This window comes from Mirounga leonina, unplaced genomic scaffold (assembly GCF_011800145.1).
Source record: "Mirounga leonina isolate KUSES-001 unplaced genomic scaffold, KU_Mleo_1.0 Mir_200, whole genome shotgun sequence".
NCBI classification, from domain to species: Eukaryota; Metazoa; Chordata; class Mammalia; order Carnivora; family Phocidae; genus Mirounga; species Mirounga leonina.
The window spans coordinates 10024135-10128198 of record NW_023270503.1 but is presented as its reverse complement, the minus strand read 5'-3'; the positions used below and the strand labels follow the sequence as shown (position 1 = coordinate 10128198).

The 104064-nt window shown below is 47.6% G+C and overlaps 7 protein-coding genes and 2 pseudogenes across 10 annotated transcripts; all 9 read left to right on the top strand.

The window, feature by feature from the left end:
* The first annotated feature begins 985 nt into the window (after positions 1–985).
* Positions 986–1856, top strand: LOC118024634 (60S ribosomal protein L6-like). Its single transcript, XM_035026599.1, has one exon. It carries the CDS (start codon positions 1001–1003, stop codon positions 1805–1807), a length of 807 nt encoding a protein of 268 aa, XP_034882490.1. The 5' UTR covers positions 986–1000; the 3' UTR covers positions 1808–1856.
* Positions 1857–2891: 1035 nt separating this feature from the next.
* On the top strand, positions 2892–6495 carry LOC118024640 (regakine-1-like; the record flags this gene model as incomplete). The annotated part of the gene is given in 3 exon segments (XM_035026606.1): positions 2892–3015; positions 5602–5722; positions 6082–6495. Coding segments are annotated over 3 exon segments (285 nt in total). The 3' UTR covers positions 6176–6495.
* Positions 6496–28935: 22440 nt separating this feature from the next.
* On the top strand, positions 28936–36121 carry LOC118024637 (C-C motif chemokine 15-like). Of its 4 annotated transcripts, XR_004683158.1 has the most exons (5): positions 28936–29126; positions 32100–32147; positions 32618–32729; positions 35003–35068; positions 35710–36121. XR_004683158.1 is itself a non-coding variant. In XM_035026604.1 (4 exons), the coding sequence occupies exons 1-4, from the start codon at positions 29051–29053 to the stop codon at positions 35019–35021; spliced, it is 255 nt and encodes an 84-aa protein (XP_034882495.1). In that variant the 5' UTR covers positions 28936–29050; the 3' UTR covers positions 35022–36121. The 4 variants fall into 4 exon arrangements, 3 of the variants coding, with proteins under 3 accessions (XP_034882495.1, XP_034882494.1, XP_034882493.1); XM_035026604.1 differs by having other exon boundaries at positions 35003–36121; XM_035026603.1 differs by lacking the exons at positions 35003–35068; positions 35710–36121 and adding an exon at positions 33106–33422 and having other exon boundaries at positions 32621–32729.
* Positions 29165–32086, top strand: LOC118024639 (annotated as a pseudogene).
* Positions 36122–37329: 1208 nt separating the features above from the next.
* LOC118025128 lies at positions 37330–40301 on the top strand (annotated as a pseudogene).
* Positions 40302–43820: 3519 nt separating this feature from the next.
* LOC118024636 (C-C motif chemokine 14-like) lies at positions 43821–46577 on the top strand. Its single transcript, XM_035026601.1, has 3 exons — positions 43821–44048; positions 45762–45876; positions 46368–46577. Exons 1-3 carry the CDS (start codon positions 43850–43852, stop codon positions 46456–46458), a joined length of 405 nt encoding a protein of 134 aa, XP_034882492.1. The 5' UTR covers positions 43821–43849; the 3' UTR covers positions 46459–46577.
* A 1956-nt stretch (positions 46578–48533) lies between these two features.
* CCL16 (C-C motif chemokine ligand 16) lies at positions 48534–52111 on the top strand. Its single transcript, XM_035026605.1, has 3 exons — positions 48534–48691; positions 51226–51346; positions 51755–52111. Exons 1-3 carry the CDS (start codon positions 48616–48618, stop codon positions 51885–51887), a joined length of 330 nt encoding a protein of 109 aa, XP_034882496.1. The 5' UTR covers positions 48534–48615; the 3' UTR covers positions 51888–52111.
* Positions 52112–76344: 24233 nt separating this feature from the next.
* On the top strand, positions 76345–82744 carry CCL5 (C-C motif chemokine ligand 5). Its single transcript, XM_035027356.1, has 3 exons — positions 76345–76458; positions 77846–77957; positions 82207–82744. The coding sequence occupies exons 1-3, from the start codon at positions 76383–76385 to the stop codon at positions 82292–82294; spliced, it is 276 nt and encodes a 91-aa protein (XP_034883247.1). The 5' UTR covers positions 76345–76382; the 3' UTR covers positions 82295–82744.
* Positions 82745–84045: 1301 nt separating this feature from the next.
* HEATR9 (HEAT repeat containing 9) lies at positions 84046–96333 on the top strand. Its single transcript, XM_035027355.1, has 15 exons — positions 84046–84269; positions 85169–85218; positions 86703–86884; positions 87143–87269; positions 87478–87534; positions 87723–87779; positions 88460–88517; positions 88882–89012; positions 92475–92657; positions 93071–93163; positions 93269–93388; positions 94517–94590; positions 95078–95129; positions 95570–95656; positions 95899–96333. The coding sequence occupies exons 1-15, from the start codon at positions 84182–84184 to the stop codon at positions 96277–96279; spliced, it is 1740 nt and encodes a 579-aa protein (XP_034883246.1). The 5' UTR covers positions 84046–84181; the 3' UTR covers positions 96280–96333.
* The last annotated feature ends 7731 nt before the right edge of the window (positions 96334–104064 follow it).

Below are 104064 nucleotides of genomic sequence, written 5' to 3'. Positions count from 1 at the left end.
CCCCACATCCATTAGTATGGCTACAGCCAAAAAAAAAAAAAAAAAAAAAACCAGAAAGTAACAAATGTTGGCAAAGATATAAAGAAATTGGAAGTCTTGTGTATTGTTGTTGAGAATATAAAATGGTACAAAGGCTGTGGAAAACAGTATGATGGTTCCTCAAAAAATTAAAAATTGATTTACTGTATGATCCAGCAACTCCACTTCTGGGTATATACCCCAAAGAATTGAAAACAGGGTCTCAAAGAGACATGTGTATACCCCTGCCCACAGCAACATTATTCACAATAGCTAAAACATAGAAGCAGCCCAAGTGTCCATCAACAGATGAATGGATAAGCAAAATGTGGTATATCCATATAATGGAATATTATTTGGCCTTAGAAGGAAATTATGGCATATGCTACAAAATGGGTGATCCTTGAGGACATGCTAGGTGAAATAAGCCAGTCACCAAAAATAACTACTGTATGATTCCACTAATATATGAGGTACCTAGAGTAGTCAAATTCAGAGAGACAAAGTAGAGAGCCAATAGCCAGTGGTCGGGGAGGAGGGGAGGGGAGTTATTGTTTGATGGGCGCAGAGTTCCAGTTTTGCAAGATAAAAAAAGTTCTGTGCTTGGATGGTAGTAATGACTGCACAATATGTGGATGTAACTAATACAACTGAACTGCACACTTAAAAATGTTTACAAAGGGGCACCTGGGTGGCTCAGTCATTAAGCGGCTGCCTTCTGCTCAGGTCGTGGTCCCAGGGTCCTGGGATCGAGCCCCGCATCGGGCTCCCTGCTCAGCGGGAGGCCTGCTTCTCCCTCTCCCACTCCCCCTGGCTTGTGTTCCTGCTCTCGCTGTCTCTGTCTCTGTCAAATAAATAAATAAATAAAATCTTAAAAAAAAAAAAATGTTTACAAGGGCGCTTTTCCCATCTTGCAAGATGGCGGGCGAAAAAGCTGAGAAGCCGGGTACTAAGGAGAAGAAACCTGAAGCTGAGAAGGCTGATGCCGGTGGCAAGGCTAAGAAGGGTGACCCCCAGGCTAAAACGCCAAAGAAGGGGAAGCCCCACTGCAGCCGAAACCCTGTACTTGTCAGAGGAATTGGCAGATATTCCCGATCGGCTATGTATTCCAGAAAGGCCATGTACAAGAGGAAGTAGGTATTCGGCAGCTAAATCCAGGGTTGAAAAGAAAAAGAAGGAGAAAGTTCTTGCTCCGGTCACAAAACCAGTTGGTGGTGACAAGAACGGTGGTACCCGAGTGGTTAAACTTCGCAAAAAGCCCAGGTATTACCCTACTGAAGATGTGCCTCGAAAGCTGTTGAGCCACAGCAAAAACCCTTTCGTTCAGCACGTGAGAAAGCTGCGAGCTAGTATCACTCCCGGGACCATTTCGATCATCCTCACTGGGCGCCACAGAGGCAAGAGGGTAGTTTTCCTGAAGCAACTGAGCAGTGGCTTGCTACTTGTGACCGGACCTCTGTCCCTCAATCGAGTCCCTCTGCGTAGACCACACCAGAAATTTGTCATTGCTACTTCTACCAAAATTGATATCAGCAGTGTGAAAATCCCCAAACATCTCACTGATGCTTACTTCAAGAAGAAGAAGCTGCGCAAGCCCAGACACCAGGAGGGTGAGATCTTCGACACCGAGAAAGAGAAATACGAGATTACAGAGCAGCGCAAGGTTGATCAGAAAGCTGTGGACTCGCAAATTCTGCCAAAGATCAAAGCTGTTCCTCAGCTTCAGGGCTACCTCCACTCTGTGTTTTCTCTCACAAATGGAGTTTACCTTCACAAATTGGTGTTCTAAATGTCTTACAAAGAACGTAATTAAATAACTGATCCATTTCAAAAAAAAATGTTTACAAGGGCAAATGTTATGTTATATATATTTTACCACAATAAAAAAAAATTGGAAAAAAAACCCCCACAGGTGCTTAATCTGATTTTGGTGGGAGTAGAGGTGGGGGACAGCCACATCTGTCTGACCTCTCAGTAGGGTGACCAACTCATCCCTGTGTTAACACTGAAGGTCCCACATCCCAGGACTACCCCTCGTCCCAGGCAAACCAGGATGGTTGGCCACCCTATCTCCTAGTCCCAGACGGACCACTGTGGTGTTCCTGTGCAGGGCCCCTGCAGGACAAACTCAAGGGTGTCAAGATACAATTGTATTCTATGGGATACATTGCCCTGTCCCCAGCTCACCCAGCTTGAGCCAGAAGGAACTTATCCCTCAGCCTCAGTCCTGGAGGCAGCCCTGGCTGAGCAGAGATCCCTGTATACCTTCCTTGGTTGCTAAGGATCCGCTCAAGCTCCCTGTGCTGGGCAGAGGGCAGGGCCTCCAGCTCACCCTAGGTGAGGCGTTTCAGTCCAATCCTGGCTGGTGAGGCCCAGCCACCCCAGAATCCCCTCCAAATCCAGCACCCCACTCCCAGTCCCCATCAGGCTTGAGTCCAGGCCTGGTGCTGGAGGTAGACAGAGCACAGGGCCCCCACATCCTCATCCTGGTGGGTCCTAGAATCCCGAGCCTGAGACAGTTGCCTGGGCCTTTGGACTCATGGTCCACATGGGCTCACCCCCAAGGAGGCTTCACCAGGCTCCCTGGGGGGGAACAGAAAAGGAGGGCAATTTCTCCCCCAAAGCCCTTCGCCTCTGGCCTTCCCCTACCACCACCCTCAAGATGCAAGCCAAATGTGAATTCTGGGATCATTCTCTGTCTTCTACATCTCTTTGAATAAATTGACTCAGTTCTCATATTTTAGATATGTCACCAGTCACAGTTCCAAAGAAACAACACTCCCATGCAATCTTAGATTTTTCTATCTCGTGACTTCCTCACCAGCAACCTCTTATAAAGGAAGGTCAGAGCCCAGATTTCAAAGAGTCAGGGAACCCAGAAGTCTTCAGCCCTATCCTGCTCCTGCAGCTGGTCAGCCGCCAGAAGGATGAAGGTGATCCTGGCTACCCTGGCCTTCCTCCTCATTCTTGCTGTCCTCTACACTGAGGCCAATGAAGGTGAGGCCTGTTACTCTTATTCTTCTGAACAGAGATGGTACAGTGGCTGGAAGCAGGGGGCTGCAGGGAGATGGGGGTGGTCCAGAATAGGCTGCAAAACAGACAGCGTCTTTACCAAGGGTCTCTCCCCGTTCCTGGTTGGGACTCATTTCTGCCTCCTTTGGGGAGAGAAAATCCTGCCTCTGAATGCAGCCTCCCTGGCCCTGGGGTACCTAGCAGAGAGAAGCTGACCCAGCACCCTCCGGGCTCCTTGCTTAGCGCCCTCTTGCAGACATACAGGAGCCCCCGCATAGGCATGGGCTGGGACAGAGGAATCTGCAAAGGCTTAGACTGTCTTCGTGGCTTAGATGGGGTTTTACATGTTGATTGGTTGCCAACATTTAAAAATCTGTATTTCTTGCTTCTTTTGCAACTATGGAAGACCAAGCAGACAGGAGCCTGAGTTCCCACAAGCTTTCACTGGGACTGAAGTGGTGGGGGCCGTCCCTTTAGACAGGGGGTGCGCTCCCAGGTCTCAGGGCCCCCCACTGCCAGGACCACATGCACCCTGTCTGCCTGTCTGCCTGGCTTGTGGGGGCATTGAGCCTGAGACCCCAACAGCAGCCTTGCCCCTCTCCCTTTAAGGTTTGTCTAGTATGTCCATGGCACACCGCTGCTCCTGGCACGTAGTAAGCTCCTAATAAATATCTGCGGGATACTCCAACAGCAGGTGACTGAGAAAGGCAGGGCTAGACCCCAGCTGTCCTGACCCCCAGCTCACTGCCCTTTCCGCCCTAAACAGGCATGGTTGCCTCTCTGCAGGGGGCAGGAACCAGGGGAGAAGGTGGCACAGTGGGACCCTGGGGCGGCAGCGGGGGCCGGAGGGAGATTTCCCAGGAAACTATTCTCCGGAGCTGAATTTCAACCAAAATCAGAGACAGAAATACACTCAATCCTAGCACTCTGATCCGGCATCCCTGCTAGTCCAAGGAATGATGGCCAGTTTTCCAGGAACTGTGACGGCACCTAGCTATAGAGCTCCCTCCCTAATGCTTCCCCGTGATTCCCGTGATCATCGTGGGGCTTCTCATCTGCAGATGGGGGAAGGGATACTTTCTCAAAAGGCTGGCGTGAGGAATGGAGATCAGCCATGTCAGGAACTAAGCCACACACCAGGCCTATGGTAGAGACTCAGTCAATGGAAGCTTTTTTTTTCTTCTTCAGAGAACAGCAACCCAGAATGGAGAAATAACTGGCTTTACAGTCAGGGAGACATAGATTCAAGTTGAATTCATTCATTCATTCAACAAATATATATTAAAAGCCTACTCCTGCCACCCTTTCAGTAAACACGCTGGGCTACAGTGAGGGACAAAGGCAGACACTGTCTCTACTCCTAGCGAGCCTCATTCTAGAAGCTCTGCACTGGTCAGCTTGTGGACCTTCCTTGTCTCTTTCAGGCCTCCTGAGCCTCAGGTTCTCCGTCTGTTACACAGGGGTAAGGAGGCCCTGACTTCAACAGTCATCAGTATATAAATCAATACACAGTCCTTGCCCCATGTCCTTTTTTTAAGGAGACAGGTTTGGAAAGGGTGGGTGTCCTGTCCGGAGTCACATAGCTTTCAGGAACAGAGACAAGGACAAGTGTAGCTTTCCTGCTTTGTAGCCAAGGCTCTGCTCATTATAACATCGCAAACCTCCCCCTTCTATCATTTTCTCGAGACCCGTGAAGGAGGACCCTCTCCTATAGAGGGGGCCAGTCCTGCCCTGCTGTAGCCCACCCTGGACATCCCCTAGCAAGTCCATACGGCAATTCCTTCTCAGTATGTCAGGAAACTATGTTTTTCCAAATCCCAAGTCCTAAGAAAACTCAGTTGAGAAACTGGGAATATGTGGAAAATTCTTGCAAGAATTAAAGCTTAACAATCCATATGGAGGTGTTACTGATTTAAAGGAATCCACTGACATGTAGAGCAAAAGCAGGAAACACGTGACACGTGGGATGTAACGTTAAGATCAGCATTTCGGGAAACCGGGACAGGAGCACGCAGGGGGGATGTGACCAGGACCTGACAGCTTGGAGCTGTAGCCATGTCACAAGTATGAGTCCATGGCCCTGTCTGCTGCTGAGTGTTTACCTTGTACACTTAGCACAAATCATGTAAGTGGTGTTCCGAGGAACAAGTTTTAAAAGCAAAATACGTCCTTCAATGGGCCATTTCAACTGTGATTCCTGCTAGGAGATGTGAATATTCTGTTATTCCCCGAGGGAAGGGTCAGAGAGAAGTCAGGAGGGGCCAGCCGTGGGCAGGGAAGAGAGGTTTTAGAGGAGGATAATTTTTTTTAAGTCATCTCTACACCCAACGTGGGGCTCAAACTCACGACCCTGAGATCAAGAGTCACATGCCCTACTGGCCGAGCCAACCAGGGGCCTCTAGACAAGGACAATTTAAGAAGGAGAGGAGGACGAGCTGCAAGAGGCCAGGCCTTACTCCCTCCGAGGTGCTCTGGTCTGGTCTCCTCCTCTGATGCTCTGGGCGATAGAGATACAGGTCTACGCTTCCTTGTGGAAAAGCTTTCATCATCACATGGCCCTTTACCTTGCAGAACCAGTTAATAAATTAACCCCTGGTCCGTGCTGTTTTGCCTACATCTCACGGAGGGTCCCACTCCGGTTTGTGGAAGGTTATGATAGGACCAGTGACCAGTGCCCCACCCCAGGGGTCATGTAAGTTCGGCCATGCTGGGGGCGGAAGGGGGTGTAAATATGAGAACCAGGAGGGCCTGGGAGAAGGAAGCAGAGGGGTGGGACTAGCTAGGAAGTGGGGGGAGCACAGGAAGAACCAGCTGAGCAGCACCCTGGGGACTTCCCAGCCTGAGCTTGGCCTCCAGGGAGGTAATGGGAGCTGGTGGTAGGGTCTTCACGGACTCCTTGGGGAGCAACAGAGAGTAGAGTGTCCTTCTCTGTGTGAAGGGGCCACGTCCAGCAGAGAGAGAGGTGGGGAAGCTCAAGCTGGGTAGAGAAGGAGCTGGGCTCCTCTCTGCCTGCTGACTCAATTTCCCCTCTTTCTCCTCCTTGTTCCACAGCTTCCTTACCCGACAGGGCCGACAGATCTGCGCCAACCCCAGTGTTGCCTGGGTGCAGGAGTACGTCAGACACCTAGACCACGTGTCTAAGTGATCTGGGAGCACCGGGGCCCGTATGGCCGAGGGACTTTGAGGAGACGCCACGGAGCCCCCTTCCCTCCCCAACTCTCTCAGCCCCAGAAGGTCCCTGGGAGTTGGTCCTGGCCCAAACTGAAACTCTTTCTTGCTTTTCTGTGCTCCCATTCCCTGATGAATCCTGCTCTTTCCTGAAGCTTCGCTTTGACACTGTCCTCTGGGACCTGAGGACACTGTGGCCCCCAGACAGCATCTGTCTCCCCTTTGCAGGCAGCCAGTTGTTGAAATAAAGCCATGCCCCAGAAAGGAACCTGGGTGGTTTGAACTGGTTCTCTCACAGACAGCTGGTTATGTCTTTTCTTTTATAGACACTTCTACGGTATTAACTATGTATCAGGTGCTGTTCTAGACTCTTCCATATGAACTAATTTACATAGTGGGATGATGGGGGCAGAGTTAGAATCAGGAGTACCGAACACAAGTGACCCCTCTTTCGGGGCCTTATATCAGGGGAACAGCGTGAAAATCCAGACAAACTGTTCGTTTGCATGGAAAGTAGCCAGCTGAGGTGCACACCTAACACATCTCATCATTCCCATCATCCATACTGGGGGCTGCAGCCCCCCCCTTCCCTGGAAGCTCTTCCCTGCACCTCTGCCATTTAAACATTTACTTCTCTGACCACCCCTCAAGACCTAGTGTAAGTAACAACTCGTTCTCTGTGCCCAAAGCCAAGCACCCCAAACTCAGATCCTGCCTGCAGTCTCTTCAGTTGCTCCCTTGGCCCTCATCCCTGAAGCCTGGTGTGGAAGTGACTTGGGACATCTGACCTTGCCCCCACCACCACCCCAATTAAAGACAGAGCCAGGTACAAGGCAGTTCTCCGTGGGGTACCAGGAGGAAAAGGGAGGTAGGTGGGAGGTACTCAGCTCTGCTCTGGGGAATGCTGAAGCTGACGCCAGCCTGGCCATGCTTCACCGGACACAGACCAGAGAAGGGCCTTAGGGACGCTGGCGTTGTTCAACCCATGCCCCCAGACTCAGGTCTTGGAGAAGACACACTACAGCTTTCTGCCTCAGTCCTAACTCCTGCGGAAGAAGGATCCTGTTTGACACCATAGGTCAGAGATCTCTGCACATCCGTGAGTTTAGTGGTGGGGTGAGGGGGGCCATCTACTGTCCAGGACAAGGTTAGGAAACTAACAGTCTATCTTAGGTGTCCTCACATTCCCCCACTGAGGCCCATTTCCTCACTTTCCTGCTCCTCACTCTTCCAAATTCCAGCCCTTAGAGCCATAATGCACCTGGGCTTACTCTCACTCAAATCCCAACTGGAAACCAGTTCTCCGCACTCCATTCACACTAAAATATGGTTGAAGTCTTGAGGGAGCCCAAATCCCAAAGCCAAAGCGACAAGAATCACTGAGGAGGTGGGAGGGCCTGGGGTCTCTGGGAAGGATGGGAAGGAGTGCAGGGGTAAGTAGAATCTCCACTCTCCAAGTTACTCATGGTCCTACAGGTAAGCACAGCCATCTGGCCCCCAGCAAAGTGAACCTGTCTGCCTATAGGAGGGAGGGAAGGAGCTTAGGGAGGCACCCACTATGTGTCAAGAATTGTGCAAAGTGCTGTACGTACACAACATCTTTTAACCATCTTCACTTCCCTGTGGTGTCCAGCTCATTACTCCTGTTTTACTATAAAGTCCATTTCGGGCACAGTCCTCCTAACCCTTCCTGATCCATCCCTCTCGCTAGGTGACCTCAGCCAGACTCATAGCTTCCATATTCCTGTATATACTGACAAGTTCCAAATTTATACTTCTCCAGCCCAGGCGCCTCCACTTAGGTGTCTAAGAGCTTCTCAAAATTAGCTGGTCCAAACTGAACTCCTGAATGTCCCCAAATCTGCTCCTCCTTTGTCTTTCCGTCTCAGTAAACAGTAGCAACATCCTCCAACTGTTCTGAACAAAATCCTGTAGCCATCCATGATTCCACTCCTTCTTTCCCCCCATCACCTATCTTACACCCAAAACCTGAGCACTCACTGCCGCCTCTGCTGTCACTCCACCACCCACCGTCTCCATATTTTAGTGTGAATGGAGTGCGGAGAACTGGTTTCCAGATGGGATTTGAGTGAGAGTAAGCCCAGGTGCATTATGGCTGTAAGGGCTGGAATTTGGAAGGATGACCAAAGTAACCTCGTAGGAGTCTCCACACTTGTAATCTCAACAGAACAGCCAATGATCCTTTCAAACATAAGTCAGATCATTCCATTCTCCTGCTCAAACTGCCCCCCCAGTGATTTCCTATCTCAGAGTCAAAGTCAAGTGAGCATAGCTGCCTTCCAAAGACCTTACAATACCTACAAAATCCTGCATGATTTGCCCACCAGCCCCACACCACCTGACCTCTTCTCCTACTTTCTCCCTAGCTTCCTCCACTCCACTTCAATGCCTTCCGTGTGGTTCCCCAAACACACCAGGCAGGATCCAGCCCCAGGGTTTTGTGCCTGTTCCTTTCCTGGAATCTTCCTCCTCCATCTCTGGTCAGCTTCCTTTAGGTCATGCTCAAATGCCACCTTATCAGGAAAGCCTTCCTTGAACATCCTGTAATATGTAGCATTTCTACACACACACACACACACACACACACACACACACAATTCCTTAACCTCCTTCCCCACTTGTTGCCATTACATCCAAAGTACTTGCCAGCTTGTGTTATACTATATATTACTTATTTATGTCTGTCTCCTTGTAATTAGAATGTAAACTTCATGAGGGCAGAGATTAATATTTATTCACTGCTCTACCCTCAGTGCCTAGAGAGGACCTGGTACAGAGTAGGCACTATTGGATGGATGGATGGATGGATGGATGGATGGATGGATGGATGGATGGATAGATGGATGGATGGATGGATGGATGGATGGATGGATGGATGGATGGAGTCACTTAGGCTCAGAAACAAGCCTAAAGAGGGGAAGGCCTCCAGGAGAGAATTTTTGGAACAACTCCATCTTGAAGAGCACTTCTTCCCAGTGGGGGGATAACCACTAATGACCTTCACAGAGAGGTTCTGGAAAGTAGAGCACAATGGCACTTCATTCTTGCTGCCATTCTTCTTTGTTATTTGGGATGCTTGTCCCTGTGGGGAGCTGAGATGGATACTGAGTGTCCTGGGAATGTGGAACTGTAATTGCCATGGGCTATACTCCTTCCTCAAGTTTCTCTCCTCAGGAAATAGAATCTCCACTCTCCAAGCTACTCAAGCTGAAAACAGGAAGTCATTCTTAAAACCCCTCACCCTCATTACACCCCCCTCCATCCAATCTATCAACAAATCCCTTCACTCTGCCAAAATCTCTCTCAAATCCACCTACGTTGGCTCTTTCACCACCACCACAATCCAATCCCTCATCCACATGACCTCATGATGTGTCTCAGAAGCAGATGAGGGTTTGGCAGGTATACAGAATCCAATCAGGCATCTGAGAACGGTGCCTAGTCAGGAAGATCATGAAAATTCAGAATTCAATTATACAGAAAGAAGTGGCTGAAGAAAGTCAGTGATAACCTTAGCAGGCAGTACAAAATTCCATCCACACAGATCACAGAAAAGAATTACGAAAGATCTAAAGGACTGATGGACAGGCATTGGAGCATCTTCAACGCCAAAGAGGATGGTAATACATGTCCTAAAGAACGAAAGAAATGACAAAATCCAGCCTAGCCATGAGGAATGTTTGCTACACCCTCTGTAGAGGTGCTGGCTTCTGTCTATACAAGTAACACAGAAGAATCATTTGAGGGTATAATTAGAACCTAGAAGCCACCAACCCATTTTAAAGGAAGTGAACTCCAAGCCTCCTGTTGTCATCTCGACTGAAAATAGAGCTCCACGTACCCAGTCATGGTGGAATAGAATCACCCCTGAGGTGTGCAGACCCGGTCTCAAGTCTCTTTTGGCCAATAAGCAACCCCCCACTGCTGGGATGGTGATCGGGTGAAGACCACAAATAACTGGCCTAGTAATCTCAATGTGTTTAAGATAATAATACCGTACCCTAATGGGTAAGCCGCAGAACAGTTATAATTAAACATAGATGGGCGCCTGGGTGGCTCAGTCATTAAGCGTCTGCCTTCGGCTCAGGTCATGATCCCAGGGTCCTGGGATCGCGTCCCGCATCAGGCTCTCTGCTCGGCGGGGAGTCTGCTTCTCCCTCTCCCACTCCCCCTGCTTGTGTTCCCTCTCTCGCTGGGTCTTTCTCTGTCAAATAAATAAACAAAATCTTTTTTAAAAAAGGTAGATAGATAGATAGATAGAGATAAAAATCAAAGGAACTTCAAATGGCTTCCTACACAGAACTTCAGCTGCAGATGTGAACAAACTCACACCAACAGAAGTTGTCCTCCTCTCTCGCCCTGATGACCACAATCGGCTCCTCTTGGGCTCTCCACTTCCATCCTTCGCCCACCCCTCTCCATTCTCCACTGCAGCCACCTGAAAACCCTCCAAGAGCTTCCCATGATAACTGGAATAAAATCCAAAATCCTTACCCTCCCTGCCAGACGTCCCCATACTAGGGCCCCTGCGTTTCTCCGGAGGCTCATCCTGTCCCACTTGTCCCAGTGTGCCCCAGCCACATTGACTTTCTTTTGTTACCTCAAATGCTCTATCCTCATTTTTGCCTCATTTTGCTTTTACATGTGTTACTCCCTCCCTAGGCTTTCCATTTCACCCACCCTTAGCTCGCCAACTCCCGCCCATCCCATCCTTTAGGTCTCAGTTAACCGGTCCTTCCTTAGGGCGGACTTGGATTAACCCGGAGTGTAAGTTTGGTCTCCAGTCATACTGTTTCATAAAATCCTATAACTCATCCTTCATAGCTCTTATACTTTTTAATTACATACTTATTATACATGATTATTTCTTTAATGCTTTTCTCCCTCACAAGACTGTCAGTTCCATGAGGCCAAGTAGCACTGGATGGGTGAATTAGGAGTGGCAAACCCTTTGCTGATGGCCTACAAAGCATCTCTCCACCCTCACCTTTACTCTAAAACATGAGCTGGATTCTACCAGGATTCTAGGTTAGGGGTCAGCGGTCAAATCCAGCCTGCTGCCTGTTTTTGCAAATTAAGTTTTACTGGAACACAGCCTTGCCCATCTATTTACATATTGCTTGTGGCTGCTTTGGTTGTACAAGTCCAGAGCTGGACAGATGTGACAGAGGCTTCGTGGGGCCCACAAAACTTAAAACTTTTACTTTCTAGGATAAGATGATACGTATGCCAGGATGCAGATGTCCCTGGACAACTGGTATCTAAGCCCCAGATGCTCTTCTCCCCAGCAAGACCAGTCCAAACAGCTCCCATTGTGCAGGCCAATTTTCCCTGCCCCCTCCTAACTTCCCTATAAATTGGTGAAGCAACTCAGCAGCAGAATATCCCTCCAGGAGCACTCCCCATGGTGCATCCAGTGGTGACTGGTCCAATAATGCTTTTCCATAGGAGGAGGAGGTTGGTGGGGGTTGCTATAAGTTTTTCCCCCACAAGCCTATTGCTATACAATCTGTCTTCCCACCCTCTTAACAACTACTAAGGAAGGAAGAAATGAGTAAGTGGGTAAATGACCTGCAGGTGGCCCTAGTACTTCACCAGTGACTCATCAAATGGGGACCATTTGGGATTGCATTGAGGGTTTGGACTACTTTTTGCTTTATGGAAGTTAATACATTGGCATTTTTTGAGAAAAGCAGTGCAAACTGAATTCCCCATTGTTCTTTTCTTTTGCTATGAGTTTATTTCATTACTTGTAGAGGTAGGTAATTGTTTGCTTTTTCTGATATTTTTTGATAGGCTCTATTCTCTGGGCAGGAATTTGGGCTCAAAGAGCTCTTTACAAAGAAAAAGAACACTTCGAGCCAAGTTGGAAATTAATGGCATATTTAGCTCAAGGTGGCAGGTAGAACTCCTAACTTTATAATTCCTTGTGCCCAAACCCCACTGAAATAATAATTTTGAAGAAACCAAAGAGAAAGAGCTCATGGCAGGAAGATCAATAGTCTAGAGTTTTCATTGAATTTCTGGAAGATGGAAAATGAACAGAGTGCTATGAACAGGTCGAACATAGCCGAGGAGGCCGGAACCCAGGACACACACAGGAGGAGACAGCAGTGGAGGCTCTGGGCTCTGGGTGGCAGGTGGGGAGAGCTGGAGTGGGTTGTGGGTGGGAGTTCTGAAGATGCGTCCGCAAGCAGCTAGAGGTAGATGCCTTTGTCCTACCCATTCCCAGCAGTGTCAAAGTAAAAACTTGCTCTAGACAAAGCTAAACAAGCAAGCAAGACTTTACTCAAGACTGTTGCAATAGGGAAGAGAGAATGAGCTCAACCCCACTGCAACAAAAGGCAGGAGGATTCTTAAGTGCTGGGGTGAGCTAAGAAAATTACCGAAGGATCTATAGGATGTGCCCGGCACATCAAGTGATTCCTGAGTTTGTAGAGGTGCTTTTCTGTGATTAAGCCATCTGTGTTTGCTAATTGGCACCTATTAAAGTTAGGCTCCCACTGTCCCACAGAGACCAGGATATAAGGGTGCTGTCTTCCTTGATGATCACATTTCAGATGAATGGCTTCCAGGTCCTTGAGACTTGGCCCTACCAGGTCCTTCCTGGGTTGTAAAACTGGCAAGAGTCTGGGAGATTTTTATATATTTCAAAGGGGCAGAGAAAGACTTTACAATTTCAAGTTTTCTAAAGTAAATGCTCTAAGAAGGGGAGGCCAGAGATTACAGGCAGAAAGAAACCCAAGATTTGGTAAAGCTGAGGGAAACATTTAAGGTCACCTCAGTCACAGATCAGGGTTTATCCCCAAGAATTATACTAAATTGTACTGAAGGGAGAGTGAGGGCTTCCAGTGGGGTTGATAACCTAGTAAAGCCCCATACGCTGCAGTTTGAGAAGGGTTCCCATCCTGGCCCCACCTGCCAGCTAACATGACCCACCTGGGTACACTCAGCACCCAGTTGGCCCTCCCATTTGGAAGAGAACCTTACTAGGACTGTAGACCTACCTACATCTGAGCAGGTGCAAGCCCATGCCAGATCACTCAACCTACCCTTCCAAATATGAACAAAAGAATGAGGATTCACAGACACGGGGGGAGGAACATCTTTGCCCGGCCCCCAAGAGCCTACGCATTTTGGCACCTGCCATCCCCATCAGGCTTTCTTTTTTATTTTTTTTTTATTCTTATGTTAATCCCCATACATTACATCATTAGTTTTAGATGTAGTGTTCCATGACTCATTGTTTGTGCATAACACCCAGTGCTCCATGCAGAACGTGCCCTCTTTAATACCCATCACCAGGCTAACCCATCCTCCCACCCCCCTCCCCTCTAAAACCCTCAGTTTGTTTTTCAGAGTCCATCGTCTCTCATGGTTTGTCTACCCCTCCGATTTCCCCCCCTTCATTCTTCCCCTCCCGCTACCTTCTTCTTCTTCTTTTTTTTTTCTTAACATATATTGCATTATTTGTTTCAGAGGTACAGATCTGAGATTCAACAGTCTTGCACAATTCACAGCGCTTACCAGAGCACATACCCTCCCCAGTGTCTATCACCCAGTCAGCCCATCCCTCCCACCCCACCCCCCACTCCAGCAACCCTCAGTTTGTTTCCTGCGATTAAGAATTCCTCATATCAGTGAGGTCATATGATACATGTCATTCTCTGTTTGACTTATTTCGCTCAACATAATACCCTCCAGTTCCATCCGCGTCATTGCAAATGGCAAGATCTCATTCCTTTTGATGGCTGCATAATATTCCATTGTATATATATATATACTACATCTTCTTTATCCATTCATCTGTCGCACATCAGGCTTTCTGATGCCTCTCTGCTCCTTGCTCTCTGTGATCTGACCACAGGACCCTTCTCTGAGTTCTTCAAACACATCAAGTTCTTTCTGGACTGAGGGTCTTCACAAACGTAACTTTTCCACTAAATCTCCCTCCCCTCCGGTCTTCACCCACCTGACCAGAAATCACCTGAGAGGGCTCATCAGGGCACCCTCACTGACATCCTCAACCAATCAAAGTCTCCTTTCATACCCTCTCGCAGCCAGGACCAGCAACATACTTTGCGGGGACCAGCAGAAAATGAAAACGCAGGACTTCTTGTCCAACGGTGATTAAGAAGACAACAACGAAGCCTTGAATCAAGCACAGGGCCCTCTGACCACAGGGCTCTGTGTGACTACACAGATTGCATGCCCATGAAGCCAGCCCTGCTTGCGGCAAGACCTGATTTTCCTTTATAGCATATATAATAACTTGCCATGCAAGATTGTGTGGTTATATGTATAATGTCTGTCTCCCCCTGCTCTTATAATGCACCAGGTTAGATAGCATTGGGTAACACCACCAACCCCCCTCCCCCCGGCTCACATTGCCGGGTACCATATCCACAACATGGCGGGTTCACAGAACCTACCTGTTCAATGTCTGAATGGCTGAGCGTACACGAGTCAGTGATTCAATATATCGGGCAGTGATGATGAATGCACTGCCTCATCATCCCCAATACAGCATCACCAGAGACAATCTTCTGAACAAACGGGATTTCTGTTTGGACCTTACATTAATGCTGTTGGCCTCTAGGAATGGATCAACCTGAATTACATGGATAAAGTAATGCTTGGTATATATTTTCCTTGACTTTTTTTTATATAATCTTTCCTTAATACTAAGTATGAAAGGGGAGTTGATTTTGCCCATATTTTTATTGAAATTTTATAGAATTCTCTATACAGAAATTTTGAAACAAAATATCAAAGTGAACAAAAGAAAACTTTGGAAAGTATATTGGCACTTAGTGGATTTAGATGTCCCAGAAGACTATCTCTGCATCGAAATCCCTGAGAAACTCTTCCAAAGGTCCCAGAGCACACTTGCACCCGGAGAGTCATCAAATGTGGTTTGAGATGGTAGAAATTAGGAACAACCCAGGAGAACAGAAAAGTTATGCATCCAAAGGAAAGTGGGCAGCAGTCCAGATCAATGCACTGGATTTCTATCTAGTCGCTGCTGAGTTGTTTAAAAGGGGACAGAGGCAGGACGCCTGGGTGGCTCAGTCGGTTAAGTGCCTGCCTTTGGCTCAGGTCATGATCCTAGGGTCCTGGGATGGAGCCCCGTATCGGGCTCCATGTTCCGCGGGAAGCCTGCTTCTCCCTCTCCCTCTGTCTGCCGCTCCCCCTGCTTGTGCTCTCTCTCTCTCTGTCAAATAAATAAATAAAATCTTTAAAAAATAATAAAATAAAAAATAAAAATAAAAGGACACAGAAGGATTGCAATTTATCACACTTCACCATCTGTGTACATTAAAATCACACACACAAAGCATTATTGAGTGTTCAAGAATACACATCTAAACAAATGTACACATTGAATACATCAGAGTGAGAGCCCATGGGAGAAGGAGAGTGGGCACAGACTTGTAGGATAAAGGAGGAAAACAATAAAATCCTAGAGTGATCTGGACTCAGCTGATGCCGGGGAGGGGTCATGAATTCAGGGGCAGGATTAACTCAGGTTAACTTCGGATATTTAAGGAGGCAAGGAAGGAAAAGAAGAAGGGAGGAAGGGAAGGAGGAAGAAAGGGAGAAAATTCAATATCTACTTTTCTTGTTAGTGCTCTGACCTAAGTTGCTTTGACATCTCCAGAGCAGTGGTGACAGGAGAGCCCCTGTCTGCCTGCCTCTAATAATGTATAAGGAACAAGCTCCTTGGGTACTAGTCTTCACATCCCTCCCAGCTGAGGGGTCCAGAGCTGCAGAGGGGCAGGCTGGTGAGGGGGGGAGCCGACTTGGCCAGGAATGTTTGGTGCTGTCTCATGATGCTGGACAAGACATAGAGAGTGAAGGAGGGTGCCCTGAGTCTGTGCCAAGGAGAAAAGGAATGAGCACAAGAAGGACTGGGGGAAAAGCAAGAGAAGAGGCCATGACATCGGGCTGCTTTTTACCTGCTGGAAACCATGTAGTGAGGCCCTTAGGAGAAGGCACCCGGTGATGGTATTAAGAAAGCCTCCAATGAGCAAGCACCATATTAAGGCACTGTGCAAGCTACTTTACTTTGATCACCTCAACAATTTGCCAAAACAGGAATTATTATCCCATGTATAAGCATGGAAACTGAGATTCAGAGAGGTTAAGGGACTTGCCCCATGCCACCCAGCTAGTAACGGCAATGGAGAAATTCAAATAACAAGCTGAGGACCCAGGCATCCTGGCTTGTCGCTTTAACTATGCCACTTACTTTTTTTTTTTTTTCCTTTTTGGATCAGGAGCAAGTTAATCTCCCAAAGCTGCAGTCTTTTTCCCTATAAAATGTGACAGTACCTGACTCAAAGTGTTGTAATGATGTCATCTGTCTCTCACTGCCGATATGGAGGAGACTCAGGGATGTTTTGTAAATTCCAACCCCAACTAAAGTTAAACCAGGCACAGGGACTCCTGTCTGTGTGTCCAGATGGTCACCACACTCTCCCCAGCTCCGGGTGGGGTGGCTGTTCTATAACAGGGTCCTCCTCCCCCTGAGTCCTGCCTGGCTGCCAAGGGAAAGGGCCCGGATCATAAAATCCACTTCATCCCTCCTCTCTAGACCCTGGGGTTTGGCTTTTACTCTACAGCGTTGCAAAAAGCAGAAGCAATAATCCAATTACGTGTCTCGAGGTTTGTTACTTTTAACTGGAAGGGCATGTTATCAAAAGTTCAGAGAAAACCAATTCCCGGGCAGGGATGGAGCTGGATGAGTTAGGGACGCTGCTCTGTTCCTCTTTGAGCCTCCAGAGGTCCAAAAACAGAAAGTGCTGAGGCAGATATCAGGGGGGATAGGAGGGGGCAGTAAGAAAAAGGTTGGTGGGAAGCGAACAGGTCTGCTTGAGGCTCTTTACGTGGTGCTGAGGCCCGAGTAAGCCCCAGAGAAGGGTCTCAGGGACATTGAAGGGGCATCTGTGCCCAGGGCATACCCAGGAGCAGCCCTTGAGGAGGCACCTGCTGACCACTCCCAGGAAGAGACAGATGTCCCGTGATATACACAGATCAGAGCCCCTGTGTGTCACGGATCCCTTGGATGGGGACAACTTTGGGGAGCAAATTACACAACAGTCTTCTTCTCGGTCTTGGATTCTGGGGGCTAGTTTGTCCCCTCCTCCTGGATAAAACTCACAGCAGTCCCCACGATTTTCCTAGTGGCTCTCCAATAATACCAACCATTCTGCAGTCACTTAAGTCACAAAACACAGTATCAATATAAATAAATGAATAAAATTTATAATCCCGTGTGAAAGTTCCACTTTGATCTCGCCTCCGTGACACCCTTGGGCCCCTTGCAGGCAGAAAGCCTGCAGTCAGGGACGGAGGGCTTTCCCTACCCAGTCCTTGGATTTCCCCTGCCTTTGCATTTCTGATCTTGTCTGGGTTGGGACGCTGGAAGATAGAAAAGGTGAGGCCTCGTATGGTCCCATTTATATCAGAAGTCCCAAAGAGGCAAATCCACAGAGACAGAAAGTAGATTAGTGGTTGCTGAGAGCCGTGGGGAAGGGAAATGAAGGTGAGTGCTGATGAGCACAGGGTTCCTTTTGGGGGAGAAAGGACCAGTGACCTGCCACTAATGGAATGAAGATTACTTCCGGGGCGCCTGGGTGGCTCAGCCAGTTGGGCGTCTGACTTGATTTCGGCTCAGGTCTTGATCCTGGGGTCGTGGGATCAGGCCCCAGCATCAGGTTCTGTACTTAGCACGGAATCTCCTTGGGATTCTCTCTCTCCCTCTGCCCCTCCCCACACTTGCACTCTTAATTAATTAATTAATTAAATCTTTTTTTAAAAAAGATTACTTCAAAGTTAAAACCTCTGAGCTACAACAGATGCAGAAAGAAATCTTATCTGAGCATCCCTTACTAAAGCAGAGCTTTTTCTGAGTCAGCTGCCCCAAACCCCACCTCCAGGAGCACTTAAAAAAAACAACCCTCACTAGAACTTTCCATCCCTTGAAGCTCTAGCCTCTCCCTACCCCTTAAGCTGGTATGTAAACTTTTACCCTAACTGTGTGGGGAGCTTCTCTCTCTATAGAGTACTCCCAAAGGTGACATAAGTTTTTCCCCTGTTAATCTGTCTTTTGTCAATTAATTCGCAGGCTCCTGATCACCAGACATAAGTTGGTAGAGGAAAAGATTTTACTCCCAAAAGAGGTGATTAAAATGTCCAAGAAATAGATAGTGGTGATGGTTGCACAACCTTATGAATATATAAAAAACCACCGATTTAAAAGGGTGAATTTTAGGGTATGTGATTTTTTTCTTAAAGATTTTATTTATTTGACAGAGAGAGACACAGCGAGAGAGCGAACACAAGCAGGGGGAGTGGGAGAGGGAGAAGCAGGCTCCCGCAGAGCAGGGAGCCCAATGTGGGGCTTGATCCCAGGACCCTGGGATCATAACTTGAGCTGAAGGCAGACACTTAACGACTGAGCCACCCAGGCGCCCCTAGGGTATGTGATTTTTATCTCGATAGAAATAAAAGGTAAGGGGAACTAGGAGGTTCCTACTTGCCTGGTCTGTCCTGGACATCTAGCCTTGATGCTCTGGCCTTGGCAGGAATTTGAAGCTGACTCTTTCTCTTGCAATGCCCACTACCCACCACCTACCCCTGGGACCGGTCACAAGTCAAGTGCTTCTTTGTTTAGGCTGGATGCCTTTTCCTTCTCGGCCCTGAAAAATGACGTGTTAATTCCTTCTCTTTGTAGGGGGCTGTTCTTCCTTCCAGGTGGTCCTCTTGGACAGGACCTGAGAAGACCCCACACTGGTCCTTCCTCTGGCTCAAGGCTTACGCCTGGCCCATGGGAAATGCACACTCTTTGCCCCAAACAAGCCATCCAATGCAACAACTCTCCCTTTGTGCCACCCTCGAAGCATCTGGCTAGACCATCTCTCTTCCTTTAGATTTTCTAGACCAGAGTCAGACAGCTGTCCACTGTGTCCCCCAAATTGCTGAGTCATCTGGTTGAAGCCCCTCTTTCCAACATTAGGTGTAGAGATAAAACATCCCCAGCCTTCCCTACGAGAAGTAGAATTTTCGGCATTACCACAGCCTCTCTGAAACCTTCTTCCCTAAACTCCCACTCCCTCCCAACTTTAATACTTCCAATGTGAGTTCAACGGTTAAAAATTACAACAAACCTTCTTTGTTGAATCTGCATCAAGGTGGCATCATGCCCAGATGAGTGGTATTTACCGTCTTTTTTTCACATCTTTTGGAAAGAGGAGGGCAGTTACCAAACTGGTAAAGGTGAAAATCGGGAAATCAGTAGAATCTGTCTCTGTGTCCCTCAGCTTCCCCATTTGGGCCTCTTTAGGGCATCTCCACAGCCCCAGTCCTTAGTTGCTCAGTGTCCTCAATTGTATTCTCCTCAGGTGCCATCCTAAAATAGCTCTCTGAGTCTCTTTTCATACTAAAGTGTGAATGACTAACCAAGGCCTTAACAGGTTTTGAAAGGCCAAAACCAGAAATCAGGAATCAGACATGAGGTGGGGAACAGCTGGTGGTTTCTGGGATTTGGGATCACCCAAGCCATCTAGGAAGGATGGAAGGGAGGCCAGGGGGAATGGGGCATTGAGCTCCTGGGCACGGTAATGGTGTGATGTTGTAGGTAGAGAGGGCCTGAGTCCAGGAGGGAGAAGATGGAAGAGGGGAGTTGGCTGGCCCTAATCTAGAAGTTTCCAGGATTCCATAAGGAGGATAGCTGAAGGGAAGTTTCATTCCGAATCCTCTGCCTCTTGTTCCTCAGCTTCATCATCCACGTGGGCCAACCCCTATGGTGCCTGGATCCACGACTACACAATGACCTGGAACAGGTCAAAATCCATTAAGTGGGCACCTGACTGGCTGGGTTGGTAGAGCATGTGACTCTTAATCTCAGGATCGTGAGTTCGAGCCCCATAGCGGGTGTGGAGTCTACTTAAAATAAAAAAAAATTTTTTTTAACTTAAAAAATAGTAATATCTTAAAAAAAAAAAAATTAAGAACTTCCATTCAATTACAGAAGAATGTAAAACCAAGCACAGGGCCCCCTGAGCGTGGGGCTCTGCAACCATACAACTCACACACCCATGAAGCAGGCCTCAACTTAGGGCTCAAAGCGAAATAACCACGACGGGGCCTTTCAGCTCTGGATGCACGAAGAGCAGAGGCCCAAGGCCACCTCCTACCCCATCCCTCTCCCCTCCACCAGCCCCTGGGAATTGTCCTGCCCTAAATTTAACCCCAATATCGATTTCTTTCCACTCTTACTCATTGTACAGGATTCTGTTTGAGCAGAAAGCAAGAAAGAGTCCAGGAGTGGGGAACGGAAGCTTCTTTACTTTTAGTCCCATGTGACAGAGAGCCCACTTCAAATGTCCTATGGGAAAACAAAGATAGTTTCTTGGTTTAGGTACTTAAAAAGAGCAAATGCCAGGGGCGTGGCTCAGGGAAAACTGGCCCCAGGGCAAAGGACTCCCCAGCTCTTCTGCAGATGCAGCAGGACTGAGCTGCCTCTCCCCTTCCTTACAAGCAGAGAACTACTGGGGAAGGACCCGCCTGCCAGGCTTGCGAGGATGAGTCCACACCTGTGACAAAGGGTGGACTGAGCCCAGAGAACCTCATAGCTGCATGCGCAGGGAGGTTCCCTGAGAGAAGGGGGGCATAGTTTGCAGGAGAAAGAAAGGTGTTGGAAAAAATAAATATATGTAAATCCCCTTACTTTGCTTTTTTTAAAGATTTTATTTATTATTTATTTATTTATTTATTAGAGAGAGAGAGAGTGAGAGAGCACAAACAGGGGGAACGGCAGAGGCAGAGGGAGAAGCAGGCTCCCTGCTAAGCAGGGAGCACAATGTGGGGCTCCATCCCAGGACCGTTTGCTGAAGGCAGATGCTTAACCGACTGAGCCACCCAGGTGACCCCCTACTTTGCTTTTTATTTAAAAAAAAAAAAAACCTCTTGGTCTTAAAGTATGGATTTACTTTAAGGAATTGTCTTAAAGTATTGGTTACCATGGTAAATGTCTGTGCTCACTTATACATTACATGTGTAGTATGGACATGCCCAAAACATGCCCCAAATGTTATCATTTCCATGCCTTTGCCTTAAAGGGTGAGCTCTAGCATCAGAAGACCTGGATCTGTATTCCAGCTTTGCCTCTTTCTAGCTGCGTGCACAAATTACTTCACTGCTCTGTGCGTCTGTACCCTGGTCTATAAGAGAGGGTGGCAACTATACCCATTTCATGGTGTAGGGAGGATAGAATGATAAAATATCTGCAAAACAGTTAAAACAATAAGTGGCTCATGTCTTGCACCTACTGGTTATTAACACTATTTGCAGTTACCTCTAACTAGAATGTTCCTCCTCCTTTCTCTGCATTTTAAAATGGTATAGAGTCTTGGTCCAATTTTTGAGACCCCCTTCAAATGCTATCTCTTTTGTGACTTTTTCTCATCATCTTAATTCAAAAGGATCGCTCTCTTCTTCCTCTGAAATCCTCATGGGGCACCAGGGCCCCACAGCTCTGGACGGTAGGGACCTTCCCAGTGCTCTCCATTTCTATCCCAACTAGAATAAAAGCATCTTTACTAATGCTTACACTAGTCCTTCTTAACAAGTGCTAGTATAATTAAAAGCAATAAACCTAAAGCTCCCAACAAAGAAAACAAAGCTCTGTGCCAGATAGTTTCACTGATGAAACGTACCAAATATTTAAGGAAGGATGAATATAACAAACTCTTCCAAAAAATAAAAGAGAAAGTAGTACTTTCTAACTCATCTGATGAAGCCAGCATTATCCTGATATATGAACGTATGTTCACACAAAAACTTGTACATGAATGCTCATAGCAGCGTATTCGTAATATCCACAGATTGGAAACAACCCAGACGTCCATCAGCTACTGAGTGGATAAACACCACGTGGTATAGCCATACAACGGGATATTATTCAGCCGTAAAAAGGAATGAAGTACTGGGTGCCTGGGTGGCTCAGTCATTAAGCGTCTGCCTTCGGCTCAGGTCATGATCCCAGGGTCCTGGGATCAAGTCCCACATCGGGCTCCCTGCTCGGCAGGAAGCCGCTTCTCCCTCTCCCACTCCCCCTGCTTGTGTTCCTGCTCTCGCTATCTCTCTCTCTGTCAAATAAATAAATAAAATCTTAAAAAAAAAAAAAAAAGGAATGAAGTACTGATACCTGTTACAACATGGATGAACCTTGAAAATGTTATGTTCAGTGAAAGGAGCCAAACACAAAAGGCAACAGACACTATGATTCCATTTATATGGAGCATTCACAATAGGCAAATCCACGAACAGAACGCAGATTAGTGGTTGCCAGGGGTCGGAGGAGGGGAGAATCAAGGTGACTACTTCGTGGGTACAAGGACTCCTTCTGGGGTGATGAAAATGTGCTGGTACTAGATAGAGTCAATAACTACACGTATTGCGAATGTACTAGAAGCCACTAAATTAATTGCACATGGTTACTATTATGTCACGTGATCTTAGCCTCAGTAACAACAGCAAGCCTCCTTTTGAATGAGGGACTGTTACTCTTGATTTCGGCAAATGTCTAAAGAAGACGAGGCAGTCTTTACGGCCCTAAGAGAAATTATCAATTAGTTTTTGCTCCATCACAAATCACCCTAAAATTTAGTAGATTAAAACAAGCATTAACAACGAGACACCACCACACACCTATGAGACTGGACCAAAATCCAGAACACTGACATCAAGCACAGCAAGGATGCAGAGCAACAGAAACTCTCATACATTTGCCGGTGGGAATACAAAATGGTTCAGCCACTCCAGAAGACAGTTTGGCAGTTTGTTACAAAACTACAAGTACCCTTACTGTGTGATCCAGCGATTGCTCTCCTTGGTATTTACCCAAGGAGTTGAAAACTTTTGTCCACCCGAAAACTTGCACACAATGTTTATCGCAGCTTTATTCATAATTGCCAAAACTTGGAAGCAACCAAGATGTCCTTCAGTAGGTAAATTGATAAATAAGCTGTGGTAGGTCGAGACAGTGAAATATCCAGCACTAAAAACAAACAAACAAACAAACAAAACAGCTATCAAGCCACAAAAAAATAAAGAAACTTAAATACATATGACTAAGTGAAAGAAGCCGATTTGAAAAGGCTAGATACTGCATGATTCCAACTGTATGACATTCTGGAAAGGGCAATACTAGAGCGACAGTAAAATGATCAGTAGTTGCCAGAGGTTGGGGGCAGAGGGGGTGAATAGGCAGAGCACAGGGGATTTTTAGGGCAATGAAAATACTCTGTATGATACCATAATAATGGATACATGCGATTATACATTTGTCCAAACCTATAGAAGATACTATCCCAAGAGTGAACCATGGATACATGATTATACATTTGTCCAAACCCAAAGGATGTACTGTACCAAGAGTGAACCCTAACGTAAGCTATGGTCTGTGGGTGATGATGACGTGTTGGTGTAGGTCCATCAGTTGTAACAAATATCCCATTCTGGTGGCAGGTGTTGGTAATGGAGGAGACTATGCATGTGGGGGGGCAGAAGGTATATGGGAAATCTCTGTATGCACCTCAGTTTTGCTAGGAATCTAAATCTACTTTTAAAAAGTAAAGTCTTAATAAAAAATGAAAAAAATTTTTAAAGATGTTATTTATTTATTTGACAGAGACACAGCGAGAGAGGGAACACAAGCAGGGGGAGTGGGAGAGGGAGAAGCAGTCTTCCCGCGGAGCAGGGAGCCCGATGAGGGGCTCAATCCCAGGACTCTGGGATCACTACCTGAGCCGACAGCAGATGCTTAATGACTGAGCCACCCAGGTGCCCCAAAAATGAAAAAATTTTTAAAAGCAAGCATTTGTTATTTCTCACAACTCTATGGGTTAAATGGATAATTCTCGTGGCCTGAGCTAACCTAGCTGGGGTTCAATGGTCTAGGAGGACCTCTCAGCTGGGATAGCTGGGATATCTGGGGAATCTTCCTTTCCATGTGGTCTTTCAACCTTCAAAAGGCTAGCATGGGCCGGTACATGCAACAGTATAAAGACTCTCAGCAGAAAAATGACACACAAGTCTCAATGTGCCAGTACTTTCCAAGTCTCTGCACATTTTTTATTATTCCACTTATCAGAGTGAGTCACAGAGCCAAGACCAGAGTCAGTATGGAAAGGGACTCTCCAAGTGCATGCATATTGGATGGGAGGGATTATTACAGCCATTTTTGTAAATAATCTACTAAAGGAAGGAATAAGTCAAATATTTAAACCAAGACCTAATCTCTGAACTAGAATTTGTTGAAGTCCTTGGTCCCCAACTGAAATCTCTTTACTTGACTTGATATTACCAAGGCACATAGGAAATGGTCAGAAGATATCTATCTCAGGGACATCAAACCATCCCTGACCATGGAGCAGCTTCAATTCTACAACATAGGATAGACTTTAGCTATGAGATTCATTAAGGGGGTATTATTGTTTAAATTTTTATCTCTCTAAGGAGAGCCTGGGCTCAGACTTACAAACAAACAGACAGCAGCAGAAACAAAACGAGTTGGTAGGATCCATTGTTCTCCTTATTACTTGAAGAGAAAGGTTTTTCTGGTGAGGATGTGAGGATGTTTAAGATCATACACAGGAAGGAAGAGACATACACAGATTCTTTCCAGTCGCAGATAATTACAGTAAGGACGTGGGCAAGGTGGGTAGCCCACAGTCACCTCACCAGCCACCATGTCCCTGTGGGTCCTGGTCAGGACAGCCCCTAACATTTGCAGGGCCCAAGGCAAGAATCCATAAGGAGGGTCCCACATCAGGTATGCCAATATTTAAAATTATAAATGAGCTAACAAAAAATTTAAAAATAAAATGAATTGCTTAATATTGCAACCATGTGAAACTGTTACACATACAGCCCTCATCTGGCCGTTTATCTGTCAAATGGAACACAAAAAGATGCAAGAAAATGAACTCTAGACACCACGTGGGAACAACGCAGGAATGCAAGAATATGGTGGCGTTCCTGCTGAAAGGAAAGATTTTGACAAGCTAATTGGTTTATCCTTCCTCTGACCTTAAGCTTCTACAGCTGAAATCTTCCCACTGTCCAAGGGAGTGTCTGTGTCCTTGCTCGCAGTGACACCACCCACAAGCCTTTGTAGCCTTTAGACTCGGGCGTGTTCCATTTCAAGCACGTAGGGCAAGAGAGGGGGAGCATCATTTTACCTTGAGCCACGAGGTGTGTGTGTGTGTGTGTGTGTGTGTGTGTGTGTGTGTGTCACAAGAACGGATGTGGAGAGTTGCAGGTCATGTTGGGCCAGCCCGGACACCACCTCCCAAGAGACAGAGGTATCTTTGTGTCCTCTGACAAATTTCTTTTGTGTGTGTCTGCGAATGAGGTGTCCTCAAAAGCATAGGATCCAGGGCCCAGTCCCCTCCTGCCTGGGTCTTAAAAAGTAGTACCAGTCTCGGAGCTTTGAAAGTTGGGATGTGTTCAGCAAGTGATACTTGCTGGCTACCATCAGGAGCAGCAATTCCAGGAAGTCAACCTCCTGCGTGGTTTGTAGGTGTCAGGTCTGCCAGGAGAAACACTATTTATGCAGCACCCGATGGAAAGACACTTTACTCACGTGGAGAAGAGACAGAGCAAGAGGAGCTCCAACAGTGAGTGTCAGTCCCCCATGACCAGCAGCTACCATCCTGCTGACATCTAGAAGTCAAGGTTCAATATGGCACTGACCCTCCAGGAAAAAATAGTCATATGGTAACATGTCGGTTGGTTATCTTGGACCCCTGCCATCCTGCAAGACAACAACCCGACCTTAGCAGAACGGTCACCCACCGCGGATATGGCTTTTCTTTCTCTACCAGTAGTCCTTTGCAAGCACAATTGAGACAGGGAAACAAGGGACCCCATGAAGGACTGCTTTTTTTGTCCCTCTTCCTGCTTCTATTTTTGCTAGGACCTACACCCCTGCCCTTTACACATGCCTTAGAGCTCAGATAATATATGTCCTCCTTGTAAAGGTCAAGGAGTTAATGATTCCGTTGGAGGCTTCCAGCACGATAGATAACATCTAAGGAGTTACTGGGTGAGATCATCATGTGTGTTTTCCCAGACTCCAGACACCTTGACACCAAGACCCCAGCCTCCAGGGCATGATGAGCTAAAGCCTGAGCACTCCTCCTTGTTTTGACCAGTTCCCAAATGCCTGAGAGGACGCATACACCAGACCATTAACCTCCATCAAAACCCCAGACACCAAGATGAATGAAACTCATTCATCTTTCCTGAGTCTCCAAGACACTCTGCATCTGCTCTCTCTATGTGTTCAATAAACTCTGCTCTCACTTCCTCATGGCTTTCATTTGATTTCTCTCTTGTGCGAAGCCAAGGACTCTCTTGTGCGAAGCCAAGGACTCTCTTGCTGGTCCTGCAGGAACCCCTCTGGGTCCTCAGACCCAACCTGCCTGCATCACAAACATCCAAAGATTTACAGAATGCCTGATGAGAGAGTATTTATACAACACTGCCTCGGGCCAAGGGATCCATTTTATAGCCAATAATGTGAGTCAGTGGGCATAGGAGATCCACTGGCAACAGCAGATACACAATCACGCAGAAGCAGCCAGACCAGGAGAACAGTGGGGTGTTAATAATTTTGCTAAGGGGACAACAAACTCAGGGTTGAGACTCTCCAGAATGCAGTATATCCACTGAACCCCAAATGCTGATAGAGAATGGTATGTCCCCAACACCTAGAATACGTAGGAACCAAGGGATTGATGTAGTGCCCCTCTCTTCATGACTCCCAGTGATTAGTGATTTCTCTGTGGTTCCCATCCCTGCAACATAGGGCTCTGCTGGATTAGACTAGAATTGGCTTTGCAGGAATCCTGGGGAAGACGGAAGCAGCAGAGATGCTTAGCACGGGTACACAGCGCGGGTTCCACTGAACCTGAAAGAACTACTAAATACAAGCACCTTGAAGGAGGCTTTGTGACAGATTCAACACAATAAAGCCACAAACCTAGTGGAGGGAAGCACGGGGTGGACTGTACTCTGTACTACTTCAAGTCCTTTTGCCCCACGGCTTACCTCAGCCGCTGCTCAGCCCTCACTTTTCCTAGATTTACGTAAGCTCCAGGCTTGGGTTGTGCCTCAGCCTGCCTTTGAGAACTCTAGCTTCCTGACTGGGGCGGGGGCCGGGGGGGGGCTTCTCGGATCCTGAGGCGTGGAGGTCCTGCAAGAACATAACACACACGCAAGAGCAAACAAGAAGTGCGAGGAAACCTCTGTGGTCCACCGTTGGCCAATGAAGTGTTGTCCCCATCATCTGTTGCTGTGTCACAAACCACCCAAGGTTTAATGGTATAAAACGACAACTATTTTGCTCTACTCACAAATTCTACGGGTCAGAAATTCAGACCGGGCCGAGCAGGGATGGATTGTCTCTGCTCCGTGATGCCTGAGATCTCAGCTGGGAAGACACAAATAGCAAGGAGGGACTCAAATCTAGAACCCTGCTGTCCAAGAGAGATACCATGCAAGTCACATTCATAATTTAAAAAATTTTTTAGTTGCCATGTTAAGAAAGCAAAAAGCAACAGATGAAATGAACTGTAATAATATATTTTCTTTAACACAATATATCCAAAGTATTTTCATGTCAACATGTAACCAATGTAAAAAATTATCCAGGTATTTTACGTGGCAGCGGGCATGTAATTAAATCTTTAAAACCTTGTGTGAGGTTTAGACTTTCAGAACAACCCCAGTGTGGACTAGCCCCATTGGAAGTGCCAGTAACCACATGCGGCTAGTAGGTGCTGGATTGACCAGTGCAGATCTGGAGGCTTCCTCACGCCCACGTCTGGCACCTAGGCTGGGATGACCTGAGGGCTATGCTCATTTGGGACCATCGACAGGAACATTGCCTGTGGTTTGGGCTTCCTCACTGCATCGCAGCCTCAAGCTAGTCAGTCTTCTTATCTGGTGGCTCAGGACTCCAAGAGTGAGCGTTCCAGTGACCAAGGTTGAAGTCCATGACTTTTCACAACCTAGCCTCAGAGGTCACGTGGCATACACTATTGATTGAACCAGCCACAAGCCCCTCTCCATTTCTAGGGCAGAGAGCATAGACTCCACCCCTGAGTGACAGGAGTGTCACAAAACCCGTGGCCATATTTTAAAAGTTCCACAGGTATAAAAGCCAAAGATAAATGCTTCCCCTCTCTTCCCCCTGGCAAAATATTCTGAGATACATCCATGAGCCTCTTCAAAAAACTCCTAGCAGAGAGATGCTGAGGAATAATGAGACTCTGGATACACTGTTGCAAGTAGAGCCTACGGTATTTATTAATGGATTGGCTGTGGGATGTGAAACAAAGCGAGGAGTCAAGGATCAGGAGTCCGTGTGAGGAATCACACGACTGGTTTACAGGCTATTCCTGCACTTGAAGGTGCTTAGCTCCTGAAGAAAACACTCTGACCTAGAGGATGAAATTAACCTCCTGGAGGAAGGGTCCTTCATGAAATAGTCGCTCTCTGTGCCTGTATCCACTGGGCAGTTGGGAAAGCATGAAGTCTCCTTTACCGTCTACTTCCTGTTGCATTCCCAGCCTTGTTCCCTTTTTTAGAAATAGCATGCTGTCTATCGTATAGCCAAATAACAACACTCTGAACCTCTGCCCTGTGACTTCCTGATCCTCCTCTCTTATAAATACAAGGGCAGAGCTGGGATCCCACAGAGTCAGAAAGCAGAAAGCCAGGAGTCCTCAGACCAGCTCTGCCTGCTACAGGGAAGATGAAGTTCTTCCTGGCTGCCCTCCCCTTCCTCATTCTTGCTACTGCCCTTGGATCCCGGGTCCAGGTCCTTCATGGTAAGTTCAGTGAACCTTCCCACTGGTGACAAGGTCCGCGGTAACTCGCGAGCTGGGGAGGAAACGCAGAAGGACACCTTTGTCCTGCTGAGGTTGTTCCCTGTCTCAGACAGGGATGTGAATTCAGCACTTGTTTAAAAAGCAGAAGCAATAGGCTGTAGGCCTCTGTATTGTATACAAATCTCCCATTTGTATACAATACAGTCAATTGTATACAAATGACTGGTCCCCCTTGGGGAAATAACTCTCTCCCTTTTCATGACCAGAATTATTTGATGCCTTCTCTTAGCTGACATAGGACCGTTACGTGCTAAATCAAAAGAACTATAGTAAGAATTCCACAATGTTAGTGTAAAACTATCATTTTGGAGAGGAAATGTAACAAGCCAGGAAAGTGCCTCACCCAAGTCCACCTAACCATTCTATTTATTTAACAAGTAAATATCTAGTACTTCTTACGTGCAGGCAGGCACTGTTCTAAGTGTCTTATGGACTTAATACATTAGATCCTCCTAACAACCTTGTGAGGTAGACTATCAGCAACTTGTATAGTTTTGCATATTATTAGTCTCATTTTACAAATGAGAAAACTTAGACAACTTGCTCAAGATCATATAGCTAGACACTCGGACCCGTGGTTGCGGTTCAGGAACTCCAGCAGATGTGCATTCCTGATGGTGTGCATTCCTTGCATGTCATTCCGATTCTGCTCTGGATCTACAAAAAATTCCTGGAGCCATACATGTATCCTCTGATTTCCCCCTTTGTTAGTCATAGGTGGCCTAGAAAAGCTCTTCGAGAATCCCACAATAAAAACAAAGGCAAAGTAGACTGTAAGGACGCAGACATAAATGGATTACCAACAAAAGGACCAACGGAAATCTCTGATAAAAAGAAAGACTAAAGTGATTGTTCCAAAGGATCTCATTGTTTTAAAAATGGATCTGATAATATGAAGCACCTTGCTTATAATTGTCTCTGACCTTTTTCTCTGAGACCAGAATTTGGGATAGATAGCTTAGATACTTACCTGATACTAATCAGGAAGTACATGGTATTTATATTTAAAATGTGTTTAGTTATATTTAATGATCTCATTCCTGAGTTCCTGTTTCATTAAAGTAGCTTCCATGTCTATTATCGTAGTTATGAATAAAAAGAAGGTTTGTGCCAATGGACCCTGCTACTAAACGAGCGCTCTAAACTCCTTGGGCCTCTAGCTTCTTTCAGGCTCTTTGAATCTGAGCTGAGTACAATGTTACCGTGAAACAGTGCGGTGAGACTGTACGGTGAAAGGAAAAGGGGTTTGGGGAGATAATGAGGACTTGAAACCTAAAAATGTGATTACTGTCTGATACAACGGAGCAGCCTACTTCTGAGTAGTAATTCCTGCTTAGTGCTCTGAGGAAAATAGAAAAGACAGGGAAATCGGGGAAACGCCTTTGAAAAATGGAATACCTTTTACAGAAATATCTAATGTATATTATAAAATTCTAATCCTTGTTGCATTTCTTCTGTTCTTACAAAGTATATTAAATATTGCATTTTGGAAAAAAAAAAGATCATATAGCTATTAAGTGGTGGAATGAGGGTAGGAGCTGGTTAGGAAGCTGCAATGGAAAGGCAAAGCCACTTAAGATTTTATTTTGCAAGCCGCACACACATCATAGCAAGCATATCAAGTATAAACGCATGCCTTCTTAAATAGAATTTATGTGTAACTCTGTAAGAAATGATCTAAAAGTTCAGTTGCCTTTGCCTAATTAGCATAATGCAGGTCTGCAATCCCTTATCCAAAACTTTGGGGCTAGATGTGTTTTGGAAGGCAGAAGTATTCAGTTTTTAAAAAGGTAATGCAATATGATCCAGCAGTTCCTCTCTGGGTATATACTCAGAAGAACAGAAAGCAGGTACATGAAGAGATATGTGCACACCCATGCTAATCATAGCGTTATTCATAACAGCCAAAAGGTGAGAGCAACCCAAGCGTCCATTAACAAATGAACAGAGTTCTTTTAAATGGGGCATATACATACGATATATTATTCAGCCTTAAAAAGGAAGGAAATTCTGACACGTGCTACAAAACGGATGAACATTGAAGACATTATGTTAGGTGAGGTAAACCAGTAACAAAAGGACAAATTCTGCATGGTTCCACTCCGATGAGGCACTTAAAGTAGTCGAATTCAGAAAGAAGAATGGTGGTGGCTTGGGGGTTGGGGGAAGGGAGAACGGGAGCTATTGCTTAACAGGTGCAGAGTTTCAGTTTTGCAAGATGAAAACGTTCCGTGGATGGATTGTGGTGATGGTTTGCACAATAGGTGAATGTGCTTCGTCCTACTGAGCCGTACGCTTTTTAAACATGCTCACAATTGTGTTTATTATGTATATTTTACATTTTCAAGAAAATAAATGACATTTTTTAAAAGGTAACACATACTTGGACATTACTTAACTCACTGGAAGAGTCTGAGAAGTATACTTCAATCAAACAGGGTAGAATTTCGGCAGCAACTACAAATAATCATACTACTGGGGTAAATAATGATTGTGAATAGCCTCACTTCACTTTGGGTGACCTTGTGCCACCAGATCAGTTAACGAAACATTCTTCGGTTTCCTGAGCCGCTGTGGATTCCAGAAATGTATGGAAAGTATTGTGGCATGTATCACATTATGTACCCATTCGACTGATTTATTCATATCGGATTTACAGTTTGCTTTTTGTATTTCAAAGTCAGTCGGATGGTTTCACGTCTCAGACAGTTTCAAAATTCCCTGAAACATCCCAGGGCCTTGAGACGAGAGAAGGAGGCTGGAGGCAGATCTAGAACCCAGACCGGTGTCCAGTGGTCCAGCATCATCACCTCTCTACCAAGGGAGGGGGCTGAGGCATGAGACCAGTGGAGACAGCGAGACAAGGCTGCCGTGGTGATTTCTCTCCCCTCCTTGTCTGTTTCTCCCAAACAGAACCCATGGTGGCGAAACTTCGGCATGAACCCTTAACACACATGGAAGGTAAGGGTATATGTTATATTATAGCATTTGCTTAAAAGTAGCAGCTGCACAGATCTGTTCAGTGGCTTCAAAACACCCCATTTACAGGGCGGGGGTGGGGGACAGATGGGGAGGGTCCCGACGGTGGCGAATGTCCCCAGGAAGATCGGGAGGGGCCATTAGAGGTCACCTCTATTCCGTCTCCCGAGTTGGGCTCACCTGGGGGCAGAGGTGCTCGCTGATGCCTCCTGCTGGCACGAGACGCTCCCTCTTCTATCAGAACTGGTCTTGGCCCTGTTGTGGCCTTGCCTGGGTGCCCTCAGACACAGAGCTCAGCCCCGAGGAGAGTGAAGCAAGTGCAGGCAGAGGAGGGCATCCCTCTGGAATCCTGTGCCTTCTCACCCTTCCCCGGGACTTTGGAGGCAAGGGGGAAAGGATCTAGTCTTCCTTAAAAAGAGACCCAGTCCTTAAATGGCTCGTTCCCCTTGCAGCAGGCTTTCTCCGTCCCTCTGACTGCTGCCCAGACTACAAACGAAAAATTCGATGTGCAAACATGAAAGATTTTTTTGAAACAAGCAGTGGGTGCTCCCGGCCAGGTGTCATGTAAGTGTCGTATCTGGGGAGGGGTGTCTAGGAAAAGTCCCACCTTCTGGATCCTGCCAGGTCCTGAGAGGCTTGTGTCCTCAGTAGGATCCTGCAGGGCATCAGGTAAGAGATGTTCCCAGTGAAGAGGGACACCGGGGACAGATGGAGAGAGAAGAAAGGCTGCTTGAGGAAACACACATGAGTCACTTAGGCAGTCTCAGAGGCTAAGTGAGGCAGGGTCTCAGAGAGGAGGTGCCCTGAGTCCCTGCAGCAAAGAAGAAAAAGAACAGGCTGGTCCAAGTGGGGGAATCCCAGGGCCGGGGAGGATGGGGCTCCCCATCCCCATTTTCTGAACACCCCTTAGTTTGTAATCTTTCTCCGCCTTGCTCCCCAGCTTCCTCACCAAGAAGGAGAGGCTTGTCTGTGCTAACCCCCTTGATTTGGAAGTTCAGAATTGCATGAGGTCCCTGAGGAAGAACCTAATAATGCAGATGTTGCTTGAGAAGAAGGAATACTAGGGGCCACTCGCCCCACCTCCAGTTGGTTTGTCCCAACTCCCTCCTGGGATTTTCTTGGCCTGAATTATTTTTCAAAAAGCAACAACTACTGTTCTTTCTGTTCTGGTTATAAAAGCAATGCATTAATAAAGAGTATCCAATATAACTTTCCTTGAATTTCAAGAGGAAAAAGAAACTATAGGAACTGCTGAAATTTGGATTCTGTGGGTTTTTTTCCAAATGATGTGCCATAATAGAATTTTTTAAAAGCTAAAAACATTCAAACTCATTCAAACATAGATTGAATATGTGTCAAAATGTACTTAACCCATTCAATGAGGGAAAACTGAGTCAAAGATCATCTGAGGAACAGAGATTTATACAGTTAGTTGGGGATGGCATTCTGAAATGTTAAGTCAGAGAAAAACAGATTAATATCCTATAGGAAAATAAAATTGTAACACTGGGGATTACATTTTCTTTTTCTTTCTTTTCTTTTTTTTTTTTTTTATTTTTAGAGGGTGGGTAGAGAAGGAGGGAGAGGGAGAGAATCTTAAGCAGACTTTACACCCAGTACAGAGCCCGACACAGCACTCAATCTGACGACCCTGAGATCATGACCCTGAGATCATGACCTGAGCCAAAATTAAGAGTCCAACACTTAACCAAGTGAGCCACCCAGGTGCCCCTGGTAATTATCTTTTCTACTGGACAAAAGTCATTTACATCTGTGCTAGATAAAAATTTACAAGTTAACATAATTTCACAAAGTCAGGGGCCCCATCAGTAGTAAGTGGACCACCACTGGAGAGGACATTCCCCTACAGGAACCCTGGGGTAGGCTTTGTGGACAATCTTCCAAATGACATTGGAGGACCTGCCTGCGGTCATCCTTCTGCCTTATTTCTACATTTTGTATATTTTCTCTCAACAGACATAACTTCCCCTCTTTAAAGTTAAAGGACATTAAGAAAAACATTTAAAGTTGGACTGAACATGGGTGGTGAAATCGAGTCCTGCAAGCGGGGAGTCTGCTTGAGGTTCTCCCTCTCCCTCTGCCCCTCAACCCACTGAGTGCTCTCTCTCTCTCAAATAAAAAAATAAATCTTTTTAAAAAAATAAAGTTGGAGTGAATATCAATTTTACATTCAGGGAACCTGAGTGGCTCAGTTGGTTAAGCGTCTGCCTTCAGCTCAGGTCATGATCCCAGGGTCCTGGGATCGAGTCCCTGCTCGGTGGGGAGTCTGCTTCTCCCTCTGCCTCTCCCCCAGCTCGTGCTCACTCTCTCTCTCTCAAATAAACAAAGTCTTTAAAAAAAAAAAAAACCTATCTTACTTTTTGGGTGATTTGCCATAAAGAGTTATAGGGAAAAAACTGATTGATAACCAAATATCCATCATAATAATAAACACTATTAGAAGACACTTGAGACAATGATTAAAGCTGGGAATTATAACTCTAAAGGGATTAAATACACAGTCACACTTTGTCTCATCTTATTCTCTCCACGAAGAATAATCGTTGGAGGTTTGCCTACAGTGTAGAAAAGCTCCTTTCACTTCATCATTTGGGAGTAGGGGGTAGACAGAAGATGACCAGGGAGTAAAAGGTAGGGCACAGATGTACACAGTTTAGCCAAGCATTCCAGGTAATTCTTATGCAGGTGGTCTTAGGAAGGACCTCACTTAGAGATACCATTTTAGGAGGTGTGGGTGAAAAATGTAGGCAGGCTAGCAGGTGGAACTGTGCCTTGGTAAATTTCATTCCTTCAGGGATTCCTCTCTTTTTTCCCAGCGGAAGTGGGAATCCCTAGTTCCCTGGTTGTGAACGCAGATTCCGAGGATGGGGGCACTGGCTCTGGTAGGTGAGAAGGAAGGAGGGGTGGGACTGGTCCGGCTTTCACTGAGGTTGTCGGAGAGCTTCATTTCTAGGGGGCGGAGGTGGTGGGACTTCTTTCTTTCCTTTGATCAGAAGTTGTCCTGGGTACCGCTCGGCTCCCTCTCCGGTCCATCATCCCTTGTGGAAGACTCCCACGCAGACAGACCTCTTACATAGAGAACTGTGCTTGTAGCTTTATCCTGGGGCAAACCCCACACCTGCCTGCCCTGAAGTGGGGACTGGCAAGTTCATAGCTTCTTCTCCCAACACCACTGACTTTGATCTTTGTGTTACCTAGGATGCTGCTGAGAAAGTATTTTTTCAATGATCTCTCCTTCATCTATATGAGGAAACAGGTTTTGCAGCCTCCTTATTTTGCCATCAAGCTGACCCATGTCCTTTATACAGAGATTTCTCTTCTTATGGTCAGCTGATGTCATCTTTTCTGATTTCCTCTGCTACTACAAATTTATTTTTGTTTTCATATTTTTCCAGTCATTTCCATGGGATTTGGGGAGGTAAAAGAGGCAAATACAGATGCTCAGGCTTCTGGCTTATAATTTGACCCATTTATGATCTCTCCTGTTGCTCTCATCCACTTCACTGTATTCTGTTAAATTCAGCAGCTTCGAGTTAACACCAGCCCACTGAGAACTGAGTGATGGAAACAGCAACTTTTGGCTTCTCCGTAGAGATTTTGTTTCAGAGCCTCGGTGAAAATCTCAAAAAGTTGTTGGATTGAAACCGTGCTAGACCCACGGGGAAGGTGTGTGATTTCACTGGTTTCTCCGGCTGGCCAAGTTGTTAGCTCAATAGAATGAAATGGAGAGCACAGACCGCTGGACTGCCGGGACAGCAGAGGACCAGGTGTCTCCTCAGCAAGACTTTGGGTCATGACAATGGCAGCTGAACAGAAAGGGGGATGGACACTGAGACGTTCCTTTCTGACCAAGCATCTGGTCACTCATAGAAGGTCTTTGAGGTCTTGGAGCGGACAATGGCTTGTTATGTCTAGGTCAATTAAATAATACATTACTCTATTTTCACAGTTCCTCAAAAATCGCGTGTTCTTTTATGCTTCCTTGCTCTCTGTGGTGCCTCAGCCGCAAATGCTCCTCCTCTCAACTCCTCCCAGCAAAACTCAACCCAGCCTGCAAGGTTCAACTTCGATGTCCCCGTAAAACCTTCCCCCGCTATCCCATCCAGAGCACCCACCCCCCTTTCTCTGGAATCCTGAAACAGGTATTTATTGTCACTCAAACAACAACTGAGTGGCTACTTTATGTTATACATTGTGGTAGGCAGGATATAGAGAAGATTGAAAATAAGAATAAAATATGACCTCTGTGTACAAGAATCATATGTATAATTCATCTCTAAATCTCCAAGTTATTATGCAACACTGGATTAAAATAATGAGGTTGTTTATACGAGGGGCAACCAGCCTGGGCCATATACCACCCCAGGCCTCATGCCGGCTACCCAAAGGCTGAAGCTGACCCTTTGAACAACGTAGGGTTTGGGGCACTGACCTCCATGCAGTCAAAAATCCAAGTATAACTCTCTAAAAACTTAACTACTCATAGCCTACTATTGCCAAAGCCTCACCGATAACATAAACATAAAACACACATATTTTGGGGGCGCCTGGGTGGCTCAGTCGTTAAGCGTCTGCCTTCGGGTCACGGCATGGTCCCAGGGTCCTGGGATCGAGCCCCGCATGGGGCTCCCTGCTCGTGGGAAGCCTGCTTCTCCCTCTCCCACTCCCCCTGCTTGTGTTCCCTCTCTCGCTGTGTCTCTCTCTGTCAACCAAATAAAATCTTTAAATAAAACAAAAAAACAAAAAAAAAACCACACATATTTTGTAAAATCATCAGGCAGGGGCACCTGGGTGGCTCAGTCATTAAGCGTCTGCCTTCAGCTCAGGTCATGGTCCCAGGGTCCTGGGATCGAGTCCCGCATCCGGCTCCCTGCTCAGCGGGGAGTCGGCTTCTCCCTCTGCCTGCCGCTCCCCCTGCTTGTACTCTCTCTCTCTTTCTCTGACAAACAAACAAATAAAATCTTTAAAGAGAAGGAAAAAAAATCAGCAGCATGGAAAATACATTACAGCACTCACTGTATTTATTTTTTAAAAATCCACACGTAGGTGGACCTGCGCCAGTTCAAGCCTGTGCTGTTCAAGGGTCAGCTCCATATTGACGCACGCCGGCTAGGAAGCTGCACTACAGATCTGAAGCTTTAGTATGCGTAAGAATCACCTGGAGGGCACTCTTCCGGGCTCAGTCCCGGGTGAGCACGGCCGTGAGTAAGGAAATTAGCGAGAACGTGCCCGCCAGAGAAACATGAAGAAATCCCAGGAAATTAGCAGGGGAAAAAGAAAAGAGGATAGCTTGACCACCTCTTGGAGAAAGCAGAGGGACTCCGAGATAATGCAACAAAAGCAGAATACAGCTAGAGAGAAGAAGTCTATGCATACAAGAGAAAAATGATGACTATTTGGAAAAACCTGGTCCTACTGCCAACTAGGTATATCGTAAGCTCTATGGTCAAAATTTGGGGAGTGAACAGTCCTATGTTATAGCCTTATAAAACTATTTTAAACTTTACCTTTCAGCCTGACTTAGTGTAATGTTTCAGAACCATTCTTCAAAGAATAAAACACTAAACATGCATGTGAAAAAAAAAAAAAGAAAGAAACACCTGGAAGGCTTGTTAAAAACAGAGTGCTGGATCTTATCTCCAGAAATTGTAATTCAGTAGGACTAAGTGGAGCCCCCCAAAATCAGCATATCTAACAAGTTCCCAGGTAATGTTGACGCTACAGGGTAGAATGGAAATTTGAAGAACTCTCACTTTTGACTCTGTAATTTCAGCATTGTTTGCAGCTTTTATAAAAAGCACATGTTTCCGGGGCGCCTGGGTGGCTCAGATGGTTAAGCATCTGCCTTCGGCTCAGGTCATGATCTCAGGGTCCTGGGATCGAGTCCCGCATCGGGCTTCCTGCTCCTTGGGAGCCTGCTTCTCCCTCTGCCTCTCTCTCTCTGTCTCTCATGAATAAATAAATAAAATCTTTAAAAAAAAAAAAAAAGCACATGTTTCCATGTAACCAAAAAACAATTTCAAAGAATTGAAAAAATAAATCTTTATGGTCTTCTTAAGAACAAACAACAAAATGAGCCAGTTCTTGACTTGTGTTGATATTTGTTTTCTTTTAAAGATGAAGCTTATCAGAGTTGTTTAATTATAAAAGAAATATGCAATTGAGGAAAGTTTAAACATGGCTAAATAAGTCTGGCAACCAATTTTCAATTTTTAAAAGCAAAAATCTTCAGGGGCACTGACTGGCTCAGTGGGTAGAGTGAGCAACTCTTGATCTTGGGGTTGTGAGTTCAAGCCTCACATTGGATATAGAGATTAGTTTAAAAATTTTTTTATCTTTAAAAAAAATTTTTTAAAGTAAAAATCTTGGGAGTTGTGCAAAATAGCTAGAAAAATTGTGTTTAAAAGTTCTTAAAAACGGGGGGCGGGGCACCTGGGTGGCTCACTTGGCTAAACAGCCAACTCTTGATTTTCACTCAGGTCATGATCTCAGGGTCCTGGGATCAAGCCTGCCTTGGGCTCTGTGCTTGGTGGGAAGTCTGCTTGAGATTCTCTCTCTCCTCCCTCTGCCCCTCCCCACCATGCTCCCATGCTTGCTCTCTTGCTCTCTCTCTTTCTCAAATGAATAAATCTTTAAAAAATAAAACAAAAACTTCAAAGAGCTGCAACAGAAATCATCAAGACATAAAACAGCAAATGGAAACATCCATGTTTTTACTCTTCTACTTTTAGAACCACAGTGAAGATTTTAAATATATAGCTCATTCCCTTTTCTCTTTTTTTCCCCCTTCATGTATTCATTCTCTTGGTGCGAACCAGGGGGCTCACCTGAGGACTCAGCTAGGACTGCGGCAGAGGGCATGACCCACATGGTTGAGGCCAGTGTGACCTGTGATACAGTCAGTATGGCCAGAAGATTGGTATATACAGGGGACAATGCAAAGAGGTAAACATATTGAGGTTAATGGGAGCCAGATTTCTCACTGTAAAGTAGAGAGGGAAACACATAGACAAGGAAGGTTAAAATAAACCCTGTGGTGTTGATTTGGAATTGAATGTATTGGTATAAACTTTTGGTTTTTCATATAGTGAGACTGATGACATAGAAATTGCTATAAATGTGTGAGATTGATATAATAGAAATAGATATAAATTTATATACACATTCACACATATATGCTTCGATATATTTCCTAGTTCTGTCCACTAAGGGCTCAGACCTAAGAGCTATGCCCTTCCCATAAGCAGTGAGCACCCTAAGCACCCAGATTTCTCAAAACCATCCTTTACTAATGGGAACCAGGACTCACTGGAGAAATGGTTGATTCCTAGAGCTGGGGCAAAGTATAAGATGAGCCTCGGATCATCTTTTTCTGCCAAAAAGCAAAAAAACAAGGATAAATCAGAAATCTTAAAATCCCCTAGAGAATGGGGCAGTAGTGCTGAGAGCCTCGCAGGCAGGGGGCCATTACTCACAGCGCTGAGCGCACACTGTGCCTTAGCTGTGGCAGTGTGGGGGCCACCCCACCACCACAGCCCCTGCACTAGGGCAGCCACCCTGGCTCCCTCTGCTCCCCCTCCCTTAGCTCGCAGCATGGCTGATTGCTGAGTTCAAGGAAGCGTTCTCCCTATTTGACAAACACAGTGATGGCACCATCACAACAAAGGAACTTGGAACTGTTGTGAGGTCACTGGGTCAGAACCCAACAGAAGTCCAACGGCAGGATATGATCAACAAGGTGGGTGCTGACGGTAACGGCACCATTGACTAACCAGAATTTTTGACTAGGATGGCTGGAAAAATGAAAGATACAGACAGTGAAGAAGAAATTTGTGAGGCATTCCCAGTCTTTGACAAGGATGGCCCTGGTTACATCAGTGTGGCAGAACTACTTTATGTCATGACAAACTTGGGAGAAAAACGAACAGATGAAGTCAATGAAATGGTCAGAGAACCAGATATTGATGGAGATGGACAAGTTGACTATGAAGAATTCATATAGATGATGATTGTAAAATGAAGACTTACTTTCAATTCCTTTTCCCCTCCCCAGAAGAATCCAACTGAATCTTTTACTTACCTCTTGCAAAAAAAAAAATAGTTCGTTTACTCATTCTGTTTCTCTACAGCAAAACTGAATGTCAAAGGTCCCTTAGGTGCACACACACAAAATCTGCATGTATCGGTTGGTGGTCCTGTCCTTTAAAGATCAAGCTCCCACCAGTTTTATAATATAAATACTTGTACTACCTTAATGATCAAGAAGCATTTCGTGGACTCCTTGCAGTTCCATTTGCTCTTGATTAATACACTGTTTGGGCTGGCCAGTTTTTCTTGCATGCTGCTTGACAATTGAGCAGTATCAGGCATTTGTGTTAAAAATGATAAATGAAAAAAACAAATTGAAAGCGTATTCAAATGGGTTCTAGTTCAGTTTGTTAGTATAAATCGTCATGGCTGGCTTACTGAAAACAAACATTTAAAATTGGTTTACCTCAGGATTCTGTGCAGAAAAATGAATGAAGGATAAATAGTCTAAACATAGCCCCCTTAGCAGAACGGCCCTCTCATAGTTCCGTGTGCCCTGACCCATGGTGATGATGACACTCATCCTGGTAGCAGGCTGCGTGTGCTGGGTTAGACTTGTCCTCGTTGTACTAGAGCAAAGCGGGTGTGGCTGTCACCATTCACACAAAGTTTTAAAAAGGAAGGGACTATCTTTGGACTCCATTTTTAAAACCTTCTGAACCATGACTTGGAGCCAGCAGAGTAGGCTGAGGCTGTGGGACACCGTCAACATTGCTGGTCAAGAAATTACAATTTATGTCCATTCCTAGTTGTAAATGCTAGTCTTTTTTTCCAATAAAAAGACCATTAACTTTAAAAAAATATCTAGAGAGAGGAAAAACCAGGGGAAAAACACAAATATAAGTCCCCCCTCACAAAAAAAATTCTCCTACTCTCAAGGTAGAATTCTATACCCAGCAAAAATATCCATCAAGTATGAGGGATGCGTAAGGACATCTTCAGACAAGCAGGAACTCAGAAAATGTATGTCCCACACACTCCTTCTGTATTCTTTGATTTTTTTTTTTAAATCAATGTGTATGTGCTGCTTTGGAAAACATTTTTAATATTTTTTAAATAGGTACTACATACTTACCAGTGGGCAACAGAATATTTAAGGTCTCCATGTTGCTACCAAATTCCATTCATCCCACTGTACTGTATTTTTCATTTACTTTTTTGAGTCCCTCTTGAAGCTATGAGTCCTCTGAGGTCAGGGTCATCTTCATTCCCACCCTCCAAGCATAGCCCAGGACCTGGCATTTGATATTGTGGCAAAGAAGTGATGTAGTCAATAAACCCATTCCGTTCTCCTAGGCACACAGATGATCTATATTTTCCATATTTATGTCATTAAATTGGAGCCAGGTGACTTCATTCTGGCCATGGAGTGTTAAGTGAAAGTCATCTATATCATTTCTGGGACTGGTACATGAAAATCTCCCAGCTCTCTTCTGCCTCTTCCATTTGTAGCAAACTTGGAGGCCTTGTGTTGAAACTGGGGGAATCACAGAAGAAGGCTTAGTCCCTGAACAGGTGCATAGAACAGCCTTCCCCAACACACACACCCTCATCCTACTGCTCACACACATTGGACTGTGACGAGAGCAAGAAATAAGCCTTCAATTAATTAATCCCCTGAGATTTAGGGGTTGTTTATTATAGCAATTAGCATATACAGATTAACATAGATAGGAACTTAATAATTTCTTAGAAAATAAAGGGATATCCTGTAAGGCTCCTAACAACAACTTGGCAGGGAGGCTAAATCTCCAGGAAAACAAAGTAAACACTGTTTCCTTCCAACTCATATTCACCCCAAAAACAACTTATTTCCTTAGATGATTCCGAATGGCAATTGTTATTTGATTTGGAGAGTTTAAATAGTATTGTTATTGATGATAACAAACACAGAATATGTCTAATAAATGCCTGTCTTGACATCCCAGCATGTTTCCTGTGAGATGTACGTACTTCGACCTGCTCAATTTATTTATTCATGCTTCTTCTAAAACATGCATTTATAAATCACCTGCTCCCTGCCAGGCTCTGTGTGAATGGGCAAAGATAAAGAACAGAAGCTCCCTGCCCTGATGAGTCCAGTCAAGGAAAGAAGATGTGAACAGCTTTCCAACCACAGCAGCAAGCAAAATGGGCCAAGGGCCCCCAAGAAGAGCATGGTAAAGGCCACTAGACTAAGGCAGGTCTGTTCTGCATCCCAGTCATCCTGTAAATATGAGCAAGCCCCTGGCCCTTCCTAAGTCCCAATTCCTCCTCCATAAATGGCCAGTTTAGACTAATCTAAAGATGGCAATACATAGCCTGTGAACTGCACCCTAACAGGAACCACATGTTAGTCACAGCACTCCCTCTGAGGTGTGTGGACATGGCCTCAGAATGGTGTGCAACACAGAACTCTGGTCCACCCTGAATCAGTGAAGCGTACTAGCCATCCCTGAACAGGGCATTTTCTAGGTACCCATCAAGCTTCTCTGTAACAAAAGTCAGAAACCAAGAGAGGGCCCCAAAGCTCAGAAAGGGATCAGACTAAAGGCTTTGCAGAGGGTGCCTGGGTGGCTCAGATGGTTAAGCGTCTGCCTTCGGCTCAGGTCATGATCCCAGGGTCCTGGGATGGAGTCCCGCATCGGGCTCCCTGCTCGGCTGGGAGCCTGTTTCTCCCTCTGCCTCTGCCTCTCTCTCTCTCTCTGTCTCTCATGAATAAATAAATAAAATCTTTAAAAAATAAAAAAATTAAAAAAAAAATAAAGGCTTTGCAGAAAAGCCACACTAGCCAGGACACTTACAGAGACAGCTTAGTCAGGGCAAGGGGCGGGGGGGGGGGGGGGTCCGATGTTTCCCCAGGGCATAGCAGTTAAGAACACAGACTTGGAAACTAGACTGCCCAGGTTTGAACACTGATTCCACTTATCAACTGTCAAAGTTTGGGTGTGTTTTTTATACTCTCTCTGCCTCAGTTTCCTCAACTGCTGATTTAAAGATTAAATGGGCTAATATTCCTAAAACATTTGGGACAGTGCCTAGTGCATATAACCATTATGTAATGTTTGTTAAATAAATTATCTACTGAGCATCATGGCGCTTCTTCACCCCAGGGTACGGTGAGAGGCTGGTGATAAGCCTGGGAGCTGGAGGTTCTGTCTAAGTGTTTAAGTGAGGAGTTCCTGGCCCAGATTAGTAAGACCAGACTTGCGGGGCTCCAGCCCTCATCCTGGTACCCCAAACCCCCTCTGATCTCCAGACAAACAGGTCCTGAACCTCCACACATGGCCTTGTTCCAGGCCCAGGACTGGAATCGGGCACAGGCCATGTCCCAGCCTTGAGGTCTTGCACTAAGTGTGCAACAGTAACCCCAGGCCCTGTGCTGTGGCTACACCAAAGGGGGGCTCATATCCAAGGAGTTAAATTTATTCCCACTAGTGATGGAAGGCAATTTCCTCCCTGAAATCTTGGCTCTCCAGGCTTCCCTTACTCTGCCCTCAACAAACGTTCAGGATCTGAAATTGCTGAGGCATCGTTACTCTCTACTTCCCTTTGTCATCTTAGTTCCCTCATTTTAAAAAAAACATTTTGCCTTGATGATCATTTCTCAACACCTCCTCAGCTCAGGAGGCTCCGAAGTCCCTACCAGGGCAGCTCTCCCCCTGCAGCAGCTCCGCACCAGGAGGATAACGTTCTCCCCCACCAGGAGGATGAAAGTCTCCATGGCAGCCATCTCCCTCTTCGTCATCCTCCTCGGCACCTGCGCCCTGGGGCGCAAGGCTGAATTCTCCTCACGTGAGTGCAACACCTTGTATTCCTTCCAACCTGGCCCCTGTGGGGAAAGAATCAGGAGTAAGGTTGCTGGGGATATAAGGAGGAGGGGCTCTCGAAGGAGGTCTGGGGTCTTCTGAAACTGGTTTCGTCCTCGCCCTCCAGGACCGGTCTCCCTGCCCACCAAGGCCATGGAGTGAGGCCTGCCTCTCCACTCCCTCAGTTCCTCTCTCTCTGCCATTAAGTAAGAGTGGCCCAGCCCATCTGGGGGACATTATCCCCAGGGAGATAGAGGAGCAATTTGGGGGGACCCTCAAAGCCATCTGTCTGCTTGCCTCCTGAGATTGGGGCCACCTGCTTCCAGAGTCAGCCCCACCCCGCAAGGGCAGCCTTGCTTAGGTGTGCGCTGAGGGGAACCACGAAAGTACAGGTCCATCTCGCCACCCTTTCCCAGCTTATTCCTCAGGATGAGCTGCCTTCACACACATCCAAAACTATGCCTCACCCCTCAATTTTACCTCGTCTCCTTTTCAGAAACTGGGAGGGAAACAGAGGAGGCTATTGAAATAAAGCCGGTCTAACGTTAATGAGAATCTGGGCAGGGACCAGAGGACCCCTTATCCCATTCTTTGGGGAGGGAGGATGCTAGCTGGGTAAAAGACCAGGCCTTTCCCTTCCCACCCACGCATGCAGCCGCCCTGGTGACCTCGGAGGCCACTGCCCGGACACTCCTAGTCCTATCCAGGTTGGTCACATAATGTGCACACCCCCATCCCTCCACTCCATGACCATGGTGCCTTCTTGTTTCTCCAGGGCCCTTGGTCAGAAATGCCCTTCCTGCTACCTCCATAAGTCAAGCTTGACTGAACGTGTGATTTCCACTGTCCCCCTCCCACACCTCCTATGAGAGCCATGGAATTGCAGAATCAGAAAATAACTGGGCAGTTCACCTAATCCAGTGATGTTTAACATTTTTTAGACAGTGGAACCCTTCTTCAAGCAAAATCTTACTCAGAAACCTAATATGTAAAACAGCAAAAAGGGCCAAAAGGGATACTACCCCCAAAACTCTACTCCTAATGCATCAGTATCTCTGAAAGAGACCCTGAAGCCCCAAGACCCCCAGGGAGCTCAGTGTAAAAACCACCAATCCAGTCCAACAACCTCATTGACAGATGAGGAAACTAACAGGGGAATAAAGTTGCCATGGGCACAAAGCCAGGAAAGGCGAGGGGAGGTTGGGATCTGGGTGTCCTGACTCCCTGTCCTTGGACCTTGGTGTCAGCTTCCTTCCCTCTTTGCAGGACAGGGGTTCCATGGGGACACAGGCAGAATGGGCAGATTGGGAGGGGCTGGGTCTGCGCGCCCAGCTGGTGTGTGTCCCTGTCCCTCATGGAGATTTCTTCCAAATATCCCTCTTATGTGGAACATCTGTGCGAGCCTGCCCCGCAGGGCTGGTGTGTACTCACTAAGAAGACTTGGGTTTTGCTAAGCTTCAATCCAGAGTTGAAGGTCATCAGCCAGTCTTTCTAGGGGAGGTTGAAGAACAGGAAGGAAGGTGATTGCCGATGCAGGAGGAGGGAAAGAGGAGAGAATCTGCACAATCCTATGTCCGAATTCAGCGGGGCCACCTCCTCCTTCCTTCCCTCTTCCACGCTCTGGAGTGCAGAAGCAGCCAGCAGGTCTGGCCTCTAACAAAGAGCCCAGGCTCAGCTTCCCTCCGTCCTCTCTCCTCAGGAGGACCTTACCACCCGGCCGAGTGCTGCGTCGGCTACGTTGCCCAAGCAATCCCACGTCACCGGATCACAGGTTATTATGAGACCAGCAGCCAGTGCGCCAGGCCTGGCATTGTGTAAGTGGCACCCCGCACACCCCACTGGGGGGCAGGGAGCCCGCAAGGCGGGGGGTGGGGGAGGGAGGACCCGGAATGGGGACTCCCCAGAGCACCTCCCAGGTGCAGCAACAGGCAGTAGAGGGGCAACCCGGGGGGCTTTCTGGCCTGGCTGAGCCTGCAGGGAGCAGGAGGAAGAGGACCCCATGGATCGGGAGGCGTCAGGGAAGGAGATGGGGAGGGGGGCACGTCCAAGGGCAGGGGGAGCACGGAGGAGATGGGGAGGGGGGCACTTCCAAGGGCAGGGGGAGCACGGAGGCTAGATGGGCCCAGGGGGAATCTGAGGGGCTGGAGAGCATGTCTCAGAGAGGAGACTGGCCTTGAGCTGCCTCTAGCAGAGGAAGGAGAAACAGCCTAGGTGGGTGAGGAGTTTGCTCGGGAGGGCTGACCGGCTTTCACTTCCCAGCTGCTGGATGCCTCAGTTGGTAACCCTTATCCCTTTTGCTCCACAGCTTCATCACCAAAAAGGGCCATTCCATATGTGCCAACCCCAGTGATGCCTGGGTCCAGGACTACATCAAGGACCTGGGGAGAAATGAGTGACCCAGAGTGGTGGAGAAGGGCACAGCTGGCCATCTTAGAGAGAAGAAGCCACGGCCCCCCTCTCAGCCCCAGCTGCCTCTCAGGAGCTGCCTTGCCTTGAATTAAAGACCTTGAATTCATGCCCTCCCTGCCCTCACTCATTTCTACTGAACCTACTCATTGGAGCCCAGCCCGTGTGGCACCCTCGGCATCAGTCTTTGTTCTGCAGAGGTGTGGTCAGCCCTGGGTGCAAAACAACAGGTCAGGGCCTGTGATGGGGGTACACAATCATCATCAGGATGGTAACAGACATTGTCTTAGCGCTTTCTACCTTCCAAGCAGTCTGCTAAGTAGCCTGTGCGTATTATCTTATATAAACTACACAAGTGTAAAGCTAAGAGTTATCACCTGGTTTTGCAGGTAAATCTTCATAAAGCCTTCTTCATAGCAGCCAAACTTCAAAATCCTTTGTTCTGAGCAGCTCTCAAGGCCCTTGTTCCCAGCCATCTGGGACAAGAATGATTTGGGGACATATTTTATCCAACCCTTCCCCTCCACTTACATACATCAGGTTGTACTCTATTGTTAGAGCCATTTTTGTGCCCTCCACAAGGCCTAACAGAAAGCCTGGCCTATAGCAGGTGCTCAGGAAATGGATGGATGGATGGATGGATGGATGGATGGATGGATGGAATGAGGCAGGAATCAGGAGGAGGTTATGCTCCATGAATAACACCCAGCTGCCCCCAAAGGCTCTCAGACCCATCTTCAGGGTTCGAGGGGGAGCTCTGCATACTCAGAGGAAGAGCATGCCCAGTGTAGGCGCTGTGGCCATCCTTCCCTGGCCAGCGGCCTTCCAAGACCAGGGCCAAGAGGAGGCTTGTATGCTAAAGGCACAGCCAGGCTTCTCCAGACCACCCTGCCTCCATACATAGCAGCCAAGGGGTACCCCACAGACATACCCTCCCTACCTTCATAAAGAGGACAGCTTCCCCACCACTAACTGCCTTGAACCCAGCAGGACTAAATACATTATACAACTTTTCCCTATTTATGAGCAGTCATGCCAAACAGCAAGCCCCATAAGGGTCTCAATCCGCCCCTGCCTCCCTCTACTCTTCATTTACTGAAACACTCCCCCCTCTGCCTCTAGAGCTCACAGTCCATCCACAGCAAAACCCCCTGTATCTTCCATCTCTTCTCTGAACTCTGCCTTCAGCCCCAGGAATGGGGTCCTGAGGCAGTCTGAAGAGAGAAGATGCTGAGGGACAGGTTAGCCCTGGTCAAGGCCGGGGACCCGGAACCTGGAACTGTGGGACACAGAAGCGGGTTGTCAGGTGCGTGTGCTGTTGGAGCGTCCTCTGCTGGCCATAATTGGCCACAGCGGCAGGTTGGAGGAACCCATACCGCGGGGACTCAAGAGGGATGGCCAACTAGACCTAAAACTGGTTCAGAGTCCAAGGTCCAAAGATAGTAAAAAAAAAAAAAATCAACAAACAAGCCAAACACCTCAGCAATAAATGAGGACCCAAGATCAGCACATTGCTTTTCTCTATGTATTAGTAACATAATCTATGACAGGAAAAATTCTGAGCTCAGTCATGTGTCAGATGGGGGATGGGGGACATCGTTTTCAGAGGCCTAAACCCTACCCCTTGCCCCAGTCTGTGCACTCTCTAATCCTGCCTTATGTTCACCTTCCCAGTGATGGCTCCCCTGGGGGAACTGGGGTGGCTCCACCCTCCCTCCACCTCCCCCAAAATAGAGACGCTGGCCCATAAGGCGGTGAAATCACACGGATCCGGTTTTCAGAACTGCCTGCCTCCTTCCTCTGTGACCTGGGAGAATTTCTTTAACCTCGCCAAGCCTCGGTGGCCTTCATTTATAAAACAAAGTCATAATCTCCGCTTCACTCCTGCAAGGATTAAGTAAAACAGGGCATACAAGGTGGCCAACACCCAGCGCGCACGAACCACTCACTCCCTTTCTCCACTCCTCTCCTCCTGAACTTAAATCTTATTAAATCACCTGCGCCAGGCCCCGCCCCCCTTCAGCAAACACTGAGGGAGGCCCCTCCTCCCTCCGCCACCCGCTCCGAAGTGGTCAGAGTCCAGAGGGCCGTGAAGTCAGAGTGGACGACCAGCTTTTCCCCTGAAGCTGAAGGGCTCCCCTGAGAGGATGAAGGTCCCTGGGGCTGCCCTCTTTCTCCTCATCCTTATCCTCACCGTGACTCCTGCTTTGCACGGCCAGTCAAGTGAGTCCACCTGTCCCTGTAGGGCAGGAATGATAAGGGGGGACAAGGTAGCTGGCAGTGAGGTGATGCCAAGAGCCCTCTCACGTCTGTCATCAGCCGCAGGGCCTCCCCTCCTGCAGGCACACCTGCTGTCCTCAAACTCTCCCCTTTGCAAGTAGAGCTGGGCTGGGGTCCCGACCCCTTCTGGGGTCATCAGGCAGTTTCAGGAAGCTGGGTCAAGGTCACATCAGGGGTCCCGAGGTTGGAGAACAGGAATGATCATTTAGGGGGAGCCAAGGAAGTAACAGACATGAGCAATGAAAGGAGAGCAAGACAGGTGCTGCAGATGCTCTGGGAGAGCAGGACGAAAAGCGTTGGGGAGGCGGCTAAGCCCGGGAGTGGGGACTCTAAACCTAGACACCCCTTCCTTGCAGTGTCTGGCACAGATTGCTGGGACTATCATGGCAGCCGAAAGAAGGCCCAGTGGGATGCCCAGGTGGGCATATGAGAATTTCATGGCCTCTACACCCATTCCCCAGCTCAGGTCTGGGGAATGGGGGTAAAGTCCATAGAAAAAGGAAAAGCCCATAGAAAAGAGGAAAGGGGTTGAAAGGTTTGGGAGCCACAGGTGCTCGGGACCTACGGAGAACAAGGTCGGCTTAACCCACTTTCTACCCCCGACTCAACCGCCATTTATGAAAGACACCACATACCCACCCCAGGGTGTGGTGCCCCAGCCCTTCTTTTCTCTCTAAAGCTACCCCGGCATCTGGTCTGGCCGGACTCTGCCTGTATAAACTCTCAGGGGAGCAAGGGCCACCCACACCCCATGTAATCTGCCCGTACACTCTCAAAATGCCCCTGAACTTGGTAAACTTTGCTTGGAGTACCGGGGTCATGGCCATCACTATAAACAGAGCTGCATCTCGTGGGTGGCAGGAGGCAACAATGCCCTTAGGGCAGGTCAAACAGACCGCTGCAGTGGGTTCAGTCTTCCAAAAAGAGAAAATGGCCCACGCAAAGCATGGATCGGCCAAATGGTACTCTCGAGATATTCCAGTCTTGGCCACCAGCTGGAAGCAAGGGGTCAGGCTGCAAGGGGATTTGCACTCTGCAGTTTTGGGGGCTGGGGGAGGTCTCTGCCTGTCCTCCTATGTGATATCCCCAACTGATGAGCAGTCAGGGGAGCTCAAGGGAAACACGGTGCTAACAACCAACTGAGGCCAGCATCCCGTCAGCATCAAAGAGAGGCGGGCAAGTGGCATTTCCGGGCAAGAAGAATGGTCATTCCTACCATCTGCTCTTAATGATAACAAGCGCTGACTGAGCCTTTCTATGTGCCAGGCTCTGAATTAAGGGCTTAACCACCATTTTCTCCACCAACCCTCACCCTGATCCCAGGACGTAAGCATTTTTTACCCTCATTTCATAGATGAGGAGACCTAGAGAGATTTTTAAAATTTGCTCATGATTCAAATCATTTAGTCAAGATTCCTATTCAAGATGTCTGACCTAAAGCCTAAATTAGAACACTTTCTTCCCGCCCTAACTTCTCTGGCTCATTGCTCATCTCACCCTCCTCCCTGATCCCAGCCCCTCTAATGCCTCTAGGATAGAGTCCACACTCCCCTCCAAGGAAGGTGTGCTGGGCCTCCCCTCTCTCTCTCTCTCTCTCCAATTTCAACTCTTTTTTTTTTTTTTACATTTTTTTAATTTTTTTTTTTAAGATTATTATTTATTTGAGAGAGCATATGAGTGCAGTGGTGGGGAGAAGGGGCAGAGGGAGAGGAGAAGCAGACTCCCCACTGAGCAGGGAGCCTGACTCAGGGCTTGATCCCAGGAACCCCGGATCATGACCTGAGCTAAAGGCAGATGCTTAACCTGAGCCACCCAGGAGCCCCAATCTCATCTCCTTACATCTTTCTTCTCGCATTGCATTCCAGCCATCTGCATCCCAACACAGAAGCTTCCCCCACCTTTAAGCCTTCATACCTTCCTTTCTCCCAAGCCCTACAACCCCTTTGTTTCAATCCTGCTCAGTCTTCAAGAATCAAGCCATGCACTTGCGTGCACACGCGTGCTATGGGACTTCCCCAGCCACCCAAAGCTGTTTCCAGAGCACCTTTTGCCAAATTCTATTCTATCCCAGAGCACATGCCACTGTAGTATTTTTCACTCTTCCTTTTCACCCTGACTAGACTCGGAGATACTCGAGAGTAGTGACTGTGTCTTCCTCGTGTTTTTTGCCCCCTTAGAGCTTGGCATGTAATAGGAGCCCAATAGGTGTTTGCCAAACCAAGCCCTGGTTCACCAGCAAATGTGAATAACTGAGGCATTTGCACTTGATGAAACTCAGTGCAGAGGCTGGAGGTTCTACGTGTGTGTCCTCACCTACTTTTTCCACTTTCTCTGTTACCTGTCAAGCTGTCATCAGCCTCTGCTAACAGATGGCTTTGCCATGAGAGGTGTGGAATGCAAGGGATGGGGGATGAAGGTAGGCAACCATGGGCTCCCTCTACACCTACTTGGCTCAGCTTTCAATGTGATTCCCTCAGAAAGTCCTGAGTCGTTGAACAGTTCTCACACCTGCTGCCTGAAGCACCATGAGAAAGTAATGCCAAAGAAACTGGTGGTGGGATACAGAAAGGCCCTCAACTGTCACCTGCCGGCAATCATGTAAGCATTCCCTGCAGATACTTTTGTGGAGGCGGAAGGGGAACCCAGGGCGGGAACGAGATGCACAGAACCAGGAAGTCTCCATGCGAGAAGGAGGGGAGTCATGATTAAGGACTCGGGCTTTGACTCTCACAGGGAAGGCCTGGGTTGAATTCTTGATTTTGCCACTTAGAGCTGTGTGGCCCAATAAATGGCAGCCATCTTGGCTGAGCGGGGAACAGGCTGAAGCCGGGATGACGAGGTCTAGAATCCAGACAGGGAGGCCTTCTGAGGGAACTCAGGTGGGGGAGGCCCAGGGAGGCAATGAAGAGTATGAGGCAAGCCGCAGGTGAGCTAGAAATGGGGGAGCATGGACTGGACCCCCCACCCCACTCCGTGACTGCTGACCGTCTAACTCTGCCTCCACAGCTTTGTCACCAAAAAGAACCGAGAGGTCTGCGCCAACCCCCAAAACAAATGGGTCCAAGAGTACATCAAGGATCCCAATATACCTTTGCTGCCTCCCAGGAACTTGGCCCAGGTCAAAAGCGTTAGGCCTTAGGAAGGCCACAACATCACAGCTCTCCGTGACCATCAGGCCTCAGTGGGAGTCCAGGTTTGGGAAAGAAAGGTGCAGCCCTGTGAAATGCAGGGGAGGGGGGGCGTGTGGTCTGAATGACAGTCGCAATCAGAGATGCTAATTAAAAGTATTTCAGGGGTGCCTGGGTGGCTCAGTCGTTAGGCGTCTGCCTTCGGCTCAGGTCATGATCCCAGGGTCCTGGGATCGAGCCCCGCATCGGGCTCCCTGCTCCGCGGGAAGCCTGCTTCTCCCTCTCCCACTCCCCCTGCTTGTGTTCCTGCTCTCGTTGTGTCTCTGTCAAATAAATAAATAAAATCTTAAAAAATAAAAATAAAAGTATTTCAAACGTTCTCAATCTCTGGAGGAAATGCCAAAGTTAAGGGGGACAGGGATACATGCATTCTTAATACACAGAAATACATATTTCACATCCTTCTTCCCGCTCTTTCAGTGCCTCACCTCACACCCACACACCAGCAGTCCCAAATAATTATGCTTGGCTTCCAACCGGCCAGAACATCTCTGGCCTCTGACTCATTAAAAGCCCCACAGAATTCTTGATTTTCCTGTCCATCTTTATCCCTTGACTAGATCTCTTCTTCTTCTTCTTTTCTTTTAAAACATAGCTGCCTTTTTTTTTTTTTTTAAGCAGGCCAGAGTGGGAAAATAAGGATAGCTATTAATAATGTTAATAGTTTTTGTCCTTGTCACAGAGGTTTTGCTAGATCCTCTGATGTGCAGCTGTGTGGTCTTCCCCAGGCGGGGCCGGAACAGAGAGAAGCAGGGATCTCAGCTCCCACGCTGAGCCACGGGCACGTGTCACACGCGTCTTGTCTCCAGGGCTTACCCAGGTTGCAGCACTGTCAGGGGCTTCATTCCTTCTTAAGGCCGAATAATGTTTCATCGTGTGTATGTACCACATTTTGTCTACTCATTCATCCATTGGTGGACGTCTCGCTGTCCATACCCCTTTCCTTTACATTAGCCAAGGTTAGGGGATCTTAGTTTCTATTACTTGTGCCCAAAGCACTTTAACTTGTACGGTGACTCATCAGTCTCCAGCTAGGGGCTGGAGGCAGGTAAGGGTCTGAGGCTCTGACCACATGCTTCCTGCCCCCGTCCCTTCACAGGGAGCTTGCATTAGAACCTCCCGGACTGGGAGTTCCTGCTCCTTGATCCAGGGATTTCTCTCTACCCTCCCTGCTATCAGAGCTGAGGTGTTACGGCTGAATATGATCAAACGCCTCCCTCTAGTAGCTCACAGCCCAGGGATGCCAGAGTCACTAACAAATACGATGCAGTCAGGCCCGGACCTTTGCTTGCAGAGGCCAGAGTGGACATGGAGGGGTGGCAGGCCTCAGACTGACACAGGAGCCAGAACAAGTTCAGCATGTACACCCAAGGCAGCAGGAAGTTTCAAAGTCCTGAGCCAGCACCAGGGTCAAAATCAGGGAACCAGAGTTCAAAAGCCTAAAGGACAGGATGGGGAAGGGGCTGAAAACAGGAAACAAAGGCCAAGGCCAGGATCCTGACAAGCTGGACAGGAAACGTTGTTTGTTATCTCTCTCTCTCTCTCTCTGGGTCCATCAGAGTTCAGAGGTGAGAGGTCAGTCTGAAAGCCTAATTGAAGGTCTATCTACAAAGTCAAAGTCCCATCCTAGCACATCATATAAAGCTTGCCAGAAACTCCCAATGGTTTAACACTGGAAATACTTCCCTCTGGAGCTTCCAATTGTTTTTAAAGAGGGCTATTCCTAGTCTTTTCAAGGTAGATATATGCCTGGCCTTAAACTCTCTCTCTCTCTCTCTCTTGCACACACACACACACACAGGACCCCCTCCCTGGGACACACAGGGGTCTGCCAGCCCTGATCATCCTAAAGCAAAAACCTCACCCACATAAACCAACCAGCTCACATGACTGTCAGCCTTGAGGGACGGGGCGGTGTGGGCGGGGAGGGGGGATTGATTGGGAGGTGGGGGGTGGAAAATAAGGCCTAGAATAGTGGGTCACTTTCACTGCTAGGTCCGAGAAAGGCCTTCGCCTCAGGACAGGTGAAGACCACACACAGCAACATGGGGAGACCAGTGGGTAGGACAGGAGGGCACGCACACAAGGAAGCAACTGTGTGTAGTACAAAGAGAACGGACATGCAGGGAAGAGGTCTGGCCACGTGTCCCTCTCCGTGCAGTCATTTCCTGCACCATGAGGATTTGAACCAGATGATGGATGTGCTGAGGCTAGCTTTGGCAGGTCAGTAAGAAATGCTGTGTGGCCTCCAGGAGGCCTTCGAAGATAGGCCAGGTGAACATGCCTTTCCCCCCAGAGAGGACACATGTCCGTGCACGTGTGTGAGTGACCAGTGGAGAGTCGTCAGCACCCAGAACGAGTATTAGCAGGACAGGGCTGACGCTCCAAATTCAGAAAGGCAAAATCTAGGTTCGAATCCCAACTCTGCCATTTACTAGGATACCTTGGGCAACTACTAAATCCTTCTAAGCCTTGGTTTCAACGTTTATAAAATAGGTCAAATAACAGGACCTACCTCCAGATGTGGAGAGGGGTAGGAGAATGCTTAGCACAGAGCGAGTGCTCAGTAAATGAGCCTTATTATGCCGGCATCTGACTTTTCTTTAAGACTGTAGAATGTAGGACAGAAAAGAGCTTTCTCTCATTGTGAGATAAGGGAACCACCGTTTAGAGAAGGAACAGTGACTAGCCCAAGGCCACCCTACGAGTCATTGGCAGATCTGGCATTAGAACTGGGGGCCATATTTTAAACAGAAGAAACTTCTGGTCTCCATGAGGCTGAGGACTGTGTGAGTAAGGGGAAAACTGGATCCACCCCACAAAGAGAGCAACAGCTCAAGGCCTGAGAGCCTCCTTTCCCGTGATCTGGGCTCCCGAGACCCTGACCTCCATGTGGCTATCCTGTGATTGCTGCCAAGGAGATTTTGAGGAAGAAACAGGCAGACACAGGGAGGGACGCTGTATCATTCCAGAGCCTGGTGTTACCAGTGATGGCCTTTACCTCTTTGAGCCAAGTTTCCTCGTCTGCAAAATGGAGCTGACCCCTTACAGGGCTGTTGTGACAATCCCCAACTACAAGGTCTGGAATAAGCACTATAATAAAATGCAAAATGTTGTTATTCTCTTAGCAGCTAGAGAAAGAATCCCTTTCATGGAGGAAACAACCTCTGTTAAGAAAATGTTAAGGCAGGAAAGTTCCCCAGGACAGGACTACAGACTGGGGCCCAGACCAGGGGAAGGGGTGAACCAAGAGGAGGTTCTCTGTTGCCTTTGAGAGCCAGAGAGGGGTGGGGAGAGCAGCAGGGGAGTGGCTAGAGCCAGTGCGGGGAATGCTGGGACCTTCCTCTTCCCTGAAGCCCTCAAGAGTCCCATCAATTATGCAGCTCCCCGAATACTTGATGTGAGTGGTTTGGGGGGAAAGCGATGAGGGGGATGACTCCCTGCTGAGGTTCACATGGCTGTGAGACAGGGCCAGTGCCCTAGAACAGGGAATTAGAGATTGAGAAATGTGAAGTCAGTCCTTGGAAAGTCACAGAAGTCTTGCAGAAATTTTGGATTGCCCTAGATGGTAGAACTTGGGGAGGGGGTGTTAAAAAGACTCCCAAGCAGTTCTCAAGATCCCGGGACATGCCCAGGTAGCTACTTCAGACTGGGTGGTGAGGAAAGGCCTCACCAAGGAGGTGACGTGCAACCCAACAGCTCAATGACGGCCGCGTGAGGAATAGAACTTTCCGGGCAGGGGACACCACCAGTGCAAAACGCTGACCAGGAACTAGGCTGGGGTGCAGGAGCAATGTGGCTGGAGTATATGGCCGGGAGAGCAGATGAGGAACCAGGAAGGCACGAGCAGGACAAGGGTACTTTGTAAGCCAGAGTAAGGGGTGTGGGATTTATGTCAGGGGAGGTGGGAAGCCCTTAGGGATGGTGTTAAGCAGCCAAGTAGCATCATCTGATCCACCTGTTTAAAGAAAGCTGGCTGCTGTGCAGACACGGATTCCTGGGGGCGAGGGAGACCCGTCCGGACAACCCCGCAGTGATCCAGGTCACAGGTGAGGGTGGCTGGGGCCAGGGAGGAAGTGGTGAAGGTAGATGAAAAGGAGATTAGGGAACCGTTTGGGGGACAGAATTGAAAAGAAATACTGAGAAAGATTTGGGCTTGAGCAACTAGGTGGATGTTGGCACAAGTTCTAGAAATGGGGAAGCCTGAGGAGGGAAAGCACGTTAGGGAATGGAATCAGGATAGGGACATGACAATTTTGAAAGTCCCCCACTTGTTAGGCGTCTATGTAGCCATCCTGGGCAGGGAGTTGGTTGTGAATCTGGAATGCCAGAGAAAGGTCAGGCTGGAGATGTAAAGCCATGGGACCAGATGGGGTCAGGCAGGAAGGGGATGAGCAATGGGCTCTGGAGCACTCTTAGAGATAGAACAGAGCACGAGCCACACAGAAATGGGAGGGAGGAGTAGCCGGTAAGATAGCAGGAAATCCAAGACAGTGTGGTGACCTGCCGGCCAAGAGAAGAAAATAATTCAAGAAAGAGGGAGGAGTCAAACGTGATGAGTGCAGCCAAGAGTAAAAGAGGAATAGAGAAATGGCCATTGGATTTGACCCAAGAATGTCCAGTGACCTGGACAAGCACGGACAGAAGCCCATTCAAAGGGGGTGAGAGAATGGGGCTATAAAAGTGGGGATCAGGACTCTACATAGGTAACTCTTCTAACAGCTATTTTGGGAAGGGAAACAGAATTTAGGGTTGGAGCCAGAAGTAGGAATGGGCTCAAGGGAGGATTTTTTTTTTTTTTTTAATGTGGGAATTTAGAGTGCGTCTGTGTGTGAAGGTGCAAAGTGTTCAACCTCTCTGAGCTTCAGTTTCCTGTGCTGTAAATCAGAGACCAAAACAAATACCTACAACTGCCAGTTATTAGGAGAATCACACTGGTTAATATATGCAAAGTGTCCAGTCCTGTGCCTAGTTCACAGCGGGTCAGCACTTAAGGCTCCCATGCCAGAGAAAGAATGCTTGCACCCAGCAGGTTCTCACTGGTAAAGGAAAGAGGACGGTTCTCAGTTTCCACATGGCCCTTTACAGCAGAGGAATAGCTGGGGGAAAGGAACCATGTCGTGAATGGCAGGATCAAGAAGTCGTTTGTGAGCCCAGCGGCTTTCACCCTAAACACACACTCAGAACTTCCCACTCCCTCCCCCTTGCGTTCTCCCCAAAAAGGAGCCTTCCCCTCCAGACTCTGTAACATGGGGCTTCTCATCTGAAGCACAGAACACAGACGATTTGAGGGACTGTTTTCTCAGTTCTCCCAAGGATGCATAGCTAGCACCACCCTAGATGCAAAGGAGAGAAGTTAATCCATTATATCCAATGCAGGTCTTTGAACAAACTCAGTTAAAAAAAGGCTGCCTTGGGCGCCTGGGTGGCTCAGTTGGTTGAGCAACTGCCTTCGGCTCAGGTCATGATCCTGGAGTCCCGGGATCGAGTCCCGCATCGGACTCCCTGCTCAGCAGCGAGTCTGCTTCTCCCTCTGACCCTCCTCCCTCTCATGCTCTCTGTATCTCATTCTCTCTGTCTCAAATAAATAAATAAATAAATCTAAAAAAAAAAAAAAAAGGCTGCCTTGAAGGCAGGGACCACCACTTTGAATTTACCCTTTGCACCTAGTAGGCTTCACTAAAGGCCTTGGGCTGGCTGGACAGAAGGTGTGTTCAGAACGTGCTTCCGGGCCTCCTCGTTCAAGTGCCCAATTCAAGCCTGACCTCTCCAGGAAATCCCCCCACAATCCATAATTACTCTCAGCCCTAAGGGGCTCAATGTGATGAGCCCTTTAGGCTGTGAGTCGGGGTCAGGTCAGAAAGTGCCACCATGGAGATGGCATGTTAAGCTGGGTCCTGGAGGGACCACCGCAAAGCAGGTCTAGTCTGACTTGATCTTAGGAAAATTAGTGGGCAGTGCCACCCAGTGGTTAAGAACGACAATGACTAGACTCTCGGATTCTTAAAGGGCTCACCATGTGGTTGTGTCCAAGAAGCAAGATCAGCTTATGCATAATACCTAAACCCAGCTGCTGAGATGGCTCCTCCTGGTGCCCATGCCTTCCCACCTCCCTGATTTCTCCCCTTTTGCAGGGAGCTGGGGCTCTCGGTCCCCACCTAGGCAAACAGATAAAGAGCTTACATGTTAGTGGGGAGAAAGAGAGATACACAAATATACACAACATGAGGCAGCGATAAATTCTACAAAGAACAAAGCCGAGTAAAGGTAACAGCGAGGAGTGCAAATGGCAACTTTGTACAATATATTTGCTAGAACCCACCACGAACAATTTAACTTAATAAACTTGTCACCTTAGGCTCTGCTTCCCGCCCAGAGGGCCGCACACCAAACACATCTAGTAAACTGATCATTCTACAAATAAAAGCTATAAACTCCAGACAAAATGTTTAAAATACAGTTGAGAGCACAAGAGAGTGTACAAAAGCAGGCAGGTTTTGGAGGCTAGAAATTGGAGTTGGCTACAGGCGTGGAGTGAGTTCCTAATTTTTGTGGTTTGGGTTTGATGTCGAGCTCACCCTAAAAACCTTTTCAGGAAAACCAAAGACCAAGCCATTGACCCTGTCAGGCCAGGCTCGAATATCAGAGTTTGTACAATTTGTCAGGAAGACTGACACACAGATGTCGGAAGCAACCCATGGTTACCTTCACCTCATTATAATACTAAAATCTCTGCCCAGGGAGGAGCACAAGCCTCATTTACATAACATGCAATGCATGTATAGGCATGTTTCCTTAAGATGCATGCGTGACCTTGTGCCCGACTCTACATATAATGTCAAGGCTCCTCTATCTAAAGGTTTTGAAATGCAAGCAAGTTTAGGAAGCTAATACATTTATTCTGTTGTTCATTCACACCATCCTGAGAGAAGGAAAGTTTTGAAAAATGGATGAGAGTAATTATGGACTGTGGGGGGATTTCCTGGAGAGGTCAGGCTTGAATTGGGCACTTGAACGAGGAGGCCTGGAAGCAGAAGGTTTTGGAGAGGAGAGGTACCCATTCCCACCACAATCCAGTTCTTATCCCAGCCTCTGCAGACAAACTCCTCCCTCCCCAGTATCACCTGGGAGGTATCAGTAGGGCACGTCCCACCGGTAAGTAGGGCCCAGAAATAGTGGTCTGCTGTTCTAGGATCCTCAGAAGCTCCCTAATGCCCCCAGAGGGCCATGGAGCCTGTCAGGTACCCTCTGGCTAGGGCCTCCTAGGGACAGGGACCTCCCAAGTAAAGTCCTATTCTCCAGTCCAGCAGCAGGGTCTGCTTTCCCAGCTAGTCCAGCCAGCCCTTTCCAAATCCTTTCCAAGTGAATCCTGCTTGCCCTGCTTTGAACTGAGCTAAGAATCAAAATGACTCCTGTCATTGGGCATCCTTGGACATAATCAAGACTCCAGCTCTAGGTCCACAGCCCCTGGAGATCTGATTAAACTTGGTGCAATCCCAATACCACAGCACTGTGAAAGCCCAGAGCCCCTCCCAAGATTTCCTCCTGTTCCTTTGGCTGGTTTTCTCGCTCTCTTTCTCTCTCCAGCCTCCCTGACCAATCAGGAGTCCCACACAAATTCAGCAGCAGACCTCACTTTGCTGGAGCCCCTCCCCAGTAACCTGCCCCTCGTTACACGGCCCCAGGAAAGAAGGCAGGGCCAGTGCCTCCTTAGAAGGAGGAAGATATAATGGAGAGCCAGGTAGAGAAATGAAACCCTGCCCCTTCTACCCCCAGAGGAGTAGGCAGAAGAACAGAGGGCAGGGCTCAGGCCAAACAAGCAGATAACAATGTGCCATGAAATTCTCTCTTCAGCAAAGAGATTGGAGGGAAACTTGAAATCAGAGATGCTTGCATTCAGCTTTAGTAATTGTGGTGTATCCCAAATAGTGGAATATTACACAGCAATGAAAAAGAGCAAACCACCAATAAACACAATATGAGTGAATTTCATAACCATGATTTGGAGCGAAAGAGTCAGACCCAAAAGAGTACATACTATATATGAAATTCAGGGGAGTCACAACAGTCATAGACATCAAACAGTGGTTACCTTTGGGGGATGGATATTCACTACAAGAAAACATGAAGGAAACTTCTGAGGAGATGAACACGCTCTTTATCTGCATCTGAGTGATGGCTACATGAGTATATACATGTTTGTTAAAAACTCATCAAGCTAGGGCCAACTGGGTGGCTCAGTCAGCTAAGCATCCAACCTCGGGTTTCAGCTCAGGTCCTGGTCTCAGGGTCATGAGATTGAGCCTTGCATTGGGCTCTGTGCTCAGTGTGGAGTCAGCTTGGGATTCTCTCTCCTTCTGCACCTCCCGCTCGTGCTCTCTCTCTCAAATAAATGAATAAATCTTAAAAAAAAAACTTATCAAGCTATAAAATGTGTACATTTTATTCTATATAAGTTATACCATAATAGTTTTTTATTTGTTTGTTTGTTTAAGTAGGCTCCACGCCCAGTGCAGGACTTGAACTCACGACCCTGAGATCAAGACCTGAGCTGAGATCGAGTCGGGTGCTTAACTGCCTGAGCCACCCAGGCACCCTAGTTTTTTTTGTGTGTGTGTGTTTTTTAATAAGGACCTTGAGGTTTGGAGGACTGAGGGCGTGGCAAAGCAGAGATAGTGATTTTTTAAAATTTTTTATTGTTATGTTAATCACCATACATTACATCATTAGTTTTTGATGTAGTGTTCCATGATTCATTGTTTGTGCATAACACCCAGTGCTCCAGGCAGAACGTGCCCTCTTTAATACCCATCACCAGGATAACCCATCCTCCCACCCCCCTCCCCTCTAGAACCCTCAGTTTGTTTCTCAGAGTCCGTTGTCTCTCATGGTTCGTCTCCCCCTCCGATTCCCCCCCCCTTCATTCTTCCCCTCCTGCTATCTTCTTTTTTTTTTTTCTTCTTAACATATATTGCGTTATTTGTTTCAGAGGTACAAATCTGTGATTCAACAGTCTTGTACAATTCACAGCGCTCACCATAGCACATACCCTCCCCAGTGTCTGTCACCCAGCCACCCCATCCCTCCCACCCCAATACCCACTCCAGCAAGCCTCAGTTTGTTTCCTGAGATTAATAATTCCTCATATCAGTGAGGTCATATGATATATGTCTTTCTCTGATTGACTTATTTCACTCAGCATAACACCCTTCAGTTCCATCCACGTTGTTGCAAATGGCAAGATCTCATTCCTTTTGATGGCTGCATAATATTCCATTGTATATATATACCACAAGAGATAGTAATTTTATGCTGCTCCCTTGGGAACTGCATGTCTATCAGGAAAAAGCCAGGGTTGTGCAGAGGGGGCTGATGCAACCAGACCTGTCAGGCTATCCTCTACTGTTCCCTAGCATGGCATTTTTAAAATGGTCAAGTGGGTACTGGGGAGGAGGTAGAGAAATCCCCCTGGGTGTAGAGGGCATTACACCCTTAGATACTAACTCAGAGAACCAAATATGTATGCATGGGAATGCGGGACAAATTGCTAATAGACATTTCCACTGGCTAAGGGAGTACTGTGGGAAGACGGGCTTCCAAGTTTTATTCTCTGGACATTTTTGAGGTATTTTCCTATTTTTATCTCCTCTTCCCTTTTCTCATTCAGGCAGATCATCCATACCATGCAGCTCATCCACCCATCTCAGGGAGACATGACACAGGACAGTGACTAAAACTATGAGTGTCGGGGTACCTGGGTGGCTCAGTCGTTAAGCATCTGCCCCTCGTTACACGGCCCCGCAGGTTGTGGTCCTAGGGTCTTGGAATCAAGCCCCGCATCGGGCTCCCTGCTGGGTGGGGAGCCTGCTTCTCCCTCTCCCACTCCCCCTGCTTGTGTTCCCTCTCTCTCTGTGTCTCTCTCTGTCAAATAAATAAAATCTTTGGAAAAAAAAAAACTATGAGTCTCTTTGGCTTGTGTGTTCTAAAAGCCTAAGCCCTTTGCAGAAAGGATAAAGGAGGATTCAAAGTAAACTTTTTTAATGTCTTCACCAGAGTCATTAAGGACTGTGGATTTCTTCCCAGCCAAAGAGAGTCCTGGTCTGGTCTGGAGGGATGGGCATCCCAGCACAGCCAGGAAGCAGGGAGACCCCAAGAGAAAGGGCTGTGGACAATGTCCGGGCAGGTGGACCACAGCAGCCCTGGGGAAGTTCTCCGGGTCCTCAAATGTGACCCCAAACCTTCATCATGCCATCAGACGCACAGACCATACTAACCCCAGGTAGGAAGGCTCAGCAGTAACCTGTGCACTCTCCAAACACCCAGGTACACCCCAGAAAGGCTGAGGTTAAAGTTTCCCACCAGGCCAGCAAAAGGGCAGGATACAAAGTTAACATCAAATTAAGTTACAGGAGTAAAGTTTTCTTTCCTATAAACCTGAGTTTGTAGATTTCGATTCCAGCTACAATTCTGGGTACTTCTGCATTAATTGAGTCTGTTATAATGATTTGAATCTTCTCTAGGTTAGTGTTTTCCTTGCATAATCCTCATTAAGTGTTTGTTAACCTGTGTCCCTGGAGTGGAAACCTAGGAGGGAGGCAGTACTCAGCTGAGGGTGTTCCCACTGTGGCTTCCCTGTGAGTCTGGTCTGACCACAGACATCCCACACCCCATCCTGAGGCTGAACCACAGTGGGACCTCTAGCTGCCTCCCTCCTGGCTGCTGGCCGCAGGACTGGTAGGATGCTTACTCACCTCCTTTCTTACCTAACTGCAGAACAGAATCCCTGCCAGCCTCTGGGGGAAGAGGGGACTTTTGCTCTCCAGAAATCCCCCGCCCTCCTGAGTGCAAGTTCTGAGCTTGTCTGCTTACATCTCACAATGGCAGGGAGCTGTCCTCCCAATCCTGCCTCGGAACCCCAAAGTGGACATTCTGAGTCAGAGAAGGACCTCTGCTTCCCTTTTTCTAGCTAGAGTTCTCCCTATCACTCACTTCCTGAGGAACATCTTTTCCCAAACTCATTTCTGACCCTGTAACCCTATCACTGTCCAGCTTCAAAGAGCAAGAGGTGGGGCGGTTGGAAATGAAAAAGAAAACACTCACTGGCCATCCTTTACGTGTCTGGCGGGCTGCACGTGTCACCTTAACCCTCATTTCCACCTTGCAGGCCAGGGATTATAGCCATATGAGACATAGGACAAAACCAGGGGGAGCTCGAGGAGTTTAAGTTAACTTGCTTCAGCTCACACCACTGGCAAGTGAACAAGCCAGAATTCAAGTCTGTGTCTGACTCCAAACCCCCAAATGGGACCTGTCAGTGCCTGATCCAGCCCTCCCCTTGGGCCCCGTGGGCTATCTTCCTAGAATCTACACCCCCAGCTCAGCGTCTAAGGGTCCCATGCCCCCACTGCCCAGTCTCTCTGCCGATTTCCAAGGCCCCAACAGAGGAATCTAATTGGCCCAGCTCATCGTTTTCATCTAGGGCCACATAACTCCTGGCCAAGCCCTCTATTGCAACCCCGTGCAACTGCCTTCAGGGTCTTCCTTGGCTGCAGCTTTTCCTACGGGAACTTCCTGGGATCACCTCCCAATAAACTACTTGCCCTCATATCCTTATTTCAAGGCCATTTCTGGGGAATCCTGACCTAAGAAAGGTGTGAGAGGAAGAAAAGTCGAGAATGACTCCTGACTCCTAGGTTGCTGGCCTGACCAGTCAAGCTTCATTATTTTAGCAGAAGCGGCTACATGTATTGTGCGCTTGCCATGGGCCAAGCATTCCGCAGGGCCTGTTACACACAGTATGCCAATTAATTCTCCCCGCCACATTATGTTGTACCACCATACCCATCCCCATATTACCAATATGGAAACCACTCGTAAGAGTAAAGCCATTTGCCCGGGGTCAGACAGCTAGTAAGTGGCAGAGCTGGTTTTCAAGGGGCAGGGGGTAGGAGAGGTAGAAAGGTCATGCTGCTTTGACATTTGGCTGCCCAAAATGTGTTACTCATAAGGATCCCTGCTTCCATGTGCTAGCCCCTCACTTCCAACGGGAAAGTTTCCATTTCCTCACAGTAGAGACCCTTAATAGCCCTATTATTCACCTTCTCACTGATGGAGAAAGTGGATGCAAGAGGGGGGAAAAGGTACAGAGGGCAGGAGAGAATAATCAAAATAGTAAGAGCTATTTTGTACTGAACCGACAATGTGCTGGGCACTGGTAAATTCTTTAGGCCATCCCACTTACGCTTCCCACAAGCCTTGGGGGAAGGATTGTCTGAAGTTACGTCCATTTAACAGAAGTGGGGAAGGACAAGTTCTACAGAACAACAAAGAGCCAATCCAGCCAGTGGGACCCCCGCCCATGGACTGGGCGCCAGCCCTTCCTCACTGTGACTCAGCCTCTGTGTTTTCCACTTCTTCTGACTTTCTTTTTCCCTAAGAAAACAGTTCCACATCCTACTTTCTGAGCATTTCCTGCCTGGTCCCTGGAGAGAAATCAAGCCTCCTCAGGAGGTTGGAAGCAATCAAAGGACAGGTGCAGGACACCAAAGGGAGAGTCACAGCTGTCAGAGACTCCCCCTTGTCTTCGGAAGTGTGAGCAGAGTTTGAAGAGAGACCCTGGGGGTCTGAGTGTCTGCAGTGCTGAGGCTAGAAATCAGCCCGAGTCTGCGAGACGAGAGGGTGGTTTCTTGGTGGGAGGGCGGTGTGTGTTTATGTGGTGGTGGTAGTGCTTCTTCAGTATCAGTCATGTGGTGGTGTCAAAAATGTACATGTTCCAGGGCGCCTGGGTGGCTCAGTCGGTTGGGCGACTGCCTTCGGCTCAGGTCGTGATCCTGGAGTCCCGGGATCGAGTCCCGCGTCAGGCTCCCTGCTCAGCGGGGAGTCTGCTTCTCCCTCTGACCCTCCCGACCCTCCCCCCTCTCATGCTCTCTCTCTCTCAAATAAATAAATAAAATCTTTAAAAAAAAATGTACATGTTACAACTTACATACCCTTAAAAAAAAAAAAAGTTGTTCTCGTTATTTTCAGTAACTGATCACACTGGCATGGTGGAAGAAACACTTAAACAATGACAATTAAGGGAAATCATCTCCCCTGAATAGAGCAGTGGCGCTTCAGGGAAATAGTCACGGCCAGTGTGAAGTCCAGACTCCTCATCAGGGCTGTTTTGTACCTCCCAAGATGGCTTCAGGATGCAGGAGGCACTGACGCTGCCTTGTGGCCCTGGTTAGGGGTGAGGGACATGGTCCTCGTCCTGCTGGCTTCCATTGATGTTGCGATGGGGTGTGGCTCGTCTCGCCTTGCCCCTGAATCCTCCTGACTGCCACAGTGCCACAGCTGGGGGAACTGGTGGTCTGTTCTCTGGGGGTGGCAGGGCCCGTGGTCCCTCCCTTGCTGCCTCAGCTCCATCCAGTCCTCATCCACCTAAGTCTCAGCATGTCCTCCACGTTTTTTAAGCCACCCGTTTGGCAGCCTCTGTGATGGGGTCATCAGGAGCCTCACCAGAATATCAAAAACACTTGCTCCATTCCCCATCTCAGATGGTGCAAGCAGTTATGAGTTAGACCCTATCCACATCCACAAGGAGAACTGAAGGCCAGTGTTCTATCCTGGTATCTCTTCCTCCAATGTCCACCTCCACTGATCCTCCATTTCTTCACATGTTGCCTTACCCCACATGGGTCAGGGCCCTGGTTCCTTCATTCCCCCAAAAGAACACTGATGTAAGTCTATTGGGTGTCAACAGATGTTCACTGGAAATCTGGGCATAGGATGGGTTCTGAAGAAGATGTAGCATGAATGTAGCACAGAATAATTTAGGTGAGAACTTGAACTAGGATATTAGCCATAAAAATCCCTGCCTTAAAAATCCACTGGCCATTCCCTGACAGAAGGAATTCATCTCCCCTAGCCTGATTTTCTTCCCAAGACTGAGTAAATCAATAACCAGGTAAGAATTTAGCCCTGGGCCTGCCTTATTCTAAAGGCCCATGCTCCCCACCACTGCTCATTCTGGGAGAAAGAGCTATGTTTTCACAGCTGGGAGGTGAACCCATCTTCAGAACAATTCCTATGTGGCAGGCACAAACAATTCCCATGCTGCGAGGTCATCTGTGGAGCCAGGAGGTGTGAACCCTTGACAGCAGGGGAGGCTGCTCTCAGGGTCCCTACTAGTCCGAGGCACCATCCTCCAGGACCTCTGCTTCTTCCCAAGTCAGCCTCTTCCCTGACAAAAGAGCCCCCACTGCCAACCCCAGTGCCAAGTCCATCCAGTAAACAGTTACCTTGGGGCAGACCTGTCTCCAGACCTCAGACCTGCAGACAGGCTCTCTCTCTCCCAAGCTGCAAACTTGAGACTCTCCCAAACCATCTATCTGATCGACATGCACCCCTGGCAGACAGGCACTGTACCTTTTCCACCATTACTAGGCAAGGGGCCAACCCCAGAGGGGCCATCAGTGTTTGCCGAACTGGGCCTGGTTCCAACCATTACAGTTTCTTCGCTCTTTCATGGTAAGGGGCCCAGCTGGTTGAAGGGACCTCAGTGACAGTGAGGTCACTTCACTTTGACCATTTCCTGAGCACCTGCTACGTGCCAGGCATTCTATACAATGAGCTCATCTCCTCTCCCCCGTCCCCTCAGTTCACTAGCGGTCAGCCATTTCACAGAGGAGAGAACCATCTAGCTAGATCATGGCAGTTCCTTGAGCTTCCACAGTGCAAGAAGCAGAAGCTGGGGCGCCTGGGTGGCTCAGTTGGTTGGGCGACTGCCTTCGGCTCAGGTCATGATCCTGGAGTCCCGGGATCGAGTCCCACATCGGGCTCCCTGCTCGGCAGGGAGTCTGCTTCTCCCTCTGACCCTCCTCCCTCTCATGCTCTCTGTCTCTCATTCTCTCTGTCTCAAATAAATAAATAAAATCTTTAAAAAAAAAAAAAAAAGAAGCAGAAGCTGGAATTCGAACCAAAGCTTGAGCAACAACAAGGCTCCTGCTGTTTCCACTAGGAGACACCCTCAGTCAGAGGAGATAATGATCTACTCCCTTTTCCGGGGATCAAATGTCACTCTTCTTTGGGGAAAGGCACGGAAGGCTGTATTCTCAGTGTCAACATGTGATTCTAAAACCCACTTCCCTGATGGGGTGAAGGGTGTTGTGGGGGTTGGGGTGAGGCAGGTGCAGAGAGGAGCCCTTGGGTGAGTCAACCCACCTCAAAGAACCGCACGGAGAGGCCTGGTGCTCTCACTGGACTGAGGTTTATGATAAAAGAGGCTCTAAGACTGGGACTGGAAACTCCATGGGAATTTCCCCCAAACATCTGGGCACCGCCTGCCAGATGACTCTCTATAAATAGATCAGAAATGCACAGGATATAAAATTCTAAAGATACAAAAAATATGCAATGAAAAAGAAGTCCGCCTCCTAGCACTGTCCCCCACAGTCTCCCTCCCATTATCCTTCTTAACCAGAAAGGAAAGTAACTGTTAGTAGTTTCTGATGAACCTCCAAAAGAGCATCTAGGCATTTATAAGCATAGCTGAGTCTATTTTTTTTTTTTATACATGTGGGCAGCATACTACATAAACCATTCTGTCCCTTGCTTCTTTTACTTAGTATGTCTTAGAGATCATTCCATTCCTGCATGTAGGGAGTTGCTTCACTCTTTTTAGCAGCTGCCTGACATTCTATTATATGAAAGTACCAGAATTAATCAGTAAGTCCCCTACTGATGGCCAATGAGATTGTCTCTAATCTTCATTATTATCAAACCATGAATATCTTGTACTTACCGTGTCGTACATGCAAGTATATGTGTAAGATAAATCCCTAGATGTAGGATTGCTAGATAGAGCTTATTAAATACAATATGTGCTTTTAGGTGTTTAATAGATCTTGCCAAACTGCCCTTCCTCCATAAAGGTTGTAGCAATGTGTCATCCCCTGCCAATGAAGGGCAGCACAAGGAGTGCTTTTTATATGAGGAAAAGACTTTTAGCTGGAAGAGATGAGCTGAGGAGCAGACAGGCAAGCCCACGCCTGACCCAGATATTTGTCCCAGGACAGCAAGTGACAAAAATAAGCCCGCACCACCAACAGGCTGCTCCCTGCACACAAGCCACCCATTTCACAGATGAGAAAACATGCTCAGAGAGTTGACATGCCTCACGGCCTGGAACCCCATCAGTCCAGGGCCCATTCCCCCAGCCCATGCATGCTTCCCCCTCTGGCTGCAGCTGTGGTCTCCTGTGCTGACTTGAACCCAGCTCCTTCCTATTGGGAGCTGAAAATAATTGGGCCACCCACATGGTTTGGGCTTCCACTTGTCATTTCATTCCCACCCACAGGAAACCAGGACCTGTTCCCACAGATACCCACTCACCCAGCTGCTCTTTCCAGCCCACAGAGCCTTGGTCTTTTACTTCTCTGGGGTGGACTTTCATCCACCAGCCTAAGGAACTGAAAAACTCAACGGACCCTCTCCATGGTTACTGCTTGGTGGTGGACAGTGAGGGCATGACGGAAGTGAGAGTCACACATGAGTCGCGGGTGGTATCATCAGTCACTCTGGAAATAGAAGCAAGCATGGTGAAAACAGTACTCTGCCTCTGTACTTAGAAAGTGCCTTCAAATGAAGCGGGGGAAATCGGAGGGGTGGATGAACCATGAGAGACGATGGACTCTGAAAAACAAACTGAGGGTTCTAGAGGGGAGAGGGGTGGGAGGATGGGTTAGCCTGGTGATGGGTATTGAGGAGGGCACGTTCGGCATGGAGCACTGGGTGTTATGCACAAACAATGAATCATGGAACACTACATCTAGAACTAATGATGTAATGTATGGGGATTAACATAAGAATAAAAATTAAATAAATAAATATAGAAAGTGCCTTCATATCCATTAACTCATTTTACTTGCACAGCAGTTCTCTGGGTTAGGCAAGGCAGGGATTCTTACATTCATTCCTCCCATTTCAGAGATAAGGAAAAGGGGGTAGGACTTGCCTACTGCTCTGGAGGAGCGGAGACTAGAGGCGGACCCAGGCTTTCTGGTGTCTAATCTGGCCACAGACTATTCTGCCCCCATAATAAGCAAACTCCTGGCAGATGAAGCACCCGCAAAAACCCTCCCTTATCTGCCCACATCCAGGAGTCACTGTGTCCCCTAGTAATGTTGTCTGGGACCCTGCAATACATGGATATACATGAATTCCTTTCCCTGGATCCTCATCTTTGTTCCGGCTCCATAGATACATCCTTTTAAGGAGACTCTTGGGGAGTTTCTGATGGGTGGATTTGCACTATATCTAAGTGTCTGGACAGCCTGGAGAATATGACGGGTGCTCCACAAAGGTACCTTGCTCTGTTGGCTGAAAGGACAGATGGGTGGATGGAGTATTGGTTGAATTTGTTTCTCTGATTATTTATGTTTTTATTTTTCTACACAGCATCCATTACCCCTTCCAAATATCACCTTGACATCCTCTCTCCCCTAGGACTATGAATCCTTAGTAGATGGGGATGTGGATAGGAAGAATGGCTGCAGTAATTTTATTTCAGAAGTGGTACCCTGATGAGATTGTCAGGTAGTAGCTGGTGCCCAAACACCCAGAGCTTTTCTGGTTTCTTACTATTCTTTTTCCAAGTCAGGTTCTCCAATCCTCTATCCATTCTACAAGCTACTCAATCGTACCCCCAGTATATTACTTTCCTGCTTACATGAGCCAAAGTTGTTTTCTGCACTTAACAAACAATGACTTTTAAATGGCAGATGCAGAGATGAATGAGTGGATGAAGAGATGGATGGGTGGAGGAACGGAAGGAGATGAGAACGTGGAGGAGTAAAAGGGTAGAGGTGAGCATGTGAATAAATGCAGCACTGCCTGGGGAAGGACTTAATGAACTAAGTGTTGAGTCCCAGGCCTTGGAAGGATGGGAGAGGAGGCATGATGACCCTTCAACCTCGCCTGCAGGGGGAGTGATGTGAACCGATTTTAGGGGCAACAGAACACCTATCGCCAAATGTCCTCCTTTAGTCTTGCATCTTTTGACTGAGAAAGCCTTCAGAAATACTGTCATACCTCCATTTCCTAGATAAGGAAACTGAGGCCCACAAAGGGAAAGTGATTCCCTAAAATCGCACAACTAGGTTTCAGGCTGGGCTAGGACTAAAACTCAGGTCGTACTTCCCAGCCCCTTGCTGTTTTCACTGCCTCATGAAAGCTGCCTCTATGAGGAATGACTAAAGTGCAGAATTTCCAAATTCCATTTTGATGAAATTCCCCAAGGGGACTTCCTCATCCAGGCTGGAGGTCCTCAAAAATGTCAATGCCTCAGGAAGTTCTGAGGCCCCTATTGTAACCTGAATGTTCTGCAGGCCTCTGTGCTGAGGGGGGGAGGTGGTGGAGGGGTTTGGGGAAGCAGCATAGAAGTAAGAGACTGGGGACCCCCATCCCTGAGAATGGATGCAGGGCAAGAAGGGGCTTCCCAAGGCCAGCTCAAAAGAGGGGCAGAATCCAGACCACAACCACAAGAGTCCTGTAAGATTCTGAAACTTGTGTCACTTCCTTTGTAAGCCTGTCTGTGAAACTCTTTGTAAAAAGGTCTGCACGCTGGCTGTGGGCACAGCCAGGAAGGGAAAAGGGGCGACCATATGTCACTCCACAGCCAAGCTTGGAGCGAGAGAGAAATCCAGTGAAGGACAGAGCATGGACGCTGAGTCTCTGAAGTCCAAGACACAGAGGGTCGGAAAGCTTAGGGCAGGCCTGAGTCATCACCGTTTTCTACATGTTTTCTTCCTAATAAGTGAAATAATGCGTAATGTGTCCAGCACGGTGCCTAAGAGCTAATGGAAAACACGGTCAACTCCCCCACGGGCAACAGGAGAGGTGTCCTGTTGCCCCTAAAATCGGTTTACCTGCCCCCATGTTCCTTAACACTGAGCTGAGATGAACACCCCACTCGGGAGTGGAGGGGGAGGAAGACATGGAGTGGAGAAGCCCTAGATGAAGAAAGGGAAGGAACTGTTATCCCTGCCTCTGTTTGTGCAGGGAATGGTGTTGGGCAGTTGACTGCCTTTTTTTTAAATTTTTATTGTTATGTTAATCCCCATACATTACATCATTAGTTTTAGATGTAGTGTTCCATGATTCATTGTTTGTGCATAACACCCAGTGCTCCATGCAGAACGTGCCCTCTTTAATACCCATCACCAGGCTAACCATTCCTCCCACCCCCTCCCCTCTAGAACCCTCAGTTTGTTTTTCAGAGTCCATAGTCTCTCATGGTTCGTCTCCCCCTCCGATTTCGCCCCTTCATTCTTCCCCTCCTGCTTTTTCTTTTTTTTTTTCCTTAACATATATTGCATGATTTGTTTCAGAGGAGGGGGCGGTTATGTTCTGGTAGTAGGCGCAAAAAAAAGGGCTGCTTCTGGCAAACATGCTAGGGGAAACAAAAACAAAAAACAGACTCCAAAGCATCAGGAGGAGCGCATCTGAGATCAGCTGTCACTCAGCAAATCTGTAAGAACGGATGCTTCCCCCCGGGCCCCACTCCCAGGGCTGCCCCATCCCCGAGGCATCTTGTGGCGGGCTCCTCCAGTAACCTGAGGGGTGAGCATTTCAACAAACACACCACAGGCTGCAGAAAACAAGCGGGTGTACATAGCTGACTGTCCCGTGTGGTGAAGGTGAGAAGCGTGGGGGAGGCCGAGCTGCAGCCCTCCAGCCGGAATGTGGTTGAAACTATAAAACAGTTGTCACAGTTAGTCCCCCTGACCTGGTGAAATGCACAGGAGGTGCATGTGGGGGGTGCACGCGGAGGTGCAGGATAGAATGGCAGAGAAAGAACAGACCAGACCAAAAGGAAAGACAAGGTGCAGCAGAAAGAGTCCTGGATAGGGGTTCGAATCCTGCCTCCAGCTGGGCAATTCCTCCGTGTTGCTGCCCCTTCAGACCCTCCAACAGCACTGCTAGAACACCTACCCCAGGCAGGGCCCTGTGGACACAGGGGTGAGAGACCAGCTAGCTGCCTCCTGGGAGAAATACTTATATTTGTAAACAAGGACAGAGGAGGGACGCAGCCAGAGAGCAGCTCTCCAATTTGTAGATGGAGAAAATCAAGGCTCCTCAGGAGGAACAGCTTTGCCTCCGGCTTCTCTTGGGGCCCAGACTGGGATTCCTAGACAATGGAGGGACTTTCCCTGCTTTGGACATTTTTTTTTAAAGCAGCCAGAAAAAACAGAGCTGCTCCCCAAATGATCATGAGGGGAACTCCGGGTCTGAGCAAAGCTTTGAAACTCAGAGGGAATGAAGTTTCTCTTCTTTGCCTGCCTTCGGTTTCCTAACATCACAGTGTCAGGCTGGGCAGGCAGCCAGCTGAGCTCAGGGAAGGAATGAAAGAGGAAAAGGGAGACTGGGCCAGGAGGGCAAGGGAGGGCCTGAGCTAGGCTGGAAAGAGTGTGCGTCTAGCTCTAGCGAGGAATGCACTCACATCCAGGAGGAGGGGGCGCTGATGACAACCAGCCCTGTGGACTCAAGAGGCCTGTCAATGAGCCTGCTGGGTCTGTGAACCTCGTACACGCAAAATTACATGTGTCTGTGTGGGCCTCCAAGTGTTTGTGGAAAGCGTTCACAGCTCTCGTCAGATTCTTAAAGGGCTCCATTGCCCAAAACGGGTTGGAAGCAATCTCTCACTTCACAGACAAAACTGAGGCCCAGAGAAGGTGAGCAATCTGCTCAGGTCGGCACTGATAAGTAATAGAGCCGCGTGCGAACCTAGGAGTCCAACTCTAAAGGGCCCATGTACTTACTCAAGATGCTGTAAGAAGTTATTCAGATTGGGGGACCTGGGTGGCTCAGTTGTTAAGCGTCTGCCTTCGGCTCAGGGCATGATCTCAGGGTCCTGGGATCGAGCCCCGTGTCGGGCTCCCTGCTCAGTGGGAAGCCTGCTTCTCCCTCTCCCACTCCCCCTGCTTGTGTTCCTATTCTTGCTGTGTCTCTCTGGCAAATAAATAAATAAAATCTTTTTAAAAAAAGTTATTCAGATTAAACCAGCATGAATTTAGCATCTATTGTGTCCAAGATTTTGGTGGAAAGCAGGGGGAGAATACAGAAAGCAACTAGAAAAGAAAAACCATAAGACATTGTTACTTTGTCCAGGTAGTTAAGACAAGACCAGTGCAAAGGTGACTCACAATAAAGGATATTTTTGTTACTGTCCAGTTCTCCACCCACTACATGCACACACACACACACACGCATGCATGCACGCACGCACACAAGTGCATGCTCCAGGGGACAGGTGGTTGACTTGCTCACCATGGCATCCACAGCACCTACAACAGTGCCTGGCTCACAGCAATTCACAGGAATCGTTTGCAGGTAAACAAGGACTGACTGACTGGGTGTAGACCAAACACACTGGCGGGAGGTGGGGGAAGGGCAGAGAGGGCTTCTTGATGTTCATACCTCATCTTACAGTCTCCTAAGCACGTCCACAGTCATTACTCTCCTTGATTCTCTCAACCACCCATGCATGGGTCACACAGACAGGCATCCCTCATTTTCAGGGACATAAAATGCTGGGTGAATCATAAGGATAGTTGTCATTCATTGAACCTGCACTTTGATTTCCTCATGGAATCAGTACCTTAAAACCAGAGAATATACTGATTCCATGAGTCCAGACCGGATTTTGCACGGAAGGTAATGAGGGGTAGAAATGGAATTACAATTAGGGTCTACCCTCTCTCTGGTTCCCACAATCCACTGGAACCACCAAAAAGGACGAAATAGACTCCTATTGCCTATACCCGTTGCCTATTCCTGCTCAGCAACACCACCATCCTACCTACCCCTCATTCTCACTACCACTTACACACACACACACACACACACTTACAGCAGAAAGGTTCACCAGGATTAAGGATGAGGATCATGTTGGTCCATCTCACTTCTTACCTCAGCTAGTGTCCCAACTCAGCATATTTGGTATCCAGGAAAATACTTTGCTTTCTTCCTCAAAGAGGGAAACTGAGATCAGAGAAAGGAAACAGAAATAGAGCTCACATGGACAAACTGAACCTTAGCAGAAGTTTCAGGATTTCTCTAGAAACAATGCAGTGTGGTAGAAAGTCTATGAACCCAGACAGACTTGGGTTCAATGTCGAGCTCTACCACTGTGGGCTATGCGACCTCAGCGAGTCGCTTAACTTACACCTTAACCGACCTGTCTGCTTAAAAACAAACACTTTTTGTGATAAAGCTCACTAATCCATATTAATTGGGAGTCTGATCTAGACTGCTGAAAAGCCCAAGTATAGAATATCCTTAAAGGGACTGCCATTATAATAATGTGATAATAATAGCTAACGTTATTAAGTACTTAACATGCGTCAGGCACACGAACACATTCATAGGAACTTAACTGTCTCAACAGCTGTGGGGAGGACCATTATCACCCCTGGTTTAGAGATGAGGGAACTGAAGCCAGAGAGATTAAGTATCTGGCCAAAGGCTGTCTAATAAATGGGAAAAACACCAAAGACCCTGCTCTTGGCCACCAGGCTACATGGCCTCCCACATGTTTGGTAACTAAGGGGACTGTGTGAGGGGAACAATTAAAACAGGTAGACCATTTTTGTGTGGATAGATGAATGTTTCAAAAGTGCTTCCATGTGTTTCTTTAAATGAGATGGCCATGGTTTTCAAAATTGCGTTTCTATTGTAAATGGGTGAATGAGTCATGAGGCGGGGAGGAGAAGCTTCCGAGGACAGGCTTAGAACAGCCGCCGGCACCTAGACAGGACGCGGTAACGGCTAACTGCCTGACTGATGTGACTCAGTGGAAAAGGCTCGAGCCTGGTCGTCAGAAGCACCTCGGTTCAATCCCACTGATCAGCCACATGACTCTGAGGACCTTAATGACCTCTTCTGTGAAATGAGAATAACCACCCTTCCTCAAAGTCCCTGTGAGGAGAAACGAGAGGTCTTCCCATTCTAGGTCATTCAGTCACCCTCAGTCCCCAAGTTATGTATGTCACAAGAGCTAGCAAGAAAATATTCTTGGTAGGAGACTATTTTTTTTAAGTTACTTTTCTTTTTAAATGTGTTTGCTCTTGTCACTATCCATAGACAATTTTCTCTTAGATAATTCAGATTTCAACCTCAGTCCAGCCCAGCCCAGGCCAAACTGTCACTATTCTGAATTATCCGAATTGGAATGGATGAAGAGGGCGCCTGGGTGGCTCAGTTGGTTAAGCATCTGCCTTCGGCTCAGGTCATGATCCCAGGGTCCTGGGATGGAGCCCCACGTCGGGCTCCTTGCTCCCCGGGGAGTCTGCTTCTCCCTCTGCCCCTTCTCTTCCCCTCCCCCCCAGCTCATTCTTGCTTGCTCTCTCTCAAAAATAAACAAATAAATATTTAACAACAACAACAAAAGGAATGGATGAAGAGTTACTGAACCCAAGTCATTGGAATGGAGTAAGGAACTTGTCTCTAATCAAGACCCCACATGGGTTCAGTTCACGGATGTCCCCAACCATGAACATTTTCATGGTAGGTAGTACTGAGTGGACAGGGCACTGAAGCAAGAACCAGGGCACCCAGGTTCTGATCCCATCGTTCATTTGCTGTGTGTTCTTAGCAAGTCATTTCTGCTCTCTGGGCCTCAGTTTCCTCCTCTGCAATTGAAGGACATGGAAGAAATGATCCCTAGGGTCCTCTGCAGCTTTCAAATTCTGTAACTTTTGTATCCAAGAAGATTTGAGAAAGGAGATGGGATCCCAGCGTTTACTGAATTTCCTCATCTGTAAAATGGGGGGGAGGCAGGAATGAGCATAATAATAGTAAATGAGTTGAGCTTGTAAAACCTTTAGAATAGTGGCTGGCACCATCGAGTGGGTGTTCTCACCTCTTTTGGGGGCTATATGTCAGAGAACCCTCCCTTCCATGGATGAGAGGGGAAATACGGATCTGTAATGCATGAGCAAGAACATTGAAAGCAACCAAATAAACACTGAGTTTATTTCTAATCCATCCTAACTGCCCTCCTCTGCCCCCGGGGAAGCAGCATCCTGACCTCTGATGAGCACCCCTGCCCCAGAAGAGGAAGCTGAAGATGCCATCAGAGGAGGAGGTTTTCCACCACCAGTGCCTGTATTAGCTCTTCTGGAGGGCAAAGAAGGAACCGATGAGCTCACTCTGGACCAGAGGCGGTGAGGAGGAGAGAGAGAAAGACTCAAATTTCCAGAGGCTGTTTCAGTTTTCTTTTCCGTTTTGTGCAATTTCACTTATGATATCAAGCAGTCCATGGCCGCTGTTTTGGAAACTCCCCTTGGGGGGGCGCCCCTTCTACTGGCCTGACTCTATAAAGGGCCAGCCTCAGCAGCAGAGGATCCCTGCAGAGGATCCCGAGACAGCAGGTGGCTCTCCCGCAGCCTATACCCGCAGGTACCATGAAGGTCTCCGCAGCTACCTTTGCAGTCCTGCTGGCCGCCGTCACCGTCTGCGCTCCTGCCTCTGCCTCCCCATGTAAGTCAGGTCCCGAGCACCGCAGCCTGAGCCAGACCCTCACGCTGGCCCAGACTTCGCCCTCCTTTCCGGCTGCAGCATTTATGCTGTCGGAACCCAGTGATTTATATTCCCAGATAGTGCTTTACCCAGATGTCCAGCTGTCCCTGGAGCCACCACACAGCAGGGACCCTCTCTGCTCAAGTCTTCTGTCCTCGAGATCTACACCCAAGCCGTCCAGGTGCTGAGCGCAGACCGATGCTGGGGCTATTAGCAGGCAGAGGCAGCCTTGAACTGACCTTGAAACACAGCTAACTTATGCCTATCACCAGCAGGGTTCCTAAGAAACTTCTAAGCTTGGGACAGTCATATTCTCCCCATTTCATAGATGGAAAAAGTGGGGCTTGGGAGAGGATTTTAATTTTTTTAATTTTAATTTTTTTAAAGATATATTTATTTGAGAGAGAGAGAGGGAGAGAGTGGGGGGGGGGCAGAGAGAAAGGGAAAGAGAAAATCCCCAGCAGACTCCCACTGAGCAAGGAGCCTGACGCAGGGCTCGATCCCACCACCCCGAGATCATGACCTGAGCTGAAATCCACAGTGGGACGCTTAACCAACTGAGCCACCCAGGTGCCCCGGGAGAGGATTTTTTAAAAGCCTAGTATGGATCAAGTATTATGCTGACTGCTCTGCATGTACCATGTCATTTAATACTTGCCACTACTCTTAGAGAAGCTGAGCTTGACTTAGAGTGGAGTTAAGTAACTTGCCTGAGGTCACACAGGAAGTGGGGAAACTCGTGTTCAAACCCAGTTGTAGCTGGCTTTTAACACTCCTACCTTACCGGGAAGTGGCAACTGACACTTCCCAGGGTCATCCTGAATTAACTGAGCAACAAAAAGTCCTCCTTCTCTGTTCAGAGCCCTTCTTATCATGCCTCAGCCAGAGGCTCCCAGGATGCAATACACATCTTCAGGCCCCTCTTGAGGGTTGAGGCTGAGCCATGAAGTCTGAGTTTTGGAAGCCTCCCCCAACCCATCGTAGGTCTCAAAGAAACAAAGTTCTGAATCTATTGAGGATTCTGGGAGGGCAAGAATAAGGGCAAGGGGCCCAAGACGAGATAGGAGGAAGCCCAGCATATCCGTAGAGCCAAAGGCAAAGGGTTATGGTGTAGAGGGAAGGATACAAGCAAGACTCGAGGATTAGATGAAAGATTGTAGAGATCTTCTCAATCCTCTGTTGGAATCCCCCACTCTGCTACTGTGTGTCCACGGCCAAGTGACTTTACCTCTCTGAGCTTCAGTTCCAGCTAAAGGAGGATAAGAGTCTATCCAAGATAACATACCCAGCTCAATATCCTGTGTGCAATGGCAATGAATACAGGGGTCTCCTTGTTTTCTCCTCCCAGATGCTTCGGACACCACACCCTGCTGCTTTGCCTACATCTCCCGCCGACTGCCCTTCACCCACATCCAGGAGTATTTCTACACCAGCAGCAAGTGCTCCATACCAGCAGTCGTGTGAGTCCCAGCCCTGTGGACCCTCTAGTGGGGAGGAGGGGGGAGTGAGGAAGGGACACCTCTTGTCCCAGAGCCAGCCCCCCACAGGAGCCCTCTAAGAGGGCACCCTATCCACTCCTACCCATTTTCCAGCTGCTCAATTAGCCATAGTTCCTCCCTCTGCAGCTTCAGACCCCCCACCCACCATCACGTAGATTAGATAAGGGGCTCCTGGGGCGGTTCTCCCCACTCTGACGAACTGGGTCAGGTCTCTGATCTTTAGGAGTATGACTTTTACTTTAATGTGACCTACAATGCTCCTGCATGGAGAAAAGATCGACACAGTCATCTCTCTCCAATTAAGAACCCCACATTCCCCCTATCCCACACCCAATTGAATCCACCTACAACCTCAGAGGATCTAAGGAGGAGAGGTCAGAGGCCAGAGCCCTAGTTACAGTCAAGTGTATTTAAAAGAAAATTATCAATTGGTGAAGAAATAATGACATGAGATTCTCCTTTAAATATGCGAACTAATACATTTGAAAAAATTAAGTCTACTACCTAGAAAGTGCCTACTGTGTATCAAATGTGTTACATGGATTACCCCTAAATTTCACTATAACAACCCTTACAGGTATGCATAATTCTTTCCATGTTTCGATAATGAACCTGAGACCCAGAGAGGTTTGGTGACTTGCCCAAGGTTGCACAGTAAGCGAGGGATAGAGCCTGTCTTTGGAGCTTCCTCTTTCTACTACAGAAAGGTCAACAATGATGGTTGCTTAAGAAATTTAAGATGAGGGGCGCCTGGGTGGCTCAGTTGTTAAGCATCTGCCTTCGGCTCGGGTCATGATCCCCGGGTCCTGGGATCGAGCCCCACATCGGGCTCCCTGCTCCGCGGAAAGCCTGCTTCTCCCTCTCCCACTCCTCCTGCTTGTGTTCCCTCTCTCACTGTCTCTCTCTGTCAAATAAATAAATAAAATCTTTAAAAAAATAAAGTGTACAATTAAAAAAAGAAATTTAAGATGATAGAGACTTAAAGAATGAAAATGGGGTAATCATGAAGTTTCCTATATAACAGCGATTTTTATTTTTTTTAAGATTTTATTTGTGAGAGAGAGAGCGCACAAGCAGGGGGAGCGGCAGGCAGAGAGAGAAGCAGGCTCCCCACTGAGCAAGGAGCCCGATGCGGGGCTCGATCCCAGGACTCTGGGATCATGACCTGAGCCGAAGGCAGACACTTAACCGACTGAGCCACCCAGGCATCCCTCGAAGTTTTTTTAATCCAAAAATTCCTGTGACACTTGCAAAGCTATAGGTATTCAGAATTACCTTTTGTTCTGGTGAGTCCTTCAAAGTATAGTGGTAATATTTAGCACTACTAATTTTATCTCTGAAGACAAATATTTTTCAAAAGAAAAAAAATCTTTGAGCACCTGTTACGGGAAGGTAGAGATGAATAAACCACAATCCCCGCCCTCATGGGACTCACAGTCTGATACAAGGAAAAGACAAATGCAGAATGACTGGAGTAACCCTGCATTAAAAAAAAATTACAAAAGGAGAGAGGAAGCACATCCAGCCTCGGGGGTGAGGGGAAGTTTGCTGCAAAAGGTGTTTGAGAAAAGCCTGAGGGACTGGGTACACTAGGCAGAGCGAATGTCGCCAGGACTCTCCTTTGGTTGATGCAGCATCCCCGTGTAGAAAAGCAATGAGGGCCTCGAGTGTCAGCACAATGATGCTGCATTAGAGCGAGTGAGATGAGCTGGCACAGGGAAAAGCCTAGAAAGGTCAGGTCCAGTTAAGAGGCTGTTACGGTTATCCATGTGAGCGGTATTGAGGCTAAACAGGACCTAAAGGGGAAGGGAAGGAGCGATGGGGTAGGAAACCATCACAGGTGGAGTCAGCAAGCCCTGGCAGGTGAGGTGAGGTCAGGAGCAAGGACGAGAGGGGGGTTAAGTGACTGAGGTTTCTACCCAGACGGCTGGAGAAGGGCGGACGCCCCCCGCCCCCGCCAAGTCTCAAGGAAGAGCTGTTTAAAGAGGAAAGAACCAAAGTGCCAGCACGAAAACCCTGTGGCAATGTCCAGCAAGGAGTGTGAGAAGAGGGGTTTGTAGCTAGAAAACAGCGTTGGGGCTAGAGATAGGACATTCTTTTATAGGAGGAAAGGGTCTCCTGAGATGAGAGTGGCAATCTTTAGCAGAGTCTTGGTGAACAATGGCCCCAGAGCTAGTCAGCCTTGGTTACAATTGGCAGTGGCAGGAGCTTGGACCCAGCAGTTAACCTCTCTGAGCCTCCGTTTCTTCATCTGCGAAGTGGAGTGAAAAAGAAGTACTTCCCTCACTGGGTCAAAGGGAAAACAAGGAAATGAAAAACGAAATTGGAATATATCCTGGCACACAGTTGGTGCCTGATAAGTGTTAACTTCTCCTTCTCCAAATGTACTATTACACAGAAGTGACAAACTTGACAAGTGAATGCAGTTCATTCACTAACTCATTCAATAAACACCCATTAAGCCCCCGCACTGTGCCAGACCGAGGGCCAGAGACTTGGGAGAAAAACACAGAAAAGGGCAGCAATTCTGAGAACACCTGCTCTCAAGGGGCAGGCGGAGGAGGTTGCTCCCAAGAGAACGGGCAGGAAGAGAGGCAGGAGGGGAGTCAGGCAAGTAGGAGGTCCCCAAAATGGGGGCAGGGAGAGCAGCTTAGCTTAGCCAGGAGGGGTTGTTCCTCAGTCTCACGTTCTTCAGGAGGAAATGGGAGGCCTGAGAAGCCCTCACTCTAGATATTCGTTTCCTGCCCTTTTGATTTCCTGGCCACTGGCTGAGGGGGCCAAGAGAGAGGATAGCAAGTCTGCAGGATTTCCTGTCGGACTCGTGGCTGAACAAGGGCAGGGGCTTGGTCTGAAGCTCCCTCACCACCCCAAATAAGCAAACAAACACTAGGAGGCATGAGAGGCCAGAATACTCCATCTGCTCCCTTTCTCTCCTCTGCACACTAGAATGGAAGAAAGAGAGATGGTCAAGTGACTCTGAGTTTCAGAAAAGGGGAGGCAGCTTCCTCGAGAACAAACACTATCCAGGATAGAACCTGAAAAGAAACCGAGAAACCCTCATTCTCACCAGACGACCTAAGTCCTCACTTTGCCTGAAAACCTTTAGGCTCATAAAGGTGCAGGAAAACATCTTAAAGAAGCCAAAAGGAGAAAGGTCCAAGTAGACAGGGCTGGCCCAAAAGTAACATGTTAATGGGCAGCGCCGCTCACTAGGCCCACGGTCTCCCCCAGATAGAGCCGGTCTCCCAGCAAACAGGCAAGGCAGGCAGCTAGACTGAGGCCGTGCCCTGCAGGCTTTTATACCTCCAACGCCTACCATCAACACCCGTGGAAACAAGGCCTCTCCCTCCCAGAGGCCTCCACATTCCGGCGGGGTTTATTGGTAGAAGTGCTTTGACAACAGCTATACCTCGGGGCCTTCGACCTCGCTGAGCACTGATACCCAGTACCAGGACCTTTGTCATGTGGCTCTGATCCCTCCCAAAGAAGAATCCCATAACATCCCAATAACAATACGTGTGTGGTATTTTCCACACCTCCACAATACTATCTCATTTGAGTCTCACAACAACAGTGCAAAGTAGGAATTATTTCTATCTATATTTTAGAGGTAAACAAATAGATTCAGAGGCCCGAAGTGATTTGCCAAGGTGAATGCACTAATGGGTAGTGAAATCAAGACCCAAGGTCATGTCTGTCACTGATGCACACACGCATAGATGTATTCATCTGTTGAGCGTCCACCCTGTGGCTGTATTATCTAAAGCCAAATCGTACTTTTGGTTGTTTTTTTTAACCACTTCTTACCTCTCACTTAGTCAACCGTGACTCAGTTCCTAGAAGACACCTCTTCTTCTCTGCATCTTGAGCACCCAGCACAGAGTCTGAAACCGAGATGCACTGAGGAAAGCTAGTGGTTGACAAGCTCAATCCTAGACTCCTCAGGGTCCATATGCCCTTAGCTCTCCAGGTTGCATGGGTTTGTGTGGGGGTTAACATGCGCACAGATCTGCTTTTGGTTGGGAGCCCTACGACCCAACAGAAGAGGAAATATCCTTTCCTTAAAAGCTACAAATCCAACCTTACAGAGCTCCAAGAATGCCCCACCCCAGTACCATCATCTTCATCCCCTTGTGGCTCAGTCCACCTCATCCCCAAAACTGGCTGTCCGGGTGCTGACCAGGTCTCATCCTGTCCTCTTCTCCCACAGCTTTGTCACCCGGAAGCACCGCCAGGTGTGTGCCAACCCACAGAAGAAATGGGTGCAGGACCACATCAACTCTTTGGAGATGAGTTAGGATGGAGGGAGTCTTGAACCTGAACTCATGCAAACTTCCCTAGTGCTTCTTGTTCTTGTCCTAACCAGCTTGGGAGACTCCCCACAAACCCCTGCTCCCACTCCCTCCTGGGAGGGCACAAATTCCACCAGCCAGCAGCAGCTATAAAAGCCTCCTCCACCTAAAGCTCCCAAGAGCTCCTGAGGCTCTGCCTTGTGCACACAGTCTCTCGGCTCTGAGCTTCATTTAGGCCCCTCGGCTTCTTGGCCCCGGCTCTGCAATCAGAAAGGAAGTCAGCTTGCTTCTGCAGGCAAAGAAGGGAGGAAGACTGGGCTCCTTCGATAAAGTCCTGCGGCCACAGATCCTCTCTCAGCCCCCTCACTGGGAAGGGCTGACTGGCAAAATGTGAGAAATCAGCTTCCCATTAAAATTCTCCATACAGGGCGCCTGGGTGGCTCAGTTGGTTAAGCAACTGCCTTCGGCTCAGGTCATGGTCTCAGAGTCCTGGGATCGAGTCCCACATCGGGCTCCTGGCTCAGCGGGGAGCCTGCTTCTCCCTCTGACCCTCTCCTCTCTCATGCTGTTTCTCTCTCTCTCTCTCTTTCTCAAATAAATAAATAAATAAAATCTTTAAAAAAAATAAAATAAAATAAAATAAAATAAAATTCTCCATGCAGTTACCAAGCTGGCTCCTGATTTGACTGCCTCCTAGGGAACCCTCCTTCCTCGTGAGCATTGAGCAATTAGCTACATATTGAATTTAACTGTCCTGTCTTTTTAGAGTTCTTTAGCAGACTTTCTGTGTGCGACTTCAAGTATTTTATTAGGAGTTCATATCATATCTTTGTAGAATGTTCCCTAAGTTTGGATTTGCCTGGGTGTTTCCTCATAATTCGATTCAGGTTAAACATTTCTGGCAGGGACACCACGTGGGTGACACTGGGTTTCTCAGTGCAGCACATCAGGGTACATGTTGGTTTACTGGTGATGTTGAGTCTGATGGCCTGACGGTCCAGATTTTCTTGCCACAGCAAGCTCGCTGATGTGAGCCAGGCACTATGCCAGGCATGGGAGGTTGGCGGGGAGAGAGATGAATGAGCCACAAGCCACAATCTTTAACTTTAGGCAGATTAAACATATGATAAACACCTAAAGGGAAGCAACTGTTCAAAAAGCTGTGGTCACACTGGGAGTGGGAGTGGCGGGGGGATGACACCACTGAAGGAGGTGAGGCAGGGTGCCTGGGGGAGAAAAGAGATGTCAGAGATGAGACAGCGTTTAAATGAAGTTTGGAAGACTGGAGAGCCAGTTTAGCAGGTAGGAAAGGCCTGACAGGTAGAGGGAACAGCATATGTAAAAGTAGGAGGTACGGGAGGCAGCTCCTCACCACACAGGGAAGAGTTCAGTCTCTTGCAGCCAAGGAGGGAGGTGTGTGTACAAACAGGGCTTTCCCCCTCCTGCCATTTTCCTGATGACTAATCCTAAGAACCATCCCTGCCCCTCCCATGGGCTGATGTGCGCTTGACAGTTCACCAAATGCTTTGACTTTCTTTCCCGTGCATGCCTCACCACAGCCCCTCCAGCTCCCAGACAGGCATGACTTTCCCACTTTTCAGATGAGGAAACGGAAGCTCCCAGAGGTCAAGTGACTAGCTCAAGGCCACAGGCCAGGGGACCCCAGGGGTGGGGGCTGGGGGGGCGGGGCTCAAGAATGGAACTGGAGTCTTCCATTTACCTAGGAGATCTGGTTGCTCAACACTCGGAAGATTCTACCCGCAGAAGCCCCAGCCCCTCACCTGTCCCTCTTGTGCCACAGAGGACAGGTCTCCCCAGCTGTGTCCCCACGCTCCCAACAGCCCTGTATTGCCCCACCTGGGTTCCCTCTGGTCCCACCAGGAGAAGAGGAGGATGGCCTACGAAAAATCAGCTGATCTCTTTGACATCTCCAGGTCCATGTTCAAGTACCCATGGCTAGAATACCCAGAAAGGACCAAAGGTGAGGCTGGAATAGACAGGAACAAAGTCAAGGGTGGGGCCTGGAAAGAAAAGCTCCCTGGCTCCCTCTCCCAAGACGGGGGTCTGGTGAGTTCAGCAAATCCACAGGAAGGGTCAGGGCAGGCCACCGGACACTTGGTGGCTCCCCACGGCCTTCAAGGTAAGTCTCCACGACCCGCAAAGATGGGACATCTGTCTCCCTAGCTTCCGCTCCCACATCTGCACCCTGCTCTCTACCCGACTCCCCACCTCCCGGTCTTTGAAAGAAGTCATTCCCCGTGTCTAGCGCTCTTCCCCCTTATCTATTGGGCTAACCGCGACGTGGATTAAAGACTGAGCCTCTGGGAAACCTTCCCTGATCCTCCCAGCCAGGTTAGGGGCCTCATTTGTACCACCTGTGCTCGTATCTTCACATTTGTCTCCCTTTGTTAATCACTAGTAAACAATTCTGTCTCACCAGCTAGATCCGTGGTTCTCAGAGTGTGGTCCCAAGACAAACAGCATCAGTATCTTGTTAGAAAGGCAAATCTGCTGAATCTATACTCAGGATGAGTGCCAGAAATTGGTTTTAAGAAGCTCTCCAGATGAATGTGTGGTGATTAACATAACAATAAAAAATTTTTAAAAAAAGAAGCTCTCCAGGTGATCCTACAACACACTCAAGTCTGAGACCCACTGAATGAGACCACTGGTTTTCACCATCAGCTGCACATTAGAATCCTCTGGGGAGCTTTCTGAAAGGCCTAGGCCCTATCCCCAGAGCATCAGATTCAATTAGTCTGATGTAGGGCCAAGGCAGGTTAAAAATTCCCCCAAATAATTCTAACATGCAGCGTTCACTAAATGCTGAATAAATGAATACCTGACTGGATGATTCTTAGCCCACCATTTGTACCACAGAACTCAGAAAAGTCACGGCTCCTGTTCACCTGCCCTTGTCCTGCTACCAGGTAAGACCCCTAACTTTTGCCCCCGCCCCTGGAAGCTTTGTTAAAATGCCAGGGGCAGCCGACTGCCCCTTTCCTTTAAGGCCAGGTCACAGAACCCTTACACTCATCCTTGGGGCTGCCGCTAATTCTGTGTGACCGTGGACAAGTCACTTGCCCCCCGCCCCCGGGGCCTCAGGCGCTTCCTCGGTCACAAGCCAACCCCTGTCCCACTCCATTTGGGGAGTTGCTATGAGCTACTATCTGTAAGGCCCAGGCTTAATGCCGGCAGTGCTCAATAAGGAGTCATTTTTATTCATTAATGCGGGGATCCTCATAGTTAAAGTTGCCGGATAGAATACTGGATGCCCAATTAAATTTGAATTTCAGATAAGTAACTTTTTGTATAAGTATGTCCCAAATATGGTATCCAATACCTAAAATCTAAATTTACCTGGGCATCCTGGTTTTTTTTATTTGCTTGGTTTTCACTAAATCTGACAACCCTACTCATTACGAGTCAATGCTCCACTTTCTGAAATCATGGCAGTCACCTGACAACCTTTACTATGATCTTCTCCATCACCACACTGAAAACCACTGGCTGGAGCCCCTCTTGTTGCTCAGAGAACTGACTCTGACAAAGGCTGGGGCAGAGATAGGAGTGAATTCTAGCCAAATCTGCGGAGAAAGTCCCCTGACCCACCCACCACCCTCCACTACAATCACAGCTGCAGTTTCACGACCGTTTAAGGAAATTCTGCTTTTCCAACTGAACTGTGAAGTTCCACGAGGGGCAGGGATGATAACTGCCTCCCCAGCACCTAGCACAGTGCTTGGCACTTAGCAGGTGCTCGGTGAGTATCTGCTGCATGCCTGAAGGGGCAAAAGCCTGTCTTTCCCTTTTTCACTCCACATCTCCCTCACCCCTTGCCTTTTTTTTTTTTTTAAGGTTTATTTATTTATTTGTCAGAGAGAGAGTGAAAGAGCACAAGCAGGGGGAGCGGCAGACAGAGGGAGAAGTAGGCAGAGGGAGAAGCAGGCTCCTTTGCCTAGCAAGGAGCCCGATGCGGGACTCGATCCCAGGACCCTGGGATCATGACCTGAGTGGAAGGCAGACGCTTAACCGATTGAGCCACCCAGGCATCCCACCCCTTGCCTTTTCATCTCCTTGCCCAGATGGCCTTTTCAAAGTGCTTTGAAATCCTCAAATAACCAAACGGTGTACTCTGATTGGCTTACAGATCAACAAGGGCTTCACAATCTTGATCTCGTTTGTTCTTGCAACAAGGGCTACAGAAAAAAGGATTATTAGCTCCATTCTGCAGATGAGAAGACAACTGAGATCTTGGTGGGTGAAGTCACTTGCCAAGTCACACAATGGGTCTCTGACTCTAGCTGAGATGAGAGACTAAAGGGCGTCCCTCTCACCTAGTCCCTTCTTATCCTGGTCTTTTTCCTGGCTGAGGAATATTCCCTCCCACTGCTGTGCCATTCACACCCCCCAGATGCCAAAGGAAGAGTTTCCCCCAAGCCCAGAGTGCTGGAGGCAGCACCCGAGCAAGCCACATTCAGTGCCTTACTGCTACTTCAAGAAGCCTGAGATCTACACACACTGGCACACTCTGTATGATCAGCGACAAGAACGGGATGCCCAGAAAATGCTGCAGAAAATGAGAGATCACCCTAGGTGTGCTTTGCCCCTCCCTATTCTCCATACCCTTCATACCTTCTAGTAAAGAGAGGAAGGAGAAGGAAGGAGTGGGGTAGGGGGTGGGGCAAATCCAGCTTACAGATCCCAGAGAGAAGCCTGGGGTAGGAGGAGGTGCATCTGTCTTCCTCTGGTCCCATCTCTGAGCTGGGCTGAGGACCAAGGGCAGAGGAAAGTTTGTGAAGTACAAGGGAGGGAACAAGGGGACCAAGGCTGCCTATGCAATTTCTCACACAGGCAGCTCAAAGAGGGCATGCCCATCCAAAAATTCCATCTCCCTATGCGCAAGTTGACTATAAAATCTCGGACAGTATCCAAGCCCTCAGACTCTACTGGGAACCCCCTGAAGCGGCAAAGATTAAAGGTCAGGGACCACGGTGGGAGGGAGAATGGGGAGACTCCCTTTCTGTGGGTGCCCTTATCTTGGGCTCACATGATCCTTCAGCCCTCAGTCCCTGCCTACAAAATGGAGGGAGAAAAGGAAAAGGGATTTGATGAGCTCCTCTCTGTTTGAAGTTCTACAACTGTATTTATCCCTTTCTTCCTCTCCGCTGGCTCCCTTGGATGGGCAGGAACTCACCAAAAGCCTGGAATCTCCCAGAGAGCATGAGCAGTTCTATGCAGCACAGGTGAGAGGTGGCAAGGGTCGTGGAGCATGGCCACAGGTAGGAGTTGGCTGAGCTGGGGAGTAGAAAGATGCTTGGGGTGGGGATGGGGGGCAGTGTTCCAAGACAAAACTCCAGCTGTGTCCAGAGGCTGTAACTCATGGGGGTGGTATCTGAGCTCTCTTCCCTTTCTTCCACCCCTGTTCTTGCAGGCTCTGGGATGCCTGGGCGTCAGTGACAAGTTTGTCATAGAGGCCCTGCAGCAGGTGGTGAGTCTAGGGCTGCAATGAGCTCATGAGAGGAGGAAACAGGGTGTGAGGTATGTGGAGCATGGGCACAGGGGCACAGACAAGGCTCGCCAAGGTGCAAGGATGCTGGGTCAGATGCGGTGAGGAGAGAGCTGCCAGTGTGCGGCATGCCACATCTCATGCCCTTGGCTTTCTTGAAGGGCAGCTTGGTGGGGCTGGGGGAATCTGAAGTTCCCCTCTGTCGAACAGAAAAGACCCTCGACTGAAAAGCAGAAAAGAACTGGGACTGAGTTCATTCTCTACCTTAACTGAATCAATGCCCCGTGCTTATAGGCCAATTTATAATGGGGAACATGCGTTCTTATCCATATTCGCATTTAAATCTTACAAACTGGGAATAGACAGTAGTATCTGTATTTTTCTAATGATAAAATGGAAGCTCTGAGAGTGAGCCAAGTGACTTGCCCAAGGTCCCATGGCTACTAGATACCAGATAGGGATCGGAACAAAAGTCTTACTCCCGAGTTGTGTTCCTTCCATTGCACCATCCTGCCTGTTGTACTCTGTGTTTGAGCATAGAAGGTCACTCTCTAGGCCTTGGTTTCCTCACTTGTAAATGAAAAGTTAAGCTGAAATGATACTTAACGCTCTGACATTCCATCACCTTACGGCATATCTCCACCACCTGCCTCTTAAATCAGGCCCAAACTGGTCCAGAGAAAGTGAAGTATGAGGCCTGTCGAAGCCTGGCCATGCTGGGTGAGTATGTCCCCTCCCTGAGGGGCGAGTGGGAGAAAGTGAGAAAGGAAGCAGTGCAGCCCCTTTCCCCTTTGGGTAAGGACACCCACTTCTACCTAGCATTTGGCAGGATCTGGGAGCTAACCTAGTACTGTGGGCAGAGAGAGGAGAGTGGAGTGAAAAGAAGAGATTGGGAGGGAGTGGGTGGGTCCCTGGAACCCCAGCCATGCTCAGCCAGCTGCACCAGTGTCCTGGGAGGACGGGCAACACCTGGGGATCCAGTACTCAGAACTTCTGTCTTGAGGGCACAGTGGAGTCAAATGGGTCCTGGCAGAGAGGAACAGTCCCTGAGGCTCTGCCCTGACCCGAGGACCTCCCTGTCCAGGCTGCCTGAGTAAGCACGTGATCCAGGTTCTCATCACACAGCTGAAGGGGCAAAATGAGGGGCAAAGGATGGATTCTCTGACAGGGCTACGAGCGGCTCTGAACTCCTGGGCTGCTGTCCCCAAAGACAAGGTGATTGGGAGAAGAGTCAGTAACTGGGGCAGGTAGGACAAGGTAATTGATGGTGCTGGCTGGGGTTAGGTCAGGGAGACGGTAACCCCTAGCGCCTAGCCTTGGTGGGAGAAGACACTGTCCTCGTGGAGTTCCCTGTGGAACAGCTTCCCTGAACAGAAGCGCTGGCAGGGCCACGAAGGAGTCACACAACGCCTGACAAGCTGGCTTTCAGAGCCATGGTCTGTTCATTTCCAAAATGGGGGAGAGTCACACTCATCAGGATGAGCACTGAGTAATGTACAGAACTGCTAAATCACTAAATTAAAACTAATAGAACGCTGTACGTTAACTATACTAATACAACACTGCATGCTATTTTTCAATATAAATTCATCAACAGATTAAACAAAATGGATAGTAATTATAGCATTGTTGAGAAGATTAAATGAGATAATGTATGTAAAGCACCTCGTTCAATGCCTGCGCTTTTTGAATGGTAGCCATTATCAACCTTAAAATAACCTACTAAAGAAAAAACCTCTCTCAAGAGGGGAAAGGGATCAAGAGAGTCTGCAACACTACTCAAATTTTTTCCTTTTAGAGTCCTCTTACTCTGAGCCCATCACTGTTCCATGTGAAATAGAAGTCATCATTCATCCATTTACTCAACAAATATATATATTTTAAATCAGCTATCACATGCCAGGCACTGTCCCAGGCCCTTAAGATACATCAGTGAACCAAACAGACAAAGATCCCCTGCTCTTGTGGAGCTTACCTTCTAGTTGGGGAGACATATAATAACCAGTAAACTTAATTATATAGTATGTTAGAGGTGACAAGTGCAGTGGAAAAATTAGGTAGCAGGGTGAGGATGATCAGGAATGCCAAGTGGGGATGGGACTAAGCTGCAGTTTTAAACACAGAAGGGAGGGAAGGCTTCATTTAGAAGGTGTCATGTGAGCAAAGACACGAAGAAAGTGAAGGTGTTAGCCTTGCAGATATCTAAGAGAAGGCATTCCCGGGGGAAGGGCCAATCAGTACAAAGGCTCTAAGGCAGGAGGGTGCTTGGCATGGTCCAGGGACAGCAAGGAGGCCAGTGTGGCTGCAGAGGAGTGGAAATAGAGAAAGTAGTAAAAATGAAGGTAGGTCAAAGTAGTTAACAGGAGACTCAATTATACTAGATCTAGATCGACTAAATCATACTAAATCATTGCTTTCTGGACGACTTCAAGTACTTGGACTTTTACTTTGCCTGAAGTAAGGAACAAAGCAGTGACATAATCTAACTTACATTTCAAAAGGTTCACTCTGCTGTGCTGAGAAGAGATGGGAGGTGGGGGTGGGGTATCAGGTGGAAGCAGGTGGACCAATTAGGGGCTACTGGAGCAATCCTGGTGAGATATAATGGTGGCATGGATCACGGTGGTCGTAGTGGGATTAGTAAAACTCTTGACAGGTAGAATGTGAGCTACAAAAGCCAGTGAGGAAACAAGGATGAAGCCAAGGTTTTTGGCCTAGTGGCTGAAAGGATGGAGTTGTTATTAACTAAGATGGAGAAAGTTGCAAGTGGAACAGGTTTGGAGGTAATATCAGAAGTCCAGTTTTGGACAAGTTATGTTCGAGATGTTACTGGACCTCCAAGGGAGACAGCAGGTAGAGTTGTATGTACAATTTTGAGTTTAAAAGTCTGAATCAGAGAAAGGAATTTATGAGTTGTTGGCATATAGACAGCCTTTAATGTCATTCAATTAGATGAGATCACTAAGGACCAAGTAGGAAATCTTAGGGCATCCCAATATTAAGAGCTCAGGGAGAAGAGGAAGAACCAGTAAATAATGACAGCTGGCCATTATTAGGTAGGAAGACAACCCAAGAGTGTGGTATTCTGAAAATCAAGTGAAGAACATATATCAAGGAAAGGAAACAAATCAACCACATCAAATAATATAAGGACTGAGAACTGATACACAGATTAACAATGTAGGAATCCTTGATTATCTTAACAAGAACAATTTTGGTGGGGTCATGGCGGTGTAGGTCTGACAGAAGGAGTTTAAAAGTGAACAGGAGGAAAGAAATTAGAGATGGCAAGAATGGACAACTTTCCAAGTTTTGCTGGCAAGGGCTGTAGCTGGCACCAGGGGTGGATTTTAGAAAAAAGAAAAATAATAGCATGTTTCTATGGTCCAGTAGTTAGAAAAATGATAACTTTGAAGAGAGAATAAAGAGTTGTGATTATGTGAGAAGAGATGAGGTCTAACACACAAGTGGAAAGACTAACTTTAGACAGATGGCCAGAGTCTATACTAATAAGAGCAGGGAAGAATATATGGGTGCAGGTATTGGAAAGAAATAGTGGTAGGTGCCTCTGGAACTTCTTTTCCAGTTGCTTGTATTTGCTCAGTGAAGTAGGAAGCAAGGTCATCAGCTGAGAGTTAAGAATGGAGGAAGAAGTGTTGGAAGTTCCAGAGGACAGGGTGTGAATCAGGAGGGTGGGAAAAAGAATTGCCCATGGAAAAACAGTATGGTTACTAGGTAGCACTAAGGGTCTACACAAGGTTTGTGTTCACACATTCAAAGCAAGATCAGTCACCATAACCGTGTGCTTTTATCCAGGAAGCGCAGGCACAGAGTAAGTCGAGAGTTGACTACAATGAAGCAAGAGGAGGTAAAGGAGTTGAGTGAGGCAAGCAAGTGACTATAGTAGGACCATGGAGTTTAAGCTGGGTAGAGAGGGAAGAAAATGAGGAGCAGTGAAAAGGTGCTCAGTGGACTGTTAATCCTTGTGGAGTCCAATAATTATTGGCAAGATAGGAGCTGGAAAGATAGGAGGTGATGGTCAGAGAGTGGGATCCATGAAATGGAGATCATGGAGAAGTCACAGTAATGGATAATGATAAAAACCTCTCTGTGGGGCGCCTGGGTGGCTCAGTTGGTTAGGCGACTGCCTTCGGCTCAGGTCATGATCCTGGAGTCCCTGGATCGAGTCCCGCATCGGGCTCCCTGCTCGGCGGGGAGCCTGCTTCTCCCTCTCCCACTCCCCCCTGCTTGTGTTCCCTCTCTCGCTGTGTCTCTCTCTGTCAAATAAATAAATAAAATCTTTAAAAAAAAAAAAAAAAAACCTCTCTGTGAAAATTAATGGCTTACATAGAATGGAGGACAAGGACAAGATTATTGGAGAACAGGAGTAGGATCAATGACATGTATATTTTTTAAAATGTCAGGAATTAAGATAGCAGAAGTGTTCGAGAGTGACAGTCATCCATCCACAAGATAAAGTCAGAGAGAAATGAGATAAGACCTAGGAGCAAGTAGAGGAGAGCAAAAATAAGGGGAAGTGGGTAAAATAATCTGAGGACATGAGATTCATTCTGGGGAGGAGGGACAATGCTCTGGAAGTAGCAGTGAATTGCCCTCTTAACAAAGCCTGGCTGAAGACATAGTCCCCCTGCCCATTTCACTTCTTGTCTCCCTCAGAGGACTCAAGTCGGGGATGAAGAGAAGTTGGTACCTGTGCTGCAGATGCTGATAAATAAGTCATCGAATGAAGCAGCTCTGGAGGCAGCCCTGTGCTTGGGTTTCCTGAGGCCCTGCAGCAACACAGCCCAAGAGTTCTTGTTGCAGTGCCTGAGCCAAGCGTCCAAAACCCAGCAGATGAAGGTGTGAAGGGCAGGAGGCTGGGCTCCCTGGGGAGCACTGGGGAACCAGAGGCCAGTGCTGACTTTGGTATATATAGCCTGGACCCCGTCATACTCAACCAGAGAAAAGAAGCTTCAGCAGGGAGCACTGCGGGGCCCTGTGTGTCTATGAATATGTATATGCATGAGTATGGGGTCACATAGATGTGTAAGTGTACATGTCTCTGTATATATTTGATTTGTATGAATGTTCATTTATAAATGTGCACATATGTGCACACATGAACTTAGGTTCTCACTCAAAAGGCGAAGAGGCAGGAGATGGACCCCATCTGTTCCCCATGAGTTTTAGGCTCAGCCCTCAAGCCTACCTGGCCGTCCAGATGCCTCTTGGCCCTGTACACCCCACCCTACCCTGCCCGCCCCCCCCCCCAGGCACTCAGGATGCTGGTCAAGATGATGCATGTACACACAGCCACAGTCACCAGGGCCATCCTAGACCAGCTGTGCTATTCTAGTGTCCTGGAGGTAAGCTCTCAGACTGCCTAGGACCATTCCTTCTCCAGCACTAGCACAGGGGTGAGGGATAAGGAAGAGAGTCCATCCTTTATACCTTCCCACCTCTGCTCTCAGCACCGCTCTGAAGCCACCCAGATGCTCAAGACCATTGGGCTGGAAAAGATCCAGGCACAAGGGCTGGAGGGATTCACATTTGACCTGCTCTGGAGGAAGACGTATAATGAACCTTTCCTTGTAAGTGAGACCAAAGTCCCAAGCCCAGGCAGCCCAAACCCGCCTCCTTTCTCTTCTCTGAAGACCTCCCCCAGCTTGGCTCCCACCACACTGCCCCACAAAGTATCATATTCACTCTAAGGCACTAAAGCACTCCCTGTTCCCCTAATACGGCCCATGTTTTCAAGCCACCTTGCTTTTGCTCAGACAGTTCTCTCAGCGAAAAGTGCCGAGTCATCCCTCCCTCCCTCTGCAAGGTGAAAAATTTGCCTCATGCTATTATTCACTCCTCCCTCCTCCTGCCTGTCACAGTGACTGCTCCTGCAAGGCCAGTCCAAACACCTTCTATGGGAACCTTTCCCAAATCACCTCCAACAGAATGAATCCTGCTTTCCTCTGTGTCCCTTTGCTTTCATCTTTTTGTAGCTTGTTACAGAACCAGCCACAGAACTTCTAAAGACATTTTTCTAAAATGTAAATCAGATTTTGTCTCACCTCTGTATAAAACTTTTCAGTAACTCCCCAATGCCCTCAGGAAGGCTTACATTGCCCTTTACCACCCAAGGCCTGCTTCCCTCTCTAGCTTCATCTCTCCCCACTCCTGCTCAGGGCCACACACCAGCTATGCTTAAAATGACCTTGTCCTCATTTATACCTGTTATCCCAGTGTAATTCCTCAGAGTGCCCCACTTTGAAGAGTCTCAGTGTGGTTACCTAGCTAAACTGAAATATTTTCTGTTCCCCAACCTCTGTGTGCTCTCTCCTGCCTCTAAGCTTTTGTACATGCCCTCCACTCTGCCCAAAACGTCATCCCGCCCCCAGCCCTCTACTGATTAACTGCCATCCACCCTTCAGGCTTCAGCTGAGGCATCACTTCTTCCAGCAAATCTTGCTGATACTCGGACTGAGGAGACCCTCCTATGTTCACCCTATAGTTAGTTCAGTTGTAACACTTAAAACAGTAGTGTGACTGCCTACTCACTTGTCTGCTTCCCCTACCAGACCATGAGTTCCTCAACACAAGGACCATATGTAGCACAAGGTCAACATTCGGTAAAGGTTTGTGAGCACTTCAAGGTACACTCCTGTATTCTTTTTCTCTTAAGGTGGGACAACAATTAAGGTTGTCCCACCTTAATTCTTCTTCAGGCTATGAGGCAGGCTGTGGCTGAAACTGTGGAAGAGCTCAAGATGAAGCCTACGATGATGAACTTGGTGGAGGCGTGAGTGGCTCCGGCTGGGAGCTGCCAGAGCCAAATCCCAGGCTGTGGGAAAGGGGCACAGGGTCGGAAAGAGCTGAGAATCTGATCCCAGTTCTTACTTCTCACTTGCCCATGCCCCTAGCCAAGTCACTTTTTGACCCCTAGGATTTTTCTTTATCTGTAAAAGGGGGCCGATAATACCTACCACTCAGGGTTGCTATAAAATATAAGAGCTCAAATTAAGATGAGGACATGAAAGGCATCTAAAGAAGGTAGAGTTCTGGACGGATGTGAGTCCTAATTGTCATTCAGTGCCTCCTGGCAAATTGCAGTACCTGCCTTTCCCTTCCTAGCCCCTTTCCTGACCCAAGTAACAAGAGGGAGCAATTGATGAAATTAGCATCACTCATTGACCTTAAGCCTGACTCACTCTGGGCTGCAAGAAGAAACAACCAGCCTTTCTCCCCTACCCTCTAATTGGATAATACACTCATTCCCTTCTACATAGGCAATTGATGAACTCAAATGCCACTGCACGCCAGGAAGCAGTCATCTCTTTGGTAAGGCCAGCTCTGCTTCTCTGGCCAGATGTGTTGGTGGCCAGGGGAGTAGGCAACTGAGCACAATTACTCAGCGGCAGAAAGGGCTATAAAGTTTGGGGAGGTGTGCTGGCTTGTTTTAGAATTCTGGCCCTACCAGGAATTCAGGGGTAACCTCTTCTTCAGGATTGGAGGTATGTGGGATAAGGGACAGGAGATGGGTATAAGAGATGTTGCTTAGAATTTGCAGGAATTGTCTTGACTCTTCCTGGTGAACAGTATGCACTGGAACCCAATGCAGTGGTCCCAAAAGGGAAAGAAAGGGATACCTCAACTGGGGAGCTATAACGCCCCCTCTCTCCAGGCCACAGGGTTATCAGAGGGGGACTAGAATGGAAAAGAGCACAGATGTGCATCTTCCTAGGCTGGCTACTTAGTCACTCTCATTCTGCCTCTGCCAGGGCGTCCTGGGGATCCGCAACCCACAAGTATTCCACTTGCTCCTGGACATGCTAGACACAGAAAAGAGCCAGGCTGTGAAGAAAAGCGTAAGGCATTCCCGCCCACCTCCTCCACTTCCTACCCCTCCTCTAAGCCTCTCTCACCCATCCTCACCACTTCCTCTTTGTCAGGAGGGAGGAAAGGGGAATGAGCCTCGGACATTATCCCTTGACTTCATTACTTGGGGCCATAGCGGCCTGTGGCCAGAGCACCCCCTCCCTGGGGTGCCCCCTCCGCTCCCAGCCTTAGCCTGAAGTGAGCCAGCCATAGGACCTTTGTTTCAATGCAGCTACAAGAAACATTAACTCTCTTGGCCTCAACTGATCCCTGGATCCAAAACAAGCTGAAGAACAAGGTTCTCTTTGTATATGAGGCACTTAAGACTAATGAGGAGGAAGGGCCTACAAGGTTCCGGAAAGAGCCTGAGAACCCAGAAGAGTTAACTATCCAAGACTTTCAACTTGCACAGCTGAACCCCTTGTTTATTGCAAAGTCCAGAGCCACATCAGACCAACAGAAAAAGCTGAGTGCCCAGAGACGCTCTGCCTTCTACCTCACCTCTGCCTTCCCACCCTGTTTCTCTAAACCAAAACACAAGGAACCAGCCACAGGGCCCTGGGTGCCAAGGATCAGGAAGCAGCTCCAGATTCTTGCTAAAACCTCCCAATAGGTCAGTTCTTCGGCCCAAGTCCCCACTCTCTCCCTGAGGTTGCTTCTCAGGCTCCCCTGAGAAAACAATCTATACCTATCTTCCATGAATAAATGAGTGTCACTCCACCTATCACTGCTGGTCCCTTTGTCAGAGGCTGCATGGAAACTCAGGTCTCCTCACTCCTGGTTGAGTGTTAATTCACTCAAGCCACATGTCCTTTTCACAAAGGGAAAGAGCCAGAGCTGCCCTAGTGGCCAACCTGCCTCCCTAAATCAAGCCCTTGTTTATGCCCAGAATTTGATGAGCCTCTGCCCAGAGTGGGCTACAGAAAGGAAAGTAGGAGAAAATCCTGGAAAGCTTGGCTCTTGGACCATTTCCTCTTACTAACTTGTTGCTCCTCACTACCACTTCCCAGTGGTCAGGAGGTAACGAGGCTATAATCAAGACCAACCATCTCTGCTGTCCCTTCGCCACCTGCTTTCTGCCTTCCTGAGGGCCATGCCCTGTGACAGGCCCTATTTACTCTCTAAAACTGCTTCAGTTTTCTCCCTTGTTTGTTCTAAAGGCTTGTTTCCCTTTGCCAATAGGACCTGCCACACCAATCCCAACAATCTACATCCTCCATCAAAAAGAAAAAGCCCAGACTTTGTGTAGTCAGAACAATCTGAAGTCTAAATCCTAGGGTCCATCACTTTCTTGAACTTTGACTTTGGGCAAGTTAATCTTTGTTTCCTCACCTATAATAAAATGAGAGTAATGTACACTACTTCAGAGAGCTCTTCTGAGGAGTAAACAATAATATAAATCCTAATAGAGTGCCTAGCATCACATAGTAAGCACTCAAATGTGAGCTGCTTTTCTCTTTTCCTCTCTTCAGTGTTGTCATGTGAGCCTGTGACCACCAGAGGTTAAAAACGTCCCACCACCCCTATTAATTCCCCCAACCTGATTGAAGTGATCTAATGTGAGGTCAACTTCTTCCCATTAAGCAGAAAAAGGTCAAAGTAAAATAGATTCTCCTTTCCATTTCCCCACACTCCAGGTTCTAGAGTAGTCCAGTTCTTCTGAATCCAACATGGTGTGTGTCACTCAGATGTATCTTCCTACCTACCCCACCACTTCCAGATACATGTTTTGCCTCATAGAGTTGTAAGTAAAAACCAAAAGAGTAGTGAAACTATTCTGGAGTAAAAGCACCATTGCCTCCACTAGTGTGGCACAAAGACCAAAGATGGCAAAAATGATCTTCCTCTCTTGCCCACTCTGCACCTTTGGGCCAATGAACAATCTAACCCAAATTTCCCTGGGCCTTAACAGCCTGTGGGTACAAACAAGGGTTTAATAACTACATAATTCAGGCTCTCAACTCCTACAAAATCCTGCCCACAGATCTCCAACCCCTGCTCCTCCTCCTCCATATTTCTGGCTTTCTAGAGGATGGTCTTATTACTTGACCAGATACCAGTCTCTGCTCAACACCTCAATTCTAGTTTCATCAATCCTCATATCAGAAGACTTAAGACAGCACTGAACATAAAGCTCTGCAGACATGTATCATAGGACCTCACTGATTTGAGGAATTCTTAATCTCAGCAAACAAACGGAGAGTTGCTGGAGTGGGGGTGGGTGGGAGGGATGGGGTGGCTGGGTGACAGACATTGGGGAGGGTATGTGCTATGGTGAACGCTGTGAATTGTGCAAGACTGTTGAATCACAGATTTGTACCTCTGAAACAAATAATGCAATATATGTTAAGAAAAAAAAAAGAAGATAGCAGGAGGGGAAGAATGAAGGGGGGAAAATCGGAGGGGGAGACGAACCATGAGAGACGATGGACTCTGAAAAACAAACTGAGGGTTCTGGGGGGTGGGGGTGGGAGGATGGGTTAGCCTGGTGATGGGTATTAAAGAGGGCACGTTCTGCATGGAGCACTGGGTGTTATGCACAAACAATGAATCATGGAACACTACATCAAAAACTAATGGCGCCTGGGTGGCTCAGTCGTTAAGCGTCTGCTTTCGGCTCAGGTCGTGATCCCGGGGTCCTGGGATCGAGCCCCGCGTCGGGCTCCCTGCTCTGCGGGAAGCCTGCTTCTCCCTCTCACACTCCCCTTGCTTGTGTTCCCTCTCTCGCTGCCTCTCTCTCTGTCAAATAAATAAATAAAATCTTAAAAAAAAAAAAAAAACTAATGATGTGATGTATGGTGATTAACATAACAATAAAAATTTTTTTAAAAAGCTCTGCAGAGAGCACCCACCATGTGGTACACCACCCCTGTACTAGAGCATTCCCAGTACCAAAGCCACCTAGATTCAACACTCTGACAAAAATGCTTAATCCAAGCTGTGGCCAGTTTCTCTCTGAAGCCTGAAAGCCCACTTCTCTCAGCCAACAGGATCTGTTGGTATTGCTCTTTGGACACCATCCAAAATATAAGTTCCCCCCTCTTCTCTCTCCTCTCTTTCTAATGAAACCTCTGAATACACCCTCCGATGGCAGCAGAAACAACAAAAGGCATATACACCCTCCTCCTCTTCCAACATTCTCATCCATCTCTCTGCTATAACTGAAATCTGGCGCTCTTCCTTGAACTAGCCTCTTTCCAAAGTCTTAGGTGTTGCTCAACCTCCTCCATTCCTTTCAATGTCACCATTGCCCTGTGCCTTCATATAAAAATCACTGCTTCTCTGAGGGTCTTGGCTCTAATTATCCCACCCTCTGGTCCACTTCTCTATTTTCTCTCATTCATCACCTGAACCTTAGTGTTCCTATCACCATGATGGTAACAACCATCCAACACCCCATCTCCTCGGTTCTTGATCTCAACTACAAAGTCTTCTCCCTTCCATTCACTTCAGCCACCCACTTCCATAGCCACACCTAGCCCCTGTCATCCCCTGGAATTGCTTCATCTCCAAAATCCTGAACATCTACTTGTGGACCCAAAGCTATCTACCCAGCTCTTTTTATCCCCACTACCAGTTCTTTGAATCTCATCAATAACACTATGCTCTTGATGTCCCTACATTCTTCATTAACTTCCTTTTTTTCTTCCTACTCAGCCTGGACTTCATCCATCAACCACTAACCTCACTCTTCTCATACCTCTACTAGGTATGAGACAAATTTGAAATTTTTCTTCAGATTACTAGTTTCTGACTAGTAAAATCCCTAACCCTGGATCAAACTGCCTCTGTTCCTATAAGCAGGTTGCTGATTAAAGATGGAGAAAAATCACATATCCATACAGACTGTACCCACAGAACACTTGTTCCCTATGTTAACTGAGCTCATATTGTTGCCTGGCAGTTTTATGGGTTCCATACTTTCCTATTTCCTATGGTTGTTTCAAGCCTTCTCTGCTAGCCTCACATTTACTACAGTCTCTTCAAACCTTCTATCATATTCCATAACTCTCAGCAGACCATTATACTTTACTATACTTGGAAGGGAAAAAGACATCAGATGGAATTACCTCAATTTCCTGCCACCTCTTTTATAAGCATCCTTCTACATAGTAAAGAGCACAGGCTCTAAGGCCAGATCCTTGGATTAGAATCCTGACTCTGCCACGCACTAGAGATGTGATCCTGAGCAAGTTGCTTAGCCTCAGTACCTCTGTTCCTCACTGTACCCTAGGAAAAGCCCCTTCCAAGTGGCAATCAGAATCATTTATACCATTCACCTCTTCTCTGAAATGTTTCCTTTACCTCCTTGGTTCACAGCATTATTGTGAGAATTAGTTAACACACAGATTGCTTTTAACAGTGCCTGGCACATGGTAACCTCCCAATAGATGTTAATCGTCTGTTACCATTATTACCAGCACCTGCAACTATCCTTACCTCCAGTAACAACGCAAGAAGCATTCTCCTTTTTTTTTTTTTTAAAGATTTTATTTATTTATTTGACAGAGAGAGACACAGCGAGAGAGGGAACACAAGTAGGGGGAGTGGGAGAGGGAGAAGCAGGCTTCCCGCGGAGCAGGGAGCCCGATGCGGGGCTCGATCCCAGGACCCTGGGATCATGACCTGAGCCGAAGGCAGACGCTTAACCGACTGAGCCACCCAGGCGCCCCAAGCATTCTCCTCTTCTAAGGCAAATCCTTCACCAGTGTTCTGGTCACCATTCCTTCAAGGGATGTGAATATTAACTATCCCCATTTCCTTGCAAGGAGTGTATAAACATGCTTAATACTCACCCATCTTAAAAAATAATCTCCCACAAACCCACATCCCTGCCTAGATGCCTCCTCCTCTTAACTCACCCCACTCCCCCCCTAACCACCCTTCATAATCATGATTCTTAGTTGCTCATATTACTGGACTCCATTTCTCTAATTTCTATTATTCACCATCCCACTTCATTTTGAGTTCAGAATTCAATTCTCGGGCACCTGGGTGGCTCAGTCGTTAAGCGGCTGCCTTCGGCTCAGGTCATGATCCCAGGGTCCTGGGATCGAGTCCCACATCGGGCTCCCTGCTCAGCGGGAAGCCTGCTTCTCCCTCTCCCCCTCCCACTGCTTGTGTTCCTGCTCTCGCTATCTCTGTCTCTGTCAAATAAATAAATAAAAATCTTTGAAAAAAAAAAAAAATTCAATTCTCTACCAAACAGGCTTTTGCTAAGGCAGTGGTTCTCAAAAGGGGCAATTTTGCCCCAAAAAGGACATTTGGCAATGTTGGGAGACATTTTTAATGGTCACAACGGGGGGCTGCTACTGGTGTCTTGTGGTAGAGGTCAGGGATGCTGCTAAACATCCTACAATGCACAGGGCAGCCCCCCACAGCAAAGAATTATCCAATCCAAATGTCAGTAGTACCAAGGTTGAGAAACCCTGTGGTAAGATAATTTACAACCTCCATATCACTAAATAGGAGTGCTTTCTATCCTTTGTAACAGACTTGGCCTGGCTTGAGCACTTGACACCACTAGCTTCTCCCTCCTTAAAATCCACTCTTCCCGGGGCGCCTGGGTGGCTCAGTTGGTTAAGCGACTGCCTTCGGCTCAGGTCATGATCCCAGGGTCCTGGGATCGAGTCCCGCATCGGGCTCCCTGCTCTGCAGGGAGCCTGCTTCTCCCTCTCCCACTCCCCCTGCTTGTGTTCCCTCTCTCGCTATGTCTCTCTCTGTCAAATAAATAAATAAAATCTTAAAAAAAAAAAAATCCACTCTTCCCTTGGGTTCTACCAATACCTCACTGGACATTCCCGGTCTCTATCTCAGGATCCTCTTCTATTATCTCAAATATTAGCATTTCTCAGGGTCCTGTCCTAGGCTCTTCTCTCTCTACATACTATCTCCCCAAACCATTAAAATCAACTGAGGCTCTTTTGGTTTTTTAAATGCCCAGGTCTAACAGATTTCACGGTCTTGGAGTGGAACCCAGCATCCTTGTGTTTTAAAAAACTTCCTCACTAATTCTAATATACAGCTTGGATGGTGAACAGTACTCTAGACAGTCTTACTGTAATTGTATCCACTTTACCATTTATATATTAATAGCTCTCATTAATCTCAAATCTGTATCTATAACATTCATTTATTCATTTATTTAGTCAATATTCATTGAGTACCTACTCTGAGCCTAACACTGTTCTAGGCAGTAGGGTAGAACAGTGAAAGAGAGACAAGGTTCCCTACTCTCCTGGAGTTTATATTCTAATGGAGAAGAGAGAAATTGACAACCACAAAAAGATCATTCCAAATAGTGATAGATACTGTGATGACATTATAAGAGGAGATATGAGAGTCACTGGAGAGAGGCAGTGTTTTTTGTTTTGTTTTTTTTAGAGAGAGGCAGTGTTTTAAATTGGAAGGCCAGGGATGGGGGCGCCTGGGTGGCTCAGTCCTTAAGTGTCTGCCTTCAGCGCAGGTCATGATCCCAGGGTCCTGGGATTGAGCTCCACATCGGGCTCCCTGCTCCGCAGGAAGCCTGCTTCATCCTCTCCCACTCCCCCTGCTTGTGTTCCTCTCTGTCTCTGTCAAATAAATAAATAACATCTTAAAAAAAAAAAAAAAATAGGAAGGCCAGGGACGGGGGCTGGAATCTGACCCAACATTGCAGTGAAAAGGGAGTCAGCCATGTGAATATTTGAGGAAGGAGAATCCTAGACTAAGCATATGCAAAGATACTGAAGCAGAAGCATATTTGGTACCATCAAGAATATGACCAATGTGGTTAAAGCAAGGTAAGTATGGATAAACGTTACATAATAAGGTTGGAGAGGGAGACAGAGGCCAGATCATAAGGGCTTTGCAAGCCAGGGTAAGGAATTTATAGCCAATATAGCCTACATGTAATAAAAGTCAATGGGGTGCCTAGCTGGTTCAGTCGGTAGAGCATGTGACTCTTAATCTCAGGGTCGTGAATTTAAGTCCCACATCGGGCATGGAGACTATGGAAAATAAAAATTAAAAAAAAAAGTCAATGAAAGGCTTTTAAGGCATGACACAGTCATTCAATTCACATCTTTACAGTATCATTTGGCTGCTATGGGAAAAACAGATTTTAGAGGAACAAGATTGTGTAGGGGGACCTATTAATAGGCTTTGCAACTGTACAGAAGAGAAAGAATTATAGTTTGTACCAGGATTGTAACCAAGAATATAAAGATGGTTTCGGGATATATTTTGGAGATTGAATTAAAAAGACCTGCAGGTACAGGATGAATGAAAGAGAAATCAAGTGTAAACTCTTAAGTTTTCTTTCTGGTCTGGGAGGACAGTGAAGACATTTACTGAGATGAGGAAGCCTAGGAAAAGATAAACTGATCTGGAAAGGGAGATCAAAAGTTCTAATTAGTCCCGGCAGTCACCAAAAGAAAAAAAAAAATGTTCTGTTCAGTGCATCCTAATGAAAAGGTCAAGTAGAGAGGCACCTAGGTGGATCAGTTGGTTAAGTGTCTGCCTTCGGCTCAGATCATGATCCTGAAGTCCCGGGGTCAAGCCCCATGTCCAGCTCCCCGCTCAGGGGGAGTCTGCTTCTCCCTCTGCCCCTCCCCCCAACTTATGCGCGTGCAAGTGCGCTCTCTCTCACACTCAAAAAAAAATCTTAAAAAAAAGACTAGGTCAAGTAGGAAGGTGAATATAATCCAGAGTTAAGGGCAGAAGTCAAGACTAGAGACTTAAATTTGGTAGTCATCACTGTATTAGATGGTATTTAAAGCCACAGTCTGAATGAGTTCTTCCAGGATAAAAATGGGTGTAAACAGAAAGACAAAGGTGATCAGAACAAGCCCTGAGAAACTTCCAACATGTGAAGGTCAAGTAGAGAAATTAGCAAAGGAGACAGAAGTCAGTAAAGAAAAAAAATCAGGGTGCATAATATTGAATGCCACTGTTTTCTAAGCTGCAGATTTACACACCCAGCTGCCTACTGAAATCACTCCCCTCATCTTGCTCCCAAACCTGTTCCTTTTCCCAGTGTCTCCTATTTAAATGAACAGCACATCTACCCATTACCAGGCCAGAAACCTGACTTCTCTCCCCACAATTTCTGACATCCAGCCAAATCCTGTCAAATGTCCCTCCCTCATTTCTCAAATCAATTTAGTTCTCTCCTCCTCATCCAGTCACTGTCTGAGCTCAGTCCAGAATCTCTCTAACCTGGCTTACCATTCTGTTTCCAATCCAGTGTCTCCACAAGGCAGCCATAAGCATCTTTCAGTTGACGCTACTCAGGTCAGGCCACTCCCCTGGTTAAAATCTTTTAATAGCTCCCTATTCGGAGGCAGAGTAAAAATTAAATGCAAGGACCTTCTCACCAAGCTTGCTTACCTCTCCAGTCTTACCTTTTGCAGGCCCC

Bases quoted from the DNA above. Each gene is read 5' to 3' on its own strand.
- LOC118024634 (XM_035026599.1), top strand. From the start codon at position 1,001: ATGCCGGTGGCAAGGCTAAGAAGGGTGACCCCCAGGCTAAAACGCCAA.
- LOC118024637 (XM_035026602.1), top strand. From the start codon at position 29,051: ATGAAGTTCTTCCTGGCTGCCCTCCCCTTCCTCATTCTTGCTACTGCC. The intron at 32,148-32,617 runs GTAAGGGTATAT...TTCCCCTTGCAG, and splicing joins ACCCTTAACACACATGGAAG to CAGGCTTTCTCCGTCCCTCT. The intron at 32,730-33,105 runs GTAAGTGTCGTA...CTTGCTCCCCAG, and splicing joins TGCTCCCGGCCAGGTGTCAT to CTTCCTCACCAAGAAGGAGA.
- LOC118024636 (XM_035026601.1), top strand. From the start codon at position 43,850: ATGATCATTTCTCAACACCTCCTCAGCTCAGGAGGCTCCGAAGTCCCT. The intron at 44,049-45,761 runs GTGAGTGCAACA...CTCTCTCCTCAG, and splicing joins CAAGGCTGAATTCTCCTCAC to GAGGACCTTACCACCCGGCC. The intron at 45,877-46,367 runs GTAAGTGGCACC...TTTGCTCCACAG, and splicing joins TGCGCCAGGCCTGGCATTGT to CTTCATCACCAAAAAGGGCC.
- CCL16 (XM_035026605.1), top strand. From the start codon at position 48,616: ATGAAGGTCCCTGGGGCTGCCCTCTTTCTCCTCATCCTTATCCTCACC. The intron at 48,692-51,225 runs GTGAGTCCACCT...TGATTCCCTCAG, and splicing joins TGCTTTGCACGGCCAGTCAA to AAAGTCCTGAGTCGTTGAAC. The intron at 51,347-51,754 runs GTAAGCATTCCC...CTGCCTCCACAG, and splicing joins TGTCACCTGCCGGCAATCAT to CTTTGTCACCAAAAAGAACC.
- CCL5 (XM_035027356.1), top strand. From the start codon at position 76,383: ATGAAGGTCTCCGCAGCTACCTTTGCAGTCCTGCTGGCCGCCGTCACC. The intron at 76,459-77,845 runs GTAAGTCAGGTC...TTCTCCTCCCAG, and splicing joins TCCTGCCTCTGCCTCCCCAT to ATGCTTCGGACACCACACCC. The intron at 77,958-82,206 runs GTGAGTCCCAGC...CTTCTCCCACAG, and splicing joins TGCTCCATACCAGCAGTCGT to CTTTGTCACCCGGAAGCACC.
- HEATR9 (XM_035027355.1), top strand. From the start codon at position 84,182: ATGGCCTACGAAAAATCAGCTGATCTCTTTGACATCTCCAGGTCCATG. The intron at 87,270-87,477 runs GTCAGGGACCAC...TTGGATGGGCAG, and splicing joins TGAAGCGGCAAAGATTAAAG to GAACTCACCAAAAGCCTGGA. The intron at 88,518-88,881 runs GTGAGTATGTCC...CTCCCTGTCCAG, and splicing joins TCGAAGCCTGGCCATGCTGG to GCTGCCTGAGTAAGCACGTG.